The sequence below is a fragment of the Drosophila rhopaloa genome, unplaced genomic scaffold (genome assembly GCF_018152115.1).
Source record: "Drosophila rhopaloa isolate 14029-0021.01 unplaced genomic scaffold, ASM1815211v1 contig_167, whole genome shotgun sequence".
In the NCBI taxonomy this organism is placed as follows: Eukaryota; Metazoa; Arthropoda; class Insecta; order Diptera; family Drosophilidae; genus Drosophila; species Drosophila rhopaloa.
Genome location: NW_025335047.1, coordinates 749,311 through 856,791, shown reverse-complemented (window position 1 = coordinate 856,791; position 107,481 = coordinate 749,311). Strand labels below are relative to the sequence as shown.

General features: G+C 42.3%; 10 protein-coding genes across 15 annotated transcripts; 4 read left to right on the top strand and 6 right to left on the bottom strand.

The window, feature by feature from the left end:
* Positions 1 to 8,293: 8,293 nt before the first annotated feature.
* On the top strand, positions 8,294 to 19,050 carry LOC108040722 (Y+L amino acid transporter 2). 3 transcript variants are annotated; one of them, XM_017118302.2, is made up of 10 exons: positions 10,751 to 10,864; positions 13,875 to 14,200; positions 14,985 to 15,231; positions 16,099 to 16,172; positions 16,229 to 16,374; positions 16,453 to 16,667; positions 16,731 to 16,960; positions 17,022 to 17,274; positions 17,373 to 17,434; positions 17,662 to 19,050. In XM_017118302.2, exons 2-10 carry the CDS (start codon positions 13,910 to 13,912, stop codon positions 17,662 to 17,664), a joined length of 1,521 nt encoding a protein of 506 aa, XP_016973791.1. In that variant the 5' UTR covers positions 10,751 to 10,864; positions 13,875 to 13,909; the 3' UTR covers positions 17,665 to 19,050. The 3 variants fall into 3 exon arrangements, with proteins under 3 accessions (XP_016973790.1, XP_016973791.1, XP_016973789.1); XM_017118301.2 differs by lacking the exons at positions 10,751 to 10,864; positions 17,373 to 17,434 and adding an exon at positions 8,294 to 8,497; XM_017118300.2 differs by lacking the exon at positions 17,373 to 17,434.
* LOC108040723 lies at positions 19,029 to 20,613 on the bottom strand. Its single transcript, XM_017118303.2, has one exon. It carries the CDS (start codon positions 20,602 to 20,604, stop codon positions 19,123 to 19,125), a length of 1,482 nt encoding a protein of 493 aa, XP_016973792.1. The 5' UTR covers positions 20,605 to 20,613; the 3' UTR covers positions 19,029 to 19,122.
* A 97-nt stretch (positions 20,614 to 20,710) lies between these two features.
* On the bottom strand, positions 20,711 to 22,138 carry LOC108040724. Its single transcript, XM_017118304.2, has 2 exons — positions 21,124 to 22,138; positions 20,711 to 21,065 (listed from the first exon to the last, which is right to left on the bottom strand). The coding sequence occupies exons 1-2, from the start codon at positions 22,048 to 22,050 to the stop codon at positions 20,799 to 20,801; spliced, it is 1,194 nt and encodes a 397-aa protein (XP_016973793.1). The 5' UTR covers positions 22,051 to 22,138; the 3' UTR covers positions 20,711 to 20,798.
* A 416-nt stretch (positions 22,139 to 22,554) lies between these two features.
* On the bottom strand, positions 22,555 to 24,302 carry LOC108040706 (UDP-glycosyltransferase UGT5; the record flags this gene model as incomplete). Its single annotated transcript, XM_017118275.2, has 2 exons — positions 23,925 to 24,302; positions 22,555 to 23,822 (listed from the first exon to the last, which is right to left on the bottom strand). Coding segments are annotated over exons 1-2 (1,515 nt in total), but the record flags the coding sequence as incomplete, so codon positions are not given.
* A 534-nt stretch (positions 24,303 to 24,836) lies between these two features.
* On the top strand, positions 24,837 to 31,236 carry LOC108040714 (eIF-2-alpha kinase GCN2). Its single transcript, XM_017118287.1, has 10 exons — positions 24,837 to 25,235; positions 25,294 to 25,463; positions 25,635 to 26,140; positions 26,214 to 26,847; positions 26,906 to 27,478; positions 27,541 to 27,717; positions 27,771 to 28,272; positions 28,332 to 29,384; positions 29,448 to 30,409; positions 30,469 to 31,236. Exons 1-10 carry the CDS (start codon positions 25,167 to 25,169, stop codon positions 30,593 to 30,595), a joined length of 4,773 nt encoding a protein of 1,590 aa, XP_016973776.1. The 5' UTR covers positions 24,837 to 25,166; the 3' UTR covers positions 30,596 to 31,236.
* LOC108040715 (polyribonucleotide nucleotidyltransferase 1, mitochondrial) lies at positions 31,125 to 33,984 on the bottom strand. Its single transcript, XM_017118289.2, has 5 exons — positions 33,850 to 33,984; positions 33,624 to 33,795; positions 33,146 to 33,565; positions 31,864 to 33,084; positions 31,125 to 31,792 (listed from the first exon to the last, which is right to left on the bottom strand). The coding sequence occupies exons 2-5, from the start codon at positions 33,767 to 33,769 to the stop codon at positions 31,264 to 31,266; spliced, it is 2,316 nt and encodes a 771-aa protein (XP_016973778.1). The 5' UTR covers positions 33,770 to 33,795; positions 33,850 to 33,984; the 3' UTR covers positions 31,125 to 31,263.
* A 405-nt stretch (positions 33,985 to 34,389) lies between these two features.
* On the top strand, positions 34,390 to 83,672 carry LOC108040712 (G protein-coupled receptor kinase 2). 2 transcript variants are annotated; one of them, XM_017118280.2, is made up of 13 exons: positions 34,390 to 35,055; positions 39,722 to 39,766; positions 58,637 to 59,069; positions 78,730 to 78,825; positions 78,891 to 79,011; positions 79,078 to 79,680; positions 80,191 to 80,296; positions 80,374 to 80,563; positions 80,988 to 81,236; positions 81,317 to 81,474; positions 81,533 to 81,742; positions 81,832 to 82,095; positions 82,153 to 83,672. In XM_017118280.2, exons 3-13 carry the CDS (start codon positions 59,018 to 59,020, stop codon positions 82,243 to 82,245), a joined length of 2,142 nt encoding a protein of 713 aa, XP_016973769.1. In that variant the 5' UTR covers positions 34,390 to 35,055; positions 39,722 to 39,766; positions 58,637 to 59,017; the 3' UTR covers positions 82,246 to 83,672. The 2 variants fall into 2 exon arrangements, with proteins under 2 accessions (XP_016973769.1, XP_016973771.1); XM_017118282.2 differs by lacking the exon at positions 39,722 to 39,766.
* Positions 83,673 to 84,779: 1,107 nt separating this feature from the next.
* LOC108040730 (lysyl oxidase homolog 2A) lies at positions 84,780 to 85,963 on the bottom strand. Its single transcript, XM_017118314.2, has 2 exons — positions 85,096 to 85,963; positions 84,780 to 85,041 (listed from the first exon to the last, which is right to left on the bottom strand). Exons 1-2 carry the CDS (start codon positions 85,940 to 85,942, stop codon positions 84,803 to 84,805), a joined length of 1,086 nt encoding a protein of 361 aa, XP_016973803.1. The 5' UTR covers positions 85,943 to 85,963; the 3' UTR covers positions 84,780 to 84,802.
* Positions 85,964 to 86,035: 72 nt separating this feature from the next.
* LOC108040729 (methylthioribose-1-phosphate isomerase) lies at positions 86,036 to 90,695 on the bottom strand. Of its 3 annotated transcripts, XM_044458650.1 has the most exons (7): positions 90,562 to 90,695; positions 89,334 to 89,487; positions 87,691 to 87,926; positions 87,401 to 87,633; positions 87,147 to 87,310; positions 86,743 to 87,050; positions 86,036 to 86,268 (listed from the first exon to the last, which is right to left on the bottom strand). In XM_044458650.1, the coding sequence occupies exons 2-7, from the start codon at positions 89,463 to 89,465 to the stop codon at positions 86,247 to 86,249; spliced, it is 1,095 nt and encodes a 364-aa protein (XP_044314585.1). In that variant the 5' UTR covers positions 89,466 to 89,487; positions 90,562 to 90,695; the 3' UTR covers positions 86,036 to 86,246. The 3 variants fall into 3 exon arrangements, with proteins under 3 accessions (XP_044314585.1, XP_016973801.2, XP_016973802.2); XM_017118312.2 differs by lacking the exon at positions 86,036 to 86,268 and having other exon boundaries at positions 86,508 to 87,050; XM_017118313.2 differs by lacking the exons at positions 86,036 to 86,268; positions 90,562 to 90,695 and adding an exon at positions 89,558 to 89,869 and having other exon boundaries at positions 86,508 to 87,050.
* Positions 90,696 to 91,175: 480 nt separating this feature from the next.
* On the top strand, positions 91,176 to 91,946 carry LOC108040708 (isochorismatase domain-containing protein 1). The gene is made up of 3 exons (XM_017118277.2): positions 91,176 to 91,316; positions 91,375 to 91,584; positions 91,647 to 91,946. The coding sequence occupies exons 1-3, from the start codon at positions 91,182 to 91,184 to the stop codon at positions 91,896 to 91,898; spliced, it is 597 nt and encodes a 198-aa protein (XP_016973766.2). The 5' UTR covers positions 91,176 to 91,181; the 3' UTR covers positions 91,899 to 91,946.
* Positions 91,947 to 107,481: the final 15,535 nt, after the last annotated feature.

Here is a 107,481-nt window from a genome sequence, read left to right as displayed (position 1 = left end):
GCCAAGGGGCACATGGCCGTAACTTGCAGGCATTTTACGGCCTTTTGGGCAGAGAGTGTATGGAGTAGGGAGTGGGGAGTGCTGGGGGAGCTGTCTGTTCTGGTTTCAATGGCTACTAACAAGCAGTCGCCCAAGGTGAATGCGGTTAAAGTGTTTTCGGTTAAAGCATTTCGGGGGCCAAAGCATTTGCATAAACAGTAAAACCTTCGCACCAACGCCAAAACAGGCAAGCAAGCAGGCAAACCGACCGAGCGACGTACAAATAGACGGAAGGCCAAAAGCCGGCAGACAAAAGTACCTGGCATACGAGGGATAAAAGTGGCAGAGGCACAGACTTCCTGTTGCTATTGCAACTCTGTCTGTCGAGTGCTACCAGTATTATTTTATTTCCGTTTCCGGACACGCACACTTGTAGCTAGCCGGAGTCGAAAATGCGAAAATGCGCCTGCGGTTGCTACCTTTCTGCACCCAGATAAATTTTCACTAAATGCACTTTTAATGGGCTCCGCACGGCACTCTCCGAAAACTAACCCGAATCCGAGAGATCCGAAACGAAACCGGAACAAGCCAAATGAGTCGCCAGAGATGCGCCACTTTTGGGAATAACGAGCAAAAAAGTTAGTCGTATTTCAACAATTTTTAATTTGGCTTTCGGAAAACCATTCAGATCAAGTAAAACAAATTCGTAAAACAAGGTACTTTAAGAAATCTCAACTCAAAATAGAATCTGTTAAAAGTATTTAATGGCTTTACGATTTCCATATTATATAATGTATATATAAATAAAAAAAGAAATTTCAACTATTCTGTCAAGTATTTTCTTGTGTTGGAATATCTCCAAATGGACATGCTCACCTCTAAACTGCATTTGAAATGGTATATGTTGCTATTTTTCGACAGCATGGATGGGCCCGGTGTCATGGGATGAAAATGTTTGGGCAGAGCGAAGCTGCGGCTGCGGTTTGTCCAAATAAAGCAGTTGAGTTAGTTATGCGCAGCTTGCGGTTTCGCTTTGACTATTTTTGCGTGCAGAAATGCGAAACGTAAAATGCCAGCGGGAGGGCAACGAGTTTGGTAGGGCCTGTGTAAACGGCAGACAGACTAATTAGGAAATTGTACGCTTTAATGCCGTTTCAACCAAATAAACGCATTAATTTGTTATTGAATTTACACGCAAAAGCAGGAACCCGAATTTTCGGGGACGACAAACTGTGAAAAGTTTCGACACAAAAGCGGGATATGTCCACATGTTGGCCATTTATGCACTTGAACTTTTGCAGCTCAAAGTTCTGGGCTAGAAAATCGAAGTTTTAATTGGATTTGCGATTCAATTAACAGATTTGTCAGCATGTAAACAGTTTTATGATGTCGCAACAGCGACAGGACCTTCTGAGCTGCCGATGCAATTGAGTTTTCCACCTTTGAATGAAATTTATTGAAATTGATTTGCCATTTTAATGGAATTACTGTGGCAAGAGAGGGTGGCCGTACTTACATCCCAGCTCGGCGTTTAATTGAAATCTTTTAATTAGTTTGATTTTCCAATCAAGTGGCATAGAAGACAAACAGGAGTGGCCATTTCCCAGTCCAAGTCCCTGCGGTTGAGGGCTCCCCAGATCTCCTCAGTTAAGGAAAGCCAATTAGTTGCAATGCCTTGAAGTATGCTTTTGGGGCTGTGGGCAACTGTCTCGGTTCGAGTTCGATATCCATTATGTTGTTCACGTCGATTGTCTGTCGATTACAAAATCCCCCGCCCCCGCCCTCACCCTCTCTCCCCACCCTCCCCACTTTCGCAGAAAAGCTATGCAAAGCTTTCCCTTCTCCAGAGTCGTTGCGCAACATAATCATTATCCTTGGCTTAACTCGAGTGGCAGCAGATATACACGGAGTGTTTGGCAGAGTGGGTCTGTGCCAGGCTCTGCCAAAAGGATTTCGCCTATTGATTCCACAAAGTGAAAGCCAAATCCACATGATATCAATTTGCTTTCAACGTTATGCCGCTGGCGTAAATAACCGAGACAGTTGGCAGGAAGGGAGCGAAACATTTTCAGGGGGTTTTCAGGGATTTTCGGAACTTTGCGTGGGCGTATGTGAGTTCCCTGAAAAGCCGGCGGAACTGAGCGACTTCTAGCGCCTGACAGCGGGTGTTGAGCAGCGAGGAAGTACCAAAGCTTCGGGTTCAATGGCTCCCCATGAAAGGCAGACACTATGGCGAGAAGCGATGCTAATGCTCCGGGGATAGCTATGTATATTGAAACTGCAGCCACATCGATTCAATTAACTAATTAAGCTGCCAACAGAAACTATTCCGACTGTCTTCAATATCTATACACCTTATAGAAGTAAACGAGTTCTTTCTGACATTATTTGGGAATGGAAACAAAAACAGATTTTCAGACTGTCAAAATGACGAAAAATCGACCCTAAAATACAAAACAAGTTGAAAATACAGTTTTTTCGAGAATTAAGCCACAATCATTTTGAAGTATGCCACTTTGGAATCGGATGTCTGTAAGAAAAGTTATGGGCTTAGAAGTACAGGTTTTAGGTCACTTTTCCGCAAAGCCATTTTTCGCAAATTTGGTAAGGGGTAACACTGTCAAAATGACGAAAACTCGACCCCAAAATACAAACCAAGTTGAAAATACAGTTTTTTTGAGAATTAAGCCACAATCATTTTGAAGTATGCCACTTTGGAATCGGATGTCTGTAAGAAAAGTTATGGGCTTAAAAGTGTAGGTTTTAGGTCACTTTTCCGCAAAGCCATTTTTCGCAAATTTGGTAATGGGTAACACTGTCAAAATGACGAAAAATCGACCCCAAAATACAAAACAAGTTGAAAATACAGTTTTTTAGAGAATTAAGCCACAATCATTTAGAAGTAAGCTACTTTGGAATCGGATGTCTGTAAGAAAAGTTATGGGCTTAAACGTGTAGGTTTTAGGTCACTTTTCCGCAAAGCCATTTTTCGCAAATTTGGTAAGGGGTAACACTGTCAAAATGACGAAAAATCGACCCCAAAATACAAACCAAGTTGAAAACACTGTTTTTTAGAGAATTAAACCACAATCATTTTGAAGTATGCCACTTTGGAATCGGATGTCTGTAAGAAAAGTTATGGGCTTAAAAGTGTAGGTTTTAGGTCACTTTTCCACAAAGCCATTTTTCGCAAATTTGGTAAGGGGTAACACTGTCAAAATGACTAAAAATCGACCCCAAAATACAAACGAATTTGAGAACGCAGTTTTTTAGAGAATTAAACCACAATCATTTTAAAGTATGCCACTTTGGAATAGGATATCTGTAAGAAAAGTTATGGGCTTAGAAGTCCAGGTTTAAGGTCACTTTTCTGCAAAGCCATTTTTCCATAAGCTCAAGTAAAGAGTTAAATCAAATTTGAATGTGTTTGCTAACGTCAATTCTTCGAAGCGGGCCTTCCGCTATTGTCCTTTCGATTCGGCTTGGATGAGTTTCCTCCCGCGACAGCCACTTATAACTATCCATAACTTACATTAGCTCGTCGGGCATACCCAATTACGGTTGCCTTCCCCCTCTTGATTTCTTGCCACAATCCGCAAGTTCGCAACCCAAAACTCTGCGGCGAGTGCAAAAAACGCAACAAACCCGCCAACAAATCCATTATGAGCTTATGCCGCCAGCGCAGTGTAAACTTTTCACACGAACTGCGAAAGCTTCACTTTTTCCAGCGCCGAGCAATTATTTTAAATGCGCCGTCAACGCCGCCAAACACAAACTAACCAGACAAACAGCGGAGATGCCGGCGATGCCCGAGGAGTTGGAAATCCTCTGACTCCGTACGTGCATAATTAATTCAGCGCATAAATTCAAGACGCCGCCCCGAGAAAGGGGGCGTGGCAAGTCGCCAAGGAGCGCGGCAAGTCTATGAAATTATAAACTTTATCCTTTCGAGGCGCGAGTGTCAAATGGCGACTGGCTTTTTGATGTCGCCAGACAACCAGCCGCAATTCCCGCGCTCGACTTTAAATAAATTAAAAAACGCGAACGATTGTGCCAAATGGAAAATGCTCCCGGGGGGTTGGAAAATTGTGCCACCTCAGCGGGGAATCTTTGATATGGGGAATCAAAAACTAATCCAAATGTGGCAGAATATATTCGAAGAAGATCAATAAACTTTCAGATAATTAAAACTGAAAGGGAAGAATAAATTGTTCGGCGAAGTGAAAGATATCAAGAGTCAGGTGGATATGCAAATCCCGTAAAGGACTCAGAAATGGATATGCAAATTGCTGCAGAAAAAGCAAAGGAAAGTAAACAACATAAGTAAAAGAGGTAAAATGAAGAGCGAATGGTGCAAAAAAACCCTGATCAAATATGGAAAAAGGATTGAAGACCGAACGAATTGAGGCAAAAAGTTCCCGCTTAACCATTTTCGGAGCCTAAATAATAACAGTTCAAGCGGAATTCAGTGTTCTAACAACTTTTGCACTTGGCCATTCTCATAAAAAATACAAACAGAAGCTGTCGCCAGTCAGCTCTCCTATTTCCCATTTTCCTCGAAGTTTACCCGCTTTCAATATTGTGTGCTTCAAGTCCTTTTGCTCTTTGCATTTTAGCATTGTCAGCAGACGGCGTTTGCTCCACATCCTTTGATTTTGATGCCTTGGCAGCTCGGTCCTGGCTCCTTAGACTCTTTGGTAATTGAAAACGCAAGTTAATTTCTTGCCTGTTTCTTTGTTTGCTGGCTGTTGGATGTTGGCTGGATTCAGGGATCTCAGAAGGAGGAACGACTGGGCATTGTCGCACTTATTGTATTAAGAAGATTTTTCGGCAAGTTTTCGTAATTAGTAAAGTTTTGATTGTGCGCCAGCCAATGTTCATTTGCGAAATGCCTTCCCCAAATTGATTTCAGTCCATGAAAATCAGCATAATCCGACAGCTGGCAGCACTTTGCATAACTACCCGCCATCTCGGGCCAGGATGCCTCTTCAAAAGCTGCTTTGCACTTCATTTTCTCCAGAGTATCTGGCTCTCATGGTCACGAAGTGCATAAATTTGCAGGTGGAAAAACGCTTTATCCACAGTGGACCGAATCGTCAAGGCAATACGTACGAGCTGCTGTGTCTGCCAAACATTTATCGCAATGCAAGACAGGACTTCGGGCAGTAAGTAGCTTAGAACTTGTTTTACCCACCGAGGCGGCAAAAAGTGAGCACTTCATTGGTCAGCATTGCTGGGAAAATATTCAAAATTTGTTCAGGCACGAAGCGATAAGCAAATGCGTATGCATTTTTTTTTCCCAACTGTAATCGAGCATTTGAATTTGCATTTGCAAATGTGGAAATGTGCCGGGAAAACTTTGCCGCCAACGCGGAGATGACAAAAAACGGTGTCATCGTCTAGATACTGACGTTTACGCCGGAAAAAATGATCCCTAAATTTGAAAAGCTATATACAAACATTTTTTCTAAGACATTTGACCATCTTTAATCAAGACAAAAATTATATTTCTAGACAGTGCTCATTGCTTTTTCATAGAAAAACACCATGAAATGTAATAAAATATGGATTAAACTCTAACAAATAAAAACTATAAATATATATAACAAACCAATTAGTTTAAGAAAGTACTTGTCTTACTTGTCAGAACTTTTAACTCATAAGCGCATGATTGAAGTTTGACATTGGAGTTAACATTTTTCAAAGTGTATCTCCGTTTCCCAGGATTCCGCTGATACAGGTGCCGGCGACAATTGTCGCAGTCACGTAAGGATCAAAAGCGGTGCAAAAAACGCAGACACAGCCATGACATAGATGCGAAAGCAAACTGTCATGTGGCAAAATATGCACTGCTGTCCTCGATGGACAGTTCGCAGTCTGTAGTCCGTGGTCCGTAGTCCATAGTCCTTTCATATCCTGCCTGCTCGGCATCCTGTCCGTGGGCTAGGCACACAAATGAAGCTTTGATGCCATCAAATTGTGTTTGATGGCGGGTGATAGGCGGCAGGTGAGGCCATTGATTGATTTTACCCTCCTGCAAAACAAACTAATAAGCGAACGCAGTTGGGAACCGGGGAGACAAGTCTTTATGGCGGTGCAACAGTGCGTATGCGTGTTGCACACTACGTATACGCACAGGGTGGCGCGGGGGCAAGTGCATTTATATAGCAGAAGTAGCAGCAATCGCTTTTAAGCACCGAACAATGCAGCTCCCACGCATGAACAGTTCGCAGCTGGATCAAAGTTGCTGGCGCACACCGCACACACATGGCATCGGTTCACACACGCACACCCACCTTTTGCTTTTGGCCTTGTCAACACATTTTGCTGGTGGGTGGAAATATGGGCAGGATTTGCGGGCTACTCCCGCTGGGCTGCGTTGTGCTTCTGAATGCAACACAGGTGCCAAATTTTACCGGATTTATTCGATATTTTACTTACAAACTGTAAAAACCCAAAAGGAAAAATTCGAATTAAGCTGCGAATGAAATGCGATGACAAAACGCAAGTAAATAACTATATTGAAAAATCTCTTGAATAATTCCCATAAAATAGTTGCGAGAAAATAATTTAATCAGCCGTCTTGCGGCTTACAAATTAACGAATTCTTTGCGTTTTACTTTTAAAATTTTATCATGGGCTTAAATTTTAAATCATTTTTGCCATACAATTGAACCCGTACAAAGTCTCCAATAAATTCGATGCGGTGAAATAAAGCAAACAGAAACTATTTGTTAAATCAGGCAGTTTCCATTTTTGAGGCATTATGAGTACAAAAAGCGTGACAAAGGCACCGCAAATGCGTATTGGGTTTCTATGATATTTATTCATTTGCTATAAGTTTAGATTTGGCTAATATTTCATCAACCAAACGTTTGCTGGTTTAAAAATCAACGAAAATTAATGAAACAAAAATGACAATTATAAGAAAACCTTTTAAAGCGGCTCCAAAATAGTACTACAGTGGCCAGAAAGTGCATACATTTGCACCTGAAATCTATGTGTTACGAAATTGTCCGTTCCACCGATTTTCCGAGTGTAAAAATTGAGGTCTGGGACGACGGAAATGGGGCAGGTGGCCGCGATCGGTTTTCCGTGGAAAGCGCGCGTGTAAGCCTTGTGGAAAATACAGTCCTGCCACACCGTCGAACTGAACTTTCGCGTGTTTTTCCCCAATGTCTCAGTTTTCCGTTGCCGTAAACATGTAAAATGTCGTAACTGCGAGTAAGGGCTTAAGTAAACTAAGAAATATCGGGTTTTGATCTCGGTTAAAAGTAATATAGGCTTTGCTAAGTTTCAAACCACTGAGAAGCTATAATTCTGGTTGGCGCAAACATAAATTCGCGACATACAGATTTCAGGTCCAGGCAGTGTGACCACCTTTGGGCTTAACGCAAATATAGGTGCTTTCTGGCCACTTTCGCATGGCGTTACGGGACTTTCTGCGTTTTTTCCAAGGTTGTCATACAGTTTTGGCGCCGTTGTTCAAAGTTCTTAAGTTACCATACTTGTGTTTTTTATATTATACAGTTTTATTTTTTAGATAAAAAAAAAATAAAAAGATTTTAATCTATGTTTTACTTTGTCTTACTTGTGTTTCAGTCAAGTAAAAAAAATTGTATAAATTTTATACAAAATAAATGTTTATGAGTTATGTGTAATAAATACCAATTGTATAAGTACAATAAAACAAATAGGTCTCAACAAATGGTTACGACTTCTGAGGGAAGACAACTTTTTTGACAATAAGATGATGTTTGCATTTCGGTCGTTTCTATTTAAGCACGCATTTCATTAAACTTCCCAAAGCCTTGAAAGTTTTTTTTTTTAATTTAAATTCCCTTTGGTGTAATCGCTAGAAAGCTTTTTCAGGACATGCGCAGCAGGACTGCTGTGACCTTGAGTCCAACAATGCGAGTCCCAGAGAGCAGCAAACCAAAGCAAGTTGTGCCACGCCGAAAATTAATGCGCGGACAACCAAAGGCATTTGAATCGAGCAGACGGCTCGCACAAAAAAGGCCAGAGAAAAATTAAAGAAGCACAAGGGCCTGGCATAATTTAAAAGACCAAGCCCATGACCAAGCCATCAAGAACCCTTGATGATCGCCGGGGGTTGAGTCGGTTCCTCAGACTGCGAAATGTGTGATTTGCAGTCGCAAAAGGTACTCAAAAAACGTGGTCTGCCGAGGGCCAAGAGCTTCTTGTCGGGGAGTTTTCGGGGGGAACGAAATACTATACTCTGCTGATTGCTCTCTCGCTTTCTGGCGATGCTGTAACCACGAACTGCCTGTCAGTAGAACGCGAACTGTGGCCACGAAAACAAAACAGGTCTCACACATTATTTTCTCACAGCAAACAACGTAAATTGAAGGAAAAAAAAACATTTTAAATAATTTGTACCATTAAACTTCCTCCAAAAGTGTATAAAAATGCTTAGTACCAGCCTAATTTAACTAAAAGTGCTCAAAGGACAAAAGTAGTTCTTAAACTCGAACAAAAAATCAATTAATATTTGTGTGTAAGTAGTCCAGAATCCGTGACACTTTGTCTTTCCTTGCCCCTCGTCCCCTATTTTTAGCTAGCACGTCACAAATGGCAATCCCTGACGTCACAGCTGCCCACCCACACACACAGCTTCCGAAAGCTTTGCTAGACACTTTGGCGCCGCTTTTCATGGTTAATCGGATATTACTAATATATGGCGAAGAGTCTGATGCAATGCTACCGCGGGATTTGGTCAGAAACGTCACGAAACGTGAGATTGCCATTTCCCAACGACTTGCTCTTAAAATTCCAGCCACGTCGTTCGATACTTGGGATTAGAGTCGATCTCTAAATTAATGAGTGTCGTTATATGGTGGAAACATAATACCCCCAGCCCAGCTATTCAGAAAAGGAGTGTTCGCCCAACTTATTGGAAATTGGCACGCCGGTAGTCTCAGTTTCAAATGCCAAACGCACAGTTTTCGACCAGTTCAAGGCCAAAAGGTGTGATAAACCCTTGGCCTTGACGGCAGCCTGAAATTTATTGCCATTGGCGAGGGGCATCACAAAGTTGTACTTTAATGAATTCGCGTAAATTGTTAGCTGAGCCTGAAAGCCCAAGCAGATTTCAGAGATAAAGAATTAAGTACACAATTTTGTTAGGGAAAAATCTGCGAGAAAAAAATCAATTAATAATCGTTATTAGCATTCACTCTGAACTAAAGTTGAATATACTCAAAATTAAAAATTACCTAACATGATTGCTTTTGCCTGTGCAATGAATTGTATTTAATAAGTAAGTCAATTCGATGAGCTAAGATTTAGCAAATATAAGGCTTAGCAATTCAGATCACTAACAAGTTGAGGGAACTCTTAAAGTGCCACCTTACGACAAGATTAAAATAAATAGATGATCGCAAAATTAGATAAATTACCTTTTTACACGGCCGCTGGACGCACCGCCAATGGTCGTTAATTCTGGATTATATACACAAATTGCTAATAAAGGGGAGATCAAGCCACTCGGCGATGGTATTGACAGTCGAATCAGCTTTGTTTCTTTGGTCAATAAACTCGAATGGCCCGAAGCGAAATTTAGGTTTAAGTAATGCTGAAAGCAGCGATCATTCTCAGTAATACAAGTTATTTAAATAAATTCTACAGGGAAATTGCAGTCGCGTCGCCATTGTGCTTCAGTTGGCGACGAATTGCGGAGACAACTTTGAATTAAGTCATTTGTGTGGATGTGGTCTCCCCGGTGCGGATATATTCAATTATAGTTCTGGGCAAGTGGGCTGGAATAGATTTGAATATTCGCGCGAAAATCAGAGCGTCTTATATCTAATTTGCATGTCTAACGCAGCCCATGTACGTGTGAGCGCAGAAAGATACACGGCAACAATATATACTTTTGTATCTCAAGAAGGGTACCACTAGTTTCAAGTACCCAAAGATTGTTACCACATGGGTAAACAAACAGAAAGCCTTCAACTAAATTAGAGTTGCTCTTGAGCTTGCCGCTGTGTATCTGTTAGATAAAAGTCAGCGTGTACCATTTTCCGCCTGTCTGGCATACACAAGAAATGAGAACCATTTTTCGGCAACCACCAAATCGGTGTCGAAAGCACAAAAAAAAGGTACGACGACCACGATCACGGGAACAAACAAAACGCGGCATCAAAAACTTGTTTCGTTGAAATTACTAATTCAAAAAAACACTGAGTGCCGGTTAGAAACAAGCGAGCCTCTCGATCGAACATCCAACAGGTTCGAAGTAGCGCACACCAATCATTCCTGGCTTTTCAGAAATGTAGTATATATCTCGTATTATATTTCCACCCAAACCTTAAATATGGTTATTTACTCAAGTGTCATGTATATTTCTGTAATAATAAAATAATAATAATACTTAATAATCCCTTTAATAAAAAATACAAATTTATTTATTAAATAAATTGGTTGCTGGTGGAACTACCATAATATAAATAATAAGTTTATCTCATTTCGAAGTTTTTGGTAATTAAATTTGATAACTAGTTTTAAATACCTTAAACTCTTTGCTATGTCAAATGATGCTTTTAATAAAGAAGTTAGATTCCATAGATTCAAATGAAATGTTGTATAACATTGTCTTTTGTACAGTGAGAGCCCCAATATTTTGCCCTCTGCGTGATGTGTAGGAGATAACTAACAGCCGACCAGCCCCGAACCCGATTAACCTCTGGCCGAGATTTCCGGAGCGAAGATGCCTCGGAGCAAAATCGAGCAGCCGGTGGTTGTCAGTCTGCTCTATCCGCCGACTGCGTGCGGTTCTCGTTCTCCGGTGAAACTGGCTAGTGACTAGTATTTCAGCTAGAAAGGCCCTCTTTTTTACGCGAAAAGTGCTCGAGCTCTTAAGCAGGTAGCAAATCCTAATCGCCTCTTGAGTACTTAGTTCTCAGCGTTAGTCAAATAGCATACAATTCAAGCAGATTAAATATGTTTGCGATGCGTGCGCAACACTTGTGTTTTGTGATCAAGAGGAGGAAAAGAAACAATTAAAAAGGTGTTAATAAAATGGAAAAACAATCGTTAACACAGCAGCGGTGAAGCACAAATTTAAATTAAAACGCATCAGGCGATTTTGGCAACTCATAAAAACGCCATTAAAAGCTGCCCCCAACAATTTATGTGTGCAGATCGGTTGTACATGCCAAATACCCAGAATGTTAAAATCTTGTTTAAAATATATATTTAGATTTGGTTTTAATTAAACGACTTACTCGAACCTGCTGATAAACGGCATGCGACTCCGGTCCATTTCCTCTTGTTTTGATTTTTGTGAATCAAACGAAATTATTTATAAGTCCTGATTAGAACTAGTTGGTTAAGGTGTTTTGGTGATAATATAATCAGTACAGTGCAATCAATTCTGAAGCCGGAATTGAGAGTGGAATTTCGAAATCCGACTAGAAGAATATAGATTTGCTTGGAATATAAATTTCGTTCTGAGAATAAAAGCTTAGAAAACTTTAAAAAACCATGTAATTAGGGTAATAAAATGTAAAACATGTTTTCAATCTCATACAACTAATAATGTATTATTTTTTCTGTTGATGTTTTAAAGTTATTATCCAATTGTAATTGTTAAGCAGATGGCCCTGAGAACGCTATCAGTATTATTTTGCCAGCAAAAAATCTAATTTTTCCACAATTAGCTTCAATTAGTTGATAGCCTAAGCTAACTATGCATATATTAAGCACTTGCCTCGAAACCGATAGCGTACAGTGATTTATACGGACTATACAATAGCATTTCTGTTTACTAAACCAAAATTAATGGATTTTGTTAGTTCTTTTGCGGCGCTGTATTTTTGTTTACGCCTCAGGTGCGCACACGAACACCATTTTCGATGAATCAATAAAGTGGTTTATATCTTGATTTATGCATAAATTGGGTCAAGTAAATGGGTAGCTGCGGAGTGAAAGAGCTAATTGCCTTGATGTGAACTAATGACAATGCCTTTCGCACGTAAAAAAGAGACCTCCTGGAGGTAATGACTAAGTCATGATGCAAGTTGAATTGTGAATTCCGCAGATGTAATTTCGCATTATTTCCCGCTCGGATTTCACTCGAATTCCGCACTTTAGTGGAATAGTTGGTAAACCCCGATTAGCGATTTTTCATTAAAAATCCATGATCTGTTCGACTATTACTGGAGTAATTGGATCTTTTTCGACCGTTTTCACTCCGTTCGGCTTGGTTGGCCAACTGTTAAGCCAAGATTATCGGGGGCCAATTAGCAGTCGAGGGCCTCCGAGTTATAGTTCTGGTGCTCATTAGTTTGTTCACCTGTTTGTTTTGCTGGTGCCATTCTACCGGTTATTCCATAACTGAATCACACGCCTTCTTTTGTTTATTTTTCTCGCCTCTTGATGTTATGCTAATTTATGCAGAGCGTGGGTCCAGTACCGGCCTCTGCTTTCGCCTAGAGGAAGTTATCCCCTTCCACCCACCATATGGTATGCCAAAGTAAACAATTGGCGTGACCTAATCCCATAAGTGGGCGGGGTCCAGGGGAATCACTTCCCTGGCTTTGTGTCGAGTTCATAGGCCCACACGTGCCTTCCCCAGAGGCTTATCCATCAATCTTCAGGCTCCGTCACACGTTTACACCGAACGAATTGCGATAATATAACTGAGGGTTTAACGAACTTCATGCCGAATATTTTTAATGCGAAGCCATTGCTTCCTCATCGACGACTTTCTCAGATAATAAAGTCACGCCTGGTTGTAGAAAAAATCCAGACAGCAAAGCCCTCAATTTGTCTGCCAGTTTTACAGAAAAATATACATATATATATGTTTAATTTATATATATTTGTTTTTTTAATTTCTTCTGGCAGAACTCTATTCAAACGAACGTTTAAAACATTCAACTAAGATTCTCCACATTTCTCTCCGTGCAAATAATACATTAAAAGCTCTCGCCCGAAACACTGGTATACCAAAGTCAGGTAAAAGTAGAGCAAACTTTTTACTTCTGCTCTGCCAATGACCTTTAATTACCTTTCACTCAAAAAAATAAAGAAAACAAAGGCAAAAGAAAGGCAATCAAAGGCAAAAAGGGAGGGCCTTCTCACGAAATTCCTAAGCTGAGGTTATGAAATGCCAAGCAAACACTCGCGAAACATTAAATTGAGCTATCTGATAAAAACTAGACGAACATTGCTCAAGCAATAAACAGAATCACAATTTAGCACATAATCTAGAATTTAATATTTGAGATAGACTTCTCTCTTATCGCAATTAGCACACCATTTCTCAAAGTCAATGGCAGAGACGCCAATTCCACTCCCTAAACAAATTATAAATTAGCACCATTAAAAAAGTTAATCAACTTGTAGATATATGAATTGAGGGAAAATACGTTTTATTTACAGCAGATTGTTTAAATAATATACTAAGCTTAAAATATGGGATAAAAATAGGTTTGAAAGCAACTAAAAACGTGTAATTTATGGGTCTATAAAACCATACTGTAAACAATCTTACGTAATTAATCGATGTGAGATACTAGCTCAAAGGTATACAAAAAAGTAAATAGCTTAGAGGCTTTAATGGATGGAATTTTTTACCTGAAATAACAGTGAAAAATTATTAATAAATAAAAATTTAGCTGAACCACACATTTAGAAAATTCGATGAAAGTATATATATGTTTACTATTAATTTATGTCACAGAATGTGCTCTGTTTTAGTTAAACTACCCATGGTGAAGAATCGGAGAGCTACAATATATATTTAAGTGCTTCAACAAATGTGTAAAGGGAAAGCCAGCTAGCTTTTGCTATACTATTTTTAATGCAAAACATTATTTGTATATTTCTTATGGAACACCCTTAACTTTCCTCCTTTAATCAATTTTCAGGTAACTTTTAAAGTACGAAACGCAGTGCTGTCAGCATGGAAACGGAGTCGTTGAATAGGAAGAACTCGTCGCGGAAGAGTTCGATTGTGAATGGGAACGGAGATGCCTCCGCCAAGTTGACCAACGGAGATGCGGATGGAGGGGATGGAGGCGGCGGGGGAGAGGTGACCCTGAAGGCCAAGATGAGCCTGCTCAATGGCTGCACCGTCATCGTGGGTTCCATCATCGGATCGGGCATCTTTGTGTCGCCCACGGGAGTGCTGATGTACACGGGCAGTGTGAACCTGGCCCTCATCGTTTGGGTCATTTCCGGACTCTTCTCGATGGTGAGTGCAATACATATAAATAACCTGATATGCAAATGGGAATAGGGCACTCGATAGCCCAGACACCTGTTGCCGTTGCTCGAGGTGTAAATAACCTGCTGGTAAATAACAGCTGGCATGCGAAAGTGGAAGGAACGTGTGGGTGGAACTTAGAAAGGACTTTCTCATTCAATTACGAGTGCTGGCAGAGTGCCACTGGGTCGCTTAATGAAATTATTGGAATTCCTGCACCCAATTCTGGAACCACCAACCAAACAGCCCCCGCACACACACACACACCCGCTCAAGCACGCACACAAACATGACAAGTCCATGTCAAACGCACACGAAGCGGCTTCAGCTCAATAAAATTGCGTATACGCAGCAGTGTCACTGGCAGATGACAACGATTGCGCACTCCCACACACTTTATAGCCACCGATATACCTTAAAGAATATAAAAAAACAATATATTTCAAAAGAAATCCATCAATTTAATATTTTCTTTAAAGTCTTTGCACTTATGAACCCTAGACAAGATTTCAAATTGACTTACTTCTGAAAGCTTTTGTTTTGTTTTGTAGCTATCTCTGGATTAATTCTTAAGATGTGGCAGTCAATTCTCTGATAGATTGAATTTTTATTCGATTTTTGACTTAATAAGTAAATTGTTGAAAAAAAAATGTTCTGTTGCTTCCTGGAAAATATTTTTATTCATAAACAATAATATTAATTTATTAAAACCATTTTAGAAAACTTAAAACTTATAACCTAGTTAAAATTGGATCGTTATTGTATCTTCCAGGTGGGTGCCTATTGCTACGCGGAATTGGGAACGATGATTACCAAGTCGGGAGCTGACTACGCCTACATCATGGAGACCTTCGGACCCTTCATGGCCTTCATCCGCCTCTGGATCGAGTGCATGATCGTGAGGCCCTGTTCCCAGGCCATAGTGGCCCTCACGTTCAGTACCTACGTCCTGAAGCCCTTCTTCCCGGAGTGTTCTCCTCCGGAGGATTCCGCCCGCCTCCTCGCCGTCTGTTGCATACGTAAGTTTTGATCGGCTTTTAGTGTATGCATTATAACATATTAATGGGCGGAAGAACCTCCCCTGAACCGCAATCTATAGACTCGCGTACTTGACCTATAGATTAGAAGCCATTTGAATGCATCCCCCGAGTAGCGAGCAAATAAACACGCTGAAAGAGTTTGCCACATCAGGCTTATCAGTGTGCCAGAAAGGTTCGCAGGGGAGGAGTATGGGAGTGTTTTGTTTTGGGTTTTGCTTGGAAACCAATTCAGATTGTACTAAACCAATAATCAGGATAAGGATGAGGAAAAAAATTACCACATTTATAACTTATTATATTTATTATTCATACCTAATCACTTGTTTAATAATTAAGATGGTAAAACCAATTCAAAATTACTTTGTTTTTTTTTGACTTTAAAATCCTTATAATTTATGAATCAATCAATTAAACTTTATTGCTTCGTGTGAAATGGTCAACATTTAAATTGTATCTTAATGGCCTGCAAACTGATTACCTGAAAAGTGCTCATTACCACAATTATTTAATGGAAAATCACTTCCCGTTTAAGTGCATAGTTTCGAAACCCGAACCTACTTGTTGATAGTCGTTTCCCCCATTACTTATTTAATAGTATTAATACTGATTTAATTGTGCGGAATCAAGTGCGTTTGCCTGAGACAATAGCGGGGGCAATAAATAACGAGTTGTCACATTGTCACATGAAAGTCCTCGCGTTATTACATCACCCACATGGGTCGTTCGCATCTCTGGATTTTTATCTTCGGCGTGACTGCGAAGTCGTGATGGAGGCTCGAATGTGGGTTAGGCGGCCTTCTCAATATATAAATTTTCATTTTCCCATTTTGCCATTTTACTTTGCAGTCGTGCTGACCCTAATCAACTGCTGGGATGTTAAATGGGCGACCGCTGTGCAGGATATCTTTACGTATGCCAAAGTAAGTCGGATAGATTGGATTTGCTGGGGGAAAGGCTCACCATTTCTCTCTTTTAGCTGCTGGCCCTGTTTGTCATCATTGCCACTGGCATGTACCAACTTTCCCTGGGCAATGTGCAATACTTTACTTTTGAGAATACGGACACTAGGGTGACCTCCATCGCTCTGTCCTTCTACTCCGGTCTCTTTGCCTATAATGGATGGTAAGCGGATTACGCAGGACATGGAATTCCCCTGGCAGCACCCTTGCTAATTGGATTTGTTTGCTCTGCTGTTGACAGGAATTACTTGAACTTCATCATCGAGGAGCTGAAGGATCCGGTCAAGAACCTGCCCCGCGCCATCGCAATTAGCTGCACGCTGGTCACCGTGGTCTATGTCATGGCGAATGTGTCCTTCTACACCATTTTATCTCCGGATGAGGTCATGGGCTCCTCGGCGGTGGCAGTCACGTATGCGGAGCGAGCCTTTGGCGTGCTGGCCTGGACCATTCCAGGTGGGCTCCCCAAATACCTGTTTTAAAAAGGCAGTTACTCATGTTTGGTCTTGACTTTTTCAGTGTTTGTGGCCTTGTCCACTTTCGGAGCAGTCAATGGCATTCTGCTGACCTCCTCCCGACTGTTCTATGCCGGAGCCAACAATGGCCAGATGCCCGAGATCCTCACCATGATCCAGATCCAGAGATTCACTCCCACCCCCGCGGTCTTGGCCATGGCTCTGCTGTCCATGTTGTACCTCACAGTATCTGATATCTTTGCCCTGATTAACTATGTGGGCTTTGCCACTTGGGTGAGTTGAATGAAGTCCATTACAAGGCCACTAAATATGGATAACCATCCCCCCATTCCAGCTGAGCATCGGAGTGGCTGTGCTGTGCCTGCCCTGGTTGAGGTGGGCCCAACCCAACCTTCCTCGCCCCATCCGAGTGCCCATGGTGTTCCCCATTGTCTACCTGATCGCCACCATGTTCGTGACCGTTGTGCCCATGTACGCCAGTCCCGTGGAGACTGGATACGGCATTCTGATGATTCTGTCCAGCATACCCGTCTACCTGGTCTTCATCGCCTGGAAGAACAAGCCCATTTGGTTCCAGAAGACCATGGGTAAGTGGTTCCCCCAATGCAATCCTCTGAAAGGCTGCTTCTTCCTGTTGTTTTTCACTTATTCACGCTGTGAATCCCACCCATTTTTGATATTCTAGGCGGACTGACACAAGTTCTACAGAAAATGATGATGGTTGTGCGTCCCAAAGCGGCGTCAAAGGTTTTTAAGTTTGCTATTTTATCCTAGCTTTACTTTGGTTCTAACATTCGACTCACCTGCCTGCCTTTACTTCAGCACTGATTTCTGAAAAAATTAACACCTCCACTAATGAATCACCAGATCTGCAACCCCAAACTATTCTTTGCACCCCTAACTCTAGCTAGCTAGTAGATTATCCTCTTCAACGATGTCATACTAATCTCAGTTGTATTTTTCTTACCTTTCAGTAAGCCTCACACGATTCCTACAAAAGCTGCTCATGGTACTCGGCAAGCAGACGAAACCAGCTCAGGTGTAAAAAACAAACGAAGTTCTTTGGGAAAATAGCAGAGATTAGATTGAGAGTTAGCCAAGAGCAGAGAAAAGCATTTATAAGCACACATTTGATTGCATTATTGCATTATATAGAAAACGTAAACGCTTTTGTGTAGCCAACCAATGATATACATCAAACACACAGAAAAATTTCTGCCAGCTTCTGGGCGATATATACTATACATATATATTTTTTATATACACATGGTAAGTCTTGAGTTGAAGCGAAGCCCAGTGTCCAGTAGGTTTACGAAAAATACTAAATTAAAGCTCAGCTCTGGAATCGTACTTCAAAAAAGACTGTGAAACAAAAAGGGAAAATTACAAGGAAAACAAGTTTTCCAGTGCTGAGCGTTAATTTGGTTTTTCATTTTGGCATTTTTAATGAATGAGTCTTTTGGAATTTTCGAGTAATCTCAGACAGGTGGTTAAACAAAAATACAATTCCAAAACTGTGGAACCCCCCATAAAAACTACTATTATTTTTATAATTCTGTTCAATACAAATGAATGGTTGCAAGTCCAATTTATAAACATTTAGAAACAATGCTCTAGGCTTAGCTTTGAAGTAGAAAAGCTAGAAGAACGCGCTTGAACATACTCGACAGAAAGATCTACAGACCTAATGTTAATACCTAAAAATCATAAATATTTTAAAGCACATTTGATTATTTTCCATACATTTTAGGTGGCTAAGATTAAGTGGCACTGCAATTTTATTTCAGCTGTTTGTTTAAGTTAAAATTATGATTAGATGGCTCAGTTTGTCGGACATTTTGACGGCAAGGTTTCATTTGTGCACCGTAGCGGGACCTCCCTGTACAAATCCTGTTTGAATCTGGCTTACCTCCCAAATACAAAAACCATCGCCCAATGCACATATCCAACAAGAGAAACGATTTAAAGTTGTTGAACGATAACAGGAACATTGCCAACATACATATTAATATATTGAGATATACGCAAATTGTTGTCTAATTACGTATACCAATCGAATCGAATTGAATTGATCTAGCATTGATTTTGAACATTCATTAGTTGTTGTTGCTTTGAGTGTTTGGCACTAAGTGTTATTCTAAACAAAATATTATTGCCTATTTAGCATTCAACTATTTAACTGTTACACATAAATATGAAGCCGCAGCTGGGGAATCTGTTTAACTACTATGAAACATATTGTTGACAATAATAATGTATTTATATATAAATGTATATTATATTATATTATACGTATACCTTATAAAACCTCTGTCTTTCTGGAAATAAGAACGATGTGAAGTAAATTGACAAATGAATATTTATTCTTAGTTTTTCAATTGGGAAAAGGAGTTTCACTAGGCATCACAAGTCTTCCGTGACATTTAGTTAAACTACTAGTCCCCGAAAATGCTGGAATCTGGCGTATTGATGTACTGAATCAAACGAAGTCTAATGTTCTCGACTTCCCTTTGCTTAAGAGTCTTTTCCGCTTCGGAAAGTTCGTAGTTCTTAGTACTGATGTAGACCCTTAAAACGGAGGCGTAAGTGGTTTTCTCGGCTTCCAATTCGAGTTTCTTAAATTCCTTTTTCAGGACAAGGTATGTTTTCCTGGTGGAGTCCACTTCTACAGGTGTTCTTTGCGGCCTTGCTCCATCGCCACCACTTTCGTCGTTCTCATCGCTTAAATCCTGGTTAATGGTTCTGATTTCACTGCGCAGGTCCAAACTTTTCCTTTTGTACAGATCCACAAAGTGCTGCTCCATGGCGAGTTTTAGCTCAGCAAACTTGGAATCAATGCGACCATACCAGTAGGCCAAGCCATTGTACTCCGCGTCCGAAAGTTTGGTAGTGCGACGCCCATGGGCCTGAGAAATATCAGGTACTGAACCTACGGAACTGCGGTTGTCAGAGGTCCTATTTAATTTGAATAGGCTTATAGAAGTCTGAGAGACAGGCTTAGTCTCTGGTTTGGCCATTAATTTTCGGGCTTTCTTCAAGGACACGTAGGCCAGATCCGCCAGTTTTAAGATCTTGCGCCTGGCATCACTTAAGTCGGGCGCTACGGGCAACTCGAACATGACCACTGCAGGGAGGGGACTTTTGAAGTCAAAGGACTCTTTCAAGCAATCGCTCAAAAGGGTGCTCCCATTTGGCCTGCCCTTCGGCAAACTCCCGAAGAAGTCAACTAAATCAGGTCGGTTTTCACTGCCAAAGATGTGGAACACTGAGAGGTGAATCTTGTGCTGCAGGGCCATGCTATCCCGGTACACAAACTCGAAGTCTAGATAGTCGTCGCCCAGTCCACTACCTCGTAAGACGGTGAAATCGTTAATTAGCCACTGGTACAAGTCCCTGGTGCTGGAAACAGCCTTTCCGCAAGGTGTAATCCTTCGGCGATTGGGAACTGCTGTGGGTTCCACCAACATGTTCACCATTTCGAATTTCCGGACATCAAAGTAGTCCACATTCACTGCTTTAAGGCGGTAACGAAGAGCCACCATTAGTTTGTCCACTTCTGTGACCAACAGACGGGCCAGAAAGTTGGGATTGTGGTTCTTTTGGAGCAAGAGACGCAGCAGACTTCCATGACGATGGTGGCGAAACATCTGGGCCATAAAATCGCCCAACTCTGTTCGGATTTGGGGCTCAAGATCATGGCCAACGGCATCAAACTCCAAATGCCGGTAATAGCGAGGGGAGTCCCATGATTTCACGGGCTTAGCTGTGTTATTTTGCATCCTTAGCAACATGGACTTGTTGTCCAATATCCTGATATCATTCTCCAGCACTTGATCTTCCACACAGCAACGCCTTTTGGTATCTGTAAAAGACACCAGCACTAGATGGTTTTTCTTGGACGCCGGATGACTGTTCATGGTCCGGATTTTTCTTTCTTTTCTTGTTTTAGAGATGAATTTGGAAAACTATAATTTTGATATTCTAAAAGTAAGTTGTTTGAGTCAAGACAGTTGCCTCATATCGTTATTTGCGAGAACATTGTAATTTAAAATCAATACAGATAAGACACACTCTTAGTTTTACATAAACGAAATAAAAGGAGACAACATTCCTAGGCAGTCTTTTCCATCAGATTGTTAATGTGATCCAGACTCGCTTGCGAAACCCTTAGAAATTGGCCAAATTCGGTGTGGGCTGTCTGTTTCAGTAGTTCCTCGAACTGGGCCAACTGGTCATCGAATCTTTGCCTGTAGCTCTTCAGTTGCTCCACCTTCAGGATGTACTGCATCAGACTGGCGTGAACCAGCTGAAAGCGATCATGGATCTCCTGTTGTTGGACTTCCATCTGACCCAAGTGGTCAATGGAACTAGGGGACGACTGGGAGCACAATAGAAATAAGTAAGAGCATGAAGGGTAATCCTCAAAAGCTACTCACCAAGATCTCCGGCTGATGGTGGTTCTGCCGACCGACCAAATGTGCCAGGCTGAGCAGCTGTGCATTGAGGCTATCCACCTGGGAGTCAGTAGCCACCACATGGACCAGTACGGGCATGTAAAGATGATGTCCGCGACTCCCCTTGGAGATGTGCAGCATGAAAGATACGAGTTCAGTGGCCACCACCGGGGAGGTCATCTGGTCATCCCGAAAATACCAACGCAGTCCCAGGGAGGAGCTCTCACTTAGCTCCACCATGGCCACTAGAAGGACATGCAGACGCACACTAAACTGGATGTGCCTCTGCTGCGAGGACACCACGTACTCCACCTCCAGGGCTTCGTGACCCGGTCCTGTGCTGAGGCCTGCCCGCATTCTGTACTGATTTAGGAGCCACAACATGAGGCCATGGATGTCGCTGAAGGAGCGCTCCGTTGGCAGCCTGTTTCCACTGCCGCTCCTGCCATCTTCCTCCTCCAGAAGTTTCCGGAACCGCACTATGCCGTGATCCAGGTGGAGACCCTCGCGCTGGAGCTTCAATCTCACCTGAATCACCAGGGTGTCCAGGAGGAACATCAGGTGGCACTCACGATTCACACGCAGATGCATCAGGAAGCCATCACGCCTTCCTACGAAAAGGTAGGTGAGCAGGGTGGCTATCTCATCGCCACTTTCATGTGTGCCCAGCACATCGAAGTGAAACCTTTGGGCCAGGAGAAGGTGGGGATTGGAGGCGTTTTGGCAGTAGACCAGCCGCAGGCTGTGCTCGTCCAGAACGCTCACCTGGCCGCCATATTGAAAGGTCTCCGGTGACTGTTGTTCCCTTCCGGATTTTGGAGCTCCTGGTCGGTGTTCTCCTGCAGATTCCGCTGCATTTCCAAAGGATTTGGTATCACTCAACTGCACCACCACTCGGATCTGCTCCATTCTTTCAATTGTAAGTAATTTAACACGAAAACAAGGTATTTGTGGATACAAAACAAGAAAAGCATGACAAGGCCAATTCACCGTTGTAGTCGAGCTTTAATGAGCAGCATATTGAAAATCAAACAAATCCAACAAGTTGATTTGCGAATCATTCCCGCAAAGGGTAGGTGGTCTACTCATGTGACGAACCAAATTAAAGATTTGCGCTTCTCAATTAAAAAACATAATAATATTTATTTATTATATTTATTTTATTAAATTTTTTTTGTTTTAACAGACAAATTTAGTCATTCTAATAATTTAATTATATAGCTGCGATAGAAACGATCCAAAAATTTGTTGAAAACTCGACATAGCTTAATTGTTTTTAAACAAAAACGCATAAAAATCGATTTTTAGTTGTTTTATAAAATATTGCATTATTTCGTTATAGATGCAATAATTCTTAATTTAATGAACCTTTTTCTTTTGTTTATTTTTTTCGCTTTTAAGTTGTGCCTTTAACTTAAACCTCTTCAAGGTTTTAAATATAAAAATAGATAAAATTCCCAAGGTAACGAGAAAGGCGAGCAAAAAAGTGCCCAGGACATCCAGGCTGTGGTATATAAAGAAGTCCAGTTCCTTGCCGGCTACACTCATATGAGCAGCTCCCTTGTGCCGCAGGACGTAGTGCGTCCACCAGATGGCTGTTTCCATTGGTCCCATGGGCTTGTCCCGATATCTGGCAGCCGTAGTTTTTGCTATGACATCGAAACTCTTCTCAGTGAGCAGCCTTACAATGGTTGAATTGAATTCCTCTGCAGTCATTTCCTGTAGGTTTAAGGTTAAGCCCAGACCCAGTCGTTGAACATGTTCCATATTGCGGAATTGGTCAAAAAGGCAGGGCATGCCCAACATAGGTTTTGCATGGTGAATACTCTCTATAGTGCTCAACAATCCTCCGTGGGTTATAAAGAGTTTTACTTGTGGATGGGCTAGAATATCCTGCTGCGGGAACCATTTGCTAATAAAAACATTCGCGGATGTTCCTGGCAGTTGCTCATCGTCAAATTTCCACAGGACTCGCTGAGGTAGATTGGCAAAGGTATTGAGCAGGACATTTCGGCGATCCTCAGACAGAGATTTGCTTTTGACATTGGTGCCCAGAGAAAAGTAGATGACTCCAGCATCGCCAGCCCCTTGGATAAAGTCCTCCAGTTCCTTGGGTAAAGGCTTCGGATTTTGATCTACATGCAGTCCACCCACTTCAATCATATTCGGGACATATGGACGTGGAGGACCCAGGGTGAAGTGCTGGTTGACCAAAACCAAGGCAAAATTTCGCGGAATCTTAGCTATATTCGGGAAGTACTTCTTTTGGAGAGCCTTCAGTTTTTCTACATGCCGCCATTTATAGTTAATCCAGGAAATAGATTGTTCCACAAACTGTGCCAGACGTCCTCTATAAGTCTCCAGATCGTGAAAATGAGAGTAAGGAGATTGGAGGTACGAATTCGGAGAGCTATTACCAACTAGTTCGTCGATCTTCCAGTCAGTTCCATAGGGAGCCACTCCAATTATGGGGGCCTCCAAGTGGGCTGCAAGACCACAGAGAGCGTCGATCCGCCAAAGATCCGCTATGATCAGGTCGAATGGGGCACTTTTGGGGCTGAGAATCTCTCGACGTACGCCCTCATTATTTAGCACTGTGTCCGTGAGGTTTAGGGAGTATTCGTTAAAAACGTCATTGCTTTGCCAAGTGTTTTTGGAAGTTAATACACGTTTGACGAATTCTAGAAGAATATTTAAAATATAATTCATTCATTCATATTAAAATACTTTCTTAGATGTAAATAGAAACATAAACGAATTTCGTCTATTATTCAATCACGTACCATCAAAATTTTCAAACACTTCCGGAACAGGAACATCGTATATATTCTTTACCGGCTCTTTCAAAGGATACGGATTCACAGAGAATATTTCATGGCCCATGGAGGCCAGACTTTTTAGGTAGGGCAAGACGAAAAAGTAATGTGAAGGACTCGGTATTGGAAACAATGCCAGGATGCGAGAACTTTCCAGGTAACCGGGATGGAAACACACCAGCAGGAAAATCCACAGCATTTTTATACTTGGCATGTTCTTCCCTTCAGGTCCAGTGCAAAACTGATTGGCATAACTCCCAAATTTAAAATTTCGCCGTATAACAGGTTTATCTGTTTTTGCATATCTAACAACAATTTCATTAAACTTTCTTTTTCGCCTCAAGTCGAAGTGATAATGTTTGTTGTCTTGTTCTGGACTCTACACTGACACTTTTTTCTACCTTTTTAATATAACTTTTGGTTTTAGTTTATTGTGGTTAATCGTTCGATTAGTGCCGGTAAAATGAATTTTAAGTTGGAGTAATTCTCAATAAATTTTAAATTTGAAAAGCCATGACTTATTTCAGTGAGAAGCGCACGCCAAAAGATTAAATTTTTTAATCTTTTCGCTAGGGTTCACCCAAAGTTCATTTCCTCAGACTGCCAACGCTATGGAATTTTCTGGTATTTTTTTCGTCGATCAGGGGACCGACGTGAAAAAAAGGCCCGACGAAAAGTGAACGCCAGCTGTTTGCCTCTCGCTCTCTCTCATGACTGGCGTACGATTTTCGTCGATCTGGATACTAGGCTTTAATCTTTTGGCGTGCGCTTCTCACTGAAATAAGGCATGGCTTTTCAAATTTAACAGAGACACCAACCGGTATCGGATACACCAACGTTATCGATACTAGCATCCATGTCTGTAACCGCTATCGAGACTCTCGCACCTCTAGTTCTCAGTACAAAATACGCAAAAAGTTTTATATTACAGGAGAATTCCCAAAAAAGCGCAACAAGTTTACACTTTTACGCAATAATATTTGAGGAATCCAGGGAGTAATCCAATTGGCTTAAACTTCTAGTCGAAAAAGTAACCATAGTAATGCAGAACGCAGATGATTTGGAAACAGCTGGCAGATTCAGAAAAAATTACACCGGCCGCAACTCTTAGAAGCCGGTGAGGAAAGGAGCGAGATCCACCGAACCCAGTATTTAAGAGGCCCAAATGTAGCTAGGAATTAACCACTTCAATAGAGATTTAATGATCAAATGGCGGACGAAATGGCTGCGAAGGAATCTTTCCGCGAGCGCCAAACCCAGGAATTGGAGGTTATAAAGGTAAGCCGCTTATTTGTTGAATAGTGCCTATACTAAGCTAAATTCTTTATTGGAACAGTCCATCTTTGGCCTCGATGTGGAGGACCTAAGACCCCAGACGAATGCTGCACTTTGGAAGCCAACGGACATCAGGATTCAGCTCACCCCGCTAAGAGACTCCTCCAATGGGCTGGAGGCCTACGTCTGCACCAAACTGCATGTCACCTGTCCCTCAAAGTACCCAAAACTGTAAGAAATCATCTTAATAACAGAGTTAACCAAAAGTTGAACTAAGCTTGTCAATGTTTTTCTTAAGAAAAACAATTCCATAAGCATTCACAACTAAAAACAAATAAAAAAACCCTTATAATCCACCAACTAATCCTTGAAATAACATAACTAAACCATGATTTTTCTCAGGCCCCCTAAAATCGCTCTTGAAGAGTCCAAGGGCATGTCGGATCAGCTGCTGGAAGCTCTACGCAACCAACTACAGACCCAATCCCAGGAACTGCGTGGCGAGGTGATGATCTACGAACTGGCCCAGACCGTTCAGGCTTTTCTTCTCGAGCACAACAAGCCGCCTAAGGGGTCCTTCTATGACCAAATGCTACAGGACAAGCAGAAAAGAGACCAGGAGCAACTGGATATACAACGCCAGCGGGAATTCCAACAGCGCCAGACGCTTATCGACGAGGTGGAGCGTCGCAAGGAGATGTTCAAAACGGAGGCTAAAAGACGCGGCGAACCGAGGCGAAGCATGAGCGAGTCCAATCCCCGGCATCCCAGTTCTTCGGAGAGCTCCGAGAACTCATCGCCCTACTATCGAGGTCACATTTACCCCTCCAAATGCCTGGATCACCGGAACACAGAAACGCTGTATTTCCACAAGATGGGCAGGCAAATTCAGCGGGGGAGCTGTGTAGGTGAGATTTTCTCCAGGAAATATAAATATTATTTTAAATGAGAATTTATTAAAAAGTTTCCCATACTTTACAGGTCACTCGCAACGCGGTTGCATTGCCTACACAGGCATTGATATGCACTGCGGCCAGTTGCTCTATATCACCGAGTGGAACATCAAGTACAGCCAACTGGAGCAACCCTGCATCGGCGGCGGAAAGTGTCACTGGGGCAACGAGTCGAAGTGCGTGGGCAGTCATCGTGTGGACGACGTTATCGCCTCTATTGAGAAGCAGGTTGCCGCGTTGGCCCAACTTCAGCACAAAAACCTCGTCTCGTATGAATGCGTTCTCTGCATCAAACGTAAGGAAGGATTACTCGTGTACCTGGTCCAGGATTTCCTCCTCGGCACTAGTGTATTCAGCATTTCCTCCTCGCTGGGTTGGTGCATGGATTTGGATGGCGCACGAGCAGTGACCCGTGGTGTGCTAGATGCTCTAATTTTCCTGCACAACAAGGGCGTATCCCACAGCCTTTTGCTAGACAGCACCGTTTTTATGGACAACACGGGAAACGTGCGCGTCTCGGACTTTTCGCTGGTGCCTAATCTTCTAGAGCTTCTTAGCGGAGCGGGGCAAAGCAGCAGTCGCGGGGACCTGCCCGCCTTAGGTGCCTTAGTAGAGAGCCTCATGCCCACCAACAGCTACGAGATGCGAGACTTTGTGGACAAGTAACTATCTCCGAACAATATGTTATTCCAATCCTAATTCTGTTTTTGTATAATACAGATGCAACTCTGACCGCACGCTTTCTGCTTCGGAGTTGCTGGAGCATCCATTTCTGCGCTTCTTTGTCGACAATGGTCAGCAGCAGCTAATGCAATTACCACAGCAACGGCATCCTGTTCCTGTCCAGCGCACGGGACCCGCCATGCCCTATCAGATACCCACACTGGCTTTGAGTCAATCCCGCTTGAGAACCGAGTTCGAAGTGCTCATGTATTTGGGAAAGGGCGCCTTCGGGGACGTGCTGAAGGTGCGCAACATTCTGGACAACCGGGAGTACGCCATCAAGCGGATACCACTACCTGCGCGAAGTCGTCAGCTGTACAAGAAGATGACGCGGGAGGTGGAGTTGCTTTCACGGCTGAATCACGAGAATGTGGTGAGATACTTCAATAGTTGGATAGAGAGTGTAGATGATGCAGATGCTGCGGAGATGGACAAGTTGCTGGGTGGAGAGTGGTCTCAGAGTCAACAGGAGCTCAGCGTAAAACCCGCAAAGTCGCCACAGCTTGGTCCCACTTTGGAGGAGGATGAGGACGAGGAGGATAGCTCGTCCAGCATGTGGAATGGTTACATGTGATTATAATCCGTTTCTTTCCGATGTAAAGCAAAATAAATACCTGATTCCTCCTCCCTAGACCCACCATGGAGGATTCAGATTCGGATGGCATCGAATTCGTGGACTCCGATGGTAAGGTGGCTGTCTACGATGACGAGGAGAAGGAGGACTCCACCCGAGGTAAGACCAACTCGCCGAGACCGTTGATGCAAGTCATGTACATCCAGATGGAATTCTGTGAGAAATGCACACTGCGGTGAGTTTAAGAAAATATTTTCTTACTATATATAAAAAAATATTCATATTCAGCACCGCCATCGATGACAATCTCTTTGATGACACAGATCGCCTGTGGCGTCTGTTCAGGGAGATCGCCGAGGGTCTTTCGCACATCCACCAGCAGGGAATCATCCATCGGGACCTCAAGCCGGTAAACATCTTCTTGGACTCCCACGATCAGATAAAGATCGGGGACTTTGGCCTGGCCACCACAAGCTTTCTGGCTTTGCAGGCCCACGAGTATGCGGCACCAGTTCCTGTTAACCACATAACTAGTGCGGAGGATGGCACTGGCACAGGAAAGGTGGGCACCACACTCTACGTGGCTCCCGAACTCACAGGGAACGCTTCAAAGTCTGTATACAACCAGAAGGTTGACATGTACACGCTAGGCATAATTTTGTTCGAGATGTGCCAACCTCCTTTCGATACGAGTATGGAGCGGGCTCAAACCATTATGGCCCTACGGAATGTGTCCATTAACATACCGGATGCCATGCTTAAGGATCCGAAATACGAGAAGACAGTGAAGGCAAGTTAAACCTTCCTTAAGGAAATACCAATGTGCTTTACTCTTGAATTATCTTCCAGATGCTTCAATGGCTGCTCAATCACGATCCCGCCCAGAGACCTACGGCCGAGGAGCTTCTAGTCTCGGACCTAGTGCCACCAGCCCAATTGGAGGCTAATGAGCTGCAGGAGATGCTGCGTCACGCCCTCGCGAATCCACAGAGCAAGGCATACAAGAACCTGGTGGCACGATGCCTCCAACAGGAGAGCGACGAGGTTTTGGAGCACACTTACCACTTGGGGAGCAGTAGGGCGATGAAATCCTGGAACTCGGCCATCATAATCGACGATATAGTATCGCTCAATCCCGTGATTGAGTTCGTCAAGGCGAAGGTCGTGAATCTATTCCGCAAACATGGAGCCATCGAAGTGGACTCTCCACTCCTGTCGCCACTGTCCGCCAGGAACAGCAGTGCCAATGCGAACGCGAATGCCGTTCACCTAATGACTCACTCGGGTTGTGTGGTGGTGTTGCCCTGCGACCTGCGCACCCAGTTCGCCCGCCACGTCACCATGAACGGGGTAAATCTCATTCGGCGCTATTGTGTGGACCGTGTTTATCGCGAGGAGCGGGTGTTCAACTTCCACCCGAAGCAGAGCTACGAGTGCTCCTTTGACATCATTGCCCCCACAACTGGCAGTCACCTGGTAGATGCGGAACTTCTGTCGCTGGCCTTTGAGATCACCAGCGAACTGCCGCGTCTGCGTGAAAAGAATCTTACGATACGCATGAACCACACGAATCTTCTAAGGGCCATCCTCATTTTCTGCAATGTACCCAAAGCGCAGTATGGAGCTCTTTTTGAGGGGACCATGGACTTTATCGAATCCCGTATCTCCCGTTTCCAATTCCACTCGAGCATCACGGGTATTATGGAAAAATCGAGAACCTCTGCGCAAACCTTAATGGACATGTTGTTGTCCAACTTTTTGCTAACTGGATCCAGAAGCACCGTGGATGATTCGGCTTTAAAATCCCTGATGCGCGGAAAGGGTGAAGCAGCTTCACTGGCGAGAGGAGCTTTGAGGGAACTGGAGACTGTTGTGGGATTGGCTTACAGTTTAGGTGTGAAGGTGAGTTATTTATCAGGCCACACCTTGAGTTACCTCTTTTTCACTATACCCATCCTCTTTCAGTGCCCCATTCACATATGGGCTGGTCTGCCCATCAGCTTCGATCGTGCCAGCAGCGGTGGGATCGTGTGGCAGATGACGGCTGACCTGAAACCCAATCGCTCTGGTCATCCTTCGGTTCTGGCGGTGGGTGAGAGATACGATGCCATGCTGCACGAATTCCAAAGACAGGCGCAGAGCTTTAATCCCTCATTGTCCACACGTGGGGTTCTGAGTGGAGCTGGCTTGTCTTTTTCATTGGACAAACTGGTAGCTGCTGTGGGTGTGGAATACGCCAAGGATTGCCGGGCCATTGACGTGGGCATTTGTGTGTGTGGGTCTCGTCCGCCGCTCAAAGATGTGACCTACATTATGCGCCTGCTTTGGTCGGTGGGCATCCGATGTGGCATTGTGGAAGCCGCGAGCGAATTAGGGGACGAGGCACAGGATTTGGCGCGGCTTGGAGCTCTGCATGTCATCCTGGTGGCGGAGAATGGCTCACTGAGAGTAAGGTCTTTTGAGAGGGAACGTTTCCAGGAGCGGCATCTAACGAGAGCCGAACTGGTGGAGTTTATCGAAAAGCTGCTGAGGACAGAAGCGACTACGGTGGACAACTCCAGTCAATTGTCCAACTTGAGTACTGGCGACAACAGGAGCAGTGGTGGCCGGGAAAGGGAGCGAGGCGAGAACGGACTTAGCACATCCGCCTCGAATGCCACAATCAAGAACAGCTACAGCCAGTTGCCGAATCTACAGGTCACGTTCCTTACACACGACAAGCCAACGGCAAATTACAAGAGGCGTCTGGAGAACCAAGTGGCCCAGCAGATGGGCTCCACTCTAGCCCAGTTCCTTAAAAAGGAGACGTTTGTGGTGGTGGTGGTGGAGTTGCCGCCGGCGGTTGTAAATGCCATTGTGGGTGCCATTAATCCCCGAGAAATACGAAAAAAAGAGACTGAACTGGAAATCAATTTTGTGATCGAGCGGTAAGTTTTTGTACCTCTTAATTTTGTTCCAATTTATAACGGGCTTTATCGAATTAAAGATTTCCGAAATACAAACGCTATATATCCGAGATAAACGACGAGGTTGAGGACTATCTGAGCGATGCCAAGACTCCAATAGTGGCCTTGTACAGCATTTCCGATTCCTACTACCGCGTCATCATCTAACCCACACCAAATGCTTAGAATCGGCGAGACTACTTAGTAGATACGCCCCTAGGTTAAATTTTCTAGTGTCACAAATTATTTCTGGCCAAAATTCTACTTATTAGTTGTATTCTCCGATGCCATTTTTCGAATCAAAATTCGTTTCTATAAGTACATCGAATTGCTTGGAACCGGAATTTATGAGATTTTACCGTTCTGATAGAAGGAACCATATTCTGCCAATTCATGTAATGTCTTTGTAATGAGAGTTCTAATTTATAAGCTCATAGATAATATCTTACTTGGTTAAAAGTAAAAACCCTTACTGAGGAATAGTTAAAAACTAAAAATGCTAATTCAAATTGTAGAAATATATTTTAACAACATAGATTGGTCAAAGACTTTAAGTATCAGACTTCAAAGGAGTATACTTGCATATAGAGACTTTAACTTAAGTTGAAAGAAAAAGAGCTGGAAATTAAAAACTCCCACAATCCTGGTTTGTTATTCAGCAATAGCATAACCAATGTCTACAGAAGACGGTCAAAGATTCAAGTCTTCATCCATATTTTATATACGTACAAGTTTTAAACACGAAATATTAAGCATACAATAAAGTTGCATGTGTTGAATGTGTCTTCCCGCAGGGGAAACATAACAAACGAGAACTGTACAAGTGTCTCCATATCTCACGCTCCGTTCTCTCCGGCAGATTTGTTGAGTGAGCGCGGGATTCCCAGGGCAGGTCCTTGGAGAACCTTTCGCGAGAGTCGCATGAAGCCGGAGACGGGATCGCGGCCGAAGTACTTCACCTGGATCTCCTGACCCACTTCCAGGTTCAAGGCTGATGGATGCGCGATCTTGCGCTGATCTAGCTGTGAGTTGTGCAGCAGAGCGGGCGGCATACTGGGGTACAGGATCACCATTACTCCAGTGTCCCGCATCTCTGTGATTTTGGCAGTGTAGATTCCGCCGAACTCCAAGTCCGGCACTCGCTCCTTCACCATGTAACCCTCGATCAGCTCCTTGGCCTCGTCCATGGCCGCTTGAGAAGGGGCAAATACGTTGAAGTGTGTCTCATCGGCAGCCGTGAGAGACGCGCCCGTCTCTAGGTAAATGCGCTTCATGTGAAGACCACTGGGACCGATCAACTGCGCTCGCTGCTGAGGCTCCACGGTAAGGGTTTCACTTACTGGCCAGCTTTCCTTGGGGTATTTGCTGGAAGATCGATGAATGATGATTGTGGGATAAGATATTGAGTTAATACTTAATGTTAAAGTTATACTCACCGCGGCTCCCTGATAGCGTCCCCCATGATGTCCAGTATCTTGGACTTGGCATCGGTGGCCTTCTGCAGCGATTCCATCACAACCTTCAGAGGAATGCCCGGGATCTTAAGATCAGCCTGGATGGCTGTGAAGCCCTTCCGGGTACCCGCCACCTTCATGTCCATGTCGCCCATGTAGTCCTCGATGCCCAGAATGTCGGTGAGGATGCGGTAGTCCTTCAGATGCTTGGTGTCCTCGTTCTCGAACTTGGTCACCAGGCCAATGGCCACTCCTGCTGCCGGAGCACTTACTGGAACTCCGGCGTCCATTAAAGCCAGGGATCCACCACAAACGCTGGCCATGCTGCTGCTGCCATTGGATTCTAGAACTTCGGAGGTGAGTCTCACAGTGAAGGGGTAGTCATTAGGCAGAGTGGGTAGCAGGGATTTTTCCGCCAAAGCTCCATGTCCCAGTTCCCGACGACCCACTGGGCCAATCCGACCCACCTCACCCGTTGCGTATGGTGGAAACTCGTAGTGGAGCATAAAGTTCTTGGCCTTGAGGCCACCGCTTTCTAAGGCAGCCAGCGAGTCGAGCTTCATAGCGCTTTCCGGCGAGTCCAAACTAACTGTGCAGAAGACCTGCGTCTGACCTCGCTGGAATAAGGCGGACCCGTGGAGCGGCTTGTACATGTCTACCTGGCAGGAAATGTTCCTCAATTGATCGAAGTCCCGTCCATCGCAACGCAGTCCCCGCTCGAAGATTAGCTCACGGAAGATGGCTCTGCAGGCCTGATTAAACTGCTCGCCAATTTGCGATGGTTCTGTGTCCGGGAAGGAACTCCACACCTTGTCGATCACGTTAGACCGCACCTCGTTCACCGCGTTATCCCGTGAGATCTTGTCGTGCTGCGCATCCTGGAAGATTTCCCTTAGCCGCATCTCGCACATGCTCTTCACTGCCTGCTCCAGTTCGGGATCCACCTGAGATGCCGATTCCACTTCGCGTTTTTGCCTGCCGTAGGCCTTCTGAAGCCGCTCGATTTCATGGATGATGAACTGGGCTTCCCGTGTGCCTTGTTTAATGGCCTTAAGGAGGTCCTGTTGGAGCACTACATTACCCTTGCCCTCCAGCATGACCACGAGGTTTTGTTTGGTGGCGGAGACTACCAAATCGAGCTGAGATGACTGCAGCTCCCGGCGGGTTGGATTGATCAGCACCTCGCCGTCGCAAAGGCCAACGCTGGAGGAGATTAAAGTGGGAATTCGTTACTTTCTAACTTTGAGTCTATACAATTACTTACCGCACTGCTCCTATGGGTCCGTTCCAGGGAATGTCACTTATGGACAGAGCCATTGAAGCCGCATTTATGGCCAAGATATCAGGACTGTGAACCGCATCCATGGCCAGCATATTGCACACCAGTTGGGTCTCCGTCCGGTAATCTTTGTGAAACAGTGGACGCAGTGAGCGGTCAATCAGGCGGGCGGACAGAATCTCCTTCTCCGAGGGACCCAGTTCACGACGCATAAAGTTCATGGGTATCCTTCCGGAGGCGGCGTTCTTAAGCCTGTAGTCGACCACTAAGGGCATAAATCCCTGGCCAGGATTGGGCTTCGATTTTGCCACTGCGGTGACCATTACAGCGGTGTCGCCCATTTGGCAAACGGCAGTACCATTGGCAAATCTCGCCAGGCGGCCGGAGCTGAAGGTCATGTTACGTCTGCGGAGGATTGGGTAATTTGCAAAGTCTGGACTCGAGGTGGAGGGCACGTACTCACCCATTGCTGAAGTTCACCTCCACGGAGGGCGCTTCTCCGGCGGAACTGCTCTGGATTCTTCTTTTTGGACTGGAACTTGAAGAACTTAGGCATCTCAGGCGATAATTGAGCAGCTTCAGCGTTTTTCTAGTAAAAATCATGGCCATTACCTAAAAGTGCCGGTTAATTCCGGCTAAGGCGTTGTTCAGTACCCTCTACAGGGTAAATATTAAAAATATATATTTACTTTCGAAACTTTTGAATTGGCAATTTTTTATGCGATTTAATAAAAATCAAATTAATTTAAAGTTTATTAAAAACATTTCTTAGAAATAAAATGCCTTTTTAAATTAAGGTAGTGTGTCCAACATGTGTGCGGGTGGCGTTGCCACATATCATTACAAAAAAATAGCTAGCTAAAAAAATTGCTTATATAAAGTTCGCCTTTAAACTTATTAAATAAGTATTAAATTTATAAACAAAGTTACTAATTCTTACAATAAATTAATTTATTTAAGTCAGTGTGTCATAAATAAAACTTTTCTTTTTCTGGCTTATTTATTTTTCAGGAAAATATTGCTACGTTTAAAAACTTTAATAATGTTTAAAAACGTAGAAGCCATTTATAATTTACGTAAATATTTTTAAATATTGTTTGCAAAATCGAATTGCCGTAAAGTTCAACTCCCTGGTTCAAGTCCCGGCTAAACATGTTATCGATAAATACTCATATTTTCGTTATACATAATAAGCAATTGTATGATTTTATCACTCTTTGGAGGTCGGTCACACCGTACTCATATTTTTCCGAAAGCAGACATTTCGCGGATCAATTCAATCGCTTGTGCAAAAAGCCCAATTGTATCGCCGTCGTGTACCGCTCTTAGAACGCAGCCAATCCGAAAACCTGACCAAAGTTGATTGTTTTCCGGGCCGCTCCAAATAAAATCTTAAAATCTATCGCCGTATTTTCCTCGCATTCTTTCTGTCAGCGAAACGCCGCGTGTGTAGTTGTGTGTGTGTGTGTGAGTGTGAGAGCACACTTGTATGTGTGTAAGTTTTGGTGAGAGCCGCAACAACAAAAACAAGAGAAAAGAAAACCAAAATCGACAAATGCGGTCAAATTGAAAAGAAAAACAAAAAATCAAAGAGTATTTCTCGTGCAAAGCCAAAAAAGCAAGGTCTAATAGAGGCAGAAAACAAAAAAAACGCAGATTTCTTAAAGGAATAGCCGGAAAATTGACCACTAGGCGTGTCGCTGCTTCTTCTTTTTTGAAATTGTTTATGCTGCGATTGCCGTAGTGTGCAAAAGAGAGACAAAGAGAGAGAGAGGGAGATAAAGAAGGGTCTTATCAACGACCGCTTTCTTATCAGAATCCGCAGATCAGTTGCGAAAATTCAAATCCATAGAAAAGGCATATAAAGCAGTTAAAATAGAACATATAACAATCAGGTGAGTCTAATTAATCAGGTTAAAATCACCCTTTTTTCTCATTACTGTCACACCTCATTAGCTGTCTCCCTCTGTTGCGCTTAAGTACTTACAGTACTTATTTACACACACGTTTGCGTTGTCTCTCTTGCCTAATTAATTGCATTAATGCCACAGGACTCGCGCAATCCCTTTTCCCTACTGCCAATCGATTTAAAAGTGAAAGCACTCGGAAATGCTTATCAATGGTTCTTCTTCTTACTGTTTGCTTGCAGTACATACATATGCAGACCAAACAAACAAATGCACAATATACATAATGAAAATTCTTATTATTTATTGTCACTTTGTTGCCTCACCTTTGACACCCAAAAAGGGCCGATCGATAAATATATAAAACTGAAATTATTTATTTACTATAATATTAATTAATTAATCAATATGCCAGTTTCGTTTTAACCCTGATCCAATTCTGAAAAAATTTCAGTTATAAAATCCCCCAAAATAATAGAGATTGATAACCAAGTTATAAAAAATTTGTTTTAATTCATTTAGATGTTTTGTAATCTTCCCCTTATTCTGATTCATATTTTAAAAATTTCATGATTATTGCTCACATGAAAAAATATTAGAAAGTTTAGTGACTAATGTAAACAAAGCATCTTAGTGGGATAAATTGCGTTCAAAATTCGTAATTTTTATATATAGTCTCTGTTCCTTAGAATACTTATATTTTTAAGCAAGTTAAGTAAAAAGTTACATTAATTATTTTAAATAAAAAACCAGAGTTTATTTACCCTTCTTTTTCTAGAATATTATTAACCCCCAACCTAAAAAAAACCAATCTGCTTGCGTTGCTCGCATTTTAAAAATCTGTATTTTTATAGCAAAAACATCAAACTAAGAACTCAAACCAATTAGAGAAACCATTTTGAAATCACCATAAATCAGCTTCGTTCCCGGCAGGGTAATAAATTCCCGTTTGCATTTGCAGCTGACAAATGAGACCCATTAAAAATAGTTTTTTCCGAAAGCAAAACTTTTCACCGCATTTTTCAAGGGTGACCCTCGCCATGATTTCGATTTATTTTTCTTATCGCCTTTGAATTTCTAGTTGTTTTTTCTGTGGGACGTCATTGGCAGCCGGGTGTCCCTGATTGTTCCAGAATCGCCGGCTGCATAATTAAGACGAGCTCGACATTTTGCTGATAAACGTTTCCGCTTTTCATCGGAGAAGTCAATGTGTCATTTACAGAAGAACTGCAGATGGCTAAAGTCCAACATCTCTGATGTGTGACCCCATGTGGCGCCCTTTTCAACTGTCAGGTCGAAACTATTGTTTCGAGCGGTTTGCGTCACAGTTTATCGACTCAAACTTGAACTCGAACCCGAACCCGCAACCCATTCCCTTTGGGTGACGTAGGCAATTGACAGAAACATGTGTATCCTGTATATGCTGTGCCCAGACAATAATAAACCATCAGTTCCAACCCCATGGGCAAATAAACCCCAATCGAATATTATTATCAATGAGGGCAGGACCCAAACAACGAACCCCATTTAGTGCGAGGAGGGTTGGCCACATGCTGCTCTTCCCTTGGCAGGATATCATCGCCTGGACTGCAACCCAACCCGCTGGTTGGATCCAAATCCTGGCCACGCCCACATGCCATCATCATCGTCGCTTTCTGCGCTAATTTGGCGCGACTTTGACACTTGTTAGCCAATATGTTTTTGGCTCGTGTTAATGGCCCAACGGGAATTGATATTAATTGCCCCGAACGCCTCCGCACGCAGGCCAAAATGGGCGTGGTCTTTGGTCAATATGGAAGTCCCTAGAAAAAAAACAGAAAACAGAAATGCCCCGAAAATCAGCTTAAATCAATTTTTTGTGGTCGCCGCCTTTGTTCACTCTCTTGACTTGCCCCAAAATCGGCTTAACAAGTTTTGGTGCCTGTTTTTCCTGTGGCTTTTACTTTTATAAAGAGCTAAGGTCCCCTTGTTCAATATAATTAATCCAGCACCCCTTGATTGAGAACATGGGAATTTCCTTGTCTTTAAGAAAGGCAATTATCCTTACCATTTTTCGAGGCAGTGAAAACTGAAAACGCTCAAGAGGTTTCAATTTTTCCCAGCCCTGCTTTTTTTCTTTTATGTTCCCTAATAAAACTAAATTCAATTAGAACTTGCAGTTGAAGTTCCTTGTGCGTGTGGAAAAAGTTGAAATGAAATGTGAGAAAAGTTTTGTGGAATATGTCGGAAAAGTGAAAGAGGGATGAGTGTAAATGGGCTAGGGCACACGGCCTTATTAGTTTCCAAAGGAAGAAGTATCTTAAGGGCATGCAAATTTAATAGAATCACTCCAAGTAAAAAGCAATTTAATGATGGTGGCTGCTTTGCTTAATTTAAAATGGATGAAAAGGATGCTCCTTTGTATAGATAATTTATAATGGGCTTGTATATAAATACAGTTTTTGGTAAATTTACCTCTTAAGTACACTATTAGGTCTCGAAAATACATTAAATCCAGGGAACTCAAAGTCTTTGATCTAAAGGTTTTTATATATATCATATTCGCTTAGGTTTTCGATATTGGTTATAATTTTGTATCTATTCTGGTACGGGTAATCAAATAAACTGTAAAAAGTCTTTTAAAAATTGCAAGATTGTTTTATTGTAGTATTTCCAATCTAAATTCAATCGAATCTGCTTAATTTTATAGTACATCAATTCCCTCTTCTCAGCAGAGTAGAATTAATTCATAATGGCCTCTCTTTCCTCCACTTTCCAAGGGCTTATTTATTCCACTTTTATAGGCGAAGCGCATTGAAGACGAACATCTGAGCCCACCTGCCCAGGCTCCGTCGATTTGATAAGAAGAAACAGAAATTCCTGGTGCTAATCAACAAGACAAGGATGACAGGTGGGCGATGGAGCAAACAGAAGCCAACCTGGCGTAATGACCTTGATAAACTTTCGTTCCAAGGAGCTTCCATATCGAGTAGGTTTTCTGCTCCTCCGGCTCTGTTTTTTTCGGAATATTTGGCTGGGGGCTATGTTATTTGCTCTTGTCTGTTGGAAAACGTTTTACATTCACAACCGCCCCCAAAATAACCGCTGCCCCTCCTCCAAAACTTTGACAAATAAAAAAAAAACTCGTAAAGTACACATAGGCCAAGAAAAGAAGTTTTCTTTTGACATTTTTCTGGTCTCTCTTCCTGTGCCCAAAATTGTTTCGGCTTATACCGCTCCAACGCTTTTGTTGTCTCTTTATTTTTCAGTTTTGATTAAAGACAAACCCTTGTCGACCTCGCTCCCGCTCCTTTCCCAGCCTGCCCACCTTGCTTTGACTGAGTGCCATTACCACTTTGTCGCATCAACCTTTAAACTTTGCCATTTTATCAGGAAGCTCTGCTTTGCCGTTTTCAACTCTATCCGCTTTTGCTGGCCGGCTTTTTGAGGGAGGTCCAGAAATTGCATTTTTCCGGGGGCTGCGCTTGTGTCAACACACAAATAGGATATCATGATCCATCAACCTGTACACAGAGAATTCCAGAAAATTATGCAAAGTGTCATTGAAACTTTCCAGCCCAAACAGCAAAGCGAAAAAAGGTAAATCGTTGTCGGCGTCTCTTGCACTTAAAAACCAATCACTTGTGCATTGACCCTTCCTTTAGAACACAAAAACAGACAAAGCCAAAGCAAACCCATAACGAAAAAGCAAAGGCAGCAGCTGTAGATGCGAACAAGCGGCAACGCAACGTGGCCAACACCTTGAATTTGTCTTCTCGGCCAAGTTTGGCTACTTGGCAACAGCGCCAAATGAAACGAAAAGGGCGGAGCAGGAGTTAAATGAAATTCGCCAACAGTAGTCGAAGGATATCACACCCTTCCACTTAATGAAAAAATATTTAATTATTTAATTTTCAAAAACACTTTCCAACTATTATTTTTAATTCAAAAAATAATATTAAAACCCCTGCTATAAGCATTTTTTTTAATTTTAAACTTAAGAGAGCGATCGATTAAATTTACACAGGATTTAAGCCAAATAGGAAGCAGCTTTCAACTGGCTTTATGGGTTGCATACCCAAATTTAAATAACCTGATTTGTATTTAATTTAAATAACATATGGGTTAAGACCTTGAACTTTACCGAACCAGTTTAAAATGCCATTTTCGTAATCGTTGGTGGTTAAATTTTAAATTATAATATTGTCCCAGTGACTTTTCCCACCAGACAAAGATCTTGGTCAGCCATAAATGTATTGGTCAGTAATAAAGATCTTGGTCATAGCCGGTGAAGAGGGTATAGACACATATTTATGCAAAAACTGGACGGCAGAACAAGCTTTACTCCAGGTTGCAGACCGAATCCAATGGAATCCCAGTCGAGGTCCCCGCCATACGTGTAGAATTCATTAACAATAATGCGCAGCAGAACGGGTGTGAAGGGACAAAGGAGGGAATGAAATCAGAGAGCCATCCAGTTTCCAGGAATTTTTGTTAAAGCTTAATCCTGGGTGGTCTGCCGCGATTTCAGCGCTTCACTGTTGTTATGAAAGATTGCCATAAATAATAATAAAAAACAGCACAATAAAGGCAAAATCGATTTCATGTACACCCACTTACCCAAAACACTTATTGTACCAATTGTTAATTCTATTTTTGTGCTACTCGCTTTCAGTTACCCAATCGTCAGCAAATCGTCTGTTTCCATTTCGAGGCAAAGGTGAGTTTACACAATTCCCTGGAACTTGAACAATTTTATCGCCCCAGTTGATAAGACGACCAACTCACTATTCACCACAAATTATGTCATAGATAGACTATGGTATGGCTATACTATACATATATCTATACATATACAAGAAGCACTTTATTGACGTGCTCGCTCATTCAAATGAATTGACATTCATTCAGCAGCAGTTGGTTGCAATTTTCCTCAAAGAAATTATTAACTGGCATCGTTTCACCGAACTGCTATCTTTAAGTGTTTTCTGACTTCGGATGAGTTTGCTTTTTTTGTAGCAAATCGCATTTTTTTTATTGAATTTATCAGTCTTGAGCACACAAATAATTTTTCATTCACTTTATTCATTGTGCAAACATTTTAGTGCTTATTGTTCTTTCTGGTATTACTCACTTGATTCGGTAAAGTGTTTGCACTTCGAGGGGTCTATCAGTTATTTAATCTTATAACTTTAGATGTTTCTTATCAAGAGATATTAGATTATTTAACCATTCAAATTCTTTTAAACTAGCTTTCGGTATAATTGCATAGCGGCTTGCTTGGTACGCAGTTCATTTGATACACACATAAGTATTTTCAATACTTAAAAAAGCCAAATTATTTAACGACGAATATCATAAGGTACAACATAGTAATTAGACCCCTCCTTTCTAATCCAGCGCGTTAAACAATCTGTAAGTATTTCTCATGTGTTTAGTTGCCATCTGGTTATATTTATTATTTAGAATGCAAGTAAATCCAGCCAAATCCGCCAATTCTAAACATCTTTTGCAGGGTAATAAAAACCTTAACACTTAATCTTTAACACTACATTAATGGTAATAAAAAGTAAATAATCCCTTTAAAGGTGTCGCCTTGGTTTTTTATGGTAGAACGAAGTTTGGTTGGATCCTTTCGGGTGTACTGCACTTAAACGTGTTATTTATTGTTATAAATTTTTAAACATCTGTTCTCCTTGCTTTCACATGTGCAAAGTTTGGTGCCTTTTGTTACACCGTTGACATTTTCTCCAAACACAGATACACAACATTTGTTCTATGCAACAACAAACGACCGTTGTTGATTCTTGGGCTTACATATACATAACTTTTGCCTAGGTAATTTGCCAGCGAGGACGCCTATAATAGGAGCTGGGGGCGTGGCAAGAGGCGATTAGCAACAAAAAGAAAACTTGTTAGCAACATATTTTTTCCGAGTCGAGGGTAGAGCAAAAGTTTCTGTTGCACTTTAAATTTAGTTTGTTATGTTTTTCTGTCCATCGTCGTCTGCTTTTCTGTTATTTTTCCATTGCACTTGGCAAGTTTGTAGGGCACTTGAAGGGAGAAAGAAAGTTTCCTGTTCCCCATTCCGGAGTATTTTCAAACTCACACCTGGCATTTGCCATTGGGCATTTACAATTTATCCCAAATTCTACTTGGGCAAAGTCCTGGGCAGTAAGAAATGGCGACGTCATCACGAATTGCTCCTGAAATGTTTATGAGCTCATAAATTCTGACACAACACTGTTAGTCGAATACTCCCCCTATATTTGTTTGGCTACCTGTGAGTTTTGCGTTTCGCGTCTTTCCTTTTTGTTTTTTATGTGTCTGACAACTTTTGGCACATTTGTCGTACATCAAATTAGGAACAGAATGCCCGACGGCGCGAAATGATTGAGCATTTGCATTAAGCCGATTCAACACACAGGTACACACAGACACACCGCAGAATCGTAAGGAATGTCATATCTTCAGGCTACCAAAGGCGTCGACTTGGCGATTACCCTGCAATTACTCAAAAAAAGCCTCATCTCAAAATTCGAGCCATTTTGTTAAAAGAGATTTTGTAAAAACAAATGTTGTGAACCCAAAAGTTGTGAAAATGTATTTTTTTCATTTGATAACTATCGCAGAATTGAACATTTGAACATATAAAGCAAGTAAAGCAATTTGCAAAACCAGCTTTGAATGGGCGCACACGTCACCGTTGTCTTCTGGTCAATTTGCAGTTCTTTCGGTTAGCAAAAAACCAAGAAATACAAAACAGAAAGGCAACAATGAAGCGTGGGTGTTGGCACGGGGAAAAACTTCGAGCAAATATTGACTCAGTTATATGAGTTCCATTTTTATTCGCTCGCCGACCCGGGTAAATAAAGCATTTTCAAAATTTTTGCATATGCATGTCAACTCAGCTCAGCTCAGCTGAACTCGGCTGAGTGTCGTTCTCGTCATTCCTCATCGTTGCCATCATCTGCAAGAGTGTCAGCCAACATAGCTTTATTTTAGCCAAATCGAAGTAATTCCAACTGAAAGGACGTATGTCGCATACATATCTTGGGTTTAGAAAAGTATGGAGTGTAGAACCTTTTGCATCTTTGTCACAAATTTTTCTACATCAAAGTAAAGGTTGAAATTAGTTAATGGATAATCTCTCTAAAAAACTAAACTCTTTTTTTTTTTGAACCAAATTCTATAACTAAAATGTTTTTGCCGCGGATTTCCCGATAAAAAGATTCTGTTTCCAAACCTACATAGCTTTTTTACCCCCATACGTATCAACTATAAGTTTCGAGCTGCTTTTAATAATAAATGTAGCTATTTATGACCCCTATTTGGCAGCACAAAAGGGACTTCTGCCCCTGTTTCTGTCGTCATCTGCAATGTTGGTTTAGCTGTCGTCCTCGGCTGGGCCTTTTGGACAGGTCCGGTGACCTGACATTTACTTAACGGCCAGGCCAGGTCTTCTTCGGGCTCTCGACTGGCTTCCCTCCTGCCAACGGGTCTGATTTCGAGAGCTGATGCACCATTATATTTAATTTATAACTAAAAGCATTCATTGGCTTGGGCAACTTTTAATGCGACATGAAAAGAGATCAAAACTTAAAGTCGTCGGCCACATTGGTTTTAATTACTCTTAAATGCTCAATCCCCTGCAATTTGAGTTCCATTTCTAATGGCATCCGAATGCCAGCACACAGCCTTGAAGTGTATCGATTTTAGAACTTTGAGAACTTTGTGTCATTAGGGGAAATGGAAATTTCAATACCGCTCTGATGGACAAAAGGTTTACGTGATACCATTGCATTTATGATGGCATATTTTCATCAAGACCGGAGCAAAAAAACAAATTCGTTGATTGATAAATTCGTTAGCAAGCGCATGCAAAATTAAAAAAAAACAGATAGACGATCGATTTCTGAAAACTATTTGCCCCCCGTTCGACTTGTTTGCAGTTCGATTAGGAAGGCGGAGATTTACACGAATCGGACGTGTGTTTCTTTTTGGCTTTCTGTATCAGCTGCAATTACGACACGTTGTCTGTCTATTTGTTTATGCATTACACAGCGAAAGAGCCGCCAGATATCCAAACGACTTGACCGGCGAACTCGACCAACAGCCATTCATAAAACCGCAACAACAGCAAACAACAAGCTTTTTACGCAATCGCCAACCTTGTGCCAAAAAATAATAATAGTAATAATGCGCAAAAATAATAATAATAAATATAAAAAAACGAGCGCAGCCAGCGGCCGAAACGAAAATAAAATGCCTCAAGTTTATTTACATTAAAATCGCATGCACTTTGTGTTGAAAAATCAATTAAAAGCGCCGGCCGTCGCTAGCAATTAATGCAAATGGCAAGAAATAAAACTAAATTAAGAGCATTGCGAATTCGAATGAAATGTAAACATGCAACGGGATCGGAATCCAAAGCAAAGCTAGTAATAAAAAATAGTTCAAAAATATTTTAAAACGTACACTTTTAATGTGTGTGCATGATAAATACATGTATTTCTTGGAAATGGAACAAATGCACGAAATGTTTGTGCAGCAGCAAATGCAAATAGTAAGTTGCATTTGAAAAATTCAATCAATAAATTGAAAATTTCAATGGAAAACCAACAGAATGACAGCTTAAGAATATGAGCAACTATGCTCAAAAAGACTAACAATTTTTGATTTCTATTTCTAAATAATAATAATTAATTTTTTATTAGTTAGAGTTAAAAATGTAATCAAATCACTGACTTCCAATGAAAAATTCACAAATTTTAAGTGCTCACGTGGGGGCTTCGAAAGTAAGAACCTGTTTCTGACAAGGCGGCGCTTGGACTTGCTTAGACACTTTGAAATAGAATGATTTAATGAATGTTTATGCATTGTATATGCTGTCGATTCCAAATGACGTCACTGTGACGTCAAGCACAAACCGCTTTTATTTTTATTTATTTATTTCTGTTGTTGGTTTTTGTTTTTTTTCGCCGTTCCTCCTTGAATTAATAGCAGGTGGCGGAGGGCGTGGGGCGGGGAATCGGGGCCGGCGGCAAATGCCAAATTAAAACATGTACACAATGTCAATAATACATCGTCATAGTATTCAAATGAAGTTTGACAGACACACACAAACAGACGTATGCAGAATGACAGAAGGAGTAGACACAGGTGGCCTTACTTTATTCCCCAGAGTGGTAAAAGCCAAGAGGCGGACTTGGTCAAAACCCAGGCCTTGGCCATTATTGTCGGCAATGTGGGTTGACACTTGTACCGCCCGCTGTATTTATATCCCCTGCCTGGCCAAAGCAAATAATCTAATTTTGTCAGGTTCAAGACCAGATGATCGGCTTGATTTGTGAGCTACATAATGGAATACATTATTAAACCGTTGATTAGCGCGCAATAATTAATGTATATTGTTTATTTTTTGCGTACTAGAAATATTATAGTTCTAACAATATAAAATATGTAATATAAAAGCTAAGAACATACATTTTAGAAAGCCCTTTTATTAAAATTGTATCTCTCTCTGTATATAAAAGAAATTGGCTTCCATTAATAAAATGCTTGGAGTGCCAATAAATAATTGATTCGTATATGACATTCCTTCGCACACATGAAAATTTAATTTTTCCTATCTCATGGCAGCTAAAAATAAAATCTGCTTAAAATCAATTTTCAATAATAGTCTAAAGTCATTACCAATGAAATAATTTAGGGTTAATAGGTATTTTTTTAAATATCTAATTATTCATAGCAGGTGGCCCGGCCGACAACATTTTCAAATATATTTTCCAAAGTTAATAATTAAACCGCCAACGAATTATTTATTGCGCCAGTTATTTTTTGTTTTGTTTGCTGCGGTTTACACGGCCGTGTTTACATTTTAAAGTAATTACGCTCATTATTATGTAATAGAAAACAAGTCGCCTGAGAAAATCACAACGAAAAGGCGATTTCGCAAGCGGACCAGGGAACGAAGCCCGCATATCATCAGTGGGTCTGTCGCTACTGTGCTGTTGACTTGTTGTTTCTCAACTCGCCCAAGGTCTCCCATTAGAATACAGAATCGCTGAGCCTCTGCCCGCCCCCGTACCGCTCCGCCTCAATCCGCATGAATGGAAGGCTTGACGGAGTCGCCTGGAATGTATGGCGGCTATCACGAATGAATGGAACTGTTCAAAGCGGCAACAATAACAATAAACATATACAAAATTCCGATGCCATATTGCGGCGATCAAATAAGCAGAACGGAAAAGTCAGCGTCATGCGTGTATGGCCGTCTTTATATAAATATTTTTGGAGATCAAGAAGGGAGATATGGAGCAGAAACGTTTGATGAAGTTTTACTGTGTTAGAATTATTTCCGAATCTTTAAATAACGAATTATTTCCTATTATTTTGACCACAACAAAATGGATCCAACAAAAAATCAAATAATTGATGTGAAATGTGCAAGGAAATTATTAATTTATTAGCAGGCAATTCAAAACATTCATAAAACAAACAATCTTTAATTCGATATCAGTGGATTTTGACCCAGTTTTTTAATTGTACCGTCCTTGATCCACATAACACTTTCAATATATGCGCTTTTAAGCGTGATTCACTGGTCACACGCCCATCCGCACCCACTCTCTCAGATATCTGGATATATCTATTTGACTTTGATTGCCTATGGCCCAATTGCGTTTGTCGTGTCTCGATAATTTTCACACCATGCAAATTAGCCATTGTCTATTGCGATATTTTAAAATATTTTTTTTTTTTGCCGCTGTTATTTTTTGTACTTATTGTCACTTTTTTGCCGCGGACTTCTAATTGTATTTTTCAATAGGCCAAACGTTTATGACTCAGCGCCAAATGCAACGACAAAAGAAATTATCACATGATTATCATATGATGTGGCTTTACCTGTCTGCGATTTTCATGGGTTATACAAGTCAATTGCTGATTGCTCGATTCTGAAGAGTTTCTGTTCCGACTCCTCTTGATATCTTGTTCTTTTATAAAAAGCTAGAGAAGGCCAATGACTTTTTGCCTTCAAGGCGTCACTGGAATGTTTAAGTTGCAGCACCCACCAAAAAAAAAGCTAAACAAATTCAACTTGGGAGCAGCGAGTATTTTTCGTTGGTTTGAGGTCCTGTTTCTCATTCTTAGCCTCTTCTGACAACTTATCCCGACTTGTGTTTGCAAGGCTCGTCGCTCCCTCGATTCCGTCTGCCTTTGGTTTTTGCTGCTTTCGCTTCTTTTGTGCTGCATACAAAAGATTTTGCTCAACCGTTGTTTCCTTGTTGTTTAGGTAATGGGTATTCGCCGGGTATGCCATCGGGAACTTTAGCCCAAGGATCTTGAGCTCAAAAGGTCCTGCTAAGTGCTTGAATCCCACTTGCGAGGCATAAACTATTCGCATTCCCGAGCTTTTAATTTGTTCGAATTTTTTCCCCCATTTTTGTGTTCATTTGCAAGAATTCTTCCCTTATTTTCCAGCTAGGGTGCAGACGATGTACATATATAAAAATATATTTTTGGGAGGGTGTTTACACACTCGCCATTGAAATGCAGCCAAGCATCTCTGGAGCAGTGAAGCTTCCGCTGCATAAATATTACGCTACTCGTGTGCATTCAGCATTCTGTGCAATTTATTCCATTTTACTGGCAGTTGGCAGCTTCAACTTTAACTTCAGATTCAGCTGCTGCCCAAATTAAATTCTAAGAGGAATTTGTTGAGAAACATCTCTTACATCTGGTGTTCATGGCAAGACTTAAGGTACTCTTTTCTGTTTGCTGATTAGCAGTTGGAAAAATACTTCCCTCATTTGCTCAAGATTTTGGCGAAACATATTTGCCATTCTCAGCCCAAATGTTTTTGACCCCTCCTGAGCTGGCGCACTTGGAAAGTTGCCCGAGCCAGATTTTGTCGTTGGCCGAAACTTTGTTACCAAACTTTAATTGCAGCTAATTGTTGTGTTGACAAAAGCAAACTTCTAATGAATGAGAACTTACCAAAGGCAGAATATTTTTATCCGTTTCACAAAGCTTAATCCTTTAAAAGAAGTTTCAAAGTAGCTTAAACATGTTCTATTTATATTTAGAACCAAATGACATTTCATTCTGTTTACTGACTTTGTTTTATTTATTGCAGAATTCCTTTTATTAATGGGAAACGCATTCATTCCTTATTCTCTACTGGCTTAGCAAAAATTATTTCGCTAACTTTGTTATTTCCATTTTGTTTAATAGATTCTCTTTATTAGTTGAAAAGTGCTTTTACATAGTTTTCATGGTGTTTGTTGAAGTAACAAAAAGTTCTTTAATAATAAAACAAAGTTTTAATTATAATTAGCTGGTGTAAAAGCAAAAAGCTTCGTAAATACAATTTAAAATGGTGGGTGGTACTTACCTTATCCAAAATGTATTGTTATTCGGTTTTATTCTGGTTATTCTCGTTAAGCAGATTTATGCATTTATGTTAGCCCCGGGCCAATTGGGGGCTCTGCCCTCCGATGACCTTGTCTTTTGGGCGGTGGGCATGGTGTGAATAAAAAGTGCAACCAATTTGACCAACATGACGTCAATTGGGAGCATGACAAATAGTTTGTGCTGTAATTTCTGGTTGGAATTTCCAAATGCTTATTGGCTTAGTTTGACCGGAAATAATTCATGCAAAAATTAATCATTAAACTAAACAGTTGAGAATTATGTGCACAACAATTTTGGGGCTTTTTTATTTTGAATGAGTTGGACATTATAATTGCAATTGCTATCTTTTAATTATTACGTATTGTTTTTAAACTTTTAATTTCTCTTTTTCCACGAAAACATCTCGTTTTATTCAACATAAAGTACAGTCGTCATCGGATAATTTATTTGTCATTTAAATCTCAAGTTCTACGAAGAAAAGTTAGCTTTTAACACATCACCCTCTGGTCATTTTTGTTTTTATGTTACTATGTTTATTATGTTTCCATGTGACATTCAAAACGCTGGGGGACTACAGAAACTGAAAACAAAAGTCACGCAATTGAGTTTAGTCAGTTATTTTTTGCACTTACTGGGTAGACCAACTAGTAACTAGTAACGGGGATGTTGCGAAAGTTGGTGTCATTCGAAAATGTCAAATAATGGCAAATAAATAAGCCAGAGATAAATGAAAACATATAGTAGGGGAAAACGCGAGGCGGGGTAAGTCAAGGCGACTCGATTTAACTCAAGTTGTGTGGCCATTTTGTTGGCCGCACAGTTTCGCCGAATTAAATCCAGTTGGCTCGTAAACCTTGAGCGCAGTAACCCAACAAATCCTCACGCTGCTTTGGCTTAAATTGTCTGAAAAAGGGTTTATGGTCATGACATTTTATGAACTCAATGTGGGAGAAAAGGATACCGAAATGAAACGAACGCAAGGAACCTTCGGTTGTAATCTACATAAAATTGCAAACAAGTATTTGCCCCCGTGCGCATTTGTACAGGAATTGTTATTGTGATTGCCTGGCCAAAAGCGTTTCGTAATAAGCTATCTGGACTTTTCCTGCTCCTGATTGCTGTTAACATGTCGTCGAGTTTTCCCAGAAATTTGTTTTGTACTTGGCCTGCAGGGCAGGAACATGGGATTTACCCCATTCCCCGTCTTGTTTTTGTTCTGTTGATTAGGGCCACGTACATTTCAATTAAAATGTCGCCCCCAGCGTCAGAAATTAGGGAGAATCCAGCAACCAACAGGCGCAGATTTTCCATTTCCCATTGGACTAGCTCAGTTATCTTTCAGGGGCCTTCTATCCATAAGGCTCTTGTCCCGCTGTTCGCAATTGAACGCGCCGGGACCATCGAAACATGCTTCCGCTTTTCACGGCTTGCCTGTCCCTCCAATCTTGGATGACTCCCCAGACCATCCTGTTTTTGGCATTTGGCATTCGTACATGTTTTTCCAATTTCTGCTCTGGTCTTAAATACTCCCAGGCCCTTGACAGTCGGATATTATTGGTGTGTTCGATGAGAGTGCTGAATCACTTTTGATGTGGGATAAAAACTTTGCAGTTTTGTGTCCATTAACTATCCTGTGTTGTGTAAATGAACTTTCATAAGGCGATGAAATATAAAAATATACTTACCTCAGTTACAATGGTTTTAAGACTAGTTTTCTTTGTTCTTTGCTACATACATACATATTGGTTGATCTTCCTTAACATTAATGCCTCTCAAAGCTTATTTCGCCTAATTTGTTTATAGAATCATGTACACTTTACATTCCATATCTCATCACACATATTTTACTCGCTTCTTCTTTTAGGGTATATTTTATTATTTTAAGTACCCGTGAGATGCTACGTCTACCCCCAAAGCTTCCACTTAGTTTTCACGGTGGTTACCCTGATGCTTTCCGCCCATAATTCCCTCCTTTCGCATGTCCTGTTTGAGTGCGCGACTTTCACTCATGAATAGTTAAATCCGCCTGCCACCGCTCCAAACCATTTCCCAGCAGCATTCCGAAGCGTTCTTAGAGCTGCTTTCCATTTTTGCCATTTTTTATTAATGAAATCTCATGGCTCAATGAAGCACAAACTCCCCTAAGCCAAGTTCAAGTGTCCAAGAAAGAGGCCAGCTCAAGCGTTAATGGGCCAGCTCAAGAGCCGGTCAGCCAAACGTGTTTTCTTGTCGGCCATCAACTTCAGTTCGGTTTTTATTGATGTGGGCCGTTCTCTAGTTCGTGTTTGTTTGTTTTTGACTTGGCCAGGATCTGTCAGCTGCTTGATTGCCTCTCGCGTTCATAATCCCCGCCCATTAATAAGCCCGGCAAAGTGGCCTTGTTAGGAATATGGAGTCCCACTCAATCACTGAGTGCCAGAGGCAATTTATCTAAGAGCTAATCAAAGCTGGTCTGGCAATCCTTTCGGCCGGCAATTAAAGCGTGCAGGGTGCAAATTAACTATGTCCGAACTGGCATCAAATAGATTGAATAACTCTGTGTCCAGCACAGAAGCCCGAGGGATGTTATTCGGGTTCGACTGTCTGTATTTGCCCATTTACTTGATGCAAACATTCGCAGACCGACGACTGGTGGTCGCTGGCTGTTAACCGCAGACGCATTTTTGCAACTACCACCGAAAATCCAGCACCACCTCCTAGTTTTCCTCATCTGCCCGAAGGCAAATGCTCTCGATGATTGCTGCCTTTGCGGTTCCATCGAGATTCGGGAGCTCCAGCAGTCGACTTCATTATGGAAGTGCTCTATTCAATTACGTAGGTGAGCGAACCGAAGCGCGGGAAAACGCCGGGTGGCTGGATATCGGCGGCCATCATATTTTATGGGCGCCATAAAGCGCCGGCCGAAAAGGTAGGGCTGCTTAAAGCCCAATTTATAACTTGGCCGATAACAGAGACGCACGCACATGGCATTCATTCGCATCTCCGCCAGCGGAGGCTGGTAAATATTTAAATTGCTATTGGTGGAGCTCATGTATCTTGGCTGACAGTGAATCATTTACTGCGCGTTCGCTTTGAATATTTAGTCCTGCTGTACTCTACCTTTACTTTTTATCTATGGCATTATTTATTCTCTGAGGTGTCAGGAGGCATTTAAAAATAGGTCCCAGAAGTATTCATTAATTTAGAAAAGGGTACCAGAGGGCATATTCGTTTTCGTAAAAAGTATTTTTCAGCATCTCAATCATTGGTACGGTAATTACAAATCTGTTTCTTAAAATATAAACTACTAACACTTTTCGTAATCAGCATGGGCCAAATGTTCCAGTAAATCAAAGTTACTGAACAGAATTGTACAAATACGACAAGAAGACATTACATTACATTGAATTCATTTTATTATTTCTGTTCTTTTATAATTTTTCCCTTCTTCGGGATGCAATAAATTTCATGATGCCATCGGTGTACTGCTCCATTTTAGCCCCGAAGCATTCCCATCAATATGGGGGGCACAAAAGTAACTTAATGGACTTTTAATCTATTTCTTTACTGCCACTGATCAAAGGACGAGCACAAAGCAGAGAGCAGGCGCCAAAAAATATTAAAGCGCTGGAAAAAGGAAGAACAATTTTGGTGATGCGTTTGTGTCTCAAAAACTCATTTCTCCGGGGCCGAAAAATATCATTAGCTTTTTCTTGTAGCCTTTAATTGCCTGTCAATGGTTTTCTGTGCCAGCGAATAAATCGATTTTTAAATAGCTTAGAAAAAATATGCTAATCGCAGCAAGGACAGCAGCTATAAAAGTGGCAGAAAAGTGTCCAGTCGTGCTTGTGAAAAGTCTATTAAAATGAGTATGCCAAGAGGGGAATATTATGAGTTTTGTCCACTTTGATGTTTGAAAAACGCCTAAAAAGGTTAAAAGTTTTCGCCTTTTTGTTCAACTGAATTCCCAGAATCCACTTTAAGAAAACCCTTTTTTAATCTGCCGCAACTCAAACATATTATTAATTTAAACCATTTGCTTGCATTTGACACTCATTAATGTTAGAGAAAATAAAGGGAGGTTTGAAAAAATACATTGATATTAAACCTGAAAGAAAATAAACCAGTGCTAAATTATTGATTTGTTTTTACACTTATCTTGGTTGATAGGTGACGAAACGCTTAAAAGTATGCTTTGGATTTGTGTCCATGAAAATTGCGTATACGCCCATTGACATTTAAAGTATTTCGGTTTGCAGCGAAAACTCAGACACTGCAACTTGGCAAAGTTTATTTTTCCATCACATTCAATTAATATTCCCAAACGGATGGGCCACCGCATTTCCTTGGTTGCCAAGTCTTATGTTATATTCATAAATCATTCTCGCATAAATATTCGATGGTATTTCTTGGAAATGTTGCATAAGTTTAAATACTTTTTGGCCGTAGGCGGAGGCCCTCACACAAGTGCCAGTGTGTCTATGCTTGGCTTGTATTTTGGTGCCTAGTGAGGCATAAAATCCAGACGTCCTCCCCTTTCCGCCACCCAGCATCCGGCCTTTGTGCCTTGTTATTGTTCCAGGGCGGTGGCAATATGTTTGCCTTATTTCACTTTGTGTTGACAGCAATGACCCACATGCATAAATCATAACTTGTTCGCTTACACACACTTACACCCTTGAGCACACACACTAAGAAAATGTTCAAAATTTAGCGAGCAGCAAGGAAAAAATATTGCTTCTGGGGAAACCACTTTTCAGGCAACCATTTTCTTAGCAAATATTTATAAAGTTAACTAAAAGTAAATCAATGGTAATATTGGTTTTTGGACGTTGATGCACTATGATCAGCCCAAACATTATACTAGCAAAAATATGTCCCTTACTCAAATTATATTAGCACAAATTATAAAAAAGAATCAACTTTTAAAGATACCTAAAGAAATAAATTTAACATTTTTTTTATCATTAAAATAAATGCGTCGAAAGTGGTGCAAAGAGTACACAACCAACATTTGATAGGAACAACTCTTGTCTTTTTGAAGAAAATATTTAGAAGACAATGGGAATGTTCATGTTCTGCCAATTTAATTATGCTATAACGCTGGAAATCACATTTAATTTAAAACAAGAGCTTAAAACAGTTTCCCGAAAAAGTCGAAAAAAAAATTGCTATTGTGAGAAATGGTTTGTTTTTGGTAAATATTTCGTCATGCCACATATATTCTATTCAAATAATCAGCGAGCGCTTTGTCACGCCCAACTAGAGGAAAACGAACACGCATTGTGCTCGAAATTCAAATGCAATTTATTAAAGCTTAAATTAGCAGAGAGAGTCCTGGGAGTCAAGCGTTGACAGCGTTTGGGGAAATCAAAAAAGAAGAAACATGAATAAGCTACGAGAAAGCTTTCCATTTTCCACACACACAGAATATGCGGACATATGTGCAGGGTCCTTTTGTATATGCATATGTGAGTGGTAGGGCAAATTATGCATGCAAACAGGTCGAAGCAGCCGGGGCCAGGACATCCAGGAGATCCGAGCCAGGACCTTTCGCCATCCAACGCTCCAGTGCGCCTCAAAGTATGCAGCAGCTTTTAAGTGTATCTCCGTTTCGCAGCAATTCAAAACGTTTCCAGTTCTAGCAGAATCTTCCAAGTGGTTCGATCTGCAGATACGTGTTTTTGTGGGTAGAACTCAATCGAGTCAATGCGAGTCAAATCATAATTTCTTTCCGCTCGTGGCTCAACTCAACCCTTTTCAAAACGAGAAAAATGAGCGGTGGAAAAAAGGTGGGGAAAATAAAAAAAACTGCAAACCAATCAAGACCAATCTCGACTAGTTTCTCGCTTGTTTTTCCAACCAATACCGCATAGCTGTCATGCCAGGAAAATTTAAAAGGGGTAGTAGTAGTAGGAAAAATGGCTTCGCTTGGCAGCTGCATGTCCTTGCGGAGGGTCTGTGGCTCTCAGGACCAGCGAACTGGGTCATTTTTGGCATAGTTGTTGGCGCGCTGCTTTATTGATTGCCAGCAGGAAAAATGACACCAGTCTAGCACACTGGACTGAGGTTATCTTGCTCTAAATTCATGCTGAAATGTGGTTCAACACATATTTCATAGTAAAGACTGGTCTACTGCCTTGGTCTTAGGCTAACATAGAGGGAAAATAAAAACCCATAAACGTTCATTATTTAGAATTGAAAATTAAATATTACACATCTTTCGATTTGAATATGAAATTTATTTCGAGGATCACAGATTGTTTTTTTGCCCGGTGTATCTATCTTAAAATGTGTCTCTGATTTCCGATGACTCGAAAGAAAAAGTAATACTGATGTTATTACGCAGAGTCTCGCCTATTTTCCATTATCATAAGTCAATCGAGTATTGGTCCAACTAACCGCATACTTGTGGCTGTCCTTACTGGCAATCAGTTCCCTCTCAGTTCAGTTCCCCTCGTTGTGTTAATGCGAATGCAATGTTATACAACACCTACTGACACATCTTTGCGGTCCACTGAGCAGTTAAGTATTATATACACAAATATGGTTTGTGTTTGCTTGTCAAGCGGTGGAAATATCACGCTTTAGAAGTGCAACCAAATAATTGGGTACGCAATAGCCCTAAATTGTGACAATAATACAGGGCTCACTTTGAACTAGTTTAAACTAGATAACTCTTGTTGAGGTTTTTAAACATAGGTTTTTTAAATGGGAGAAGTAAAACACTTTAAATTTGTGCAAATTCCTTCGAATGCTTTATATTTACAAAAGCTAGTTATTTATAAAGTAAATTCCTATTAGTTTAAAATGTCACTCCACTTTTCGTTTAAGCAATTGTCAAAAGTCAAACATAAAAGTTTTCTGTGGCTTTCTAAATCGCCTCGCGTTTCTAATTACCGACTCATAATGCAAAGAAAAGTGCTAAATAGGAAAACGAAATAGAAAGGCGGACAAAAGCATAAAAACTCAGCGAGAGGAGGGCTGATTAAAATTTTGCAGCGACTGCAAATTAAAGTGAAAACATTTTGTAGAAGTCCTCCGCACGTATGTGCTGCTACAAGAAGGACATGCAATGCCACAGGGCGCCTGGCGAAAAGTTGATCCTTTGGCCGGCCAGCCAGCCAGCCAAATCGAGGAAGCCGCACCCAGCTGGAGCCAAAGCAAAAATCGGGGGTGCGGGAAATAGAACCACATACAGGATAGAACCGACCGCCCACATGCACGTCCAAGTTTAACGCAAATAAATTGCGCATTCAGAGCAAAATTAACACGGCTCAAAGAGGTGCGGGAAAGCCAAGAGCAGCAGCGGAACTGGGTGGAACCATAACGAAGCTTAAGCACAAAAATATGTGGGGACCAAAAAGAAAAAAATGGGAAAAATAAACGGAAGGCAGCACGAGCAGAGCAAATAAAAACGAAAGCCAAGTGGGCAATATGACTCGCTTTACTCGACTCTGTTTTTTTCCGGCTTGCGTTTTCTACGCTTTTTGCTAGCATCAGCAGCAAAATGCAGACAGAAACAGGATGCAGGCGACTCCATAACTCACGGGGTTGGGCAAAACGCGCTGAGGATATCCGTTTTGGGCATTCCCATGATTGAGGTTGTCCTCCGCCAGTCCCAAACTGCTCCTTCGTGTCGCTATTTCTACCCTGCCTACTTGACTATGCATGGGCCGTGGTGGATTGCGAGAAATGCCTTTGCACTGAGAGAAAATTTCGATGGATACTTCTTAATATTTCCAATTGCAAATAACTGATGAAGAAAGAAAACGCGAAGCTTAACTCCACCTCATTATAATTCTTAACGGTTTTGTTTTTTCAATAACGTTTTGACTAATTTTTATATTAACTATTTATACATTTATATATGATTCGATGTTAATAAATAAATTTTAAGAACGTTTTTCCCTCAGTGACTCAAACTTCGCGTTTGGCATTTAAATTGACGTATTCCGAGCTTCTGGTTATGGCCATGACTGTCATAAATGTGATAAGGGATGATATGCCTTGTTTCTGTCCAAACCTCAGTGCCCTTCTCCCCTCTCCATCATCCGCGGACTGACATTTGGGGCTGACTGCTTTGTCTTAATTAATAAGTCAATAGCTTGAACGCTTGAGGCTGCTTACACCGCCCAATCGATGGCAGCTGCTCTCCTCCATAATTTAGTTAATGCGCTTCTCAACTAAGGCCGCTGTCAAGTTGTCCTCGAAACTACATCCTCTGATGTTGGATCACTTACCTGCCTCCCCCTTATGCGAAAATCTCAGAAACTCCGAAGCAGATAGAAGCAATTTACCTGCGACAGGTGATAAAGGCTAGCGGTTTGAGTACAAGTTAATGGTGATGGAGGCCAAAACAACGGCTGCTTCGGACCAAGAGGAAATGTAGATACCATGAGGAACCCCTAATTGGATGTGAACAGGAATGATTATCTGAGAAAATATCTTAATTTTGGGGATTACTGTAATAAGAAGTGTTGAATATATAACTAAGACGTTTATTGGGAAAAATAGCTTCCTCCCTTTTTTACGAAAATCAATCAAAAACATTAAGAAAAGCTTTGGTTATCCTCTGCAACTGTCCATTAAATGTAATAGAGCTAATATAGAATTAAACCACATTCATTATGAATGGGCTTAAAAGTGTAGGTTTTAGGTCACTTTTCTCCGAAGACATTTTTCGCAAATTTGGAAAGGGGTCGAAAAATCGACCCCAAAATACAAACCAAGTTGAAAACACAGTTTTTTAGAGAATTAAACCACAATCATTTAGTAGTATGCCACTTTGGAATCGGATGTCTGTACGAAAAGTTATGGGCTTAGAAGTGCAGGTTTTAGGTCACTTTTCTGCAAAGCCATTTTTTGAAAATTTGGTTACCCCTACACAGTAGAAATGATACAAAAACGACTCCAAAATACAAACCAAGTTTAAAACAGTTTATCAAAACTTCGGCTTGTCAAAGTTAGCTTCCGTTATCTTTTTAAATAAAAGCTAAGTCTACTATTGAATGTTGAAGTATATAAACTGAGCTTTCAGAACTGTTCTTTGGAACCTTAGCTGGGCACCATGTTACAATGGAAAAATTATTGATCCATTATTACTTTTATTTTTTTTAACGAAATCAGCCTTAAATGAAGTCTTACGGAAAATGACATTAGCTTTGTTGCCACTTTTCCAGGAAGTGTTGAAAAAGTGGCCGTAATGCTGCCGCTTAATTTCGTTATGAGCCCCATGCACATTTGCGCCATTTCGTAACATTTTCATAATGGCGTCGCCTGGTGCAGGCACACACGGGGTGAATGTGGGTGTGGTTGTGAGTGGATGACTGACAACATCGTTTGGCGGTTGAGTTTTTTATGCCGTCGTCGTTGTGACAGCAACATCAGCCTGCACAGCTTCAGCAAACGGGCCTAATGGCGCAAATGTTCAATAAAGAGGCTTTTAACGTGCGCAGCCACCGCTCATTCCTCAATTTCTCCCCCAGACAATCGGTGAACTAGACAGGAGATGCCAGGATGTGGATGTGAGTCGTCAATGCTCTACAATCTGGGCCCATTCCGATGCCGTTGGTGTTTCGCTCTTTTAGTGGCCACTAGAACGCACTTTATGGCTCCGCACCTCGCGTGGAGTGTAAATGAAATGGCCATATTCATGCCCATTCGAGGACTGAATAATACATGGCGGACGTAAAAGCCTTGTTTATTAGAGGGGGTTCCAAATATATTAAGCTTGATTGGTTCTGCCCTCCCATTTATTTGGCTACGCATTTCAGAAACAATTAATTTAGCCCAGGGCTGCCAAAAAGTGGCCGCTTTTTTGCTTGAAATTGTTTTGAAAGTAAACATTCGCATGGCCACACTTTCCAGCCTTGATTGATGTGCATCCAGCACATGGTGCGGTTTGGATGGCTATTCTATAACAAATAGATCTATACGTAGCATCGTGAGTTCATTTTTAATTAAAAATGGCCTATGCGAGAGCCAATAAATAAAGAAACACCAACAACTTTATGACGCACATAAGAGTTGATAAGTGCAAATACGGACCCGAGGTCATAAAACGTTTTCTAAAAAAAAGTATTATTGAAATCATCTGGTTGCCATACAGCTCATGGACCCTGCGAACTTGTAAATGCCTTCACGCAGCAGAGGAAAACTTGTGTCATTCAATTATTTTGCTATAAGTTGCTCGTGACACTCGACTTCACAGGGCATGCCCACACGTAGAAGGCCTGCCAGTCGGGAACCGGGGTCCCAGCATCGGCTTTCGATGCCTTTGGTATTCCCACTCCGAAACGCCCCTTGTCAGTGCGTCCATGATTAATAAAAGCGACACACTGTCGACCGCAACATTACTGACACCTCCAGAAGGCCAACAGCCATCAAGGTGGGCTAAGTATGCTGTGGCTTTTCAACTCCCATCCCCTTCCCAAAGACTCTGTTTTTGCCGGGCTACAACCACAAGATGGAACTCACTCACGCCTAGAAATACACCGTCAAAACCAGCTGGATATGTTTATATGTATCGGAAACCAACATTTACGTTGATATTAATAAAGGAAAATGTACATCATTCACCTAAAACTAAATTAAAAAGGCGTTTCCAAATTCATGATAAATGTTCTACAGAGATAATTATGCATTTCACTTAAAATAAAAATGTTGTAACTTAGAGTTAGGAAGTCATTTCTTTGCAATTTTTCTCGGTGTTCATATGCAAACTTAATATTCGCACGCAGCTCTTTTGTCACAAACAGGTGACACAACAAGTACACGTACACATAACGTGTACTAACTTCTTTCAAGAGGCGAACTTCAGCCACAAAGCGTCAACGATAGATGATACATATGCACATGCGAATACTTCAGATTCAAGAGCAGCCAAAAGGGTATTGTGGTTTTCGCCTGGCATTAAGGAAAATATAATTAATTCAGCTTGAAAGTGGCCGCAAGTAAAAGCATGAGAGAGATAATTGCTTGATGTGTGAGAAATTAGGAGAGTCATCAAATAATTGCTACGAAATCGGTAAGCCTTTCGTCGGCTTTAACTCATTTAAATTCGGGCTAAAGACCAAGTGAAAATGCTAAATTGAACCCGCATAAACTAGTAAGCCTCTTACCCCTGCAGTCCCTTGTCAAATCGAATTAACCAAGATATTTATACGCCTTTATCGCTTACGTTTCCTTGCAGATTGAGGAAATCCATTTGCCCGCAGTCCCACAGCATTCAATCAAGCGCAAATTGGTTCAACTTGAAAAAGGGGCACATTTTCGGCCTTGCAAATTCCAATCTTGAAACTAAATGACGCCTGTGTCTGCAACTGAAACCCTGCTGCCAAATACCGCAACGCTGGACGCCAGACGACGGTCACAAATTAGCCAGCCAGCCGTAGATTTGCAAGTCTAAGAAGTCGCCCAGTAAAACGCAGAGCGATATCCCTGTTGAAAGGAGCCAACCAAGGTCGAAAACAGGAGCAACATCAAAAGGGAGGACCAGGACCAGCCAGTTCCACTGTGACTACTTTTTCGAGATCGCCAAAGGATTCATTAAAAAACCGCCAACCTGGAACTAATGGAATTAGAGAATATTGTGGCCAATACGGTCTACTTGAAAGCGAGAGAAGGTAAGTGGCTTAATTTTCTGGGGAAGTGAATATTTAAATATTTGTGTGACGAATTTGTTTCACTATGCGCACACGAAATAAGTTGTTTACTCAGAGGGGCACAGGGTTTTTAGCTATTTAACATATGAGAGTGCCCTTAAAGTATTTATTTAAATCTATTCATCTATAAAAAGCAATCATTCGTTTTCCAAAACTATTTGCAAAATCTGTGATATTAGTACTACTACAGTTCGGAAAACTGCAAAGACTGATAAATATCATTAGGCATGTTTTTTCGGCGTTTCATTTGGTTTCTCAGTTTAAGGCCTTCTTTTAGCTTACATTTGGGAAAAAGTGTTTACATTATAAAAGTTACTTTAAATGAATCATTAAAATGCTGGCGATTCAAGTGCTAATAATCTTACTTAAAATACGCTTTAATATAATTCAAGTAAAGCCTTGTTGTCTGCCGTAGTTTCCATTCCCCAAAACCTTTCATTTTAGCGGGCACGCGCTGAAGTGGCTGCCACAGTCACCTTGTCATCGATTTTTGCTGCCCCCACCTGCCGTTTGGTGGTCTGTTTAATTGTAGGGATTGAAGTTGGGCTCAATTTTTCCCTTCGTCGAGGGGTGGATGTGAGGGCTGTCTCAGCCGATTTTGTCCTTTTGCCTGGTCCTGGGCTTTATCTAAAGTTAATGAAGCGTTAAATGTTTGCGCTCCAGCAACTTATTCATTTTCATGCTCCGTGGTGCCGGGGCTTTAAGTGCTCTATTGGACGCTCGCGCAGATACACTTCACTTCGTTATCGAGGTCACACTTCAATTGCAGGGCCCATGCCCCACCAAGTTCACTGTCATCTTGGAAAACTCCGCCCACCAACGAGTTTTCCTTGTGGCTTGGCGCCATTGTTCTGTTTATTTACAGCAGAGTCAACTTTGGCGATTAGGTTGTGGGAAATTTATGCAAAGTTATGCATTAGACGGCGATAGAAGTTTGTGCAAGCCACCAGTAAAGGTCACCTTCAGTCGATATTTTGCAGTCCCCAACATGTTGCATGCCCCAACTTTATTGTATCCCTTTTGCATGCGCCCAATCAAATATTTCATTTTAAATGTTATTTATTTTATTGCCGTCCGCCTGATAGTAAAGGCAACCGCCCCTCGCACAGAAAGTATCTGGCAGATACTTGGTTCGTTTGGTTTTGGGCCGCCTCAACAGATTTAAATGACAGAAACGTGCGCAAAATTTCAATTTGTAGTAATGTAATATTTTAGAGCAGAGTGGAATGAAAATGGGCTAGGCAAATGGATCCCTGAAGCGGGATGAGCATACACATTTGCAATACATTTTACGAGTCAAAAAGTGAATTTGTCTCTTAAGAAGGAGGAGGAATGGGATGAAATGAAGTCGCGTCCCCGACTGCCGACGGCAACGAGAGAAAATCCATCGCCATAAAGTTTTTCCAGCCTTATTCATCTGCTTTTCTTCTTTCTCCGTGAAAGTTCTGCCCTTTTCCGTCATATTTTCTGGCCAGCGAAGTTATTGCTGAATTTTATACTCCCTGCATTGTGCGAGTGCCAGCTGAAGTATGCAAAAGAAAATGCAAATGTAAAGCAGGAATGATTGTTCGCGTCGGAAGAATACGTTTTTTTAGTCACTCATTTACAAGGACTTATTGCTGTCGGATTGGATAGGAAATGAAAACTCTGGGATGCCAGGGAGTTTTAAAGGCTTACTTAATGCATTTTTATTTCCAAAAAAAGTTACAGAACTTTTTCGACCCAGGCTGTGCTTATAGTTTTACAGAATAGTACATAGAACTATAATTGCATGGCAAAGTAACTTGAGAGCTACTCAAAATCGTGTAACCACTTTTAACAGCAATATAGATTGCCTATCACACGACTACAATCGATTAGCAATTGTTTTACCGGATTGTGGTGTGTCGACTCAAATGTTTAATATGATATTCTGGAACCTGAGATGACCCCAAATGAGTGTGCAAGTCAAGTAGAAGTAAGTGCCTGTCAGAGTTGGTCTGCAAAAGCAATTCCCCCGTATCAGTTGTCAGATTGTCGCTCGTCGCCTGTTGTCGATGCTATCTGCAGTACGTATTTACATACATGAGACCGGATCAGAACGGATGGGGATCGGGGATCAGGGATCAGGGGTCGGGGTCATGAGCGACCCACGTCACTCTGCGGAAGCAGTGCGTCACAAAGTGCTCGCTTATCGCCGGATTGTTGGTTTGTTGGTGGTGCAAGTGGTGCCGCGTTCCGAGATTGCTGGCCCACCAATGGCTGAGAGGCCACGCCCCTCGGACAGCAACGGCTGCTCCATAAAGTTGTTTTGGCTAATTGAATGCATTCTCTAACGACTGCAAATGCCAAGCTCCTATACTTTTGTGCTGGCATTAGGGGAAATTATGTTTGCATTCCGAACTGGACTGCTATTTCTCCTCTTCCTTGGTCTCCTTCACTAGCTTTTCTTATTTTTTCCGTCTGCTCTTCGTGGCATTAAAATGACGTCGCATTAAAATGGTTTGCGGTCGAGGGGAGTTGGGAAATACGTCGCCATCACCGCATAAATTTCAACCTAATGCCTGGCCATAATGCTGATTATACCAAGAGGCAGACGTTGAAATTCAGACTCCGACGGGGGCTCTCCTTCAAGTCATGAAGTGAGATATTTAATTTGGTCCCAGCTCAAAAGTTTTTCGCTGCACTCTAGTTATCAGCTGGACCAAGTGCCATAAAGAGTGGAATTTATAGAGCGATAGCGAATTAGAATTCCCCGACTTAAAGCGAACAATTAAAGTGGAGAGTCAGGAGCTTATCGCCGAACTAAAAAACAGCAGCCACAACTTGTTTGGCGGTGGCTTTTGATGTCTCAACTCCATTTAGCATTGTTCACTTTAAGAAATGACATCATGGATATAATTAGAATCATAGCAAAATAATGAACTTTTTATAATTTTTTTTGAGGTATTTTCTGGAAATAATATTTATATCATTTCATGGATAACGATTCCTGTTTTTAAGGGCTCAGTGTAAAAGCGATTGCTCCTGCGGTGTTAGGTATTCTTAAGATATCTGAATATATAGTTGATATTTGGTGTTAGTGTCAACATTTTGCATTCAAGGCCTTTTCACTTCCAAAGATTTTAGAAAGCTCTAAATCGTCTTGTCACTTGTCACTAGTTTTATTGACTCTCTGTGAAGTTTCTCGGAATACCAAGAGAATTGGGATCCTTTTCTATGTATGCTCCAAAATGTTTGTTTATTTTTGGTAGCGACAGGTGCTGGTGCCAACTGGAAAAGCAGTTCATTGACCGCTGGCCAAGTAAACAAGAAGTGAGTTGCCACCGCGTGGGCAACAAAACACAACAGAGGAACACGCAAATTCATTCCAAGTGGCCCCCAGTAGCTGTTCTCTTTATCGGCTCGGTCTAACAAGCCCCTAGTTGTGTTGTATGTATGCTAAGCAGTTAAAAATCTAGATGTTGATTATCGCACGCAAACCTTGGCCAAGTGAAAATGGGAAGAGTAGTCGGGCAACCCATCAAACCCACAATCTCTGGCAGTCGGATGACGGACGTCCTGGTGGCGAAGGGAAGCCACGCAGTGTGTGTAGATCCACTGCGGTCTGTGGTGTCTGACTGTTGTGCCCTTTGGTCTGTGCTTCTCCTGCAGTTGCAGCACGTACCACCCACATCCGTAAGAACCAACTAATCAGGACGATGCTGTATCTGTGCTGGAACCCCGCTCCCTCTCTCTGGTAATTGCAATCAAAACGATTGTTTGGCAAATTGAAGACACATTGATTGTTGCCACGCACCACATTCGCTCTAATTGTATATGTAAAGTGCCGTCAATTCAAAGCTGCTTCAATAAACATGGTGTGCACATTAGCTCCATGAAACTAAAGCCAGATAATCGAACACTGAACATTTCCGCTGACAGAAAAAAACAATATTTATTAACACTTTGACGTTTATAAAGTAATAAGGTTTTATGATATACCAGTCTTTTTAATTGATTTATGAAAATATCACATTTTTGCATGTACAACGAAAATCATATTAAATCTTGATATCGACATAAAAATTTCATCATTATGGTAAGCTATTTACCCTTGCAATTTTCGTATGCTTAAATTCCTTCAATCATTTATCCTCACAGATTAATTATATGTACATGGTGAATATTTAAAATGATTGGTCACTAAAACTCAAAACTCAAACTCAAAAGCAAATTAATGGTTAAGCCTCTTAGTTTAACACCATGGACAATGACCACAGAATCTGCTACGATAATTGTTGCCTTTCCCCGTTGACAAAGGAAACTGTTATCTTTTTTGCCGATCAGATTTTCAATTATTTGGGACTCCAAGGTGAGTTTATGGGGCGCTGGAATGGAAAATACTAATATACCCGAACTTTGGCGAGTGTGGAACACACATGATGCCAACAAATCTAGCCTACTTTGCTTCGAGAGTTCCATGTTTATACTATGTTTATTTCGGTTTCGGCTTTTTATACCCTTGAAGAGGGTAGTATTATTTAAATCAAAAGTTCAATTTTATTTTGATTTTAAAGTACAAAATTTAGCTTTATAAAAATTGAACGTCTATATAATAAAACTGAAAAAACAGCCTATCTTTAGTATTTTTCAACATATATGTCAACAATCTAGTCGTTTTAACGGTATATAAACTTCGACTTGCCGAATTTAGTTTCGTTCCTTGTTTTTCGTGCTGCTGCTGTGGGAATTCAAGAGATTGCCTTTGAAAAACCGGCTAACCTGCTGCCGGGGGAGTCGCAAACACAGATATACACAGATACAAACTGTTTTCGACGTAGGCAAACAGCAATAATCAGAACGGCAAAAGCAATAATAAGAAACAACATCCAAACGTCGACCCCTCGACGTTTGAGAATCGAATCGCTGTATTAAGTGACGCGCTGCTGCGTCAGCAAATGAATATTTAATCGGAATACTTAATTGTTTTGTGGATGGAGCGTACACGTAGTATGCGAAATATGAGTATTCAAATAAATTTTTTGGGCAAAGCATTAGTTCATTTGACTTCGCCTTTCATCTCCCCAAAATGTTTGTTTTCCCATGTGGATTGATTGAAGTATATATCTACACTTGTGTATTGTCCCATGCTCTATCTTTTGCAATGCTGATTTTATCTGGTTGGGAATTTTAGAATCCCATTAAGCGACAGCGGGGAATCCCCAACCTCATCAGGCGTTCTACGTTTCCCTGTTGTGAAAGATCTCCGATTATAAGTGCTTTAGAACTAACCCGTTCTTCCGCCCATCTTACCGCATGAACCCTGAGCGTAATGCAATTTATATTTTGAAGGAAACCACAGGGCAAAATGCGGCAGGTGGTGACCTAGTATCGCAGCTGTGACTCTAACATGCTTAAAAATGCATGCACTAATGACCGCAGAGACGACAGGTTCATGTAAACACAAATTTGATCCTGCGACAATGGTGATGGGAATGGTGGCCAATGCCCAGCGGTGGCGTATGATTAATGTTTAAAAATTCCATGCGAACAATAACTGGAACTCAAAATAATTTAATCACTATGCTGGGAACTAGAAATCGATATGGGCTAGCTAGCAGTAGGGCAGGTTTTGTCAGCCCCGACAAACTTAATTAAATAAACATAAAGTTATGAACGGTTCTTTCCAAACTTTTGTTCGCTTTAATTGAAACCTTCTTGTTCTATTGTAAAAATCTTTTTTGATTGATTATCAATCACTTTTAGACACATTTTCAAGGGAATTTTAAAATAAAACCTATTTTCTTTAATCCTGATTAACCCAGAAAGCTATATTCTTTCAAATATAATTTATTTTAGTGCGCTCCCGCTTAACTATATGAAATGTGCCCGCATGTGTATACAATTTATACCTGTATCTTTTGAGCTCGGCACACGCAACTTGCTCGGTGGTTTGGGGGGCGTGCGGATTATATACAAAATAAATTGAAATCTATTCACTTTGGCTGTCGGCTATGCCCAAAATGAAAATGAAAAGCAAAGAAGCCGCCAGCGGCAGCTGTTGCTGCCCACTGGCAGGCGACACAGATCGACAAACAGCCGGATTTATATAACATATAGACGAATATAGCCAGGGAGAGTCGAAATGTTCGATAGGCAAGGCGACTTAAGCGCCATTACCCTGCCACGAGCCCGCGTTCATTGGAGTCGGGACCATAAAGCAAATTTATTGATTGTTTTGACAATTAATTTTTTATACTGTGCATTATTTATATGGGGTCGTGATGGGCGAAACAAAGGCCAGGCGGAATTTCATGCAAAATGCTTTTTATACTTCTTATATTTGTTTACGCTCCTCTCGACTCGCTTCGGCTCTAATTTATTTTTATTTCGTTGGATTCTTGTTTTAATTTGCCAGTCAAAGGAAGGGACTGCAACAAGCGTGCCAGACTCATAAATTAAAGGCATCAAAAGTCGAAAAGTGATGGGAGTTGCGAAGGATTTTCATGTAGCTGTGGACTGGGTAGCCAGATTGTGATTAATTTGTCGGCAAGGCAACGCGACGTATGCGCAATGCACGCAAATAGCAGACAGACCGACAGTCTGGGACTGGGATTGGGATTGGGATTGGGCGAATGCTTGTCTTCTGGTCAAAACAAGCGGATCCCGGGGATAACTCGCCTATTTGTCTTTGTTAAGCAGAGCAGCCCTTTCTCCCGTTGAAAGACCTTCCTTATGATTGATGTCCTCCGGGCGCAGTGCGTGTTGTCTGCTTTTAGGCGCTGTCGCTTGCCATTTTACGAGCAGGATGAACAATGCCAGAAGTGAGCCACTGAGCTTAGACTGCGTTAAATAAAAAGAAACGCCCATAGTTTGCAGATGGGAGGGGCTCCCTTACACCTCTCCAAAAATCCAGCGTTTTATGTCCTGGCATAAAAAAACAGCCTGAGGAGAAGCGGAACTTGCCATGAAAACGTAAGTGTCGCAGTGAAATTTTTGCTGATGAAAGCCAAGCGAGTATTATGGCATACAGGGCGGCTGAGTGATGCGAAATCGATAAACATTTATTTGGCACATTTTACGATTATGCACAGAGGCTCACCTTTGCTTTTAAAAATCTGCAATCAAAACATATTTTCGCGGGGTTTTATCGAGTTATCCTCTGATTAAACTGAAATATAAATGACACTTAAAGCTTCCTGGACCACTGTGCGAATAGGGTTGCTACTTCGTCTGTTGACAACGTGTCGTATGCGAAATGCCATATAAATGACAGCCGTTCAGGTTTATGGCAGCTTGCGATTCTCACGTGCGCTTCGCATATCAATTTCAATTCAATTTTTGACAGCATACAACGCATCCATTATCCATTGAGCTGCAAAGCGCCGAGTGCGTTGCCGTTGCCGTCGCAGTGGCAACTTTAATTTCTAAAATGCAGCTCGGGTCTTTACACTTCATTGGTTGCCAAATGTGCCAGCAACTTGAAATGTTGTCAGCGGCAGCAGCAGCAGCAGCAACAATTCCCCAAAGCAAATAAATAAATGTCAACGGCAAATGGGGAAACCAAAGGTAAGCCGCTCGCTTTTTGCTGCTGAGGCTTAAAAGCAATTATAAAATGCAGCGACAGCTAAATAAATGTGTAATGTGTGTGTACCAGACAGAGGTTTTCAATTTCCATTTAGCATTCGGCATTTGTCATTTACCATTGAAATTGCACCATAAACACAATAGAATTAATGCACTATGCGGCAAGTACTGATCCTCGTTCCCCACATCCATAAAATGTTGTTCAAATTGATTTTATTTAATGCTGGCCGACGAGAGAATTGCGAATGAAATTTCAATTAAATCGTTGATGCCACAAAAGATGACGAGTTTGCAGTTGCAATTGAAATCGCAGAGCGGAGCTTATTGTTTATTTGGTGCTTGGGTGGTCGTTGTTTAACTTGGCTGCAACGCGGTCCCCAGTGACACCCAGCCGCCATAAAAATGACAAACTGAAATCCACACCATCTGAGGAAGATCTAAAAAAATCCTCATCCTAAAGGTCATTTGGCTTTGTACACACACACCAACAAAAACAAATAAATTTCCAATTAATTTCACATTTGAATGCCAAGTTTAATAGGAATGATGTCAATTCGATCAGAAATTTTCAATAAGGATAAGAATAAATTGGTATATTTCCATCTTTATAATTGTATTTAATTAATATCCATTCGATACTGATTATTTTCTCTTTCTTTGCGTTTTAAGCACAATCTAAAGGCATAAATAACTTAAGTCACTATGAATATAATCGTCATTTCGTATTCTTAAGTATTTTGGCCATTTGTTTATATAGCGATTACGCATTAGTAACACACAATATTACTTTCCAACTCAAACGTTAATGCGTTATTAATTTCAATAGATGATGTGCCAAAAGAGGATTTATAGCACACAGTTTGCAATCAAGTCCAGTCTTAACAGTCTTAAGGACTGTTGCTACTTTGTGATTTGCTTTAAATATCATAATGTGTTTCATTTGCCACTATTGATGCTATATATTTCTCACAATATGCCCTAAAAGTGGCCATAAATTCATGGATTGTATTTATTTCCGCTTTTTGGCATTCGAAGGCCACTAATTACATTTCCAGGATCAAGGATGTGCGAGTGCTAATGGTGATTGCACTTCTGTTCGCGTTGCGCTAGTGCTAACTTAACCCAACGCTGCGATGAACAATGTCTGAATTTCTGTGGCATTCGGTATGCGCATTTAATTATAATTACTACTTACAAGCTGCATAATGCGCTCAACGCGATTGGCGTGTGTACAGATGGGATGGGTATGGGGATGGGTACCCTTATATCATATTATAACATGAACATAAGCCGCTTGCATTGCATTAGAATGCAAATGCACTGCCTTCGACGACTGTCAACCGGCTTTTGTCGCTGTCAATGCATTCTGGCATTGCATATTTGCTTTGTTACTCGACAGCCACCGCCTGCTGATTGTTTGAGTGGGTGGGTGGCTGGTTGGCTGGCTGGTGACTTGTGTGCTGGGTTTGTCAGCTAAAAATAACACACCCATACGGATGGAACCCACCGAGTGCTTGGCGATAAACAATGTCAGTCGCTCAGCCAGATAAGTCACATTTTTTTGCTCTTCAAAACGTTTAACTTTTGCAAACACATTTATTTTCGTACGCTTGCTTCTATTTATGTTGCTCATTGTTTGCAATTCTCAATAAAAACGTCACTTGGTTGCTGAATGATTTTATGTTTTGCATGCGCTCCTGAACTTTTACATCTTTACAGTTTACTTATATCTACTTTCTTTAAATAAATCCTCCAACTTGTTGGTATTAAAAAGGCTTTTAGCAAGAAATGTACATTTTGTGCACATGAAAGAAAGTCAGTTCATTTTCCAGTCAGTTCCCGCCCCTACTCCTTTTCCACCCATCGCTTTTTCAGATTCATCTGCTGACTGCCAGGAAGCCATGCAAATTGTGTGGCGGTGAAAGTGACTGGACGGCGGGAAAAAGAAATTGCAGCTTTGGCAAGTTTTATTGGCAAACCCCTTAGGTGCCGGCCATCAATCAAAGGCCCGGTAGCAAATCTCTGGTTTATGATAACTAAATGCTAATGAAAACCACCAGATTGCAGCCGTATGGCAGGGAAAATGAGCAAGAGTAAATAACGAGCATCGATCATGTTGTTCGGCTGTCAAATGAGCTGCCAAACAAGGCCGGTTAATGTGGGAATGCGGCATGTGTGTTTGTTTTTAGCAGTTTAGCTGCCTGTTGTTGGCAAGAGCAAACATTTATTTATCGGCAAGTGCGGGCTCTCGATCCAAGCCGAACTGGGCTGAAATTAAATCAAATGTTTGGCAAAATGTAGAGCGTTTAATTGACTGTTTGCTCGGCCGACTTGCTGTAAGTCTGTCGGTGCGACTTGACTCCACTCGACTGCAATTAATGTCAAGTCAGCAGACACTGATGAGCCGCCAATGAGGGCAACTAATAAAATTCATTCATAAATAATTCAATGGAACAGAGAAGCACAGGCACTCGCAGTGTCAATTTATAACAATTTCGCAGGCGTTGAACGTTGTTCAGCTTAATTGATTTGTTTTGCACCCAATAGAGAGCCAGTCATTTATATACACTCACAATTATTTGGCATTTGAATGTTTGAACGAAACGAAACGAAACGAGCCTTGCCAAATTGGCGTAGATTGAGAATAATTGTCACCGGGCGGGCCTTCTATCCACCAGAATCGGAATCCCGACCCCGTGGCCGTGTTATCAGCAATCCACGTCTCCTCTGCAAGTCCGACTATCACGCAATCTTCTATCTCGGCCATGTGAACGGCTAATGAACAGACCAAAATAAAAAAATACTCGAAAATTATACATACAAATCCAGACTGATAAAATGGTCCAGATAATTGCGATTAATCTGCCCCGCAATAAGGCTTTGATGGAGCGAATTGTAGTAGCAACGAAAACTCCCCTTTAGCAGTTTTTAAAGAATTTACTTTGCTACAGCTGCTCGCTCGCCAAATCGCTCTCCTATTACACAAAAGTTAACCAACTTCAAATGCAACCATATGTGCAACAGTGAACAACGGCACAAGCAGCAACAAGACTATTATTTTCACAGAAATAGGTCTTAATATCAGGCACACTTATTAAATGAATGGGTATGATGTTTGCTTTCCAGCCAAAATGTCTTGACAAAGGTTTCCAAAATAAATCGATGCCGGAATTTAAGTTAACTATTTCAGAATAAACTAAATATGTCGTTGTTTGTTGTTGTTGTTTTTCGTTTCGACCAGGCTGAAACCGGGTGCGTTGCCCAAAAACGCTATTTGAGTATCAAATCACGACACGAGCAGCACGTTCGGACTGTCAGCGCTGGGCAAAAATTATTTAAATTATGTACAAACTACACTTTGGCAAAAGTTGAAATGCGAGACACGCGCCATGTGCCGCGTTTGCTTTTTGCCGGGCCTGTGCAATTTGCTTTTGTGTGAAAAGTTTTTGGCCAAGAACTTTTTCGGCATTCTTGCCTGATTATTTGTATTATTTGTGTGCTTTGCCGGATTGTTTTTCGGTCGGCGAAGGAAATTGCACTTTAATACCTAGGAATGGCGAGAAAAACGTGCAATGTCTTTGATCCAATTTGCAATTCCATGTCCCTGCCTCTGCGGCGTGCCTTAAATGTTTTTGGGTCTAAAACTTGTGGGTGTGGAGGCATTTGCATTCCAAATTCCTTTTAAACAGGCTTTTACTTTGCCCGCTTTTATTTTATTTAATTATCAACAAGGCGAGCAACTCAAATTTCAGCACGGAATGCGGAAAAGGAGAGGAGCGACCGGAGGATCCGCTTTCGGGGTCTCCATCGAGGACCTTTCACAAGCCAGGCGACAGCAGCCTTTGATGTGTTTTCTCGTCCTTGACGTCTTCGTCTCCGTCTCTCGATTCCACGTGCGCGCCCCATGTCCTCCGCTCTTCGACGCTTATCAAAAGGTCAAAGTCCTTGACAACAGTTGTCTGAGTTTGAGGCTGAAAGGCTGTCGGTGATTGCCAGAAAAACATCCCGAATCAGCCAAATTGTCATCCATTGAAACAGCCTAATGATAATGAGGTCAGCTGCGGCACACGCGGCGTATGATTAATCAAATGAGAGGTGAAAAAAACAAAACGCGAAATTAAATACGTTTTATTGATTTTTATTGCTTTTCGATTTTTTATTTTCGCCGCTTTTTTTATTGAAATTTAATGAGATGAAACTCGGACCCGCTTTTCCTCATTGTTTGCTTTTATGTTTACTACAACGTCACGAGCTTGTTACCCAGGGGCGTATTTATTTATGAGCGGGATTTTCTCGGCTGCTCTGCTAATTTCGCCCCTGTTTGCGTTCGCTTAATTATGGCCGACCAGCAGATGTCAAAGAAACATTGTCACATGGCCTGATGCATGTTTTTATTATTTTATTACTACTAAATATGGCTCTTTTTGTGTGCGTGCCCCGCAAGGTTAATACAATTTGCTGGGACATTGCCGTCGGCCCCGAGGAGCATAAAGGTCGACTTCGAGTAATTACAAGTCCTGGAGTCCTGGCATCCAGCCAATTTTCCTAGATAAACTAATTTAACTGAAAATCAATATTAGCCCAAGCAAAATCAACAGACCCGTAAGAGTCCCGCCCAGCAAACTGCATTCTTCAGTTGATTGCCTACGCAAAAAGTGTTTTAAAACGTCTATCACTAGTAAAGGAAAAAGATTCGAAAAACCGATCGACGGAAGTGTTGGCCATAATTTCCGTTTCCGCTCTCAAAAAGAAGATGGAAAAGACATTTCGATGCGAAAAAAAGAGAAGGAAGCGTTTGGCACACAAAATCGCAGGGGAAAAGTGTTCAAGTGGCCACTTTTTGCAGGTTGTACTCTTCATAAAACAGGAAAAATCAAGAATATATTTGTTCTGCTTGTACAATCTCGGAATACAAAGGCACCATTTTAAAAACTTGTTCCCCCGTTTCACTAAGTTGTAGTTTTCGTCATTTCACTGAGTTCTAATTTTTGTCTTTCTAAAGTTGTATTCTCTGCATTAATTCTTTACTTTTTTTATCCAATTAAACTGAGCTGACTTTTCCCTAAAGTTTTCCTAAACCAATTACATCTAAAAGTTACCAGCTGAAGTTTTTCATTTTATTAAATAGTTCGTCTTGGCTTGTTTAGTAAATTTCTATGCAGAATAAAGTTTTGTCAGTTTCCTTTTCCCTTGCATTTCTGTTCAAGATATTGGCAAATCAATTTTTTTACTACTGAAAATGTCCTTAAATCTGTCACATAATTTGTAGAAAAGACGCACAAATGAGTTCGCAAAAGTAAAAGGAAATTGGAAGGGCTGCGCACAAACGAAACCAGTTGTTAACATTGTGTAATATTGAAAACAATAATTATAATTGCCGGCCAATTTACGCGAGAAATGAGAATTCATGCAGACCTTTCGTAAATGGAAATTTGCACAAATTGGGGAGAAAATGAACTTGAAGCTGGGAAATGGGTTTGATGTGAAGCAGAATGGGGAAAGCCGGCATGAAATATATTTTCAAATACAATGTCACAGGAGCAGAGGGAGCGACTACAGCCAGGAGGTTCAGCCTTCAGCCCTTCAGTTTACTGCTTGGCTGATGCTGGTATATATATAAAGTGTACCGACCGGCAACAGTCCACATACACACAAATATATGGACTAAACTTATGTGCGGGTATATATAAATTCGAGGAGGCACCCGACCCACTCAAACATGCAGCGACAATTTCCTTGAGTAGGATACGAGTTTTCCTTTTTTAGTTTTTAGTTTTCCTCTGCGCTTGTGCAATTTTTATAACAGCAACAACGTCAACGACAGCGAATTATTATAACGAGAAATGCACTTGAACGCTGCAGCAAGGATATATTATGTATTATACCGTGGAGAATGGAAACCATGGTACACGAGTGGTTAAGTGAGACGAGGCGGGAATGCAGAGTGTAAAGGGTTTGGCGTAAAATGAACCACGCTTATAAGACTAATTTAATAAATAAAAAACTTTTAAGTACGTTTACAATTTTCCGTACTTTTTCTACACCACCTTTTGTGTTGGCCATAATGAAACTGAGGAAATGAAGGAGACGGTAATGAGTGAGGAAAATGGCCGTTTTTCTGATGGAAAAATAACTTATTCAGAATTAATAAATACAGAAGAGAAAAGATAAAATGGTGAAGAGCAGGTGGCATAAGTTTAATAAACTAAATGACAAGCTACGGAACTGTTAGTTGCTTTATCAAGTTCTCTGCCAAAGTCAACATACGCTATTTTTCCATTTCCAGCTCTTCACTGCAATATTTATGCCAGAATTCAAAAACATTTCAATTTCATTTGATTTTCAAATCCCGCCCACATCCGCTGCCACAAAAGAGGCAACATCATTTATTTACAACCAACGTCACGTAGTTCGCTCTCTATTTGCAAAAATCTATTTCACAAGTCCATACGAGCAGGGAGAAAATATAAATTTTGATGGAAAGACTGGTGCACTGCGCCTGACTGCCATTTTGGATGATGTTTTCTAGCTGAAACAAAGCCAAACCGCAGTGTTTTCAGTGTTTTTGTTTCAGGGGGCGGGCCGTCCGCCCTTGTTGATGTTTGCACAATGTTTTTTCAGGCCTTTGAGTCCCGCGGTGGTTGCAAAAACTATTTACCAGCTGGCCATGTCAAGTCAGTTGTGTCAATATTTGCAGTTTTGCATTCAACATTCAGGCTTTAATTAAAAGGAGAAACGGACAAATTGCCAGGGCCTTATCAGCTTTTATATTGGCCATTAGTCCAGCAGCAGGTCCTTTCCACAGGATTCTCGGCCAGCAGAGGTTCCATTGTCTCTGGACATTCTCAGGTAGCTCGTAGTTCGCCCAGGGAGCCATTACGCATACGCAGTGTGGTGCTTAAGCACGCTTCCTCAGTCATGTTTACGTTTCGTTTATTGTGCGTTTTACGACATCATGTGCGCAATATAAACCGAAACAGTGTGAGCCAGTTTATGCCCATTTATTGGCCAAGGAGCGAAACTAAGAAGGCAAAGAAGTGGAAGCCAAAAGCGAAAGTCAAAGGTGGAAGAATACTCTTCGGTCAGTTTGTATTTAAATGAATAAATTAAGGCTCATACATATGTGAATCACAATTTGCTCACTTGACATTTTCACATATTTCAATACCTTTGCTTATGACGGACCAAACGTGCTGAGAACATCAAAGGACACACGTAAAATCCAATTCGTTTTACACTTTGAGGGGTTCTTTCCTGCTCCTAAAAACGCCAAAATTAAAAATTAAAACCATTTCAAATGGCCCATTTGAAGTAGGGTCTTTAGGGACTTCAGAAGGTTTTAATGACGGCGCCAATGAATCAACTTTTCTTTATAGTTTGCCCCTAAGTTAACTGTTTTCTGCCACTCTGACGAAGCTATTAAAAAACGGCCACAAAAGACGCCAATTCTGTGTCTGCCAGGAGCAAATGAAGCTTGAAAGACCGAGAGACACAGCAAACGAAGCAGCAAATTGTGTGTCCCAGGATTCCAGTTGATGGCCGAGACTATGGACTCTGGAATGAAAATGAAATAAAACAAATTAATAATGCTGGACAATAAAACATTTTATAACGTCTCCTGTTGTTTCATGGCCATGCCAGCCTAATTTAACTATTGCCGAAAGCAATAGCCAAAAAGGCACCGAAAAAAGAGTAATTCGTTTTATCTCCATGAGTGAATGTTTCTTGGGCACTTGAGAGGCAAGACCAGACGATTTCAGGCTATTTTGATGATGAGATTTGTATAGCCACACTTTTCGTTTTTATTCGCGTGTGCTTGGAATTTTAATGAAAATATTTGAGTTATTCGATGGGAATTTCAAGTTTTCAACTACAAGCATAGCAGTTGAAATGACGGTCGGTACTTGAGTCCGTAGATAGAGTACACAAGAAAAATAAATGTTTTTAAAAGAAAACAAATTTAAAATTCACTGCAGCGCAGTTGTTTGGAATTGTGGTTCCCAAACATTTGAGATTCTACCGAAAATAGAAATTTATTCTGTGTATTTCAAATATCAACCAATTGCTTTTTTGTGTTGACTAAATTTCGTATATATCTGCTTGTATAATGTAAATGTTCTAAATTGCTTAGGAGTATTTTTTTATTAGTTCCACTAACTTTGGATTAGAGTTAATTAACAGGGCATCCTGATTTCTCTCATACTCACATTTTGTTATCGGGAATTTCTGCTTTGGTTTTCATCAATGCCTGTAATAAATTGCACTTAATAGCCGAACTGTCCATTAATTGCTCCTGAATTTGGGTGTACTTTCTTGCCCAACATCAATTTTTATATATGTGTACAGCTTGTGTAATTATTTTATCACGCATTTAATTAGTTGGTTAATCCCATTCCATTTGGTTAAGTGTGCAAAGTGCCATTATGTGCATTCCGTGAGTGGCTTTTTCCCCTGGACTTCGACCTTGAGGGGTGGGCTCTGCGTATCGCATTCTACGGTCCTGTGCAACCCGTAATTTAAAGGCTTTGCCAATCAAAGACCCATTTGCATGCATTTCATGTGGCAGCGTCTGCTTTTATTTCCCTCTCTTTTTCGGCTCCACCCACCCTCCGATCGGCCACCCACTCGCTGAACCACTCAAACACCCAACCACCCACCACCACCCACCACCACCCACTAACGGACGGGTGGGGCAGTGGCGTTGTGCGAGGACTGCCAATCAACTTTTTCGATTGCCGGCGGCGTAACTTTTACGGCTTTTTATTGTTATTTTGTATTTTTATGGTTTTTTAACTGTAATAATTAATTTAATGTGCGCTTCGCTGTAGGTAAATCGTCGGGATAACGCTCCTCGATTCGATTCGGCTGACGTGGTTATTTCTACTGCCGCCTGTTTGTTTTGCATTAGCGGACTGTGTAAAATCTGCTGTTGAACATTTTTGACGCTGGTTTCAATACATGTTTTTTGTGTTGTCGCTGTTTTTGCCATCACCGTGACGCTGAACTTTAAACAATCAAAACCCAGACAGCGCAAAAAAGGAGACAAATGAGAGGTTAAGTGGGGTTGAACAGCGGGATTATCCATACATCAGCCTGTTCGAGATTCGTCAAGTGGCTGGCATTGGTACCCGCATGAGTAAGAGTTATGTTTCACATAATTATTTTATTAAAACACATTTTTGAGCGATGATTTAATTTTCATTAACAAATAGACCCTATCAAATTTAAGATTCTTGTTTTGTTACTGAAAATTGCTACCCCACGTAAAAGTATGATATATTTTATTAGGTTTACTTATTATAGAGGTAATCTTGAAATTTCCTCTGCTTAGTTAAGAAGCTTTAAACATTTTCAATACTCGCTTTGCCGCAGCTTCCGTTGATTCCCTTGGCTGAAGCTTAAGTTTCAACCCGGCCTCTCCGCCTCAAAAAAGATTTCCCCTGTCAATCGAAAGCCTTTTGCGATATGGTTCCCTGAGGGCTGTGGCCGTGAGCTTATTAGCACGCACTTAACCTTGGAACACGACTAGTCGTCCGAAATGGAGGGCGGGTCATAAATAATTGCAGTTAACAGTTGGTGGCCGCCTCTTGGTTTTTCCTTGGCTAGTGAAAAATTACATCAAATTACACTAAAGCGAAAGAAGGAGACAACTTGACACTTATAAATTGTGTCACATACTTCATGGCGTCCAGCGGAAAATTGATCATAATGATGGCGAGGTCCATAAAAGTTTTGGACCAAAAACTTTTAATGCGAATCGATAAATCAGAGAACGGTTAATGTAAATTGTAATTTCTTTTTATATTTCCCCGGGCTCTGGGATGGCCCTTCGTAATCTAGTGCCAACTTGTTAAGTCGTAAATAAGAAGGACTCTGTGGCAGAAAGTCACCCATGTCCTCTCGTCGCAATCTCCAGTGATGAGTCCTTATCCCTATCCTGTGTTTTTGCGTCTGGGGCACTCAATTAGCCGGCAACATTGCGGCCATTGCAGTTGTCAGTCGCTCCGGCTGACAAATTGCATTTGTAACCGCTTGACTTGCTGCAAGGGGTTTGTTGCCCAAGATGGGGACGCTATTTTTCTTATTGATTGGTTTTAATTAGAAAAGCCATCAACCGCAAATTAGCCTTGCGATGGCTTCATTAATAAGTTTTTATAGCACTTTTCTTTTTGCGCTCGCTCGTCGACCCCCTTCCACTTTCTATTACTTTTGTTTTTCTTTTGCACATCCACATGAAGCGATTTGAACGGACGAAGAGCACTCATAGAATGGGATTTGCTTGTTTAAAAATGTGTTCTTGACTTTTCGCCTGTCCGCCCGCAAGTTTCGTAATTCATTGAAATGCGGCTTTGTTTCTGTTTTTACGCCTCGCCAAATAATTGCAAAAACTTTACACAAACTTTTTCGACGCCTCGGTGGTTATGGTCGAAAGAAGAATTTATCTAAAGGTTGGGAGATTCCCAGCTCCTTTCTAAGTATCACTAATGATGTAAGGTTTATTACACTAATAGCATTTGAAAATAGCTTTCTGATGGTCGCTTTACCTCGCCCACTCAAAGTAACTTTGAATTTAATAAACTGACTATATATCGAAGGCTTCGCTTTATAATCCCATAATCCCATGCTCGCATTTGGCCCACATATTTCATATTTGCTTTAGTGCCAGGGTCTGTCAGCTAATTGTTACTTGGGCAAACTTCGGTAAGCCCTGAACGTTTCACAGCCTCCACTACTACCACTCAGCAGTCCAGGCTTAGGGGTAACTTTTCCCTTTTCCAAAACTTTTCACTGGTAATATTATTTGACTAAGCGAGGAGCTACCTCATCCTTCAGGTGGTGGCTCCTTTATTGAAATTACGACTGCTGTTGCCGCCGCTGCCCTTCAAAGTTTTTGAGTATGTTTTTGCATAATTGCACAGGGACTAAATTAAATGCTCACGCACTGCGAAATCCTACGCCAGGAACTTTAAACCGGGCTAAACTTTGGGAGGCAGACTGGTGGCAACATAAATAAGTGGCTAATGCTCTGTGGCCAGACAGGATTGTATATGCACTCGCATTCGGCGTTCAAAGCCCCGAACGAATGTGAATGTGCCAACTTGTGTGTACTTGCTGCAACAGATACAAAGTCTGCTCGGCAAAATCCAAATTACAATGTTTGTTTTACGCCATAAACACGCCTACTTTGTAGCAAATGGCGATGCAGTCTGCTCCTGTGAGCAATAGTAGCATTCTTTTGGGAGTGTCAGTGTTAAGAAAGTCAATTTCTATACAAAACATGGGAAAATACACTAGTAATAATTTTAAGCGAATTGAACAGAAACGATTACACATAAAGTAACGAAAATAAATGCTATATAAAACTGTAAAATCTATAAAATAGCCTTCAAAGCAATTATGTTCGTAGCTCTTTAATTGGCCACGACTGTAGGTGTGCACCTTTGTTGCTGTTTCACAGGCTTCTTCTGCTTCCGCCCGAATATAGTGTTTTATTTACGATAATAAGGATTGTAAGATCACTTGCTCACAACAAACCAAATGGGCGAGACCGATTGGCTTCGGCTTGGAAACGGAAGGTGCTGCAAAGGTCCGTCCGAGAGATCTCTCCCCTCAATGTGACCACATAAACTGATTCATTTCGTGTCAACAGCCGCTCCAAGTGTCACGAGTCACGAATCAACAGACGAGAGCAGCTCAATGCAGCTCACATTGGAAATATTGTTTTTATGGCTCGTTGCTAGTGCAAATAAAACAAAATTGCCGGCATGACGTTAAACCAGACAGAAGAGGGACAGCTTGTCGATGGGGATGCGGAGTAGCAATCAGTGCAATCACGTCCACAACCTCTTTTTGTACAAGTAAATGCTCACTTTGCCTTTGCACTCGAGTTTCAGGGAAATCAGAGAGTGTTTGCTCCGGAGAGGTGAATTAGAAATTCCGTTTAAAATTGTGTTCATAAAATGCCAATTGATTGTTGCGACTTCCGATTGAACTACTAAAACCCAAATCTTTATTTGCTTTTGGTAAATGTTGGCCAACTCGTCTTAACTAAATTCCGTTCTTTGCTTTTCAGGTGGTTCCGACAGCAACAAGGGAAAGAGCAAAAAATGGCGCAAAATATTGCAATTCCCGCACATATCGCAATGCATCAACCTGAAAGACAAATTAGGTGAGTGTTTTGGGTGCGCTAAACGTAAACATTTGCCTCATATTTATTTTCCTTTTATTCCACAGACATAAGCTATGGCTACGTGATAGATCAGCAACCCATTGGTCGTGAGCTCTTCCGTCTGTTTTGCGAGAACAAGCGGCCCGTCTACTTTCGCTACATCACCTTCTTGGATGAGGTGGTCAAGTAAGTGCTGGAATAAATGCTTTGAGGCGATAGTTAACCCCTGTCTTTCCGCTTTCCGCCTTGCAGATACGAAATCGAGTACATCTCGAACCGCATATTCATTGGCCATGACATCGGGCGTCGCTTTTTGGATGTCGAGGCGCAGCTGGAGCTGCGAAACGGCAGCGGTGGCGACGCCTTGGACGCCGAGACGCAGGAGGAGCTGCTGCTCAACAGCAGCAATGCCAATCCAACTGAAACAGCTGAGACTGAACACTGCAACAATACCACCGCCAACAACTGCAACAACATCAACAACAGCAACAACTCGCAGCACAGCAGCGACATCAATCACAAGAAGCTGGACACGCGCAATCACAACGGCGACGATGCCACTGGGAACGGGAGCCACCAGGACGACGGGGACGAGGGCGTCGAGTGCCTGGATAGCCATGATGACGCGGAGAAGGGCGGTGGAGATGGAGAAGGGGGCGGTGGAAAGAGTGCCCATGTGGGGGGATATCCCGACGAACTTGTGCTGGACGTGCTTAACGATGATCTCATTGCGCAAGTGCGTAACAAACTCAACAGCGGCGGCAAGGACATCTTTGCCCAGTGTGTGAATGCGGTTAAGGCGTTCCTGGCCGGCGAGCCGTTTCGGGAGTTTGAGAGCTCTATGTATTTTCACCGGTAAGTTTCAAGAGGTACCAAAAAAAGAGACAAAGTTATTTTGGACAAAGAGACTTCGACCACTTAATAATATGCTGACTACATCGATCCTAACGTGTATGCAAACTTTAAGGTCCTGATATACCAGCACCTTGTTACTGTTTAACTAACAGCACGTGCACTTGTCGTATTAGTAATATTTACGGAAACTTAAAATACAAATACTTCAATTACTCATCAAAACTCTACAACATTGCGTGGTGAGAGTAGGGTTATTTTTAGCCACCTTAACCATGCGGATGCAAACATTTAATTGCATTCGATCAAATGTTTATAAGCTACTTTTCTTTGAAAAAAATTCCAGTATTAAGGTTAGGATACCAGAAACAAGTGCTTGTGAGTGGTTTTCTTTTAAACACGCATTAGTCCTTGCCTTTTAATCTGGAAAAATGGGTTTTGTTGTCATTACATTTACATACATTACCCACTTTTCAAGAAAAGTTCTTTATGCTGTTCCCTTTTTCCAACCAGCTACTTGCAGTGGAAGTGGCTGGAGGCGCAGCCAATCACCTATAAAACGTTTCGCATGTATCGGGTGCTCGGAAAGGGCGGCTTCGGCGAGGTGTGCGCCTGTCAGGTAAGCCAGGATAATTGCCACCTGTGGCCAAGTGACCTCGTTTTCACTCTCCTTTCCCTTTGTCCTCCGTTTCACAGGTGCGGGCTACTGGGAAAATGTACGCGTGCAAAAAGCTGGAGAAAAAGCGCATCAAGAAGCGCAAGGGCGAGTCGATGGTGTTAATCGAGAAGCAGATACTGCAGAAAATCAACTCGCCGTTCGTGGTCAATCTGGCCTACGCGTACGAGACAAAGGACGCCCTCTGCCTGGTTCTGACCATAATGAATGGTGGGTATTATCCTGTTACTCTGTGTCCCAATAAGGGCCAACACAGCTGTCGATGGCCATCCAGTTAGGGTTAATTAAGAATTGAAACTCTTTATCGGTTAACCCTGTTTATTTTCTCATTCGACGAGTTCGATGTTTCCTATGTCCTTCGCTGCCAATTATCCGAGAGTCCGGCATTTGCATGCATTCATTAAAACGATAACAAATGCATGTGTAATCCAAGCGATGATTGAGTTTGCAATTTTAATTAAATTCCTGGCATTCAAGCTGCTGGCACAACGCCGAAGTCGCCCAGCTGCCTGTCTGTCAATCCACGACCTAATTGAATTTGAACACAAAAGCCAGAGCAAGTCAGTCAACCAATACGGCTCTGTGGACCTGTCATTGTTTGAGAAAGACAATCAAAAGTCCTCTCCTTTTGCAGGCGGCGATTTGAAATTCCACATTTACAACATGGGCGGCGACCCAGGCTTCGAATTGGAGCGTGCCCGCTTTTATGCAGCCGAAGTTGCCTGCGGACTGCAGCATCTACACAAGCAGGGCATCGTCTACCGGGACTGCAAGCCGGAGAACATCCTCCTGGATGATCACGGCCACGTGCGCATATCCGACCTGGGACTGGCCGTCGAGATACCGGAGGGCGAGATGGTGCGCGGCCGGGTGGGCACAGTGGGTAAGAAGTCATAAAGCTTAATGAATTGAATGTTCCTAGCTAAGCTACGCTATTTTCTTCACTTTTCCTTCGCTAACCAGGATACATGGCCCCCGAGGTCATCGACAACGAGAAGTACGCCTTCTCCCCTGACTGGTTTAGCTTCGGCTGCCTGCTGTACGAGATGATCGAGGGACAGGCGCCATTCCGGATGCGCAAGGAGAAGGTCAAGCGCGAGGAGGTGGACAGGCGCGTTAAGGTTGGCTATGACCACACAAATTTTAAGGATTTAGGCTAATGCCTTCTTGCCCTTGCAGGAGGATCCCGAAAAGTATTCGAGCAAGTTTAATGATGAAGCCAAATCAATGTGCCAACAGCTGTTAGCTAAATCGATAAAGCAGCGCCTGGGCTGCCGCAACGGACGCATGGGCGGGCAGGATGTGATGGCCCACCCGTTTTTCCACTCCACCCAGCTCAACTGGCGACGCCTGGAGGCTGGCATGCTGGAGCCGCCCTTTGTGCCAGACGTGAGTTGACTCATTTGCATACGCGCCGCTGCGATATTGGAAATGCCTGTTTGTAACGTCACCTTTAATCGCTTTTTTATCATCCACAGCCTCACGCCGTTTACGCCAAAGATGTGCTCGATATTGAACAGTTTTCTACGGTAAAGGGCGTCAATATCGACGAATCCGATACAAATTTCTACACGAAATTCAACACTGGATCCGTGTCCATTTCCTGGCAGAGTGAGATGATGGAGACCGAGTGCTTTCGGGAGTTGAACGTTTTCGGTCCCGAGGAGTGTCCCACGCCAGACTTGCAGATCAATGCAACGCCCGAACCGGACAAGGCGGGATGTTTTCCCTTCCGCCGGAAGGTGAGTACAGTCCTACCTTCTGGTTGCGCAAATTCAATGACTATATTTCCTTTCCAGAAGAAGCAGCCGGCTCGCACGCAGCCCATACCCATTCCCGAGCATCTGCTAACCACTAGTCACAGCGTGTCCTCGACGACGGTCGAGAGCTGATAGCATAGGTTATGCGAGGAAGCCTCTAAGCGGACGCCTGACCTGGACGCCGACACATAGCACAAATTGCGCACATTCACCCCGGATCGCGGGTATTCAGCAGAAGCAGAAGAGCATAATAGCAGAACTTAATTAAAAAACCAAAACCGGTTTCGGTTTCGCCCTCAGTTGACGCGCAAAAAGAAATTGTATTTTTTACTTCAAATTTCCTAATGAAAATTTGCAAGCTGATTTCGCCATACCCGCATAACATATATTTATTAATGTTTCTAAAAGACTACACACCGAAACAAACACACAAACATTAAGCACACACTAGAGCGTTAATTAATTGAAAACGTGGTATCATGAATACCTCTCACTATACGACTATGAGAGCTAAGGCCGTCAGTTTGTCACAGCACCCAAAAATAATGTTAGTTAAATACTTGCGCTATTTAAATATCTAATTGATCATCTATAACATGCATCACCACAAGCAGGACAACAGCAGGAGGATCAGCAGCACTATGTAGACGGTAAAGTACAGGCAACGCCGGCAGAGTAATGTGTAATTTTTGTAAAGTAGTTTGTGCTCAGCGGGACAGCGTTGGAAGGTAGAGATGTTCTAGTTAGCATTTGTAAGTTAAGAAAATGACATGAATACTCGAAAACTTGAATGCATTTTTAACAAATACTTAACACATGCTACTATATTGTATATGCATAGATACAAGCGTACAATTTAAACAGATTGTAAATTTTAAATCCTTTAATTATTTATACGCCTCCTAAGTTTTATTGCCGCACACTTTTGCTAAGCTTTTCATATTGTTCTTTGACTCTTTTCTGTTGCCTAAGTTTAAGTTGGCCCGAAGGTTCCCATGAAAGAACGTCATTACTGATATTGATTTCGTCATGCAATAAATCTATCAGAAAGTTATGCTAACTAATGCTAATTCATTGAGATATCGATGTTAGCTAGTGTCTAAGTTTTGTGTAAACGTAGCGTAGGCATTTTGTAATTAGCAACCAAGAAACCAATTGGAGAATTTATTATGTTAATATGAAAAATTGATTATGATTATTGAACTTACTGGCAGTTGCGAAAGTGTCAGCTGCAAGTCTAAGTTCCAATTCACTTGATTTAGGCACAACTAGTAAATTGTAAGGCATAGATTGAACAACTACTACCAGCACAACCGACCCGCATACAAAGTAGACAAACGCCATCAGCCCCGAATCCAATTTAGCACCTAAACTACGATAAACCAAACTGAGCAAGCGCCGAAATATTTATCTTTAGCAATTAAAGGCATATTTATAGAGCATCGTAAATACCAGATATACATACATAAATAAATCTAATCTGTAAGCGAAATGATACAAAATACAAACGCAAAGTCAAGAGATGAACATTCAGAAACAATAAACGTATTTAACTACCACGTTGGCTGCCTTTTTATAGCTGCCTAGGCTTGGAATTGTGGAAAAATAATATTTTACCAACAACAACACAGGTAAATTGAGAGATTTCTGTATTCTTTACACCAGGCGAACATAAACGTAAACAAGCTTTAAAACGATCGAACGAACGCGTGATTAGCGATGTGCGCGTGCATACGTTTTTCCGCTCGTCCCATACAAACTTAATTTGATTTCGTGCCTGACGTGCCAAATTCGTGACACGGACAAAGAATCAAGTGGTTTGTCCATCTCTAGCTTGAGCTAAGCTGAAAACTAACGGTAGCCTTCCATAGAGCTGCGGCGGCCATTATGAAAACAACAGCTGATCGGTCGACAATTGCTCAGAATGCTGGTCACTTTCAAAGTTTTCTGTTCGCCTGGTACTTCAAACTTTGAAATTGCTCGGTTTGCATGGGAAAAATTGGGTTTGGTGGGTTTCTTTTGACGGCCAAAATCCAGATTTTTCGATTTGAAACACTAGGCCAACATAATCGCAAGTAGGCTTCCGGGTTTTAGTTTTCTGCGTTTCACAGGGGCGTACTAAGAATTTTGCCAAGAGGGGTTGAAATCGCAATTTGGGGGCTTTTGGCCCGCCAACCCCTGTTCCCGCTGACTACACCCTTGCGTTCTTGAACAAAACTAACGGTATTCTGCATGCTGCCTAGTTTTGCATGCTTCCGCCTTCTGCAAATTCTGTTGGCCTGGTGGCAAACGAAATGCCCAAGTCCGACTTTTGGATCAATTTGGTCCATTTTGTCGGTCGAATTGGCAGATTTCCCGAGCTGAAACACCAGGCGAACATAAGTTACAGTAGGTGGTTGCGCCAAGTCAGAGCCCAGCAGCCCTTAAAAGTAGGCAATGCAAAAATAGAATTTTGTTGCGTTGCTATTGGCTGCCCAAAAGTATGCCACACTTTTTAAAAAAGTTTAAGCCGAAAAGTATGCAACACTTCGAAAAGAGAATACTATAAAAACCCACTGCCAGATGTACACATTGCCATTTACTACAGTGCATAGAAAGTATAAAAACGGAAAATTATTCCTTATTTTATTTTATAAAGATTAAGCATAATCACCACACCCGCTATAGGTATCATAAAAACTATGTAAATTCATATTTTAAACCACAGAGGCTTGCGTCGACAGTTGAAAATCCTGGTCGTTTGGTGAACGCCCGTGTAATCGAGGAGGCATTCGGCACCGTTGTTCTCGAAGGACATCTCTCCCAGTTTATATTCTGGGTTTAGAGCAACACGCAGAATATAGCGTTGGTTAACAGGGACTCGGGTCACATCCACCCACTGGCAGTCCAAAACATCGGTGTACGTATCTGCGCAGCCCACTGAAATGCCTGCAGGAAGATGGGTTACTTTGGCCCTGCACCTTGGACCCGCTTTCAACTTACCCTGGGTGGTGTTGCCGCAGGTATACTTTGCCCGCACGCCGGGCCTGCAATCCGTGTCCATGAGGCAGAAAGAGGCCTTGTGTCCCTGGGCCACCTTTCTGTACCTCAGGTCATAGACATCGAAGGTGGCGAAAACGTTCATGCTGTGGTAATGCCGGTGGCACTGGTGCCACACCCAGTCCTTGTAGTTAGCATACGGACTCACATCCGCCGTGCCCACATTGGAAGCCTTCACGGAGAAGCGCAGCAGAATCCTAACGGCTTGAGGATTTGTTCTTCTTATCTCGTACGCGTCGGCGGACACACAGTGCTCCTCCATGGCGCAGGTGAGACGCGACATGGGCACTGCCTCCAGTCGGGCAGTTCTCTCGATGTCCACCAGTCCGATCTCCAGGTCAGCCGAGTGGCTCACGCATGCCACTATGGTGACATTATTATTCCTGGCATTGCAGAGGTTGGGGTAGTGCGATTCCCTTATGCATTCTGCCAGTCGGCGCTCGGTGCCCCGGCATAAAGTCCCCACCATGCCCCACGGGTACTTCCTGCTGTCTCCGTGCTCCGTTCCCTGGCTGGCCTTTGACGCATAACCCAATCCCAGCTGCCTGCACACCACATTCGCCTCCCGCAAGCTCCATGAAGTGCTGCAAATGGTGCCCCATGTGGCGCCAAAGTCAAAGCTTACCTCGACGCGTCCTTCGCGGAGGACTTGAATCCCGGCGAGAGTGACCTTACTGGTGGCCAGACGCACCATCATGTTCCTGTAGTTATTCTGCACATTCAACGCATTATTGGCCCAGCTTTGGCTTGCGCCCAGTAGCAGTAGAAAAATCACCGGTAACGATTCCATAGCTCCTCGATCACTTTCTGGTGGAGCATACCCACAACCAAGCTACTTTAAAGTATGCGAAAACAATGCCCTATTAGGTTAACAACTGGCGAATGGGGCTACATATGTAGGAGGTATATTGTGCGTTGTGCTCCCCAGCGGATCGGCGACCCATATCTGCTTGGCAGGCGGGAACACGTTTTTGTAAACAAAACTCAGCTGGCAAAATGCCTATTCCGAGCCTGTGTGAGTGCTCTTTTTTTTGTGGTTTCGGATTTTTTGGGGGAATGGAGTGCATTCGTAAACAACAATTCCTGCGCGCCTGTTACGACTCGAGCAGCTTGGTAATGGCTTGAATCCCGGCGAGAGTGACCTTACTGGTGGCCAGACGCACCATCATGTTCCTGTAGTTATTCTGCACATTCAACGCATTATTGGCCCAGCTTTGGCTTGCGCCCAGTAGCAGTAGAAAAATCACCGGTAACGATTCCATAGCTCCTCGATCACTTTCTGGTGGAGCATACCCACAACCAAGCTACTTTAAAGTATGCGAAAACAATGCCCTATTAGGTTAACAACTGGCGAATGGGGCTACATATGTAGGAGGTATATTGTGCGTTGTGCTCCCCAGCGGATCGGCGACCCATATCTGCTTGGCAGGCGGGAACACGTTTTTGTAAACAAAACTCAGCTGGCAAAATGCCTATTCCGAGCCTGTGTGAGTGCTCTTGTTTTTTGTGGTTTCGGATTTTTTGGGGGAATGGAGTGCATTCGTAAACAAACAATTTCTGCGCGACTGTTACGACTCAAGCAGCTTGCTGATGGCTGCGTTCAGTTCAGCCGGCTTGAAAACGCCGCGTTCCGTGATGATGCCGGTGATCAGCGAGGCGGGGGTGACATCGAAGGCGGGATTCCAGCAGTTGATGCCCGGCGCAGCGATGCGGTGCTCACCCACGTGAGTCATTTCGCGGTCAGGCCGTTCCTCGATGATGATGTGATCGCCACTGGGAATCGCCAAATCGATGGAGGTCAGCGGGGCGGCCACGTAGAATGGAACGCCGTGGTGCTTGGCCACTACGGCGATCTGGTAGGTGCCAATCTTGTTGGCCGTGTCACCATTGGCGGCAACCTGATAAAAAAGATAACCGATTAGTCAATGTTTCAAATAATCTTACTTTCAGATACAATTTGGCCAGAAAACCAGAAAAAATTTAAATATACCAACCCGATCTGCTCCCACCACGACGGCAGCCACGTTTTTAGCCCGCAGCAAAGCAGCCACCATGCTATCCAAAACCAAGGTGGCAGGGAATTTTTCGTGAACCAGTTCGTAGGCTGTGAGGCGTGCTCCCTGGTTATAAGGACGCGTCTCCGTGCAGTAAACGTGCTCTAGGACCAGGAAAAGTATCATTAGTAAGTATATATTCCAGTTTTCTTGATTTTGAAAAAAAAGGTATGATTATAAATCCAAAATCTCACCCAGCTTTCCCAGTTCGGCCAGTTGACGTACCACGCCCAGCGCCGTGCCGTATCCTGCGGTGGCCAGGGAACCCGTGTTGCAGTGGGTGAGCACCCGGACGGAGCCCGCAGATCCCGCCGAAGCGCCGGCAGCCTCCGTCACACCCTGGAGAATCGCTTTGGCGCCATGCGCTCCAATGGCCCTGTTATCGGCAATGTCCTTCTTTAGCATCGCCTCCGTGGCACTCAGAAATCTTGAACGTAACGTGGTTGGACTTGGGTTGCTTGCTCAGCGATGTGGGTAATGTTACCTATGCTTCATTTCGGCCACATCGATGTTCTCGTCCTTGTCGAGTTCGTTGGCCAGGGTGATCAGTTCGTCGGCGGCGATTTTCATGTTGACCGCTGTGGGTCGGGCGGAAACCAGGTAGTTCAACTTGCCCTCAATCTCCTGGCGGAGCAACTTTTTGCTCCCGAACTCCTCCGGGTTGACTTCCACGGCCAACGAGAGGCATCCCACGATTGCGATGGCGGGAGCACCACGAACCTATATAAAGATTTCAGATAGGTATTAGTTTTGCAATGACAACAAAATAACTTTGAGATAATTTTCTAAATCGATTTAGACACAAACGATTTCTGAACACACTCAATTAAGATGGTGAAACAAATCTTAAAAGCATTTGCATTGTCATGTTTTTGTTATGGCAATTGGAGAAATTTCATTTGACCATGATATTTTGCGAAAAATTAAATTAAAAATTAAATTTTGTAGCTGTGAATGCCAATCGATTGGAAATTTTATAACGAATTCATCGAGGTATGGCATTCCATCGTGCGACCATTATTTCCCATGGTTTTGGTCAAAAAACCGCAAAAAAAGGTGATTTTTCCGGATTTTTTAGCTGTGGATTTTTTAGCTGTGAATGCCAATCGATTGGAAATTTTATAACGAATTCATCGAGGTATGGCATTCCATCGTGCGACCATTATTTCCCATGATTTTGATCAAAAAACCGAAATAATAGTTGATTTTTCAGGATCCTCCGGATTTTGCCATTTTTCATAAGGCATAATAAAAATCGACCAAAATAACATTTTTTATCTGTGAATGCCGATCGATTGGAAATTTTATAACGAATTCATCGAGGTATGGCATTCCATCATGCGACCATTATTTCCCATGGTTTTGGTCAAAAACCCGCAAAAAAAGGTGATTTTTCCGGATCCTTCGGATTTTGGCATTTTTCATAAGGGGTTAGTTCATCATTTTTGGCGAAAACTCGACCAAAATGACATTTTTTAGCTGTGAATGTCAATCGATTGGAAATTTTATCACGAATTCAACAAGGTATGGAATTCCATCGTGTGACCATTATTTCCAATAAGTATAATAATAAGTTGATTTTCCGGATTTTGCCATTTTTCATCATTTTTGGATTTTAGGGGTTACATTAAGGGGTTACTACTTAATTTTTCGCAAAAAAAACATGTACTTTTTATTGCATAGAAAATCAAGAGCGGAGAGCAGAAAGATTAAGCTGGCTGGCCTATCTAGGCTTATCAGGTGACGGTGCAAATACCGGAGTGAACAGTTTACATTGTACGACTCCGAGGGCTCCACGTGATAAGGCGCGTGCTTATACCTAAGTGGTCTGGTACCAATGGACCAGCGGCTGGGGGCATTAGCCCAGTAAGAGGCGATCGCCGAGTGACGCGCAAGGAGTAGTTTTATTTTTGGCAAGCGTTTTTAAATTTTTAATTTCAATTACGTTATTTATAGCCCTACAAGAGACAGACGACAAGCGACAACCGACAGGCGAGCGATCATTGCGCAGATTAAGAAATGTACCAATAAGAATTTTAATGGCATTTAATGGCATTCTGCCGGGAAGGGGTTATTAGTGGGAAGAATTACACTAGTCTGGGGCTATTCGCCTTGATTGTCGCTCACCTGCATCTTGTTAATGACCTTCCAGCCATCCTCGACACCTCGAACAACCAAGTACTTGGATTGACCGGGCAAAAGGAGCTGGTCGAGAATCTCCAGGCTCCCTCGCGAGTATTTAATCGACTGCAGGCTCATCTTTCCGGGATTTGGAACTAAACTGCAAGGAAAACGGTTGCGATTAATGGGTGAAATAATAAAGGGCCCCTCGGGGGACTAACAACACACACTTTCGGCAGCCAACGGAGCACGGAAATCTATCAGTTTTTAATCAAACGCAATCGCTGGGTCTCCGGGTTCGGGGCTCTTTCAACGCTTTCTGGCGACGTCCACCAGGCGAACGGATCAGTGGGCAACTGAGCAACTGAACAAGCCTCGCGGGCTTGGGGCTTCGGAAGAGTTGTTTCGCGGCCGAGCGCCATAAGCGAAAGTGGCGAGAACGGCGCCGGAAGAGGCGGCGGTACACAGAAAAAAATACTGCTGAGATTCTAGATCTCGAAGAGAGCCTTGAATTATCACTGAAGATATTTGAATGGTTCTTCTTGTTAAATATAATTGCATTAAAATTGCAGAAAAATAAGGGAAACAAATTAGAAGGTATATTGACACCTTTTCTTTTATCTCTTATGAAACAAACTGATACAAATTGAAAACGTTTCTTTTTGTGGAACACTTTATCATTGAAGATCTCGTTGAATATATTTTGGTTTTGTGTAGAAATCGACTTGATTTTATGAAGGGTTCATTAAAGTTTTCGCATTTGAGAGCACGTTTTCTTCAGTGTTTTTGTTAAGGGGAAGTGGTAGGCAGAGGGCTTCGGCCGCGACATCGACATCGACAATTAATTCAAGTTGTCAGAATCGGCTGTCGTTTGTTTTCCGCTTCCTTTGCCGCCGCCTCTGCTTTTTCCCAATTCACAAACACTCTTGCCTCTCGCATTAAGTTTCTTGTTGACAAGTGTAACTCGGCTAGAAATTAATCGTGATGCTTATCTGTCCACCGGTTGGTTATTGGGAAATTTTTAGAGTGCTTTAATTAATGCGACTGCAATTAGTTGGGCCGCACCGTGACAGCGACTTTTCCGCTGGTCCTGTGCCAACAAGTCGAAAGATGGAATGCGCCGGGAAGATTGGATGGGGAATTGTGGGGGCAGTCCATCATCACCATATTTAAGGCTTTTAAGGGAGCAACTGGTGGTTGCCGTAAGTTAACCTCACCAGCCCGAAGACCATACCTGAAGACAGGTGAGTTGACAGCCTCCGGGGATTGGGAATCGGGGTGGCGGTTATCGCATCGGCCACGTGAAATTACTTGATTTATTTTTAATTTTAAATTTAGGAATTGGATTCTGGTGAGTGTGTTCTCCGCTTTTTCAGACCAAAATACCAAAAAGGGGTATTATTCTGGCTTTTTTTTACAGAATCGGCTAGGATGATAGCTACTATTGTATTCAAAGATATTTAATCCACAAAATATTTTATTCAGTTTCTTATACCCAATTATTTCTATAATATTTGTCTTAGTAATCGTTAATACAAAACCACAGCTAAGATATTTAGCTGTGGTTTTGTATTAACGATTACATTTAGATTTTTTGGTATTATTAGATACTTTCTATTTAAATTATTTATTTAGAAGATGTTTGGGTTTTAGTCAAATATTTATTTTGGCTTTTTTACTTTGCATTCAATTCTAGCTATTAGCTATTAATAGCTAGTACTTGCCTTTTCTTACAGCTCCCGCCACCAAACGCCAGATGGCGCTAACTAAGCGCCAATTTCAAACTGAGCAAGCGTTTCTCAAACTTTTCAGATATTTCATTTCATGTTTTAAAATATACATATAAAAGCAATCATGAGTAAGGTCAGTGGATCGGCCCTTTATCGCCTGGTGCCCTCAAAAACCCTCTTCATGCTCTGTGACGTCCAGGAGAAGTTCAAACCGGCTATACCGCTGCTGAGTTCGCTCATCGAGAACACTGCTAAACTGGTGAGACAGCACAGCGTGACAGGATAATGGGCGGTATTCTAATGGAATCGCATTCCAGCTTGCAGCCGGCAAGGTCTTCCAAGTGCCTCTGCTGGTCACCGAGCAGTATCCAGAGAAACTGGGCAAGACCGTCTGCGAATTGGATATTGAACACGCCTGTGCCAATGTGGCCAAGACCAGGTTCTCCATGATAGTGGAAGCTGTCCGGAAGAATATGACTGATATCTTTGGTGGCAATCCCAAGACGGTGGTGTTATTTGGTTTGGAGGTAACTCAAACATTGGGCAAAGATTGGTTTGGTTAAAGCGAATCCTTTTTTCCCTTTATTAGACCCACGTCTGCGTGGAACAGACGGCCTTCGACCTGGTAAACGACAAGATAGATGTCTGGCTGGTGGCCGATTGCTGTGCCTCGCGTCTCAATCAGGACAGGGATTTGGCCCTGGAGCGATTGCGCCACATAGGGTGCACTATTTCCACCTCCGAGAGTGTAATCTTCAACTTGCTGCAGGACAAGGATAACAAATCCTTCAAAGAGATAGCTCCTCTAGTGAAGAAGGTCTCCGCAGACATGCAGCTCTGACCGACCCTTGCGGCTCTTTTCATGTGTTTCTGTGTTGTAAACTATACTTCTAGCATATGCAGAGTGTGTTCATGGGGGAAATTATGAGAATTATGAGAGAAGGACCCACCGGTAGGGCCGGCTCCCTGTCCTCGTCAACTCATAAACATCTCGGCCAAGTGGACAGCTGAATGGAGCACCATTTGGTGCAAGCCCCTTTTTGCCTAAGCGGCGCCTTATAAGAACCATCAAGAAACACATCCACATGGCTCCATCGATAGAAGCAACAGCTCCTGCAGCAGCGCTGCCAATTTATGCAATGACTTTGACTTGGCTCTTGGAGCTGGAATTGGCTGGCGGGGCAGTTAAATTTTATGATGCAATCGCGACAATCTCCAGCGCCCATCTAGTATCCTATCTAGCGCTGCAGGCAGCCCAACCAGCGATCCGGCGATCCAGCGATCCAGCGATTCTATCCGAACCAAGTGATGGTGACAATGTAGGCAGGCGTCTGATTGACTCATAACAGGCCACGCAAACATCGCGATCTTGATCGCCATTTGCATGCCAAGGAGAGGATCTCCGCCGCCTCCGGCAGCTGGCAATTTATTTGCCCAAGCCCGTGTCTCCATCTCCATCTTTAAGCCTCTAAACCACTCCAAGCCCCAACTGATGGCGATGGCATCTTGGCACGCGATAAGTCAACAACTTATCCGAGTACCTCCGCCAGATCTCTGATCTATCCAATTAGGCATGCCTTTCAGCCGTGGCTTTAATTCCGCCCAGATCCTAAGCGGGAAAAGTGAATTGGGCTAACGGCAGTGTGCGTAAGCGTTTGCCCGCCCAGCGAATCCATAAATTTCTGGCCTTGGAACTGGTTTTATATTTTCAGTGCCAGCCCCACACTTGGCATATTAATAAATTTAGTTTTCCTTTTTCCCGCCGCACGATGCAGAAAAAAAAAGATGATAAATCTGTGAAATGGGCAGCTCGGTGTGCAAATGAACATGGCTCCATTTCCACTTCCACTTGCATCTCCCAAGTCCGATCAGCGATCTGTGATCCTCGGCAGCTGTGGATTGTGCTGCCGTGGAGAATCGATGAAAGATTGGGAATTTATGTGCTGGCAGCCCGGCAAGTGGCAACTGTGGACACGCTCATAGATCAAATCAAACCGGGGAGCAGCCAGAGAGCCTCTTCAATGGTTGTTTCCTGGGCCAGGCCATAAACAAACAGGAATTAGGCGAAAACCCAATCCCTAAAATTAAGAAATTTATCAGCAAACGCCGGGTCAGCAACTATAGTTGCTGGTCCACCGCCTCCTCCATCACAAGTTAATCCCCGAGGAACCGTTTCAGGCCATTTGAATGGGTTGTCCGCTGGCTTGGTTGCCAGAAAATTCCTGCAACTCTGTTGACAAATGTGAGAATCCCAGGCGGCGCCTTCAAAGAGCTCCGAATGGAGCTCACTGGATGCAGTTTGTTTACTCAGATTGCATAATTTATGGAGCCGCCTGACCAAATTAGCCAAAATCTTGCTGCTCCCCCATTAATGAGACATCTAATGAGAGATCGCTTGCATTCCCACACTTTGTGTTCCTCGGGTGTTTCTCATGCCACAATTAGTGCAATCATTTCTTCATGCTAATTATTCGTTTGTTCTTCAAATACCGCTCTCCCAAAGGGGCGTGGCACCTGGCGGTCATAGGGAAGTTCTGTTTCGGTTTCCGCCTTTGAGTTTGAAGACCCACGTCACCTGTTAACCCACAAAATGCATGTGGCCAGTGACCAGCAATTAGCCGAATGAGATACGTATCTCAAGCTGCTAAGTGGCTGCGAGTACGTCTAATTAGCATATGGCCTACAAGGTATCCGCATCTGGGGGTGTGCTTCTGGGTGTGAGAGGCCCAGGGCGCACGTATTAATTAGGCCTGGTTATGATTGTGGGTTTCAAAGCAGCGGCGATAATCGTCTGCTAACAAGAAGCCGGGAATCGGGAATAGGAATCAGGGAATGCGTGTAAAACACTGTTGCTCCAATCAAAGCTGCCAATGGGTTGGGGTAAACCTGGTTTACAATTCATGCGGATTCGTGATGATTCACTTAGCTCTTGTTAATGTAATTTGGGTGTTTTTTCCCGAATTCCTACGCAGTTGGCTCTGACGACCTTTAGAGATGAAATTATCTTATTGTGAACAAACAAAAACAATAAGATTAGATGTTACGTTGGCATATATGAAGATAAGGAATGCCTTTTTTTAATATCGATCATGGTTAAATAGTAGTGGAATTCCGAATCGTGGTATTTTTGGCTGTGTTGAAGAACTATTAAATACAAAAATAAATACCAGTCTTTCAAATGTAGGATGCAACCATAATATTCTCCCAGTGGCTCCACCAGGTGGAGTCCACCTGTTCAGCCAATTGAATGGTCAGGCAGGGACAATGGGTCAGGTTGGCCTGCGGGTCTCCTGTCGTCGATTAAGATCGCCGCTGTTTATTTGCCGCTTGTCTGATTGCTCAAACTGGATCAGGCGGAGATATACATGCTGTTTACACAGTGTCGCCAAATGTTTTCTCTCAATCCCAGTGCTATCTTCACTTTTATCAAACAATGCCGCACGGGCAACAATAGCGCGACATTTGAAAAGCAGTGAAAGGTGGCCAGTGGCCAAGTCTTGCTCCACTTGGAGATCGGCCTGGGAGAACAGTCATAGTCATAGTCATATATGTAACTAATTTGCTTAAAAGCGGGCACAATTGGAGGCCATTTCTCCTGAGCGGTTGGCCCACAAAAGTCGCCGAAAAAGATTTACACAAATTTATGCTGGAGATTCGGCCCGAGTATTTATATATGGGCAATTGGCCAACAAAGGCGGCCAAGTCCAACACATTTGCTGGCTTTATGGTCGATACCCGCTCTCCACATCAAAGTGACTTGACTCGCATTTGACTTGCAGTTTATGCAGTTGCAATGCCTTATTTGGGCAGTTTCACTTGTTCGGGGATCTTCTTCTTTGGCTTAAGGTGGGGGACAATTAGATATTCGCCATGTGCACTTGCTTTCTAACCAAATTAGCATACGTTGCTGGCTGGCTCCTCTATGAATTCCGCTTGCAAATACTATCCTGTGATTGAAAAAGAAAGTGACAAGAGGATGACTAGGATGCTCGGCTCATAAGGCGCTGCGGTTTTCATTAGCCAATCGATGGATTGCCCCGATCGGCTGGCTTTCGCTGACCCAGCCCCGAAAACGAGCCTGTTTTCCCAAACAATCCACTTGACTCAAATGTCAAAGGCTGCGCCCGTGGTTCGGTTTCCAGGGAGGTCAAACCATTGTGTCACGACTCGCCATAAACACCTAGTAAAAATTGAAATGGTCGGTCAGCGCTGGCTGTTATTAAATCGAAGTAATTTGTGCAGGGCCTACAAAGAAGCCGCCGACGACTCTTGGATTGGCAACCATGGAAAGTGAAGTTTTGGTCGGGCAGATTCACTTTCTGGGCGGAAAAACAAAGAGCCAGAAGCCAGGCGAGAAATGGGCTAACGATAATGGCCTTAAAGGGCTGAGCTCTGGCTCTAATTTGGCTAATTAGAGTTGGCTCTGCTCCAGTTCATTGGCCGACTCCCACCAGAAAAATACTTTGTCAAATGCATTCAATTAAGGTTAATTTATAGCCACTTCCCAACCGTAATTACCGCACGAAAATGTGTCAGTACGTTGGCAAAACTCTGCGGTTATGACTTGTAAAGATCTCCATTGTCCAATTCGGCTGGCCGTGATTAATGGAGTGTGTGGCCGCCTGGCGGCTGGAAATTGGCACAGACTGCGGATTGGTGGTCAGAGAGCGATGTAGGTGATGTTCCCGAGATCATCTGATGTCCAGTTAGCCGGGTTTCTTTGGCTTGTTGGCCTGTCAGGCGGCAGCGCAAAACTGACAGCCAACATTGACATCCGACGACGACAACGGAATGGGTAAGTAACTAGGGGCACAGGCACAGGCACAGACCAGGATTCCGAGCCGGGTCTTAAGCCTCGAGTCCAGGCAACGGTAGCCCATGTCGGACATTCAAATAATGGAATGATGTTGTACCTGTACCTGACCCATATCAGTTTTCTTTGTGCTGCCTGCCTGCGGTTTTTTCCAGCTCGGGAAAAGTTCAGCAGGTCGCGGACAGAGATTTTTGGCATATGAAAAGTGAAAACCCCATTTGAATGGGAACCAAATGAACGGTCTGCCTCTTGGCGGATCGTCAAATGAATCGTGTTGACAGTGAAGTGAAATGTAGGAGGTTTATGCTGATTTCCACAAACTGCAACAGTTGCTTGTAGCCCGCAATTTGCTAGGAAAAATCAAAAGTGAAGGCGTTGCGGGAGATCTTCTTCTCCGTTCAAGGCTTTCATTAAATTTTCAAGCGAATTGCCAGCGACCAGACGAAGAACCTGAACCGAATAACAAATAACTTGTGGAGCAAACACAAAGCACTCGATCGCTTTTCACTCCAAGAGCATTTCTTTTGTCTTTGAATTGGCAAACGGGTTTTCCTCTGCACTCTACTTTTTGGCTCAAACTTTGGACCGGGTGTTGCTCTTTATTTTAATTTGCCCGGCAAAAATATCCGGGCAAAGTGCTAATGAGACATAATGACATAACAGCCGCCAAGGCCAGGACTAATTTATTTTTCCCCACCGAGCCCGAGATCCCTCTTGGCCCTATCGCGATGCCACTGCAGTTGGCCGGGCCAATATTTCCTAATATTCGCAATCATTTAACTTAATGTGCGAACATTAATTTTCCTAGTCGAGAATGAGGATGCGAATGCGAATGGAGGCGATCCTGCTGCTGGCCAAGGCAATCTGCGCCTGGATCTTACCGCATTCATCGCTGGGCAAATAGCCGAACACGATATTCACTAATGAGACTGGGTAACGCAATGTGGGCGTGTCGCCGCCGGCCTTCGTGAGCCAGCAACAACAAACAATTCAATTTTCAATGCCCGCGGCCGCCCAAAAACAAAAACAAAAAAAATAAAAGGGGGGTTGGGCGGCGGGAACAAAACATTTGCAATTTATAGCTTAATGCATGCAACGTGCGTCAGATTGCACCGCAGATTGCGAACTTCGAGGAGAAGAGGAGCTGCTAGTGGGATTCGGAGTGGGAGTGCCATCTTGGACTTGGACTTGGACATGGACATGGACACTCGGGACTCGAAGCCTCGATCTGCCGTATTAAGTTTCACTCTGCGGTAGCAATTTGTCACTCACAAATAAAGCATTTCCAATTCCCACTTTCCGAGGTGATTCTCCGGAGACTGTGAGAACTCCAACTCCGAAGAGGCATCATTAAGTGCGCCGGCCCAGACACTTTTCAATGCCACTTGTGTTGACTTTTCAACCCAAAAGCGAAACGAAAACGAAACCAACGAGCTGGCCCCTGAAAATGAAAACGATTCCAGCAAAAGAGAAAATGCGGCAAGTGTGTGGGCCACTCGCTATTCGAGTATTTCAGTGTGATGGCTGTCACTCAAACGGCCAGCGGACAACCACTGGTGGTGCAAGGGCACCTCGGTGGTGGAGTTGCCTCGCAGGGCTGCACTGGGTCAACTGGGTGAAGGCAATGCAAAGAAGTAAATAAGATTTACTACCATATCTTAAACGAGCAAGGTTTTTTTAAGTCCTATTGAATGTTCTAGCACAGGGAAAATAAATAATTCAATTTAATAATTAATTGTTTGAATAAAAATAATGTTTAAAGTAAAAAACTGAAGAAAATATTTTAAAATGGAGTTTAGAAATCAGAAATATTAATTTTACACAACAAAATTTACAAAAAGTAAGTAAAAACTGACCAAACAAGAAAGGAAAGCTAACTTCGGGCGGAGCCGAAGTTGATATACCCTTGCAGAATTCTCTGTAAATTATATTCTCCAAAATTATTAAAAATTATTCTTAATACTCATAAAAAATCCCAACTTCCTAACTTTAAAAACACCAAAGTTATGGCATTTCCAATCGTTCAGTTATATGGCAGCTATAGGATATAGTCGGCCGATCCTTATGAAAGTTGGTAGGTCAGATTGATTGGCCAAAAATAAAACCCATAGAAAATCCCAACTTCCTAACTTAACAGCTATAGGATATAGTCGGCCGATCCTTATGAAATTTGGTAGGTCAGATTGATTGGCCAAAAATAAAACCCATAGAAAATCCCAACTTCCTAACTTAACAAACACCAAAGTTATGACATTTCCGATTAATCAGTTATATGGCGGCTATAGGATATAGTCGGCCGATCCTTATGAAATTTGGTAGGTCAGATTGATTGGCCAAATATAAGACCCATAGAAAATCCCAACTTCCTAACTTTACAAACACCAAAGTAATGGCAATTCCGATCAATCAGTTATATGGCAGCTATAGGATATAGTCGGCCGATCCCGGCCGTTCCGACTTATATACTGCGTGCAAAGGAAAGAAGGGTGTGTGCAAAGTTTCAATTCGATATCTTTAAAACTGAGAGACTAGTTTGCGTAGAAACAGACAGACGGACAGACAGACGGACAGACGGACAGACGGACATGGCTATATCAACTCAGGAGGTGATCCTGATCAAGAATATATATACTTTATAGGGTCGGAGATGTCTCCTTCACTGCGTTGCACACTTTTGACCAAAATTATAATACCCTCTGCAAGGGTATAAAAACAAGAGAGAACGGTATAGTCGAGGAACTCGATTAGATACCCGTTACTCAGCTAAACAACTTAATATTATAATTGCCGGGCAATTGCAACTGTGTACAATGTAAATACATATGCTTACATACATACACACATACGCCATTGTTTGACCAAAGACCAATATAAACTTATATATATTATTTATATTGGTCTTTGGTTTGACTCAGACCTCCAATTTGGCTAAATTGATTTGGTTTGCATAGTTCTTGGGATATAGTTCGGTATTGACAAATGAAAACCATCGCAATTTCCTTTAATAGAAATCCTTATCGAGAATTAACGTTGACTCTGTTGAGCACCTTGGCCAGCTGTTCCAAAGACATCCGTTAGATGGCGCCATGAAAGGCGGAAATGTAGGCGCTAGTCAGGCTTAAGCGTTTAATGGGTTTTTGGGCGTTAGAGTGGGCGTGCCAAACTTTTATTGGGCCAATCGATAGGTATTGACGAAACAAATACATATCAATTAAAATTTTCATAATAGCATCAAAACTGTGGCCACAGCTTGTGGCTTGTGGGCGTCAGAGGGGGCGTGGCTTCATTTTGAAACAAACTTGCGCTGCGTAAGAACTCCTAAAAACTACATGCAAAATGCCAATCTTCTAGCTTTTATAGTTTCCGAGATCTCAGCGTTCATACGGACAGACAGACGGACAGACAGACGGACAGACGGACAGACAGACGGACAGACGGACATGGTTAGATCGACTCGGCTAGTGATCCTGAACAAGAATATATATACTTTATAGGGTCGGAAACGCTTCCTTCTAGCTGTTACATACTTTTGCACGAATACAATATACCCTTTTACTCTACGAGTAACGGGTATAATAAAATAAGATATATTTTTTTTTATTTATGAAGACTTCAACCTCTTTGGCTTGTTATTAATTTGTTTGTTTTGCGAGCAAACATTAAAGAATGCCTTGGCTAGAGCACGCAGCCGAAACAAAAGACTTAGGGCACAAACTTGGCCGGAACGCAGTTGATGCGTTTTGCAAGTTATTGTTGGTTAATGTCGGTTCTCGCTTTTCGCCCATTTCTTTTGGCCACTTCAAAGCCGCCGCCCAGCAACTTCGCACAATGAGCTGCGTCTTAGCCCACTTTAAGAAGCGAAAAATCAACATCGAATTATGGCAACAACAAAATCAGAGTTGGCCTGTACAGGCTGACAAGTGGTACAAGCACATCGTACGTCCAGAATGGAGAATTCTGGGCTGTCGAACATTCTAAGCGCACGCGGTGAAAGTCTAGAAACGCTCGCCCGGGCTCAATGACAAGAAATTCTGGTCTTCATAATGAGGCTTATAAATGTTTTTATGGCGGCAGCTGAGAAGCCGCGGCTCTAACTACAATTTGGCATGTGCACCATTTATTAGAGCCATGCGAAGACTAATGCACTTGTGGCAAATTGGCTTTTTAATTGCTCTGTTGTTATGCAGGTGCATTCGGTACAGTTGATTTATTAATCTTTCGGAACGAAGTTGAAAATCTCTGCAAATCGATATCAGTAGTGACGAGTGGAAAATGCGCAGATCATTAATCTGTCAAATTGAAAACAGAAAAGTGCTTCCCCGCCGTAATCGAAAGAGATATCTGCTGTCCGTCCAGCGATCATGACAACAATTTGCGTCAACCATGTGTCCCCGAGATATCTACTCAAAAAGCGATCTGTAAATGACATGTTGCCAAAGACAGTTTTCCCAGGAGTACTGTTAAGGGGCAGATTCCAACCGCCTCTTCCGTCTAATCAAGCTGATTGCCAACTCGGATGCCAAGCAAATACAGCCATATGCATATAGGCATTATCCAACCGATCGCCGATTGCTTCCTGGGTTATGACTTCTGCGGCTAATGCCAAGAATTAGTTGTGGAAAAATTAACACCACGCGGGAACGCGGCATTGACCACAAGGCTGATTGCTCTCTGTTCTCTGTGGACTGAAAGCTGAAAACAATTTACGGGAACCAGCCTTCTGCATTCTGTATTCTGTATTCTGGCCGTTGGCCAGCTGTTTGGCCAAGTACATTGACCTCCTGCAAATTGCACTCTTGCCAGCCAGCTCGCTGCACAAATTGATTTGAATGAAAGCGGGTAGGGAATACCGATTCAGCTGGCTATTTGCCATTTTCCATTTACTGTTAGCTCATCTCTGATTGATTTCTGCTGCCGTTGCTTCTTCTGTCACCTTTGACACATTTGGCAACGGGTTGGTCCGGATCGGACGGAACTTATCATTCGGTTGCTAGGAAATTGAGTACAGTCAGGTGATCTCTGGGACTGGATGAGGGGGAAATTCCTCAGAGCGATTTGCACCTGGAAACTTTTGAAATATTAGCTTAAATCGATGCGTCAAATATTGTGGAAGAATTTATTCCCGAACGGGTTTGCTTAAAGATTTAGTACGATGCTCTTTCGACATGTAATTGCCGACCATTCAAAAAGTGACACTGGTAACCTCTACAAAATTGTTATTTTCCATCCTAAAGTTTGGCATCTGAAAAAATTTTCTTGCTGATCAATAATCAATAAAATATTTCTGTTAATAAGAGACATAAGAGCCGAAGACAAATCTAAATTATATACTTATTAAATATTTAATCAAATTTTAATCTTCTAAGAGACAACTGTTAGAAAACCGTGGTGCCCGCTCCCTGAATGCTGATTATGGGAACCTTGCTTTTGCATTACAGAAAAGAATGGAATAGAGATTTGTTGGTGACACTGTCCTGGGCGAGTCACTCCTATTTTTATTTTCCAGCTGCCGTTGACCATTTTCTGTTTTCCATTTTCTGTTGCCTTGCCCCAGCAGCAAACATCCAACAATCGTCCGAAATCGACATGTAAGGCCCTTAAAATGCATGTATTCTCCGCCGGGTTGGGCTGCACTAAAATCAGTGGGCGTGGCAGACCCGGCCGCCTGTTAACCAGACCACCAAAAGCTCCAGTCCAGGCAGAACCACACCGAAACTGAACAGTGGTTTCGTTTTCGGCAATTATCAAGATGATGTTTGCCAGTTGTTGTCTGCGACATTCGTTAGATGCTTCAGTTGCAGACCAACAGTCGGTAGGATTCGGTTTCGGAATTGGGAGAGAGGCTTGGCTTAGTCGGGTTTGTTCGTTTGTTCTGGGCACCGAAACTGTAACTTGGGCGTGGGTGTGGACAGCGCTGGGGATCGCAATCCGTATTCCTATCCCTATTCCAATCCCTGGCCCTATATCGGCTGGTCATTAGTGCGCAATCGTTAGACTTTTAAATGCCCACCACGTTCTGCCAGTTCTGCGACTGTTCTGTGCCCTGTTTTGTTACGAATATCGTACCAATTAAGTGGGGGAAAACACACGCCGAAAGGTAACCGAAACAGAGTGTCGAGCATCTGTACACAGCTTTAATCACGTTTCATGCGATCGTACCCTGTGCAAAGGGGGTATGCTACCTAGAGTTTAGATTGGTTGTTTTTTGATTGTAAGTTGGTTGGTTCTCACAGCCGAATAATATGCTGCTTTCAAAAGCCTACGATAAGCAATCGACACCCAATGCTGAAAAATTAATTTAATTGAAAATTAATTTATTTCCAAATCTGTCCAAATCTAAACATTTTCAGCTTTGAGTAACGATCGATTGGGAATTTCGTCATGAGTCCAACAAGGTAACTGTGAGAAAAAGTATTTAAATATCTAGCAAAAGACTTTTTGTTTCACGGTATTACTTGGTCGACTTTCCTGCCAAAGCCATTCTCCTATTCATTTGGCCAGCCAGATATATCATCGCAGCATCTGCCTTTTATGTTACGTGGGTAAGTACGATGCAGTGGGCTCTTTCGCATGTACAACCAATTAGCCGATTGGAGCAGAATGAGATCGAGAGCGGAGCGAAGAAAGCAGCAACCAGCTGAAGATTCATAAATCAACACAAAATTATAAAACAATCGGAATGCCGGTTGCCAAAGAACGTTAATTGCGAGTACAGGACAATGTGATGTGATGTCCATGACCGTGGGCATCAAAATTGATATTGGATATGGATGATCCGGCACCGAAACACCGGATTGGATGTGGAAAAAGACAAACAGCAGCCAGATCGGCAGATGAAAATGCAAATTGCCGAGGAGCGTTGAGCGTGTTGCGCCAATTTGCTTGGCCTGCCAATGTCTGTCAACGTCTAGAGGGCCCTTCTTGGCCAGATTGGATGGCTCCTGGTCCTTGTCGGCCATTGGCAATTACATGCAGCTCACGTCCTGTCAAAGTTGAAAGATGACAAATCAACTTGACAGCCGCGCCAATTTGCATGGCCACATGGCCAGCGACTAAGATGACGCTGATTATGACTGCACTGAACAAAATTGATTTAATATGATGGTTTCGATGTTATTGTGGGGCAGATATGTTTGGAATTGTCAAAATATAATTTTCGCGAATGTCAATTTGCTATTATAACTTCAAAATGGTTTGATTATATTTACAGTACTTTAACATTCTTCCCTGCTAAAATTGTTTGCTATTCGTCTATACCTATTTGATATAATTTATCAATTTAAGAACCTATTTAATTGATTTGCAGCTCTTTTATTTTCTGTGTGTGCATAGACCGTGAGGGGGTCTTGGAGATCTGGTTTTCGCCACCAGCCTTGACGCCCGGCATTGGGTAATAATTGGCAGTTCGTGGAAAGCTTGATTTTGAAGCCGATTAATTGGATCGCTTGCAGTTGCATTTTCAGTTGCATTTGAAGCTTTGGAATGGCAATGCCAAAAAGGCAGTTCTTCGCCTGATAGAATGCTGGACGGAAGCCAGGGGCATTGGCCAGAGTCTAGAGTCCAGAACAGAGAGACCAGAACCTCAAACTATTGGCAGGTGGAATTAGCATATTAATTTACGGCACAGGCACTTGCAGCCATTTTAATACATAATAACGATGGCGATTGGCGAACGTCTATTAGAGTAGAATTTTATTGCCCATAGCATAAAAGCGAATTGAAATGGCCTTAAGACGCCCAGAGGCTTGCCAAAGAGCGTTTGTTTTCCAGCGACAGCTCCCGTCAATTTAATGGCTCCTTGCAGGAGCTGGCTGACAGCCCCAGCTGGAGATTCATCTCCGACTGGGCCAGCAATTCGAATGAAGATTAGGACTCGCGGGTAAAAGCTGGTAATGAAGACAACTGAGCGCCAATCTGCATATTTCGATGGGCCCTGGAACTGGCGTCCACGCAAATAAGGTACTCATCATTATTGTTGATCAGCGGGGGAATTCAGGGCGCACTTGTTTTGCGCCATAAGTTAATGCCTTTTACTGATCTTCTGTCGACTGCCGTCGTGTGGACCTTTTTTGCTGGCCTGTTTGTTCACACGACTTTCATGTTAGCAAGTCGTTCTGCTAACAGTAAAAATCAATAAGTACCAGGCGGCTTATTATGAGCCTTGCTTACAGTGAGCTAAATAACTTGGCTCAGCGAACATGCGGCAATCATCGTTGTTCGCCCCCCTCTGCAAACAAGCCATTAGGCATTAATTTTAGCCATATGCACTGGACTATACCATACACCATACACCATAGAACATACACCAGGGACCTCTAGATATGTCGCACTGCACCGCAAGAGCACGACAATGGGCAAAAAAATAAATTAATGACATAACTTGGACGTAACACACGATCCGATTTGGGATGGGAATCAAGTTTATGAGTGGCCATGAAAACGGGGGATAAACTGCACTAATTTCGCGGTGTATAATAGGCATAACATGCTCGTGCCCGCTCATATTTGCCCGACCTTTGGCCCCCCACCTTTCACATCGGGAGCCGCCAGGAAGATTGGACATTGCCGGCTTATGTAAGCAACCTTTTCGGGGTTAAATGCGCATTACAAACAATTTTGTAATGCCCAGTTAGGCAACAGAACTGAAATTTGTTTTCAAATTATTTAAGTCGAGCATGGATGAGCGGATGCTGGTCTGCAATTGCAATTTACGTAAATTAAAGCAACATAATGCAAGACGTGTGGGTCACCACGGGGCCTAAGCTGATTCCGAAAATTGCTGAGATTGAGCTGAGAAGACTCTGGCTGACAAACTGGAGTGGCCATGGGAAGCGTCTTTTGGATTTCTTGTAATCGTGGGCGGGCTTTGGAAAATGTATAGTAAAAAAATAATCCCAAAAGAGTGCATAATTATGCGACTGGCCACACAAATCACAAGAATTTGACAACCTGTTGTGATCGACTGACTGACAGGCGGAGAAAACGGGCTTCTGTGTTTCAAAGTGGTCAATGGAAAGTGAGAGGAAATGCTGATAAGCCCTGCATGCGGAGAAAGAAGAAAGTCTGTCCGAACAAAGCATAGGAATCTCCCTTCGAAGCTTCAAGATCTCCAATATCAGGGGGTGATGCATATTCAATCGAGCTCCGTTTTCTGTTTAACCCTCACGTGTCTGGTGCTTGTCTTTGGGAACTTGAAACATGACACATGAATATACAAACGGACGTTCACTTCTGGCCCGCGAAATGAGCTCTTAATTAAGCATCCGTGTCAGTTGTTTCTCCTCGCTTTTTTCGCCCGGCATCCTTGAGCTGGCCAAAAAAAAGAAAATACCTAACCGACATGCAAGTATGTGGCCAAAGTCTTTCGTTTTTGGCCATGACTCTGGCTTTGCCCAAGTGCAAGTGGGTCACACAGCTCCAAAGCTATATGGCTGTTCGATTTTCTTGTAAAACTGGCGCCTGACATCGTCGGCAGTGGCTATGCATAGATAAATATCATACGTGCATCGGGCCAAACGGCGGGCACATCTGGTTATGAGGGAAGAAAAACGCAAATAGAAATAGAAATAAATAAAATAAATTTCGCCTGCAGCTTGTTTGTTTGCCGGTGTGTTTGCGGGTTTGTTTGCCTTGCTCTGCCAGTCGAGCAATTTACAATTCGCACACATGCTGTGCTTGTTGCTGCCGCAATTGCTGTTGTAGTTGCTTTTCCTATTGCAGTTGTTTGGCAACGAAACCGAAAATAAATGCACGTTAAGGGGAAAAGTCCTGTCATCGGTCAACTGGCCGCAGTTGTTTGATACGCCAGCTAGCAGCAAAATCGGCATTAGCTAAGGCAATAGAAAAGCAACAGTTGCCCCTCGAGCACGAATTTAAATCGATATACTCTTTCCCTATAAGGTCGCCTAAAAACTACATTTTAAGGTGCTAAAAATGTTTGAGATAAGTCCAATATTCCGTTACGTATTAATTACGTAAAAATTATTAATTAAAAACCTTTTTCTTTCCCATTTTCAAGCTCTTTGAATTAAGTGACTGTCGAATGTCTTTTCAGGTGTCATATTAAAAGACTAATAAAATAATCAATAAAAACAAATTAAAGTTTTCTACATTTCAAGAGCCGCTTTAGATAAGGGCTGTTAATTTGAAATACAAACTGGGTTTACAAGGTAAGTTTAAGAAGAGTATTTTTGATGCCACTCCAATATCAACTGCGATCTGTAGAAGTTTCCCACCTCGTTTTTACTTTCAAAGCACTTCGCGAGCGGAGGAGTCGAGCTTTACGTTTTATGGCTGCAATTTCACGGGTATGCCGAAAATCATCAGCCATCATTAAGGTCAGTTCGTGGCTAAGATTTGCGTATGGTTCGCCAAGCGAAATTATGTGAGGCGATGTAAAGCGATGGGGTATAGTACTCTGAAATCCGATGTGTGACAATTTCTGGAAATGATCGCTGACCCCGCAGATTTCGCTAATTTGAAACCGAAAGACGGGGAATGAGAGAACTGAATGAAATACCTGCCAACTATTTCGGAAGCCCCTTTCCCAGATTTGATATTCAAATTGCCATGGGTCGACAACACGAGCCACAAAAATGTGCAGCTCTATCGCATTTTATGGATTTCTCTTTCTTGTTTTTTACGACGTTCTAAATGACACTCTACGCACTTTTCCAGAATAGCTCGTTTAATGAGCGCGTAAAAAAGCGTGGTAATAGTAAAATTCAACAACCAGTTTCAAGGTTGATTGGGCGTCACGTTGGTGTGACACTTTCCATTTTGTAGATGGATGTTAATAGCGAAAGCTGTTATCACTCAATCGTCAGTCATTTGGGGCTTTGTTTTGGGACACCCACCTGTGGATGATCGCCAGCTGCCGGATGATCCTTTCACTTTTCAACACCTAACTGTAAAAGCTCTAATCGTTTGGGGCTCCCGAATACATAAACATCAATCAAGCTGCAATAAAACAAAGGCGACTCTGCCTATGGTGCCACGGTTTGATTTCGTTTATCATGTTAATTCTAGTCCCAAAGAAGTGTCTGTCTTATCCACCTCATTATCGAAAGACAGCTACCTGGATGGAGTCACGGATCCACATAAAGTAAAGTAGAATGGAGGCGGTTCCAAGTGGGCGTTGATTCCAGCTCTCAACGTCGTACAAATTAATCAACACGTAAACGAGGCGCTTTGGGGCAGATCAAAGAGAAGACCTTTTGTCCCAGTTCGAGTGGTAAGCCCGCTCACATATGGATGGGGCGAAAACGGGAGGATGGGCCTTTAATGTGCTTTTTATTGGGTCACCAGGAGACGCAATTCACACAAGGCAACCGTTGGCCGTTGCCTTCAGACACCTGCCAAAGACCCACATTTCATTAATTGCCTTTTAGCCCGAATCGTGAGTGAGCCAAAATGGAAACTGGAGGGGCACTTTGGCCGAGAGGGAAAGTTTAAAGTGCAAGGAGTCAGGAGTCGGGCCAAATTGGATATTCAGTTCACGAACTCCTGATCAATGGGTGAAAACGGGTACAGAAGTCGGTTCAAAGCCCAACGAGAACTAGGGAGCCAATATTATTTAATTGATTTATCGATTCTAGTAGCAAGCGAATCT

What these genes read in the sequence shown, in the direction of transcription:
- LOC108040723 (XM_017118303.2), bottom strand. Translation starts at nt 20,604, where the DNA reads ATGAACAGTCATCCGGCGTCCAAGAAAAACCATCTAGTGCTGGTGTCT.
- LOC108040724 (XM_017118304.2), bottom strand. Translation starts at nt 22,050, where the DNA reads ATGGAGCAGATCCGAGTGGTGGTGCAGTTGAGTGATACCAAATCCTTT. An exon ending in ACCATCAGCCGGAGATCTTG is followed by an intron (nt 21,066 to 21,123) that starts GTGAGTAGCTTT and finishes TTGTGCTCCCAG; the next exon opens with TCGTCCCCTAGTTCCATTGA.
- LOC108040730 (XM_017118314.2), bottom strand. Translation starts at nt 85,942, where the DNA reads ATGGAATCGTTACCGGTGATTTTTCTACTGCTACTGGGCGCAAGCCAA. An exon ending in CTGCGGCAACACCACCCAGG is followed by an intron (nt 85,042 to 85,095) that starts GTAAGTTGAAAG and finishes ATCTTCCTGCAG; the next exon opens with GCATTTCAGTGGGCTGCGCA.
- LOC108040729 (XM_044458650.1), bottom strand. Translation starts at nt 89,465, where the DNA reads ATGAGCCTGCAGTCGATTAAATACTCGCGAGGGAGCCTGGAGATTCTC. An exon ending in TCGTGGTGGGAGCAGATCGG is followed by an intron (nt 87,051 to 87,146) that starts GTTGGTATATTT and finishes CTTTTTTATCAG; the next exon opens with GTTGCCGCCAATGGTGACAC. An exon ending in GCTGAACTGAACGCAGCCAT is followed by an intron (nt 86,269 to 86,742) that starts CAGCAAGCTGCT and finishes GATTCAAGCCAT; the next exon opens with TACCAAGCTGCTCGAGTCGT.
- LOC108040712 (XM_017118282.2), top strand. Translation starts at nt 59,018, where the DNA reads ATGGAATTAGAGAATATTGTGGCCAATACGGTCTACTTGAAAGCGAGA. An exon ending in GGTTCTGACCATAATGAATG is followed by an intron (nt 80,564 to 80,987) that starts GTGGGTATTATC and finishes CTCCTTTTGCAG; the next exon opens with GCGGCGATTTGAAATTCCAC. An exon ending in AGGTGGACAGGCGCGTTAAG is followed by an intron (nt 81,475 to 81,532) that starts GTTGGCTATGAC and finishes TTGCCCTTGCAG; the next exon opens with GAGGATCCCGAAAAGTATTC.
- LOC108040714 (XM_017118287.1), top strand. Translation starts at nt 25,167, where the DNA reads ATGGCGGACGAAATGGCTGCGAAGGAATCTTTCCGCGAGCGCCAAACC. An exon ending in ATGCGAGACTTTGTGGACAA is followed by an intron (nt 26,848 to 26,905) that starts GTAACTATCTCC and finishes TGTATAATACAG; the next exon opens with ATGCAACTCTGACCGCACGC. An exon ending in ATCAATTTTGTGATCGAGCG is followed by an intron (nt 30,410 to 30,468) that starts GTAAGTTTTTGT and finishes ATCGAATTAAAG; the next exon opens with ATTTCCGAAATACAAACGCT.
- LOC108040708 (XM_017118277.2), top strand. Translation starts at nt 91,182, where the DNA reads ATGAGTAAGGTCAGTGGATCGGCCCTTTATCGCCTGGTGCCCTCAAAA. An exon ending in TCGAGAACACTGCTAAACTG is followed by an intron (nt 91,317 to 91,374) that starts GTGAGACAGCAC and finishes ATCGCATTCCAG; the next exon opens with CTTGCAGCCGGCAAGGTCTT. An exon ending in TGGTGTTATTTGGTTTGGAG is followed by an intron (nt 91,585 to 91,646) that starts GTAACTCAAACA and finishes TCCCTTTATTAG; the next exon opens with ACCCACGTCTGCGTGGAACA.
- LOC108040715 (XM_017118289.2), bottom strand. Translation starts at nt 33,769, where the DNA reads ATGGCCATGATTTTTACTAGAAAAACGCTGAAGCTGCTCAATTATCGC. An exon ending in GGACCCATAGGAGCAGTGCG is followed by an intron (nt 33,085 to 33,145) that starts GTAAGTAATTGT and finishes AATCTCCTCCAG; the next exon opens with CGTTGGCCTTTGCGACGGCG. An exon ending in GACGCTATCAGGGAGCCGCG is followed by an intron (nt 31,793 to 31,863) that starts GTGAGTATAACT and finishes TCGATCTTCCAG; the next exon opens with CAAATACCCCAAGGAAAGCT.
- LOC108040722 (XM_017118301.2), top strand. Translation starts at nt 13,910, where the DNA reads ATGGAAACGGAGTCGTTGAATAGGAAGAACTCGTCGCGGAAGAGTTCG. An exon ending in ATATCTTTACGTATGCCAAA is followed by an intron (nt 16,173 to 16,228) that starts GTAAGTCGGATA and finishes TCTCTCTTTTAG; the next exon opens with CTGCTGGCCCTGTTTGTCAT. An exon ending in TTGGTTCCAGAAGACCATGG is followed by an intron (nt 17,275 to 17,661) that starts GTAAGTGGTTCC and finishes CTTACCTTTCAG; the next exon opens with TAAGCCTCACACGATTCCTA.